This window comes from Falco peregrinus, chromosome 8, assembly GCF_023634155.1.
Source record: "Falco peregrinus isolate bFalPer1 chromosome 8, bFalPer1.pri, whole genome shotgun sequence".
Taxonomy (NCBI): Eukaryota; Metazoa; Chordata; class Aves; order Falconiformes; family Falconidae; genus Falco; species Falco peregrinus.
Window position 1 is genome coordinate 47,107,299 of NC_073728.1, and position 144,179 is coordinate 47,251,477.

Consider the following 144,179-nt stretch of genomic DNA (forward strand, 5'->3'; position numbering starts at 1 on the left):
GGGTCACATGATGCTTTTTCTTAATGCATGTGTAATCTATAATCAGATTTTATTTTTTTTTAAGACCTATTTGAGAATACTGCAGTGAGGACATTTTGCATTTGGGCAGTCAGAAGTTACTGTTTTAGAAACCTGCTGCAATGAAGATGTCAACAAAAGCTGTTGCAAAGCTGCACTTTCACTTCACAGAACTTAGCGGAGATACATTCTTGGGTCTGGTTCATGTAGGCTTATTTCTCTGACTTCCACTTCGAATTTGGGAATCAAAGGCATTTTAAAATTCTAGGTCAAACTCATTAAAAAACACAGAATCTCACCCGGTTTCAGCTCCCCAAATCATGAGAAACAGTAAATCTCCTGCTCTGGTGTTGATACACCCACCCCATGATTTATAGATTTGTATTTGAAGCTTGGCCCAGAACTTCTCTGTCCAGAGTCAGCATTGCTCCAAAAGTTCATGACTTTTTTTCTAAATAAGCTTACGGATATGTGGGGTTTCAGTGACACACGGAACATGTCAGATTTCTGAGGAGATTGTAAAGATAGCACCCAGCTTTTGGAGTTAGGATTTTCCTAGCAGAAAGCTATGTCTCTGAGACTGAGCCCACCTGCCTGATCAAAGAAAGACGCTGTTTTAGGGAAAAAAACCCAAACATCCCTTCCCTATTTCTCTGGTGTACCACGGCAGCACAGGGAGCCCTCTCCCTACTCCCCACCGCCTCCTCCCCAGAGGAATGGGGGCTTTCCCGGAATTCCCGCCTGCCTGCGGTTTCTTAACCAGTCCTGCAAAAATGTATTTTTTATTGAATGTTATTCTAACCATAAAACTTTTAAGCTGTTCAAATACTTTCCTTTGTACCATAGACATCTGAGACTATTAGACGTTAACGAGTAAATGTACTTTTTTTTCAACTGCTTCAATCTGCTAAGTAGTTTTCTTTGGACTGATCTCCCCTAGCCTTGTACCAGAGGAAACATGCCTGTGATCTGATACTGTATCTCCTCAGTATCTGTCTCCTCAGATTGTAAATGCAGGTATGTTTTACTTTGAATTTAAAAAGGGACTTTATTTCATGGCAACTCATTTACTCACTCAAGATCCAGAGATGTTTGAAGCCAAGAGGTACTTTACTGATTCTCTTTGATTCCCGTATTAAGCCTATAAATCTTGCAGGAATAGAGCATATACTTTAGCAAGACTCAACCAAAAGATTTCAGGAGATGAATGTCACCCTTTTCCATAGTTATTTTAATAACTAATATAACCTGCTCTTTGACTCCTACCACCTCATGCCTACACTTATGTCACTAGTTTAGTTTATATGCATTATTTACTTTTGCATTATTATTTGTATAATGGCCTCACCTACAACTGGCCCCCTGTTGAATTGTCCTGAACTGCAAATAGCAAGAGACTGTTCCTGCCCCAGGTGGTTTATGAGAGGCGGAAAAAGCACTGGAAGAAGCAAGCAGTGTTATTGCGGTTTGCTGTATGAGGAAGTGAGACCCAAATTTGCTTAATTTGTTCTGGGTCTCATGGAAAAGCCTTTGTCTGACCTGGTAAATTACACACCTGAATCGGTTTGGAGGCACCTAAGTAAGTGACCTGATTTTCTGGTATGTTGAACTTCTCTAAAACAGGCTCTTTGCCTGGGATTTCTGGAAAGCTATCCTTTTATGGGATTAGGATGAGATCAGTTTTCTTGACCTGCTTTCAGCCCAGGCAGCCACATGTTCCTGTGGAATTCCTTCCCTTACAGTTGCTGGAGGCTTGCTTAACATACAGTGCATTTTCAGGTTAGAGAAGAAAGGTGTGTAACACCACTTAATCTGCGCTGAGTAATTTTCAAAACTGAACAGCAAAACTAAAAATCTCAAATAATTTCTCAGAGGAGCATGAATGAACCGATGTGAGCCATTTTCTTACACGCAAGATATAAGATAAGGGATAAGAGATCGCAGACCCAACAGAACACTAGTTTTTGACCTGCAGCAAGGCAGATAAGGTAGCTCTGCTCTGTTCTACTGTACAGAATGACTAGAGGTGACACCTTGGGCCTGTGTTCATTATTGATACAGGTTTTGTGTCTCTAAACATGCAGTAATGTTTCCTTACTATCAAAGGCAGCTCATATGTAGTGTAACCCAGGGCACGTAGTGTGGATTCTTTGTGGACATGAGTTGATTTCTCTAGACTTTAATGTAGGAGGGTTCTAGTTTCCACTGTATGTAGATAACAAATTCTTTAACATCTACCCCAATAAAAATGGAATATGTGTGCATTTAGCACCTGAGAAATTGTTATGCAAATGAGATACAGTAATTGACCAAATCAAAATATGCATTTATGTTACACTGGCTGCACCAAACTTCAAAGCCAGTACTCCTTTGAAAAAAATCATAGAATCATTTAGGTGGGAAATGACCTTTAAGATCATCAAGCCCAACCATTAACCCAGGACTAACATGTCCACCACTAAACCATGTCCCTAAGCACCACATCTGTGTGTTTGTTTAAACACCTCCAGGGATGGTGATTCCACCACCACCCTGGGCAGCCTGTTCCAGGGCTTGACCACCCTTTTGGTGAAGAAATCTTTCCTAATAGCCAACCTAAACCTCCCCTGGTGCAACTTGAGGCCGTTTCCTCTTGTCCTGTCACTTGTTACCTGGAGAAGAGACCGACCCCCCTGCCTACAGCACCTGTCAGGCAGCTGTGGGGAGCGATAAGGTCCCCCCGGAGCCTTCTCCAGACTAAACCCCCCCAGTTCCCCCCCGCCGCCCCTCCCAGGACTTGTGCCCCAGCCCCTTCCCCAGCCCCATGCCCGGCCCTGGACACGCTCCAGCCCCTCCATGTCCCTCTGGCCGTGAGGGGCCCAAACCCGAAGCCAGGGTTCGAGGGGCCAGCGGGATGTGACTCCATTCCCCACCGCTCTCCGGCCCGGCCGCCCAGCCAGCTTTGACCCCAGCGCAGAGCCCCCCGGGCAGCCATGAGCAGCCGGTGGCTGCAGGAGATGCTGTGGGAGACGGTGTCAGAGGCTTCACTAAGGCCCAGGACACACCAGCCACAGCCTCTCCCTCGCCCACCAGGCCGGGCAGCTGCTCGTAGCAGGAGATCGGGGCTGTCAGGCAGGGCCTGATCCCCTGGGTGTCCTGCACGTGCCGTGTGATGGTGCTCGGGATGATCTGCTCCATCACCTTCCCGGCACCGAGGTCGGGCTGACAGGGCTCTGGTTCCCTGGATCCTCCTTCATGTTATACTAGTTTGCTGGATCCTCCAAATGTTATAAACTGTTCACACTTTCTCATCAGTGGTTTACTGTGTCATCTTCTAACTGCAATTCGCAAGTCTTTTTGACCAGAAATTAAGCTGAAGTGGGGACGGTGTTTTCTGTTCCCTGCTCAGTGTTCGAATGCACCTTTGCAGAGCAGGGGTACCGGTGACAAAGTGATGCTCATGAGGTATCTCTCCAAATCAGGCATTTCTGTAATAGCAGGAGTGAAAGCATGTGTTTTCAGAAGTGACCGTTCTGGATTACAGGTACACTGGCAGGAACTGGGGGATTTTGTCTGAATGACCTAGCTCATTTGTAGCTGTGACAGAACAGAAACCAAAAATGAAAAATAAACAAAATCGTAAGTGAAAGTTTTGGAGAAGAGTACAGTTTCTGGCTATCACAGAGCTGGCTCAAATTATTGAAATAAGAGGCCTTAAGCTGAGTATGGGAGTTTGGTTTTACCCCAGAAATCCTGGAAGACTGTGAAGGTTGAAAGAACTTTAGCAGATGCTGGATGCAGTGTTAAATGGTGGCCGTTTATTTTTTCTCAAAAATAGTACAGGTTTAAGCATGAAGACCAACCTTTTTCCAAGGGAATTGGCAGTAGAGGTCTAAAATTACACTTTAGAGGTCTTTTACAGCGTTAGGTTTTCATTCCTAACTTATTTTCAACAAAAGTTTTTAAATGTTGTGTAGGAAATCAGTACATTTCTAGCTTATCTGATTTGCATATGCAAACTCATCAATAACACCTGATGATTCACATGTGACATTTTTGCCACCTCTCCAGTGGGAAGTGTTTGAATTTTAACCATCCATATATTTACTCAACTGCTACCGTAACAGGTAGAAACAATTGCTTCCCCTTCAAACACGGGTGGTGTTGCCTAAAGAATGATTATAGCAAGATTTTTAATTTCAAGCCCAACTATTAACAGTCAATAGCCTGTTACCACATCACCCTGACGCAGATCTTGACACGTAACCCTCGCAATTATTTTTCATCCCACAAATCTTAATATTTACTAGGCAGAATCAAACTCCAAACCGCAGAGAGTAATTTGCATTGTTGGTGGTATAAATTATGCATTAGCTAAATGAAAATGTTAACCTTCCACTAATATAATTATACAAACAGAACTCACACTTGAGCACGGGTCAAATACTTCTGGTTAATGCAAAAACGTTTTCCATCCTCACAAGATCGCAGCTCGGCAGGTGCTGGGTGCGAGTGCAAACCGTGGGACCTCTCTTGCTCCGCCTCTCCCCAGCAGGGCAATTAACGCAGAAATAGGTCTCAATGAGCTGTGATTGTGTGAAGTCTCTGGGGCTGGAGAGTCACCAACAGTAATCCTCTGTGCAAAAGCTCCCCCTTATGGAAATGAAAAATACTAAACAATGCTTTTTTTCCCCCTCCTGAGTCAGACAGGACTAAGAGTTGATGAGGATGAAGTGACTTCTCGAGCCTACATAGTGTTTTGAGACTCAGTGTTTGAAATGCAGAGGATTTAAGGAATTCGCTTATGCTCCCCATGACACACGTGAATGCTGAAGGCACGTGTATGTGTTTATACTTGAAATTATTTGAGCTGCTTTCGAAGTTGGAATTTCTCGCAGCATTGTGGCAATGAGGAAGGGGAGGGAGACTCTTTGGGTAGCAAGCAGGACTAGGGTGTCACAGTAGGAGTTGTAGTTCTAGTCATGGGAGATAATTTAGTTTTGGAATAGTTTTTATACGTGTTTCTGAGGACACACTACGATGTATATTTGGAGTTGCATCCTGATGGTGTAATTTCACCCATGGCTAATAACAGTAAGAAGTTTCAAGTTGTTTGGACGAGACATGCTGCTTGTAGGCTCAAATGTTACATAGGTGCTGTTGGTCATGCGTTGTTATATGGTCACTTCTCTGCTTAACAGTTCCCGATGAAACCTGTGCGAAAGCAGTTACAGCTCTGTGCTCATCCTGTTCTTGCATTCTCCACTAGCATGTCTGAATCCCAGCCGTAGCCTGTATAGACCTTTGCACTGACTTGACGGGACAGCTCTTGTGATTTGCAGACCTTTCCTGGTGTTGAAGAGCCACAGTCTGAGCTAATGGCAATCAGTATCATCCCACCAATGTTTGCTGCTTCAGAGAGATGCCCTCATGGCAGTGTGAATTGTTCTCGTGCAGGAATCTGAACAGAAATGTTCTTGCTTTTGCAAAACTGGTTCTCAGCTGGGTTAAGCTATTTAAATGGGGTTTGTTCAAGTAATACCTGAATGATCCACTTAGCGGGACTTTCCCTGATGTTAGCGGGCCAACATCAGTGAAAATCAAATACACTCAGCAACTCACAGGATTTGACACTGGACCTAAGCATCTAGTAGGAGTGGGGAGATGGCTTGAATTAATTTGAAATATATTAAAGATATAGTATTAGTAATATCAAATAGTATTATTGGTATTAAGGATAATGAAAGGGGGAAACTACTGGAGGAGTGGACAGAAAAGTTGTTTCATCGTGGTAGCCTGGGGCAGCTGAAGGCGGACAGCCAGCAAGCACTGCAGTGGCACAAACAGTGGCACAAACTATACCCAGTCATTTTGACTGACTGGAGAGATGGACAAGTTGTTTTTGAGGGAGTATGTAAAGTGTATCAGTACAATACGAAAATCAAGAACATCGCGCTAAGCACTGCTGGCATAGGAGGAACATTGCTGAAACTGCAACATTTGAGAGCAGCAGTTAAAACTGAACTTCTCTTCAGGGTGACCTGAATATGTTCTACACTATGAAGAACAGTTAAACCTGAAAATCAGGTTAAAAGTTCATTTTTCACCTTTCCTATGTCTACAGTGGCACGTGCAGTGAAAGCAGATTTGAGCGGTTTTTGTTAAAACAATGAAAAACCCACATTGGTGCTGGCTGCGTGCATTGTGTTACAGCTTTCTCACCCATTGCCTGAGCTCTCTTTTACTTGCCAAGTATCAAAAGAGATATTAATGCCAACCATAAAATACTCACCAACATGCATGCTTGCCATTCCTTTATAGACATCGTGAGTTTGTGCATAACAAACACTAGCTCTCTGATCAGGTCTGATCCCAGTGTGGTGTCTTCCACTGCAGAGTTGTCCCTCCTGGAAAAAAGGAGTATTCCCAGTATACACATCTTCACTTTGGTAAGGAATTAACTTGTGTACACCACAGAAAATACCTTGGACGAGGGAGTGAAAATTGCATTACCAGTTACTGCTGAAGCTCAGCCTGTTGAGCAGCCACAGAAGCAAGAACTGCGCCGGGCTGTGGTGCTCACCTGCACCCACTTAAAGCTTTTTGGCTTGGACTAGGAACCATTAAAATTATGCAAGTACGCTTCTGATCACTTCAGAAATACGAAGGCCAATAGCAGGGGCTGGGCTTAGCTGCCTGGAGGTGATGCTTGGATTGGTGTACTCGGGTATTAACCTGGTTATCCGAAGGTCCAGCAAAATGCCAGCTAAGCCCTTAGTGCTGCCGTGTCTGTAGCTAAAGGTGGGAAGAGAGCTGGAAGAGGTCAAATCATTTGTATGTGACTTCTAATCTATCTGATTTTCAATTTATTTTTTTAATTAAATGGTTTTATGACACTAAAACATTTACAAACTTGCTTAAGATTTGCCAGCTGTTTTCTGTGCTGCAGAGATGGAAAAAGCTCTGACATTCTGAGCACTCTGCCTGCACAGTTTCGAAGCACAGTTTTCCCATTTTTATTTAACTTAGCTGCATTAATTGAAATACATGTATAAAATGTCTTCCAGGTTTGAGAATACTTTTGTTGTCAGTGTGATATGCTCTTTATGTTTTGTTTACTGGTATTTTAAAATAAATTGGCCCAAACTAAACAAATATAAGTAAAACTTATTTTGTAGATCTTATTCTCAGTAACACACAAAAAATCTCAGACATTTACAGTTGCGCCAGGTAATGTTTTGAGATATGGTTTATTTTGGAGGAGGGGAAGATAGCATAATACAGCTAGAGCCAAAATACATCTAATGCACATCTAGGATTCAGTTCAAGTTTTGATGGATAATTACTCTTCTCTAATCCTGCAGTAGTTTAGATGACTTTCAGTGTTACAGCGTGTGATGGAAGGAAAGACACTCCAGCATTGGTGTAATTCTTCATTTCTCCAAGCAGAGGCTGAAAAGCACGTTAATGCTGTAAATACAGCCAGGAGGTGGTTATCTGCATAAGCAGAGAGGTTATAGGTCTTGGGATTTCTGTGCCTAGGAGAGGTTTGTAGGGCAGGCCACGTGATGCTGAGGTACCCAGCCATGCCCGGTGCTCAGCTCCAACAGCATTCAAGTCAGGCTTATTACGCCTGACGTCTTCCCTCAGCACTAATCATTTTTCCATTTCAACAACGGCTGTTTACAGCAGCTGCTGCCTTATGTTTGGTTTGATCCTGGTCCAGATTTTGCAAGTGATTAAAATGCTGCTAATAAAGATATTTTAACTAGGATTTACATGTTGACTTGCCTTTTCCAGCTACAAAAGGTCTTCCCATCACTGCTTTTCCTCATCTGCCCTGGTGTGGCTGGCTGGCTTGCGATTTCAGGGGTGACCTGGTAGTCCTCCATCCCCACAAGTGGAGCTTCAGCCAGCCTTTGCTGTCCTTCCTCTGGGAGCACCAGGGAGGTGTGGGGAACGGCTGGATTTTGGAAGAAATCCCGGTGCCCTTGTATGTGCACGATAGGGAGATTATCTTACACACATTCCCTTGTATGTTCCCTTGGTTTACCACATACTCAACTGATTTCTATTGGAATATTATAATTGCATTCATATGGTCTAATAGCAATGGCAGTTACAAAAATTCCCAGATAAAGCCCATGCTGTCGCCGAGGGCTTTGATGCAGCCGGTCTCCTCAGTTACACCCAGGCACTAGAATTACAGAACAAGAAAAGTTTCCTGCCCCCTGCCCCCCCTCCCCCCTTTTTTTTTTTTCTTTAATCCTTTGGCTTAGAAACTAACAGGTTTGCAGCAGTAGTGATGGAGGTGCACGTGATTCTCGTCCTGTGCTCCCTTGCAACCCGTAAAACTGGACCACATGCTTGCAGAGCCTGGTGCACAGGGTGGAAGCGAGCCTTGGCAGAGTCTGGGTGCTGGGGTACCAGGAGTATCCCTTGCATGTGTTTGGGTGGGATCTGAAAGATGCCAAGGGCGTGTTGGCAGGAGGGAGGAGAGCAGCAGAGGGTGCTCGCACTGCACCAGCCACAGTGGCCACAAGCCTGGGGAGAGGGTGTTGTGCAGGGTGAAGGAGGAGCGGGAGCTCCTCTGCATCACACCGAGCCACCTTCCCTTTCTCACTGCTTTCAACTCAACCCCTCCCTCTGCAAATGTAAACGCTCCCTTCTGGGCTGGGGGGCAGAATAGGGTTTGACCTGGTGCCAACATGCAGCAATGGTATCGTGGGTTGGCATCTGCCATGACACTCGAGCAAACTGTCTACCTTGCAGGAGGTTGTGTGTGTAGGAGTGCGGGAAGTGCACAATGTGACTCAGGCATTTTTAATTACTGATACAGAATAAAGCAAAGCTCATGGTGGGTTTTGTTCAGCTCTTCATTCATGCTTGTAACTGCAGGGTCATTCCATTGACTTGGCTTGAATGACCCTGAATATATAGCTACTGCTATAGAAATAAGAAGTGTGCTTCTGTTTGCTAAAGGCAAGGTAAAATTAATGAAAATGTAAGGAGAGAAAATTCTTTACAAGCAAAGGCTCAAAATACTGTTTAATTAACACATTGTTGATTTAACATTTATTGAAAATTCCTGCTGACATCTGCACACTTTGACAGACAAAGCACAGGATTAAGATTTGGTTTCTGTGGCAGCTTATCTGCTCTTTTTATATCACCTCACATCTCCTTCCTCTCTTTCTTTTTGTCTGTCACACCCATTTAGATTGTAAACCCTTTAATTCTGTTCTGCATATATCTGCAGCTTGGCTTGGTGGAGACCTGACTTGAATTATGTCTTGAACTGCTTATATGGTACTAATTACATTAATAATAATTGACTTCACTGGGCTTTGGATCAACCTCTGAAGGAATACATTTGCATCTCATTACTTACCCTGATGGAGTTCTGCATGTGTTCTTTCTGCAGATGATGGGGATTCTGGTCGGGGGCTCATCCAGGGACCAGTGGAGGACCCCGTGCAGTGGCTGCGGTGGTGAGTGATGTGGTTCCAGCCTGTGGTAGAGCTGGAGCAATGAGATCCCATTTTCCAGTGGATTTGTGCCGTGATGCTGATGGATGTTGCTGTCTGGAAGGTATGCTTCCAGCTGAAGGGTTTGTGGACAGTGTGAAACTTGTGAGGGATCTGTTCACCAAGGGATCTAGGCAGGTTAAATGGGTTATTTTCCCCTTTCTCACAGTAGGGGCTCCATCCCTTAAATTCTTTGAATCACAGCTAAACATACAGACTAGCTCTAACAGATGTTTTAGGTTTGCTAGAGCAGGATTTGGTAGGCTGCTGTCAGCCTGTGTTGTTGAAGAGGTTAGCTAATCCGCATGTCTCCTCTTCTTTAAAAAACAATGACTCTGTCAATCCAGGTAAGGGATTAGTTGATTCAGTGTGTATTTTGTAGACATGGAATTGTTGGTCAGGTACTTATGCCTGCATTTGTTCTGTCTCAGTGAAATACTTTGGTCTCTGTTTCACCTTGTGTGTTGCGTGAGCCCCCTCAGTTACCAGTGGAGAAAAAAAGAGAGACTTTTATTCTTAGGGGACATAGACTCTTTGGGAATCAAGGTGCTGTAAAGTACATACACAACAGATAGTTTTGCAGTCAGTAATATCATCCATTTGTGTCAAAAAAAAGGCTGAAGGTCTTTTGTGTTTGGCTTGTAGAGTACGTACAGGCTCTGCTCTTTGATATCCACATTGGTCCAGGGGAAAAACATGCTGGAAAAGAACCTTTGATTTCAACATTATGAAGGAAAATATGTATGTCTGTAGTTCCCAGGACAGAGTGAAAGCAGGGAAGTTGGGGGATATTAGGAAAAAGAGATAAACAGATATAAGAGAAGGAAGAAAGAAATGTGAAGACAGAAATATTCAAGTATTTGCAATTTTTCTTTCCCTCAATTATACCTAGAAACTACCCCAAAATCAAAGGGATGGCCTGAGACTACATAAGAGATATTTAACCCATAGCAGAAGAGAATGATGAGTGACAGTGTTTGTGGGAAACTCCTGGGTAATGTTAAGCTGCCCAGGTATGAGTGTGAAGAACAGATATGCAGATATGTATGAAACAACAGTAAGAAACAGCCATTAGTAAGATAGAAAGTAAATGAGAGCTTAAACACACCAAATGAGACTTTTTCTTTTTTTTTTTCTCATGACTAAGAGAGAATTAGTTCCTTTTTGCATTAAATATCTGAATTTTGACAAAGTTCCATTTTTTTCATTCAAATGAGGACACAGCATCAGTTAAGGTCTATTCTGGAAACAGATCAAACCCTCTGTTAAAGGCCCTCTCCTGTCCTTTCTGGGTGCTCTCTGAAGGAATAGTTTAATCAGCGCTTCATGGACCCCGGGCAGTGGAAAATTTGTGTGCTGTGTTGCCTATTGTATGCTCAATATAATGAGATACTTAACTATATTAAACCTTTGAATGTGTTTTTAGCTATTACTAATTACAGACAGGGTAACTAAGTCTATGAAAAGTGTCCCAGCACTGGTTGTGTTGGTGTCTGGAGCCGAGACGTTAAATGCACAGATTATCCCTCTTTGGTTAGTTAAAAAACATTGCTTTATCTGGCCATCACCTCTTGTATCTTGATTTTCAAATTAGAATTATTCTAATAAAGTACACTGTGGTCCTGCCTGTTCCATATCTAACAGAAGATATATTAAATCTGTATTTCATTACCTAACAATACCTTGACCTTATCATATGACAGTTGCTCGGTAATAATGTTTTGCCCCTCTTATCTCTAGTACATTCTCCAAAGGATCTTGATGTACTTTCAAATACAGTTAATTGAATCTAGCTGCCCTTTTGTGTGCTAAAATTGTATTAACAATCTTGTTACAAACATCAAAGAGCCGTAAATTAAGTAGTGTTCGCCTAACCCAAAAATTTGTTGCAAAGAATGTTACAAAATGCAGATTTTAATATCACTGTGGCAAAATTTTCTAGCATGGTGCAGAATTCCTGCTGAAGCACAGGTAATGATGTGGATTAGCAATTTTAAAGGTGATTTAGATGGCAGCAGTGGTGACCACTGCCAGGACCAGTAAACTGTCACGTGAAAAAATCTAATACAATGGAAAATCTGTAGCAGCGCAGGTTTAGTGTGCCAAGCTTGAGGTCTTTTGATGCAGGGAATGAACTAGACTGTATTTCTTGATTACTTCTGTCTTCCAGTTTTGAGTGCTTCTTCCTCTGCCTTTTTTTTTTTTGTTTTTTTCTTCCGTGTTCATGTAGACCAAAAGTCTTGGTCAGTGGCTCTCTCTTGTGTTATGTTTCTTTAGGACTCTTGTGTTGAAACTTCTCCTGTTTGTGCTAGGTAAGGAATTTGTTTCCTTTCCCATTAAAATTTTCAGGTTTTTCAGTAAGGATATTCACTGAAATCTAAATCCTTTGAAAGTTGTTCATCAAGCAAACACTGTTCAGATGAGTTAAAATAATTCATTGGCAATTATAAGCACATGCAACATGTTTACTGATAATATTAAGCAAAAATAATGTTAACAGGCTTTTATGCTTGAAATGGTTGAAAGAGGGCAAAGTGATTTAACCTTACAGAGGTTTATGAAGGTAAAAGGTTTTATCCCTGGCCAGTTTTAGTTTCAACATTCTAGGATTTCATAGAAAAAAACCCCAAACAAACAAACAAAAAACTACCAAAACCACAAAGAAACTCACCCACCCACCCCCAGCCAGCTGTAATTAATGTACCACCTACTACCTTGGACTACTCAGAGATTGTCCTGCAATGACTTGCATGGAAAAGCCCAAATTTTCAAGTTGGTATCGTTATAAACTGGATCTTCAGCAGATTATTGCCAGTGTGGGACCTGTAACACACACTGTCTGGATCTAAATCATAGTTTGTCCACATTAATTGAGTTTCAGCTCCCAGACAGCAATGCTGGTGCTAAGCATGACAAGATGTGAAAGCCACTGACTTAATGCTACTGTATTGCCTACCGATGATGGCCCAGCACATGCAGTCCTCCTCCTGTTGTGGAATATATTTGCAGTTTGCTCCTTATCCCAAACTGCTTGTGGGCCAGGGAGATGATGGTTATACTCTGGCTCCTGCTTTGGCTGTAGTTCATGACCTCTTGTTTTCAAATTTCATAAAGTATAGCAAAGTGACAGCAAAACACAAGACGTGTATCTTGCAAGCCAATCTCCTGGTCTCTCGTTGCAAGCCTGTTTCAGCCAAGCGTGCTGCCAGTAGAGTGCCTGTAATCTATGGTGTATGTCTGGGGTTTGATGAGAAAATGTAATTCTATAGCCTCTGTGTGCTGATACGAATTCTCCTGCCTGTGTGGTATGATGTGAGACCACAGCCAATATTTTATGATGCAGTCCTCCGACAGCAAGCTAGTAAGTGAGTCATTTCCTACCGTCCTTTACAATTATACTCTGTGCATTATGGGCAACTCCTTATATATGGTCGCTAAGATATAAGGATGTAGTTCAGTAGTAAGTGCAGAAAGATTTTAATCCTCTCTCCGAGTAGATTTGGAAGGTAATATTTTGACAAGGTATTTTATCTCCCTTTTATGAATCAGGCTTTATCGCTGCATTCACCTCGTCTGTGGGCATGCCTTTGAGGCCAAATTTGTCAATTGTTTGCACTGTCCTGCTGCAGGAGTGCCCTAGAGAGCATCTCCGTAGCACTCCATCTGTTACATCCTCAGGGGGAATATGAGAGCATCCTGCCCTTAAAGTGACCTCTGGACACCTCTGCGTGTGATGTGCCAGACCTGCTCTTGGGGGCACTCCAGGCAAGGAGATGGCTACCTGGCCCAAGAGGCCAACCCGCAGCACCTGAGCCGGGGAGGGTGCCTCTGCAGCCGCACTCTCACGAAGGGGTGGCTTTTCAAACTATTCCCAGCAGATTTAGCATCTGCTGCAATATCTCTCTTGCATGCTTTTGAGAGCTGCCACAAGAGCTCTGAGGAAATTATACCTCTCTTCATCTGGAGGAGGTATGGATAGTTGTGATGAGATCATGGTGAGAAGGCAGCTGCAGAGAAGAGTGACCAGGGATAGATATGGGAATGGAAACAAAGCTGTATGGTGGGGAAGGAGGCTGAGGGGAAACATGTCTTGTTGGATAGAAACACTTCTGTGTAGCACTGACAAGGAAGCTGCACCCAGACAGCCTGTTGTAATGCGGAAGCATGTCAGTTTTTGCAGACTAGGGTTGTGCATCTCATCGTCTGGTGGAAAACACAGAGATCTTCAGCCCTGAGAGCACCCTTGGTGTCAAAGCGCACACTAGGTAGAGTGGCAGGCTGCCTAGCTGGGACCACTGCTTAGCAGCAGGACACTTCCTTTGCAGGGCCTAACACCAAGTTCTTCTGGGCCCCAGTTCACCAGCTGTCCTCTAGCTAGCTGTGGAGCTCCAGCTAGCAGGGGTGAAACTAGACATTTTTCAGGTGAGCTGGTGATCTTCTACCTGGAGCAAGCCGCTATATGACTACTTGTGTTTGCTGCTCATCTGACATAGGACCATGAGTTGTAAATGGTCCTTGATTCCTTCAATAGAGTGTCCTGCTATCACTGGCAGACTTGGGAGAGAGCACCAGTGAGTCCATTTTGGGGTTGGTGAGCTTCAGGCTCTGTGGGGGCAGGTGGGGGTCTCACATACCAGGGAGCATGGAGTGGGACAGCTGTGGGGTAGGAGCATCCCTAAGAGCATCCCGGTTCACAGGGAGCTTGGTCAGTTGTGGTGCGCTGCCGCCGTTGTTGGGTCATGCCGAAGGAGCAGATGGGGCTGCTCTGTTCGGGCTCTGTTACCACAATAGCCCTGAGCTGCAGATCGCTTCAGCAGACCCCCTAGGCAAAACACGGTTGATTATTCAGCATGATTTACCCCCACCAGCAATCTGTGTAATAGTTCATTGGTCATCATGGAAATGTGTGATTTTAAGGTACAGAACAATGCAAAATTTGTTCTTACAGTGTAAGTCGATTTCCATGTACAAAACCTTCGCTACTAGTGCGACAATATATAAGCCTGTAGCTAGTGGAAATCACATGCTGTTATGAGACTATGATAGATTTATGCCATTTGAACAATGGAAGTCTGTTGTTTCGATGATATGATATATGCTGAAAGTTTTCAGACTATATATTTAAATAGAAAATGTTTCAAAGCTCTGATATATGCAATAGAAGACTCATTATGCTGTATAGATTTGTACTCTCAATAGTCTGATATGATTGCACCTCTACATCATCTACTGCCGTCTGTCAGTGCCTGCTAGAGTGCAAGGAGCTTGTAACTAATACAGCACGTGAAGGATAACATCTAGGAGGGGAGTATGGGATTTTATGCTGATTGACTGGAATGCAGCATGAGGCTAAGTGTGCTACAGCGAGGGGACACAATTGTAAAAGGCTTTTAACTTTGCCTGTGAGTCGGGACAGATTTGTACACCCCAGCTTTCGTACATAGAAATGTTCATTCCTATTTGGGCTTGCAACATCTCAATTTTTTATTTTTTATAATTATCATACCACATCTAACCTTTTCTTTGTGTTCTACAAAATACTGCAATGGTTTACCTTAAATAACAAATTTGCTTAATGAAAAGCCTGAGCTCTTGCTTCTAAATCCCATTCAAACTGCTGTCCCACTAAGGTAGATCAGAGGTGAGGACCTTGCAAAAAAGCTGGATTTCACTTTTTAGTGTTACTGGAAAGTCAAGAAACTCAGTCCCTGCATGAATGGAGTGGGTTGTGGGTGAGCAAGCCCCAGAGCTGGAAACCAAGCAATGGAGAAGGATTTTGCATTTCTGCAATAGAAGCGGGTACCTGGCATCTGGCAGCTGATCCCACATCTTTACATCTTTACAACCTTTAGGTTTGTAAAGCAAATGCTGTTTTCTGTCACGTCCAAAATAACTGTAATGGGGTGTCTCAAAGTGCAGATTTATGCATCCTGGTGCAGATGGGAGGAGGTTGTGCATCTACCCATTGCGTGCAGGCACAACTGCCCTTGTGTGCACACACCGAACTCCTGCCTGGGGGCTGAGCAATTGCAAGGAGAAAGTGCAAAAGAGAAAGAGAGGAGAGAAAGAGAGGAGAAGCTGCATGAGAACTTGGAGGTTGTCTGTGCAGCAGGGGTGATTCTGATGTGGGCAAAAAGTTCTGCAGTTCTAGACCTCCTTTTTAATATTCTTACATATCAAAAGATTTCAAAATGTTGACAAGAGACTGTAATTTTCTAAATCACTCCCAAACACATTACAGTATTTTCTAACCCTACCCATGGTCTAAAGTGGTCTAAAATTTGCGGGTTTTAAACACTACCTTTTTTTGGTGTATTTAATTTACTTTATGGTTTACCATCTGAATTTGAAAACTTCCAAGCTGCAATGAGTGAAATGGCATTTTCTCTGTTCTGGATCTGTAGCAGAGAAGCTTTTATAATTTACTTTCTCCTATGTGTTTGCTTCCCTTAATACTTGATTATATGAGTTTATTTATCTGGTTGCTTATACTGCTTATACGTTGGATAAATGGAAAAAGAAAACCCCACCACCCAGCATATTTATTTAAAAACTATATGTATACATAAAGGCAATTGCCTAAGTTGGTAATAGTTTCAAGAGTCACACTTCAGCCATTCTGTGTCTCAGTTTGCTTACCTGTAAAAGAAGTAGAGCAGCTATTTACTATCTCAGGAACTGCTGCTGAGATTTAGCATACTGATTGATGGGCATAAAGTATTTCAGGATCCTTGGAGAAAGATCACTCTATTATTTTTTTTCAATAGAACAATTCTAGAGAGACTTGACAGTCTCCCAGAACAAGAAGAAATTCTTGGCAGATACCTTGGGAGCTTGGTGCAGAACTTGTTTCTTTTTACTGGTCAGTCTTAATGAGAGTCTAGATCAGGGCTGCAGGTTGTTCGCAGGCTGATCTATGGCCATGATGTCATGCTTCAGCTGGGACATATTTTACAGAGGATTGTACCTGTCACTTCCATCACGTTTCTAGGGTTCCTGTAATTATGCATGAGGGCAGTAATAAGCACGTTTAAGCAGCAGTGAGCTAAGCCTGGCGCATCAGGGCAGCCGTTCTCGTGTACCTGATGGCACGCAGGGCTGTAGCTGTAGTGGTGTTTGCCCAAACAGGCTGTGTCTTGCAGCTTGTCTCCTTGACTTGGGAGGTAGTGCTAGCTGAAAATCTGGCCTGTGACTCCGTTTTAGTGATGCAAACAATTTTCATATTCACAAGTGGCTAGACAGGCTCTGCCACCATAGCTACACATCTGGGCAAATGCAAGATATTGTGAGAATATGTAGATGAGAGACTGTTGAGCATTGCTTGGGCACTCTAAAAAGGAGTGTTATTAATAGGTTTCATCGGAAAGTACTCATCATGTTTTAAACATAATTTAAAAAAAACCCAAACATATTCCAGATTCAGTGTAATTTTTAATTGTATGTTTTCTCATTTCATTGGGAAAAAAACTCCAAAATCTAAAAATGACTTATTTCACTGTGAACACAACTCAAATATTTGTAGTGACAAAAATTACTGACCTGAAAGGTCCTGAACTCCAAAATGGTAAGCAAACCTCCCCAAAATTCATGTAAGAAAAAAGCTAGAAGGTAAGCTGACCAGTATGTATGTGTGTCTGTTTTGCTAGGGCAGTGGTAGGGACTAATGCCAGACCCCCACATCACAGGTGAGGAGCCATCGTACTCAGGCTTTGTTTCCTCCATTTGTTGGGGTGGTGCTCGGCCGTGCAGTAGGGGTGGCTGCAGACCAGTGAGCAAAGCCACTGCTTGTGAGGGGGAGACAGACCCAGCCCTCTGTCCAACAAGAACTGACTCAAAGCAGCTAAACTATGAGCACACAAATTGGAATTTTTTAATGTTCCTGCTCTGAGCAGGGTAGAAAAATGTCCCGAGTTTCCACATTTCATGTTGTGCATGGGCACCCTTTCACTGTCCCACAGGCAGAGGGCTGGATGGCTCCTGCACCTCTTGTGATCTTTCCCAAGGCAGTTCCCTGACACTCTTGATTTCAAGGACTGATGCTTCTTGTCCTTAAACTCAAACTAGCGAGTTTGAAACAGTCTCGGTCTTTTAGCACTGTCCTTACTTGCTCTAATGTAGGTGAGGAGGGAATCAAACCCGAAAAGAACACTTGGATTTGGGTCAGAAGTGTGGAGCTCAGGCGATGGCTCAGGTCCCTGTCTAGGTCTCGCCAAGTAAAGACAGCAGACAGGTATATATGCAATGAGTTGCATTTTCATCAGTGAAATAATATGTACGGTATCTAGTGAGCTTGGGTACAATCTGACCGGGAGAGCTGCCAGCACGGATTGCCTATTTCATTGCATGACACTGTCTAATTTCATTTTATTTATTACCCCGTGTAGCACCCATAACAACAACGTCTGGGCGATGACAGAACAATCATTCTAACAAAACACACCATACAGTTTTTATATCCTTTGAGACTTGTACTGGCAACTTTGCGAGACACAACGTTGAATGAGGGAGCCCAGTGCTCTGACCCAGTCTGGCGGTCTTGGTGATGGACAAGCTGTGTGGCTGGGGCAGGGGCTCTGCTCTGCTCACCTTCATCCCATCTGCCAGAGCATTGCTTCACGTCTGCTTGGGCACTAGGTCATCCCTCTGATGCAGAGGACCAGGACTCAAAGCAGCTCAAAGAGCTGACCAGGTTTCCCTCCTCTACAAGCGATAGCAGAATTCCCAGGGGACGCACAGGAACTGTGTGATTTCCCTGAGTGTTCACCTACAGCAAGAGTATATTACACCCTAAAAAAGTGCCAGCTGTCGCACAGACCTGCAGCCCTGGAGAAGCACCCAACCTTTGCTGCACTATTTCTTTTGAATGTTATAGCTGTGCTATTTCTTCTTTTGCTACACATCTGGTAGCTGCACCGATAGGCTTACCCTTCAGACCATTCATTTTTGTCAAAATCCACCTGCACTCCCTTCTTAATTTTGGTTTCGGTTCATTGCACATGAAAAGCTTCAAAAATAAAGGCTATAAAGTTTTTCAGAACCAAGGATATAATTCTTAGTTAATACCCATTTTCAGTACTTTTTTTTTCTTTCTCAAAAGTCTGCAGGGAACTAACAGTTTTAGGATCACACAGAGGAATTTTAGACTAGAAACATTCAGTCTGAATGCATCTGACTGTGACTGCCCATGCTATTCAAGACTGGGAATAGATCCGAGGACCTTTAGATCCCACTCTTTTTGCAATAATCGGAAACAGTTTTACCATAGAGTTGCTAAAAATGACCTCCTAGATTGCTCCTAGCCTGTCACTTGAAGGTCCATTACAGCTTTTCTCCTTCAATACTTTAAAATATTTTGAATTAAATTACTTAGTCATAAGCCAACATGTGAAAAAGATAGAAAAGACAATGCCTTAGTGAAACAAGGAGTATAAAAGGTGACTTGGGGGAATAGGATGTGTAGTGAGACTGGCTGACCTTGTTCTCATCTTTTAAGCACCATTTAAACGTCTGAGATCTTTACAATTATTGCTTTCCCAAGCCTGTGTGAATCAGCAGTGTGTTGCAACCCTTCGTTTACAGAAATGAAAGCTAGATTTTTCAAGCAGCTCGTCTTTCACTCGGGAACATGAGAAAGGGGCGAGATTCCCAAAAATGCTCGGCAGCCTTCTCAGAGCCATGTGTGACGGCGAGCCTTGGACCCATCGTACTGACTTCATGCGCATGGATCCTGCTGAAGCAGGGGAAATTTGAGCTGAGCTGTGTTGAAAATCTGTCCAACTCAAGCATTTTAAAGATATTTAGGCCTTGTTCCACTCAGTATTGTGAGACTTAAGTGAGGCGGGCTGCAGGTTTAAATTCCCTTGAAACTGGTGGCAGGGAGACATTGAGGCATGTCCTAAAATATCCCTGCTCTGCATCTTTGTTATGTATCTTTAAAATCAGACTGGAGATTATTTGCCTACAATTCCACAGACTCAAGTTAGTAGTTTTAATTGCAAGACTATTTCATTTCCCCACAGCTAGCCACAAAATAAAATAATGAGATGAAAGAAAGATTATTCTCTTTACAAATTCCTTAAAATATATGAATATGGCAATGCATTTCTGTAAGGCTGGGCTGTGACCTATTCTGCTGTGCTTCTATGAGATAAGCTGTTCTAATAACTTGTCTTAGATTTTGGTTTCTGACTGAAAGCCTAGCCTTTTTGGTTGGAAAAGATAATATCCTAAACATATGTCTGATGATTGATTCCTCTGCATGTGTGTTCAGTGTGTGCAATGCTCTCTTAAGGGAACAAACACTGCTGTGGTTGAGTCAGCAGGATGGGAACACTCATTTAATCAGTGTTTTTTAGTCAATATTTACTAGTAAGACAAAACAACTTTTTGCTCTGTGGGAAATACAACATTGTATTTTCTAATATGACAGCTTACGGAGAAAATGTTTAGTTTAACCCATTAGAGGTTCTTCTAATGCATCACTAATACAGACAAAACTTGGTTTCTTTCAATTATCATTTAAATTTGATCTACTATTAATATTTCTCTAGAATTTTTCCAGTGAATTGTGTCTAATCATCATCAGTGAGTTTTGCTTCATCTTAATGATCTGGCTGCTTCATTAACACGTGATAGTGTTTCGTTCATGTGGCCAGACAAATTCTAGTTAGAGCATGGACTGCTTGTAGAGCCGTAGGGTGTGTTTTCCAAAACATTTAATCTTGCAGAGATCATTTGAACACCTATCCTCTGTTCCTGAACGGGCAGGCAACCTCTATTGCCTTTTAGACTTATTTCTTAATTTCATCTACTGTTTTTGCAAAAAAAAAGCAATGATAGGAGAATATTCAAAATACGGTTTTTAAGCCCAAGAGCTATGCTGGTAGCTCATGGACATACACTGCCCTTGCCTGAGAATATCAGAGGCATTGGTTATCCACAACTCCCTTTTGTTTTCACAAGACTTGCAAATTTTAAGGGTCTTGGAATGTGTCAGACTGCACCGTGGTTCAGCTATAGCGTGGGGGCTGGGGAAAGGTGGAGAAAGAGTGACACAGGCCAGTTTGTGTTCAGTTCAGTCGTGTGTCTCTCCTTCGGGCATACATATGTGTGCCCTGCGCATGCTGCATCATTGTGAGGGGGATCTTTCCCCTTCCCTGGCCTTCCTTCTGATGTGAAAGCCATCCTGGTGGAGCCCTCAGGCTGTCTCTGTAGGGAAACAGAGCAGCTTAGCCCTTCTGTAGAAAAATAATAAATCTTGAAATCAAGGTTAGGCCTGGGAATTAATATTAAATGTGAAAACACACTGGGCGAGCCAACAGTTTTTTTGATTCTTCAGTCTAATCTTGGGATTTTTACAGCCGGTTACATTCTGTAAAGCATCCCCGCGATGCGTAGTGTGCAACTGCAAAGCAAGAAAAGAGGTGTTTTCAGACTAGTGGTAAGGGTACTGAAATGAACTGGGGTGCGAAAACATGAGTCCCCTGTAAGCAGTGGTGTTTGTATCTGTGAGCGTGTGTGTGTCACCCAGGGTTGCTATTGTCTTCTGGATCTGGGGAAACCTCACCCGAGTGCTGCAGAGGAGTGGGTAATTGGGCAAAACAATGGCAAGGCCACAGAAACAAGCAATTCGTGCTCTTGGGGAGCACAAGTCAAGTCATTCTTGTCATCAGACATCCCAGTCACCTGCTGGGATACCTGGGGGAAAAATTAGGGTAGCAAAACACATATTGTTTCTTTTGTTAGAAGTGCCAAGTTCGGTGGAGATGAATTGGCCATCTGTTCCACTCCCAGTGACGTTCTGGCAAGCTGTAAAGCTCATTTTTATACATTGCCACTTTCCATCAATGCTAACAAAAGTCAGAGGGAATTGTTTGGTTTTTTCCTTAGAACATTCTTTCTTTTGACAATGTGCAACCAAGAGCCTTTTCCACAAAGTTTTGTTCTCCCTCTGGCCTCTCCATGTTTGCACAAGACATTCAGGTACCTTATCTCCAAGTAAGAGAGTAATCAGACACCTATTTAAGCTTGAAACTCAAACCTCTCAATGGACTGCCCAACAAAGAGCTCTTGTCCAGGCAAACACTGTTCATCCTGGTGTCAGTTCTTTAGCTGATACAGTCCCTGGCTCTGTGCACGCTTCGTCTTGTAGGACAGTCCACATCTCTCCATTATGGTTAGGGTCACGACCTTCTCCCACTGTTTTCCTTTCATGGCACAGATGACACACTGTGGTCATTAGTTACATCCTAATTGACTGCCGTGGGCCGCAGAGGTATCCTCTAACACGCTTCTGAAGCTGCAGTCTCCCCCTGCGTCTGGATGCTCAAGCTCTTCTTGCATCTGATAAAGTGCATCTGATTCCACGTACTAATCATCGTCACCCAGGGTGGTTTTATCAATGTGGGAATGTGGAATTCAGCCGGTGTGCAGCATATCTTATATAACATTATATATCATGTGAAGATGTGTAAATCTTACGCTGCTGAGCTCGTGCTTATGGTTTTCAAGAGAGTCAGTAACACTTGGCTCTGGCACACACAACTGTCTCACTGAGGTCCCACCTTTCCACTGGCTGCTCGAGGGTAGGGTGAGGTTGTTGGGAAGACAGAGGGGAGAGAAGTGACTCTACAGTCTCTGAAAAGATGAAGCTCCCTCCTGTCTGGAGAAATGGATTTGTATATATTCAGGTTTTCCAAATTGCTGTAAATAGTTATAATAATAATTCTTTACAGTATTTTTCCTTTCCTGAATGACTGTTTCTGAACACAGGCCAGAATGAATTCTCCTGTGTTAGGTTTTCTGTACGTACGTACTTTGAAATTCCATTTTACTAAACAAAATTACACCTTTAAAAGATGTTTCTGAGCTGTGTAAACTTGTTAATGAAGTCTCACTTCATTCAGTTTGATATTCTTTTAATATTGCAGACAGAACGAAATCAAACACTGCTTTGGTTCCAAAGTGACTTCTTGCTGTTATGAAAAATACAGATAAAATTGCATTTGAATTTTCCCACCAGATAGTTTTCTTAGATATATTTAGCTATAAGGCTGTAGGAATTATCTTCTTTTCAAAAAAACCTGTAACAGTAGCAGGTTTGTGTTTTGTTGAAGTCTTTCCAGAGTTTCTATTCCAGCTCCCTTTCCTCAGCATGGCTATCCCATGTCCTGGCTGCGGTCTTCTGGTGGTACAGGTGGCAAGTGATGGGGACAGTCAGGTGAGCTCTGGGGAGCCAGCTCTGCCCTGATGGGTGCTTTGTGGAGCCTAAAGCCCCCCAAAAGCCTACCGTGCTCTGTCACGTTAACTGTGACAGCAGCAGCAGAGCCTGGTTTGCTGTCAAAAGACTGTTAAGTGTAGTAAGCAGCACCAAACAAATGTCCTGTGACAACTGTCAGGCCATTAAATTATAGAATAAATAACCCCAGCCTATTTAGATACCTAATTAGCTTCTGTATGATTACTGGAGTATGAAATAATACTTGGGTGCTGGAAAGGAGCCAGGGAATGTTTATTTACCCCTCCCACCGCTGCGTGGATTGCTGCTGGCAGGTAACTAAATCCAATAATTACTAGCAGGGGAAAAAAAAAAAAGGCATGTCTGCTGTTCTCGCTCCCAATTGATGACAATTCAACAGAAGAAGGGAGGTGAAAGAAAGACTTGGAAACCAGAAGAATTTGAAACTCTCAGCTTTAGACACAGCCCCCTTCTTCCTGCAGCATGTCTCCTGGAGAGGTGTGGGGGGGGAGGTGCTCTGCAGGAAGAAGGGGACCCTGCCACCTGCGGCACAGGGTGCAACGCAGAGGAGTGGAGCTGGGCATGCTTTGGGGTAATTTTATCTAAAGATAGCCTATCTATTTTGAAATGAGTTGCAGACTCCTGTGGCTTAGTTTTTCCCTTCACATGCCTGTGGCTCCATGGCTTTGATGCTCTTCACGATTGATACCAGTGAAAGAAATGTAATTGAGCCCCTTAAGCTTAGTTTTGTGGTCTGGTTTTGTGTGTATGTGAGAAAATAAGGAGACAACCTGTGATACTTACTTTGTGTCTATCCATTAGAAAAAAACTAGCTCTGGGACGCTTGAAACTCGCCTGGCATTAATGAACATCAAGAAGTCATGCCAGAGCATGGCTGGTAACACACCAAAAGTACCCAGGTTTGTGTTTCACCCTGTAAGTTTCCTAGAGCTGATCATGAGGAGCTGAGCCCGGCCAGCAGCTGCAGTGCAGATCTCGGAGCTGAAACCCAACACTGACAGCAAAATGAAGCCCAATGGGTGGTAGAGAAAATCACCGCAGAGGAGAAGGACTCCTCCAGAAAGCCTGCTGGTGTGTAATACGGACCTGCCTGCTTGCATTATTTACACCGGGGGCTTTGGCTGAGACTCGTGTTAAAGGCAGGACCATGCAGAGCTGCTGATGCTGCGGTCACTCCTGATCTTGGTGTGTCCTGTGGGAGGAAATGTCCTTTTCTAAGCTGCTGTGTAGCCAGGAGAGAAGCTGTGCTTGCCTCTCTTGCCCAAGGTAGGCTGGGGCGGTGTGACATGCCATGCTCCCTGCCCTGCTCCAGCTGAACGCGTAGTGCCCGAGGTGGTCCATCTTCCGGTGCTACTGCTGTGTAGTTTCAGAACCTGGTTTTGTCAAAATGATTTGTGTGACAGCACCTAAGGCTGCATAAGGAGGCTGGGGAAAGGGCTCCGGAGGGTGATACTGGGCTCAGGTCTGGTGCCATTGCTGTCTGCTAGTGGCTAAGGGCAGGAACGGCGGAGCTCAGAGCCTCCGCAGGATGGCACATCCCTTCAGGAGCTGTTGCCTCCCTGCCCCTTCCCACCTGAGCAATTAGCTGTCTCTCGAGGCTTCACCCCTTCTTATTTTTCTCACAACCGCCTGATAAGCAAATGCGGTGCTGGGAGTGACAAGGTGGAGACAGCTTTTAACTGTGGCGGGGGAAGGGAATTGAGGAGTGCAAAAAATTTACTGTCCTGTTCATCACTTTTTAGTGTGGTTACAGGCATACACACATGTCCGTATTTTGTAAGGAAACAAGCCCCACGTGTTAATTCTCTCCCCCAAATCTATGGAAGGCAAACTCCAACTGCGGTAGTAAATTACATGCAGACACATGACACAGGTATATTGTTGGGCTAGGATTTTTCCACTCTGTGCATTTAATTTGACTCAACAGTGTCGCCCCAGTTTCTGCAGATTCCACACTCTCAATCATTTCTATTACTCCCATAAGGAGAGAATTTTGCTTTATTTCTTTCTTGTGTGCTTGCACCTGCTGTGTTTTATTGTCCTCTTTAACCCTTTCACAGCACAGGTATATTCTCTCAAAGTAACATGCGGTTGATGGCTGTCTTGCTGTGCTGCGGTAGGAAAGGGCCATTTGGTGGCTTAATGGGAGGATGCAGCAGGGAGGGGAGGCTCAGGAGGAAGAAGAGGGGAGGCAGAGCAATCTGTGGTGTTGTGTACATTGGTGCCCTTCTGGTGATCCAACCCTGTGGTCTAGAAATGTGGTTTCAGCTTTTGCTTTGAAATATGTCATGAGAAGTACTGCCAATACATACCGTATTCCTCTTTTGTCAAGCACTTGAGTCATTCTCCCATAGTCTAAGAGCTGTAAGAATTACATCTTTGAACAAGGGTATTTGACAGTTAGTTTGCAAATCGGATTCATATTTCAAAAACAAGAAGGAAGTAGGCTGGGGGTTGGTCGCCACACCAGTGTTTTCATATTCTTTTAGGGTTTTTGTCTGCTTTGCCATCCAGTTGGAAAATAATTTCAATAGCCCAGGTTTGACATTATCTTTTCTAACGAACCTATAAAGTTGTGCAAACAACTTTCTGAGATTTCCTTTGGGTGCTCACTGATGGCTCCAGCAAGAAGACTTTTATGTGTCTTGACTTCTTTTTAGAAGTTTTGAGATGTGTGATCTTGGCTGGGTTTGATAGTGCTGCTCTGCTGAAAGCATCCACTCTGCATGGGCTTTGAATCCTTGTAGACCACTGACTCCAGAGGTCCTTGTTTGAAATTTAGAATTATCATATCTTGTGCATTTCCTCAGAAGACTTCAACACATTTTGCAAATTTAATTAATGCTCATCCATCTCAACATAACAAATTGAGGCATGGAAAGTTAAGCTTAGCTGCTTTTGTTCAAGATGATAGAAGCTGTAACCTAGAGCAGAGCTCAGCACTTAATATGCTAAACACATTTCTTGCATTTTACTAGCAAATCACACTTATTCCCACGTTTTATCAACATCTTTGGTTGGTCCTTCCCCTTCCGTTTACATTTCTTTTCAGTGAAATGTAAGGTTTTCCAAAAGTAAAGCAAATTCCTAAGCTTTTCAGCTCACGGTGAATGCTTAATGTTTTTGAAAACAGGAAGAAATTGTAAAATGGAAATGATTTTCAGGAATTGTCATGCACCTTCAGTCACCCTTCCCAACTTTCAGTGGGTTTTGTGTTCTCTTTAAGACTTTCTAAAAAATGGTCCACACAAGTCCAAATATACCGACATACAGCGGAGTAGTTTCAATATCTGTTGGGGGTGCGTGCCACTCTCTTCTGGTTCCCTAGGACTGACAGGCATGAGGGACGTAGGGCAACCTGCCCTGAACAAGCAGAGTTTTGTAGGCTGAAGCTCTGAGGCTTTTGTGAGATGGAATGCGTGTTCAGGAGGATGAATAAAGGCAAAGGATGGGGAATGCCCATTTCTCAGTTGTGCAGAAAGGAAGGGAATTAGTGATGAACAGAGGAAATATGTAATGGGTCAGGCTGGGGAGAAGGGGAGGTCACAGTCTAGATCCAAGATCTACAGGCAGAGCCAGCAGCACCCACGAGACACTGCTCTGGTGGTGTGGAAATTCAAAATATGGCTGTGTGTGCTCCCTGTGCTTCTGGAACATTGCTTAGATCTTCCTGAGGTCCAGAATTGAATAACCTGAGAGTTTCCATCGGCTCAGCTTCCCATATCTCTATGCCCCATTAGGACTCATGACTTGTCCCTCTTCTTGCCACCTGTTCTTGGTGGCAAGTGGTTTAATTAACACCATGAATGTCCATCTTGTTACTGTAGGTCTCCAGCCTTGGCTTATGTTGTTACGGCTGCTGCAGATCAGACAGCAGAGCTTCTGTTTTCTGTAGATCTATCATGGCATCACTTAAGTCAGTCTGTGGTTTTCTTGAAAATAACTCAGCTACTCTTGTAGCTAGAAAAAAATGAGATTGTGGAAAGACAGCATGAAAGCAGGAGCCAAACCCTGCATCAGAAGATAAAACCTGTGTGATAGTGGCTGTAGAGATGTGTAAATAGTCATCTCTTTGCAGGTACAGCTTCCCTCTGCATGGTCACAGTGATGTAAACAGAAGGAAATGCAGGTTTTCTGGGCGTGCATGTAATCTCCCACTAAATCCACCTGCTTAACTTCACAGCATCTTGCCTCCAGCTTCTCCTGGGTATATATTTTGATGAAAATCCCTCAGTCCCAGTCTCATGCAACCTTTACTGCTGCTGCTGACTTCAGTGTTGTTCCTGTAGCTCATCCCAAACCTAGTCAAATATTTCCAGAGAAGGGTTTAATTATAGAGCATTCTTCCCATGTTTTATGACATTAGCTAAGAGTGAGTTCCCATCCAAGAACTGAAGAGCCCACATTTGTTTGATTATCCACTGTAATGTTTGTTTTTCTTCCCATCAAACAGAAATGGACTTGTCACAACACATGTCACTCTAGGGGCAGGGAGGTGTGGGTGAGAGGAGCGTGTTAGCACATCACTCCTTGAATGAGTTGAAGCAGTGTTAATAAACCCATGCACAATCCTGAAGACCTTCCTGGAACCTCTGTCCAAGACCCAGTTTCCTTCTGGGTATCCAATATTCCATCAGTGGTGAAGGAAAATGATGTCTGCAGAGGTGCTAATTGCTCATGTTTATCAAAAGTCCAAGAGTCTGCAAAAAGGTGGGGGAGCATTTACAGCTAGGAAACTTCTCTTTGCCCAGCCGCTCCTGAGAACTCGGCCAAGGTGATTTATGGCCCCATTCACCACTGAATGCTTCACGCGGGGCTGGATTTTTCTTTCAAGCAGTTGAATGTTTAGTATAGAAATGATTAGAAGTGACTAGACTAGTGTATGACTCAGAGGCTGTAATAACGAACAAAACACACAAATAGCTGTTTATAAATAACAAAAGCTGCAACAAATTAATGCTCCACAGCTTGGCTCTAGAAAAGTTAGAAAGCAAAGAGCAGACCACTTAGGTAAAGGAGGTTAGCAGGGAGTGCTAATCTAGATAAGGTTTGTGTCTCGGTACTTGCAGTGTTGCAAGACGTGAGAGAAGTTTTATCCATAGTTGGGCTCTACTGAGAGAAGTCAGCGGCAGGAGGCTGATGGTTGTGACACTTCACTGTCCAAGTCTGGCATAATCAAAGTCCTCTTCCTGCCACACCACTGTTGGACTGATTCCATTTAAAGGTGATAACAGCTTTGAATTTAGTTACAAAAGGATAAGGAATACAAAAAAGTGAAATACACAAAATTTTAATCGCCAGGTTCTAAGACATTTGGCTGAAGGAACTCCTGTAGGACTAACCTCTTGGTTGAGGATACAGTCCTGGACGCAACCACTAAACTCTCCTTTGGCTACTGCTGGCTTAAAAGCGTTCCCTATGCAAATACACAGCAGGAGGAAGTCAGTGACTTCTTGCTGCAGGAAAGGTCAGGAAAACTTTCAGTTTTATGAAAATGCTTGGCCATCAAATGTTGCTGCCAAAGGCACAAAGCAGAAATACATTTGCAAGTGACTCAGACAAGAAATGTATTAATAGGTCTTTTTAATACATGGAAGTTTATTCACGTCCTATCTTATTGTCATAAAAATAACATAGCAGCTGAAATGCTGAAGGTCTTTTTGTTAGTTAGGATGTTTGGCTCCAAGGAAGGTGTTCTTGCCTGGTACTCTGGAACCAGCCTGCAGGCTGATAGACCGATGAATAGGGTGTTCAGGTTTGGGTAGTGGGGGTTCGTGTTAGAGGAGGCTGCCCCGTGCCGGACTCTCATGGTTCTGGCTTGTTCCAGCTGGCTCCGCTGGGCACAGCTGAGCCCAGCAGCAATGCTGGTGGCACCTCTGGAAAAGCATATTTAAGAAAGGGCAAAACCACCGGACGGACAGAGGAGGAGGGGAAAAGAGTGCCTATTTTAGCAGGCAGTAAATTAAATTAATTTTCCTCAAGTTGAGTTGGTCTTGCCTGTGACGGTAATTGGCTAGGGATCTCCCTGTCTTTACTTCAACCCCCAGGTCAGGTGGTGGTAGCCAGATAGCCACTGAAGGTAATGTTTGGTGTGCAGTGGTGCAAGGTCCCCTCTACTTTGTTTTCTGCATGGCCAACATGTTATAAAAAGATCAAGTGTCCAATGGGTCATTCTAGGACTTACTCTAAATATGGAAGAAAAAAGATCATCATGCTTGATTGTGGTGCTGGAGAGCACAGGCTAACTCAGAGCTTTATGGCTTTCCTGGGTATCTTGGGAAAACCACCCCTCTCATCCTGTGCCACGTAGTTCCTTGTTAGTGCTCTGGAAAATGACATTAGTAGAAGAAAGGGCCCCAAAGGATTATTCAGAAGTTTTCCAGTGTTTCCTAGTAGCCTCCAAGCAGGAATTTGCATTAGTCAGCAAATTACTGGGTTAGTTGACTTTGAATACCACAGTCGTGTTCTGGCTCTATTGCCCTCTTTCCCTCTGATGACAATAAAATTGTAACTGTGAGCTCCTTTAGTTGCAGAAGCAAGTGCAAACCTTTCCTAGTCATTGAGACGGGAGAGAAGATACTTCTTTTTGAAGAAAGATAGTTCTGAGCTGTTGGTAAACTTAGTTTTGAAGCATAAAAGACAACCCTGTTTTATGTTAATCTACAAATTGAGGCTTAAAAGATTCCACCGATCCTTTCAGAGCATAGCAGACAACAATGTCAAATACTCACTTGAGGAAAAAAAAACGTTAAAAGAGACAGCAAAAATAACACATAGTGAGAAAGGGTGGAATGGTATTTTGATTGTTCTTCTCCAAGGCTTTTTCCCCTCCAATTTAAGCCACGCAGCTGTTACAGATCTGCTAATAAGTTAGAATTAATTGACTTTATTTGATTTTATAAAATCATTTGGAATAAGAAATATATTTTAATGAAATGTGTAGTTGCACAGCAAAAGCTGCTATGAAATTCTTTGTACAGCCCTGTACCAAAGCCAGAATGGGCTAGAATCATTGTTTTAAACTTGGGTAACAAATTTGGGATTTTACAGATTTCTTTGTATTTGATTAGTCTTCTGTATATAGAAAGTGTATTGAAACGTCAGAATATAGAATTAATGGGAACTGGGGAGAGTCGACTGGAACAGCTTGTAGTTACCTGCCAAGAAACCGTGAACTTTAGTAAAAGGTAATTCTGGCAGGGGGAGATCGCGACCACCAACTCATATACCACCTACCCAAATCGTACCCCAGACCCATTTCTGGACCTTTCTAACCTTTACTGCGCAGAATCGGATATGGGAGGAGAGTATGTTAATGATTTTGGGGAAATACTATGATTATGCATGAATACTTAATGAATATGTATGAATAAGTTCTATATATGGTGTATGATTTTGAAACTTGGTGTGCGTTGATCGTGAGGAGACTCACTCATGCACCCAGCCGTCAATAAAGAAGTGTCTGCTTATCTACATCACATTGGTGTCGATTAAGTTCTTCATTCCGAGATTTCGGTGACAGTTTTTGGCGACCCAGATGGGACCTCGCTGAGGGAGACCGGAGGAGTCAGGGATCTGATCGGTTCCAGCCGGCACCGAGGATTTCTTGGGGATACCCATCGATCCCCAATCCGTAAGGCTCTTCACGATGTTCCCTGGATTTTGGTAAGACACTTATTTTTTTTGTAATTGTAGTAAGTGGGTTAGAGTCCCACTAAAGTAAGCGCACTGTAGGAAGTGGGTTAGAGTCCCACTGTATTTGTCTGCATGTCAGATGCGGCGAAAGCTGCGCAGGGCTGGACTAAAAGAATCCTAGGGGGAGTGGAAGTTTAAGCGTCTGCCCGTAAGAGATAAGCGAAAGCTATTGCGGGGTTGGACTAAAAGGATCCTTTTGGAAGTGGAAGCCTAGGCATCGGCCCACAAGACATAAGTGAAAGCTATTGCAGGGTTGGACAACAGTGGAGATAAAAGAACCTATATGCTATAGTGTTCTCTAAGGTAGCACCTTTAACAAGAAGATAGAAGTTTTCTTTGTGTGATACGGAATTGTTTACTTTGGTTGTGTATTGAGGAGAAAATTAAGAATGTATAATATGGTGTTATATACCTTTGTTTAAGGTAACAATTGTGGAAAAGTGTGAGTGTGGCTGTAAGGGTGAGACGTGCAATTGAGCACAAAAGCGAATGTGGAGTTTGGATCTGCGGATCGGAGTGACAGATTTGAGTGATTGTGTATTGTACTGTAAAGTGATTTTACCATGGCACCTAAGTTAACTCAGTTGTTTAAAAGTAAAAGTATGGGTAATCTGGCTGCAAATGACAAAATCCTGAAAAATTATCCGGGGGAGATTTACACGATGATTTGTGAAAGAGCCAGATGATTGAGTATTGTAATGATTGGTGGCCTCTGTATACATTGGATGATCAGGAAAAGTGGCCTACAAGTAGGACACTGAATTATAACACTGTTTTGCAGTTAATGCTGTACTGTAAAAGAGAAGGGAAATGGAGTGAAATGCCATATGTGGATTTGTTCTTTTACTTAAGACAAAGAAAGGATTAGCAGGATGAATGTAAGCTAACTATTAGAGATAATTTGGTAATGGCTATAATTTCTGATAACAAGAAAGTGAAAAAAAATGTTGCTCAACCTGTGAGATTGGGAAGGACTGTTTGAAGAAGAGAATTGCCTCTGAAATTGATGAAGGACCAGAATTAGATATATCCCCTTCTAGGAGAGAAAGGAATCGGGGTTGAGAATTTAGGGAACAGGAGCAGGTGGAGGAACCTGGAGATTATTGGCAAGTAGATTTTTCAGAGTTACCTAGACAAAATAGGTACCGGTACATCCTGGTGGGCATTGATACTTTTACAGGATGGCCAGAAGCCCTTCTCTGTCGCACCACACAAGCAAAAGAAGTAGTGAAGTGGTTACTACAAGAAATAATTCCAAGATTTGGGGTTCCTATTGGAATTTCTTCTGACAGAGGTCCACACTTTGTTGCAGAAGTAGTTCAAAGTATTAGCAAAGTATTGGGTATTATTTGGGATTTACATGTGTCCTGGAGGCCACAATCTAGGGAAGGTAGCAAGGATGAATCAGACTTAAAAAAGACAAATAAGTAAAATTTGTCAATAAACTAATCTAAAGTGGCCTCAGGCGCTTCCATTGACATTACTATGAATCAGGGTACAGCCAAAGAGTGGAACCTCAGTCAGTCCTTATGACACAGCCAGAAGTATTAGATCGTGTGACAGTATATGCAAGTAACGGCACAGTCAGTCAGACAAGCCTGCTTATCTTTTCTGGCATAATTATACCTGGCATCACCTTCTTGCAAGCTTCTTACTTGGATTAAATAGCAAAATCTAGGAAAGAAAAATAGTCAAGTTATATTGCAGCACAGCAGCTGGAGCTCTTATATGAGCCAAATCATGCAACTTACTGAGTGCCCCTGGCTTCTTTGGGTGGCAAGAAGATGCATAATGCTCAGAACCTTTTTACATGTCAAGAGCAGCTGACTCAGCAGAATCATGCAAGGGAGAGTTGTCTTCTCCAGCCACTGAGGCTGTTGAGTCAAGACTGGAAACTGCCTGGATGGTCTGTGGTAGCCTGTGTACAGGGTTAGCTGAGTGATGCACAGTCAGCTGGGTGGCCAGCTGGGGCTGGCTGCGCAGTGGGACTTGAGTGCCCGAGTCCAAACTCCCTGGGCAGCCCAGGTATCTGCGTCTTCTCAGCCTCTGCCCTGGGGCTGGGGCTTGCGCTGGGGCTGGGATATGCAGAGTGAGGGACTGCAGTACTGAGGTGTGGAACTCATCACTTCATCTTGCCTGAAATCCCAATGGATCCAAAACTACTTTCTGTGCAAGTGCATCCTGCCGTGTACAGTGTTCTCCCTTATACTGGGGTGGGTCTTAGACTCTGCTGGACACTGGTGGTGACTGATAACAAAGCCAAACACTTGCAGGGTGGTGTTTCCCGTTGTCCAGTGACACACTGCATTTATTATAGTCACACATAATCGTAGTGATGATGTAAGGGAGTGCAGTGCAGCACAGTCCTACCACGTGGAACATGCTGCTTGTGAGAGCTGTGGTACCCCGAGAGGCTGCATGCTCCTGCACTCTTCCAGGAAACCTGGCACAGGTGGTATTTAATGCTGAAAACCCAGTCCTGGGTTTTGTAGCTCATGTCTAAAAGGTAAAGAAGTGGGAGACGCAGCGTGGTATTAGCAACTTCTAACACAGCTCCTCTTGGATGCCTTGAGGTCATCCCTGTGGAACTACATCATGTCTGGTTCTTTCAGTCCTGGCCATGAGCTGTGCCTCACCTGTGCTTTTGCTGAGGACTGTGTGTTTTAACGCGGTCTTCATCTCTTTTGTATACAAAGCTCTAGAGAGCTCTTCCATGGATTTACTTGAGTAATTCCTCCATTTAACCATGTGCAGAATCCTTCTTATCCCCCTGATTCCCTGGCTGTAGTGTGGTTTCTATCAAGCAGTACAAGCTAACTGAACTGGGGTAGGTCAGAGCACCAGGCAGGCTTGTGAGATTTGGTGGACACCATGCAAAGGGCAAAGTGTGGTTTGTCTGAGGCCAGCTGGGGCCAGGTTTGGGTCCCTGCACCCTCCTCCTGTATGCTTTATTCCTTGTGTGCTCCCTGCAGTTGCTGTTGGGAAGAAGCTCCTCCCCCGAGGATGGGTATGTCAGTCTGGCCAAGGGAAAGCAGTGGCCATCTATTTAGAGATTTCATCAAAACCTGAGAAACATTAATATTAGTCATGCTCAGAATTGGTTTCCAAAATTCTTGCATTGAGAAAGATTTCACTGGGGGCCAGTTGTGCTAAGCATCCGTCTGACACTTCAACAGGGGGGCAAAGGGTAATGCAAAATTTTCTTTTCTTTGATGCAAAGCTGCTGTAAATGGAGAAGAGTCACAGAATTAAGAGATGGAAGGTACCTGTTAGGTCATCTTGTCCACCCCCCTGCCAGTGAAGGACTTCTGAAGTATCTTCCTAAGAATATTAATGAGTCTAGTTATAAAACAAGTCAAGTAGTAGGGCTATGCTGCTTTCCTGGGGGAGGCTATTCCCAAGTCTAATGAGTTTTGCTCTTCGGTAACTTTCCTTGTGTCATAGCTTTTTCTGTCACTTTTATTAATGAGGTTTTGCTTTAGTGCTGTGATACTTTTCTGATTTTTGCTGATTCACCGATCTGAGGGCCAGGAAGGACTACTCGGCTTGAAGCTTGACCCTTTCCTAACATTGTTGAATCAATTTCTGCACACTTAGATTTTGCATGAGAAAAAACTTTCTTTGCAGCTAAGGCAAAACATCTCTTCAATTCCCTGAATAACGATTGGGAAGAGACTTTGGCACATGACTTCAGAGCAGCTCTGACTTATCCTGGTACCCAGCTTTTAGCTCATGTGGGAACTGGCAGGTCCTGCCAGCAAGGCATTCCTGTTCAGGTGGGCATTCTGCATCACACTGCCTGGAAATCTCTCTTTCAGCCACACTTTTCTTTTTTCTCTGCCATATGAGCACAGGGCTTACATTGGTATCTGATCTCCAGCAAAACAGTCAACGCCCTCGTGCTACCTTGTGTCTGCGATGCTTGAGGAACGCAGCTTGCAGGGCATTTGGGACTTCCTCTGTTCCCACTAAAATGCCTGACTAAGCTGTGTGGAAGTAAGGTCAGGGTCAGGGTAGGTCCAGACCAATGTGCTCAAGCACCCGCTTCCCAGCCAGCCATGCATGTGAACATTAGAAATGACGTAAGGCACTGAGTGGAACCCAAATGCAGGAGTAAGGTCCAACTACAAAGTCCGAAGTGCCGTGCCAACAGACCATAGAGGCTCTGGCTGTAAGTACATATTGCTGGCAGGAGAACAGCAGTGAGAAAAACAATCCCCAAGCAGTAAATATGGGCAAAGCTCTCAACATAATGGAAAAATACAGATGCATCTGTGTTAGAGTCTAAGACCTCTCTACAAGAGTGATTTCTAACCCCCACGTTTCCTGCTAGCGTCGCTTTCCTAGAAATGGATACTGTGTCCTCTCTAAAGGACTCAACTGGGGCCTCTGGCTCTACTGCCTTCCCTCACCTGCTTGGATGCCCGCTTGTTCCTGGAACTACAGCATACGGAAAATAGCACTTTACAGAGCTCTTGCTAAATTCTGTGGTTGAAAAGGCCTGCAAAATGAGCTATGGAAGTGAGTGTACGAAGATACTGCTTTCAGTGTACATTTAATAATGGGGTCATTTGGGCTCGAGCCTTGTAGAATGATCTTCTACATGTTGTTTGTCTGCTGTCTAGCTTTTTATGTGACATGATTTCTTAGTGTAGAGCAGAGCTGGTGGCTGTACATCTAACACAGCTCTTCTGAAAAATGCTGGTCTTTAAATACTTCTAAAATTTCATTTTGGTAAATTTTCCTATTCTAGCAAATATTTGGGATTTTTTTTATTGTTAATAGGATTAAAGTACTTCAAATCTTATGAGATTTTTTTTGAACATTTTTTCTTTCTTTCAACTGGATTTTTTTGTAAATGAAAATTACAGATTTCCAAGAGCACTCTGTTTTTAGAAATTATCAATGATTTTTAAGTATCTCCAGCCATTTTGCCCTACTTTCACTAATCTTTGAACCATCTGGCTGATTCCAGCCACGCTGGAGAGAAGAGTAGAAGTCATGCAGGTAACTTTCAGGTTCATCAAAACAGGTTCCAGCTGGAGATTAGACACCGGAGAGCCTGGAAGGAGCAGAGGGAGCAAGAGAATGAGCATGGCTGTGACTGCTGCTGGTAGCCTGGCACAGTGATGGGCTTTAGAGAAAAGTGTCTTTACCTGGGTTGCATCCCTTCCCCACTGCATTTCCCTTCTTGGCTTCCTTCTCAGTGCATGTTGAAATAGAGGGCAAGTTTTTCTGGACAGAGACATCTTTTTCAGTGCACCATTACAGCACACAGTTTCACACGCTTCCAGTTTCGGATGACTACTACAATAAATAACAGTCATCAAGCCACTCACCTGATCCATTCTCCTATGGCAGGGATTTTCTTGGTTTGTCTTCTGGTTTTCTTTTTACTTCTGGTGATTCAAAAAGATGCTTCCCCAGAATTGCTGTAATCACTGAAAATGATGGATCTGTCCTTGTCAGTATTCCTTTCCCAGCTCCTTTCTGAACACTTCTCTCTGTTCTGCTGGTAACACTCATCTGTATGCAACTTTCCTTACATTTTGGCAGACATTGGGAATTTCAGCAGCAATAAATTTAGATGGATAGAATTAAGAAAGAAGACAGCTTTTTGGAACAGAAAGCAAGACTTTTTTTGGTGGGTTTTTTTTTTGTTTTGTTTTGTTTTTTCTAGATATATCATCTATGAACTGTCACCTGGGACTGCTTTTATATAGAAAAAAAATATCATGTGTCTAAATGCCTGTCAACTGCACCTGGAATTGAAAGTAGATTTCTGCTCTAGTCATACTTCTCAGTTGTCCAAAAGGAGCTCTCAAGATCAAACTTTGACTTGTCATATTTTTATTTCCCTGGGCTTTTGTTTGCAATTAACACAATATTTAGCAATTTGTTTACAGAAAACACTTGCAATATGCATGAAATAGCCGTTTCTCACTTTTGACTGACAACCAGAAAGACATTGTTTGTGGGTACCGCTAGCACAGATCCACTTTCTTGGGGTTACACTGGTTTGTGCCGGCTGAACTTGTGACCTGAGCAATCCCTCCCATGCCCCAGGCCAGGGTGTGTGCAGCACGCTGCCTTTTGTTTCCCGACCTTCCTTCAGATGATCCTTCTTAGCAGGGAAACTGTACACGTCCCTGTGCACCAGGCAAGAAAAATGCTGTGGGCAGCTTTCTAATCCCCCAGCAAAGCTGGAGACAGCACCTACTATATCAAATAGCTCCTGCTCCTGCCATGGCTCCCTCGGGCTCTGGCCTCGTCCAGTTTACAATGACGCCAACCATGGGTCGCCTCTTGCTCCCTGGGGAGCCCCTTCCCTGCTCCAGCAGATCTTACCAGTAGGAATATTTTCCAGATGTGCAGCCTGAGCTGGCCCCCACTTTGCTCCTAGCTGTCCCCAGTTGCTTTGCGTATGGTTTTTATGTAAGATTCATTTAAGCAGAAGTGTTGCAGCCTGGTAGGACCAAAAGAATACTTTCACCAGTTCTGAAAAGAATTAATAGCTGAGGGAGACACAAAACACCCAAAACCCTTGGTAGGAATTGCTGTCCGTAAGGACTTGGAAGCACTTGGAGGCTGCCTCTTCTTCCCTTATGAAAACTCCACTCACCTGGCTCCTAAATCCAACATGAAAGCAGAAACCTCCTGTCTGCGCTGCAGCAGTTCAGCGCATCTCCTGGGTTTTGTCCTGCCTTTTCATTCTGTGTACAACTGGATCTTCACAGTGTGAACCAGTATAAACACACTGTTGTCATCTGAGCTCTGCCAGTTTATACTGGGGTCCTTTCTTCTGTATGAAGAGTCTGTTAGGGGTCCTTCTCTGCGTATGCTAGTGAATGTTGCCTGGAAAGATCCAGGCAGTCTCTTGAGATAACAGATCAACTGCACTTTTGAATCTGATGTGGTGTTCCTATTTCGTGTCATGGTAGGACTGAAGTGTGGTCCCGAGGTGCAACACGATTGGTGTCATCTGTGTGTGAAGTTTTCTTGATGGCTGATTTTTCCTGGACAGTAGTATCCTACTGCCTGGTGGGTGGGGTGGGATGCTTTGGTGGTTAAGGCGATGGACTAGGCTGAGATCATAGGTCACTGCCCAAGAGCCTGTCTCTTTGTCTACTGGCTCCCTTAACAAGGAAATAAGAACATCACCCACCGCATTAGCAGGTGCGTGTCAATCTTCAGCCTGGTGGGGCTGGCTATACCTGTTCCTTTGTGTTTAAGGGTCAAATGCAAAATGTGATGATGATGTGATTTTGACTGGGAAATCTTCTGACCAGTTCACCCTTCCAGCAGAGGGCTGTAGTGTGTCAGTGGTGACACTGGAAGTCTGTGGGCAAAAGAGCTATGAGGATGAAGGTGACAACCCTATGTTGAGAACGGGATAGAAAATACAGAACCAGTTTTACGGGCTTGTCGCAGTTGCCATGAGTGCTGAAAGGGTGGGCTGAGGAGCACCTAACTTCTTGCCTCTCAAGGAAGCATTTTCCTTTGTTTGATCTTGTTTTCACCTTGAGTAATCTTTAATCACACTAGCATATTTAATTAAGCATTATCCTAAAAGTTGCATTTATCTATTTCTTCATCTGACGATATCGAATCTGTAACTTTATGAGAAGAAAATGGTTGTTTGTTTTTTGGTATTAATCCACGTAAAAATTACCCTCTGAAGAAGAGCAAAATGTGTGCTGGAATGCGAGGAAAGAGTGAGCGAGGCTGTGATGCAATACCCAGGAGCTCTGCTTTGGGTCTGCAGGCTGCATCTGCAAACAGCAGCAGCAAAAACAACAGACCAGCTCTTTTTGTGATATGTGAACTGCAATTATGAATTGAAATATGAAGCTGGTATCTTAATATCTTAACGATACTGAATTTATTTTCAAAGTTAAGCTGTACAGAATGAATCATTTATCAGTGGGCCATATGGAAAGGCACTTATCTAAACCCCCTCCTTAGTCCCAGGTGTGCTTCTCTGGCAAGAACAAATCACACACAGCATTTGGAAGAGAACTTAAATTCCAGATGCGCAATTTTAAAAGATGCATTTGCAAAAATAAAATAAGGCCAAATTCTGCAATATGTTATTTTTCTGCAGCTTCACTGAAGTTAATGAGGTTCCATGGGGGTAACTGACACAAAATACAACTCAAGGGATCCCCTCTTTTACTGTGTTACTCCAGTTTCATGCCAGCGTTGATTTCTGAGAAGCTAGTCTGTCATGGGGAAGAGAACTCAACCAAAAGTGTCTACTGTCTAAGTTCTTTCTTTATGTCCTATTTATAAACATATACCGCCAGACAGCAGTGAGAAGGAAGTGTTCATATTGATATTGTTGCAGATTGATGCAAGGGTGGAAGCAGTAGCCCACCTTTCACCTGACTTCAAGCGTGCAGCTTCTGGGCATCCCTGACATGAGAAAGATGTAGTTACTCTCAACTGGCTGTGATGCCCAGTGTGTGCAGCAAAGCAAGCCTTGCCAATGAGGATGTTAAGAGGTCAAGTCTGTCTTCAGCTCTTCATTGTCTTGTTACCCAGGAAATTAGAGATCAGAGATGATTTAAGTAAAGTCTCATAAAAAAAAATGTTGAGAATAATTTTTAAAATGCCAAATATTTTTTACAAGTAATTTCTCTCACCAGGAACTGCACAGAAACTGTCCCTGTGCACAGATCCATTGCAATACTGTCTTCCACTGAACATTTTGTTTTATAGCAACAAATTGATGTGGTTTTCTCAGGAAACCTGGGTGAAGCTGTTGAGCGTTTCCAAAGTGCAGTCTCTGAGCAGCATTTGGAAGGGCCAGAGGAGAGCTGAGAGCTGCAGGGTGGACTCCATCTGTGGGGGGAATATTTACACGCAGATGCTGAACAGAGCTCCCATGCTGACTGCACTCTGAGTGACTGCTGTCAGTCAGAGCCAAGGTTAAATCTCAGATCTTGGCAGCAGAAGGAATCCAAGGCCAGTAAACCAGTAAAGGCAGAGGGGGCAGCGGCTCTGTGTGCAGGTGATTTGGTGCAACAGAAGCACATCACTGGGTAAAAATGGTTGGTGTTCAGGCCCCTAAACCTCCACTAGATGTATTTGGCAGTTAATGTTAGGATTAGTCTGGCTTCCTGCAAGCCAAGCATGTGACTTGAAGCTGCCTGCAGGCCCAGGTGTTGGTTTGGTCTCTTACAGCCTGGAGCACGTTTGGTGCAAACCTGCATCAGGGCTTCCAGCTTTGCAGCCTGTGGAAGCCCCGTGGCAGCACTCACAACTAAGCTCACATGCCGTAAGCAGGAACGAGTGAGAGATTTTCTTCAAAGCTGGACTGTCGCTCTGAACAGAAACACTGTGGTTGCTGTCAATACAGAAGGACCAGGCCGTGTGGCCTTGTAGAGGAATTTCTAGGGTGGAAACAAGAGATGCAGGTTTTTCCTCTCATGTGGATGCTGAACTGCTGTGTGACTTCAGGGTGGTTAAAAAGCTCCAGGCCTTTTTACCTTCCCTCTCACAAAGTCTTTGCTCTCACTGTTGTGCTAGAGGAACAACGGTTACATGGAGACAGGTACAGGCTATTGAAACCCTTTTGATTTATTCAGTTCTGTTCTCAAGACCAGATAGAAAAAAACTCAATTCTTGCCCTTGTTGAATGAGTTTTGATTAAAAATAGCTGAAGCAGCACACATTAACATAGATTAAGTTCAGAAGTGGTACTGTGAGAAGGTGTCTTTTATATAGCTGTCTGATTTGCAGAGTTTTTACTGCCCTTCTTGTGATGCTGGTGACTTTGTGGAGTGGCATAAACCAAAATGAGAGAACAGCAGCGGAGGAGGGTGGCATCACTAATTGCCAGAGAGCGGCTGCTGGCTGGTGACTGCAGCTGTAAATGGGATATATTCTTTGCTTCCTGCCCTGGGGACAAACCTGCCTTGGTCACCATCAGAAACCACACACACAGCCAGGCTGTGCTTACTCTGCTGTTTGATTCATCTTCATCCCTGTGTCAGTTTAAGCACTGCTGAACAGTGCAGGTGACTGCAGTTCGAAAGGCATGAGCAATTTCCTGCAGAATGGCTGAGGGGAGTAACTTGTATCTTGAGATGCTCTGAAACATCTGCCAGTTGATTCAGATGATGGAATGATGTCCAGGAGCCAAATACTAAGCTAAGTGATTCAGAGAAGCCTGACGGGCTATGTATCCTAATAACACCAAAATATAATGGACATTGAATGTCTAACTGCCTTTAAGTCATTTGAAAACTCCAGTCTCATTATATTTATGAGACTGTCTGCACCATGCTTACAGAGGCACCAAGCAGGCTCTCCATGAGTTCTCTCCCACCCAGAGTTGTCTGGTGATACTCATACAGGATTATATGCAAAAGAGCAAGCTTTGCTGTTGGCAGAGCTTGTTAGTTTTGGCACTATGCAAAAGTAATTTTGCTTTAGACTCCAGCTGTTTTATCAGTGTGAAGATGCAGGTGGGTGTCTGGTAGCTTGGAAGGCTCTGCTGCATGCTGCAAGAGGTGGACATGGCCAACGTGCAGCAGAGGTAATGCTGTCAGGACTGACGGTGATCTCCTTCACAGCAATGAGATGATATCAGTATGAGCAAAAGTATGGCTTAAAGAGGAGAGTTAGCTGGGTTATAGTTAGATAATCTCTACCAAAGCAGTAGAAGCCGAATGGAGATCCCCCCACGTTGCCCACAAGTCAAGGGCTACTCGCTTTCATGGACATGTCTCAGTACCCGGATGGTCCTGATTGCTGTTGGTCTTTCACTTGCATTTTTAGTTTCCTTTCCTCGATTCTGAAAAAAAAATAATCTTTCCTGAGTCAGCTTACAAATCCTCCACTTTTTCTCTTTGTTTGGTTTTTTTGTTTCTTACACATAGTGTAGCCTGGAGACCGTGAGTGACTGATTCCCAAAGAAAAATATCTCTGTTGCCCAGGCCCATAATTTATAGAATGGCTTTTCTGACCAGTTGTGTTTTCCATTTAATATATTTTCTGTTTTTCAAATCTCCCCCTTCAAAGCGGAAATGCAGCGTTCCTCAGAGCTGTGATGGGGGGACACTGCTGAGAGCTCAATTTAAAGGTCAGGGGCCTGGGGGACGGGGCGTTCCTTTGCTTTCTGCTCTGAAATAGGCTGAAGACAAAGATGAGGAAAGAAAAGAGAGGTAAATGCCCTAAGATCATAAACAGCACTGCGCATGCAATCACAGGTCTGCATCTCACACTGTACATCACCACGGTGGGCTCATTAATGTTTGCTCAAAACGTTTGCAAACCGCCATTTCCAAAAAATCATCTGTTCTCGTGTATAAAAACAAATGAAGTCAGCCTTGCCATTTCCCTGCAGTGCTTTCCCCTGGAAGAAGCCAGCAGTGGGGCAGGTGGCCAGCTGACATCCCATGGCAAGGGTTCTTCGGGTACACTCAGCCATATATTATATGAATCATGCAGGGCTGTGAATCGGGTGCTGTGCTGTGTCGCGCCGCTCAATGCCAGCCAGGGCTGATGTGGAAGGGACAGTGGTAGGAGGGTTGTGAAGCCGTGTGTGACAGCCTGTAACCTGTGCTCCCGCTCACGTCTCCTCTCCATGCCCAAGGCATGGTGCAGACAGCTGAAAAGCAAAATAAAACTGTTGCTCTTCTAAAACTTGCCATCTTGGGTGTCATTAATGCCCAAGTCAAGGTACTGGATATTTGATTTTCTAATAAATTGAGACTGACCTAAGAAACAAGGCAAAACTCAGGGAATTCTCTTTGTTTTGATGGCCTGTGTTTTATTTATACCCCTTTTGCGTGTATTTCTGTAACAAGGCATTGCATGACTTTATGCTAATTAAAACTAAGGCCATCTGGCCCTGTTAGGATGTCCACATAGTCTTTGATCCATGTCGCAGGAGAGGCCACTTACCGCTAGACTTGACTTGTGCTCTGGGGCAATGTATGTTCCCCCTTGGAGAGCTTTATGTGTGCACGGAAACGCAAGAGTCACTGAGCCTGAAGGACAGCAGCTACTGGCGACCCAACTGCTGGACAAGGTGGGTGTTGAGATGAGGTTCTCCACGTTCTGGCTTTTGCTTCTGAGGCAGTTCCTGCTTCTTTATCTGGTGGTGGTGTAACAGCCAAGCCATCACTGCTTTTAGGAGATATAGCTAGGACTCCGCTTCATTTTAGCCTTCCCTAAAAGCCTAAGCAAGGCTCAGGTCTGAGAATGAGACATACGGGTTGGCTGGGAGATGGGAAGTTTTGCTGGGAAACCATCTTTCCAGTAAAGGCAGGGAGGTTTCCTGAAGCACCCCACCACTCTGCCAGAGTTCCTCGTTAATACAGGGGCTGTTAATCGGGGTCTGCACTGAATGCTTACAATTAATAAACCTCATACATAGTTGGTACATAGAACTGATAAGGATCTCCCCCTCCCCCTTGTATGAAAAATGTAGAAGAAAGATTTTTTTCAGTCATTAAGATTATGTTTTTTTATAAAGGAAAATGTTTCATTGGAATTCAATTAACATTTTCAGAAAAAAAAATTACATTTGAATATTTAAGATAGAGTTGTATGTGCCACCTGCAAGGTATTCTTCAATATGATGCTGTTTTTCTGTTAAAAGCAACTGCTGACTCTTGAATAGCCTAGCTAATGGCCTATTGCACTAGAACATGGTTTTCTATTTTCTTTATAAAAAGTTTGTTTATAGATAAATAGTCTGCCCTGCTGAATTTCAATTGTGACCCAATTCGGTCCCACTGTATTCAGTTGCAACTGCAGATGTTCTGTTCTTATTTGTGACACCAGAAAGCAAAAATGTGTTATCACACAGCAATGCAGGCAAGTCTGGGGCATGAGCCCTAAACTAGATGTTTGAAGATGCAAGCTGTATTCATACAATTGTTTTACACAAAATATGCAGGCTGCATACTACAGAACTTATTTTCCTGTAATTACATACACATGAATTTATATTGTTGAAAAAAAACCAAACCCAAGCCAGAAGGGAAAAAAAATCCCAACAAAGGTTAATAGACAAATATGCCTGTAGTAGCAAATCGAATAATTCTGCTGCTTCAAATATTCTTACCAAAGTGCTCTCAGACTGGAAGAGTTTATTCATATTATTTAATCCTTTATCAGTAGAAAAATGTCAAAAAGTAGTGGCTACAGATAGTCACAGAGGCTTTTCCCAACTTCAGAAATTTTTTAGATCATGTCACAGAATTAGAGACTGGTCAGAGTTGGAAGAGACCTCTGGAGATCGCCCAGTCCAGCCCCCTGTGAAGCAGGTTCTTCTTGAGCAGGTTGCACAGAGCCATGTCCAGGCAGCTTTGAATGGCTCCAGAGGAGGCTGCACACCCGCTTTGGGCAGCTTTGCCACCCTGAAGGTGACATGCTTCTTCCTCATATTCAGTTGGAACTTCTCGTGTGGCAGTTTGTGCCCATTGCTCCTTGTCCTGTCATTGGGCACCACTGAAAAGAGTCTCCTCCTTGCCAATTGCCCTGAAGGTATTTGTAGGTGCTGATAAGATCCCCTCTCGGTCTTCTCCAGGCTGAAAGGCCCAGCTCTCTCAGCCTTTCCCCACAAGGGAGATGCTCCACTCCCCTCATCATCTTCGTAGCCTCTGCTGGACCCTCTCCAGCATCTCCCTGTGTCTCTTGAACAGGGGAGCCCAGAACTGGACACAGCACTGCAGATGTGGCCTCACCAGGGCAGAGCAGGGGGGAGGATCACCTTCCTCTACCTCCTGGCCACATTCTTCCTCATGCCCCTCAGGGTGCCACTGGCCTTCTTGGCCACCAGGGCACACTGCTGGCCCATGGCAACTTGCTGCCCACCAGCACTCCCAGGTCCTTCTCCGCAGAGCTGCCCACCAGCAGGTCAGCCCCAGCCCGTACTGGTGCATGGGGTTGGTCCTCCCCAGGGGTAGGACCCTGCACTTGCCCTTACTGAACATTTTTAGGTTCCTCTCTGCCCAACTCCCCAGCCTGCCCAGGTCTCACTGAACGGCAGCACAACCTCTGGGGTATCACCCACTCCTCCCAGTTTGTATCATCGGCAAACTCGCTGAGGGTATGCTCAGTCCTTTCATCCAGGTCACTGATGAATAAATTGGACAGGACTGGACCCAGTACTGACCCCTGGGGCCTCCAGCTACAGTCATTGACAACTCTCTGAGCTCTGCCATTGAGCCACTTTCTCAATCCACCTCACTGTCCACCCATCTAGTCCACACTTCCTGAGATTATGTATGAGGATGTTGTGGGAGACAGTGTCAAAAGCCTTGCTGAGGTCAAGGTAGACAACATCCACCATTTTTCTGTCATCTACCCAGCCAGTCATTCCATCATAGAAGGCTATCAGCTTAGTCAGTCATGATTTCCCCTTAGTGAATCCATGCTGACTGTTCCTGATGACCTTCTTTTCCTCGACATGCTTTGAGGTGACCTCCAGGATGAGCTGTTCCCTCACCTTTCCAGGGATGGAGGTGAGCTTGACTGGCCTGTAGTTTCCTGGATCCTCCTTCTTGCCCTTTTTGAAGACTGGAGTGATATTGGCTTTCCTCCAGTTCTCAGGCACCTATCCTGTTCTTCATGACCTTTCAAAGATGATGGAGAGTGACCTAGCAGTGAGATCTGCCAGCTCCCTCAGCACTTCAGGGTGCATCCCATTGGCCTCCATGGATTTGTGGGTGTCTATAGATTTAAGTTTGTTTAAGTGTTCTTTAACAAGATATTCCTTGAACAAAGGAAAAGCTTCCTTTCTTCAGACTTCTTCTCTTTCCCCCAGGGTCTGGGAAGCTGGGGGGTTGGTGGTGGCAGTGAAGACTGAAGCAAAGAAAGTATTCAGTAACTCCGCCTTCTCAGTGTCCTTTGTCACAGGGCACCCACCTCAGTCAGCAGCAGGCCCACGTTTTCCCTAGTCATCCTTTTCCTGCTGATGTACTTGAAGCAGCCCAGATGTCCATAGTATAGGAACAAATATAAAGATGAAAAAGTGCGTGTGTGGGGAAGGCTTTTTTGCAGAATATAAACTGGAGAGTTTGAGCTAAGTCTCTAAGGAATGAGGCATTCAGTTACCTCGAAGGTGGAACAGTTACACATTTGTAGTAATTTTACAGCAACACAATGTTTAAATGAGTCCTCCCAATGAACAATGGTATTTTGTTCTCATTGAAGCCTTGCACTGCATGTCTCCTATTACAGTGGAATGAGGAACAAGTCTTCTGGTTAGACTCCAGTGTCCTAATGAGTCTTCAGTTCCGACTCAGCCTTGCTGGTCCCAACTGTAGGCTGCTGGCAGCCACGCTACTGCTTGCTAACCTCTGTAAGGTCACCGTGGTGGAAATCACATGGGCTTGATATAAAACACAGACCCCAGGTCATGAAGCTGTAAGAAAACTGCTGTTAGCAATGTTAGGACCAAGTATCATTATGGTATGTCTCTGAATCGAGTAGATGATGCATACATCATGCTGTCTACTGATGGTCAGGGTCACCTTTCTCGGCTGAAAGAGAAAAAATGGCTTTGGTGAAGAGTAAGAAACTGTTATCTGCCTAGTCCTGTGAGCTACCTATTTTTCCAAAGTATTTGTGTGATGAGGATTTCCTCCAGCACCTTGAGCCTCTTGACTGGCACTTGTTATCTCTTTCACAACAAGCATGGTTATCTTCTAGTCCCTCAAGTTAGTTCATGGCAGGAAGAGATCCTTACAAGCAAGCGGCACACATCAAATCATCAACTGGAAGACACTTTCTGCATGATGATGGAGAAGTTACTTATTTTTCTGTAGTACTTCTATTTTATTTGTTTGAAACATAATTTTATCTTGACAAATACCATCTTTTCCTTTTCTTTGCCTGATTTATGCTGCAGTTCCTTTCCCTGTGTCCTGCAGGAGCATCACCACGTTCTGGCTTGCCCTCCCTAAAGTTACCTCTGGAAAGGCGCTTATACCCTGTTAATGTGCTCTCAGTATCCATCTATTCTTCACAATATTTCGGAAGCTGAATGGAATGTATGAGAGGGGGGTGTCCTACCCCCTCTTCCAGTTTTCTCTGTCTCCTTTCAATTTTTCTTAAAGAGAGGAAAAATAATTCTGGCATTGACTTAATTGAAAAAGGAAACTGAAGCCTATTTATTTAGTAGGAGTCAGGAGCCCAGATGAGACTAACTCCCTGCCCCTTCTTTTCTGCTGTGAAGTTGTCACTAATACTGGGCTATATTCTTTTAAATTTAATTTATGAAATACCATTGAAATTTGGAAGGGCTTGCAGTGACTGGAACTCAGCAAGAAGTAGAAGTTTATGGCCCCTAACGAGAACAAACAGAACCAGAAAATCCTTCATGTTCTCCCAGCTAACCATAGAAACAGCCATTTTTTTTCTTTTAAATAATCTCAAGGAAAAGTTAGTGAAACATAAATTAGAACGACTGCTGTTGATTTATTTTTCTGAATAAAAAGGACATTCAGTAGCAGGTCATTTGTTTTTGTTTTCTTTCAGAGAGTAAATGGAAACATATTCTTACCTCACTTTTCTCACAAGTACAGTAGATTTCCTAAGCTTGTGTCAAGGTTTTATTGCCAGGAAAAAGTGGTTGAATATTCAGCATTTGTAATGAGGGCATCATCAGACATGGAATACAGCTGTCAAGGCTGGTACATTCATTTTCTAGGCGTGGGGCTGATTTGGTTAATGATCATTGAGTGTCACTTTGCTGCACCATTAATTATGAACCATTTTGCACCTATAACCTTCCTTTGCAGGTGATTTTTGGAGAAGGTGTATTTCTGAATAAGAAAGCACCAAGACTTGATGAACACGCTAAGAAACCATGTCAGTTTTGGAAAGAATAGGGAGTTTTATTTGAAGACGAGCACTGAATGAGATCCACTGTACCAGATGGGACCATGGGTCTGCTGAGCTTGCTTTCTGGTCTGTAGTAGTATCAGCTTTTTCAAAGGAAATGTGTGTCAGAAGGTTTTTCTGAGGACTAACAGAGGCACTGAGCAGTCATCCCTCTGACAAATTACAAAGTCGGTATGATCAAGTGGATTACAAATAGGACTGGAAACTCCTGAGTTCTCGTTCTGGCTCTGTCCTTGAATTTCTTCTGTGACCTTAAGCAAATCATTTGAACTTCTCCGAGACAGATTCATTGCTCCTGTAATTCCATTTGATATAGTAAATGAGGAAGTGTATGGTCCTATATATCTTAATTTTCCTATCTGTAAACATGGGTGAATGCTTTTGGTATGTAATTATTACCCACGGGTTCTGAGATGTTTCAAATCTTTAGAGTGCTTTGATGTTAGTAAGCCTTTTTGTTGATACATGGAGTATATATGCAGTAAGAAGTCTTAGAAAAGTTTCTAAGCTTTCATCCAAGAGTGGGTGGAAAAATACTGTATGTATATTATATATGTTTAATCTTGTTTTCAGCTTCTTTTAAGTGTAAGAATTTGCCTGTCATTTTTTGTCCAACACTTACCTGTGTTAGGCTGAAAGACCTAACAACTTCTAAAACTTTGTCTGCCTTGTTAAAAAAAAAACCAAAAGGCTGGCTTCGATATTGAAAAACCCTTAAGAAAGTCAGCCGGAGGGCAATACCCTGCTTATCTACACAGGTTGATTGACGGGTGGTGACAGTGACAAGGGTAATGTCCATGATGCACTCTGGATGCGCTGAGTGATTCATAGGCGTATTGCAAGCTCGTTATAATTATTCTCAGCTGTCTTTTCCAGTGAGGAGGTAGTTGGCATTGATTGGTAGCTAGAAACATCTTGTCATCATCTGCATGCTGTATTGGAAGCACATGTTTACTGGGCATACCTGTACCAGTAGGTTACCTCTGTGTGACGGTTGGGTGGTGGGCGCTGTTGATGGTCCCATGGTGTTGGGAAACTGAAACTAGGGGTTGTCAAGAGTATGTGTTGACAGTTGTGCTGGTACCTGGAACCTGTCTTGTTGGGACTATGTATATCCTATGCAGTCCTTATGGGAGCATAAAACACACTGTTGAGTTATCATGACTTACATTCCTGTAGGTGGAAGAAAGAGCCATTGGAAAGCTGTTCAGAAATGTCCTGAAGCCCACCGTTCAGAAAAACACTTCGGAAAAGATGTTACTAAAAAAAGGACAGTATTTACAGTGCATGTACTTGGTGGCTCAGTGTAGATGTGACTACTTCAAGCTTGTGGCATCAAAACTTGTTTCTAGGGGTCTGGAGAGCGTGGCCTGGATGCTGTTCTGGTGGTAATGGCTGGTGCAGTGAGATGTGGCTTGGTGGGGTGATAAGGAGGTAGACATGGTCTCACGAGGCATTGGCTCTCTCTCAGGTTTCTCAAGTAATACGCTGCATGACAAGTCATTTTTTCTTTCTTTTATCTCCACCATTTCCCTGGGGCGGGAAGTAGCTCAGTATGCAGTTGCGTGGTGCTTACTACAATGAGGCTTTGATCTCAATGGAACACTCTAGACAAAGAAATAATAATAACCCACAATTATGCAGTTGGCTGTAGTACTGTGGCAGTAATGGAGACCTGATTGTAAAACAGGCTACAGGGGTCTTTTTTCAGTCTTGGAGCACATGGTCACATTGCTGTGGGCTGCAGAAACCGTGGTACTGCATTTAATGCACTGAAAATCAGAAGTGGAAAAGAGACCTATTAGGTCATTCATTTTGTTGGCTCTTGACAGAATTATTTCTGGTGCCATGCTCTCACCAGAGCCTGGTCCTGTCTAGTTTTGAATAATTCAAGCCCTGGTGCTTCAGCTACCTTTTACTTGGAAAAACCATTTCAGTGTCTAATAGACCTCCTGGGTAGGAAACTCAGACTCAGTAACTGCTGTATATAATTTCTTGAACCATCTGAAACAGTTCCACCTCTATCTTGGGTGGCTGTGCAACTGAAATCACTCAAGCTTGCTAAAGCAAGCTCTTCAGTCACTGTTTTGGCCCAGCTCTTTTGTTGTTTAATCTTTTCTTGTGACTCTGCTCCTCTAGACCCAGAGATTCCCCCATAGCTGTCAGGAGTGATCAGTCAAAAACTACACAGGCAGACTGGTCTTCATTTATGCTAAGCCCTTTTTTATACTTGAATGACTGCGTAAAGGGTCCTTAAAAGTGAGTGTATTGTGCAGTTTCTCTAGTATAAATTTATAAAAGGAGTATTTTCACAAAGTACAGTACCATTTCAGTAAAATTACAGCTTAAATCCCCACTTCCTGGATTCCTGTGTTTATCAACAAATATCTCTTTCTTTTTTACCCTAACACGCATATTCCCATTCTTCATTGCTCTAAAGGAAAGTTTAAGAGAGAAGAAAAATAATAAATACTAGGTCTTGAAAACTCAGAGACTATTAGAAGAAACCATAACAAAAATGTTGGGTTTTCCTGCTTTTCCTTTCCTGTGTTTCATCAGTCACAAGCTCTTTGCAGTCTGGCTCACAAGGTCTTGAAGCTGGCGGCAGTTACTGGTTTGCTGTGATGGGGCATCACCCCAATGCGCATGTGGTGCTGCAGCTCCGTCCTCTCTAGCTGATGCCACTGTGGGAGCTTCCTGTGGTCATCTGGAGATGAGACACAGCCAAGACATTTCTCAGATAGTCCTGTGATGTGTAGGGGACTACACGATGAAAATGTCGTGGAAGTCAAGGTATAACCCAAAGAATGAATAAGGAGCAAGTTACTGGTACATGGAGGATAATAAAACACGTGTACTTGTCTCTGGTCAAAAGTTCATCTCTGTGTAGGGCCTTGGGAAGAGCGTGAAACTCCCATCAAGGCATTTTAATCTAGGGATCTCCTGCTCCCATTCCTGCTTGATGTGTTCCTGTGTAGTTACCTCCGGACTTTGCATATGGAGCCATGGCACAGAAGACCCTTCAGAAGTTCTGCTGTGGAGCCATGAGGGGCTGGACCTTGGCCTGCCCATGTGCGGTTTTTTTTCTCCCTGGTAAAGCCATATACACACTGAAGGGGATGCACGCACTGCAGGAAAATCTTCCCAGCTGCTCGTTCAGGACAGGGACTAAGTGCCTATTGGCAGTGCATCTTCCACAGAAGGGAGAGAAAAATGGTACCTGGTATTTCCTAAGTAATGTGAGAGTGTCCTAATAAGGGGCAGGTCTTTATAAAGCTTTTACAATACCATTTGTGATTTTAGGTATAATACTGCGAGGTGTAATTAGGCAGAAAGCAGGACATGGTTTTGAAATGCTGTGCTCGACCCGAGGTTGCAGAGGTTCAGTCCTTTGCCTTTCCACGGGCTGTCTGGCAACACTTGAACATGATTTTTCTTTCTCAGCCTGGATTTGTAGTGGATCTTTTGACTGATGTTCCAGTGTAGTGAAATTCTCACTGTATGTTTCCTGTGCTGGTCCAGCACACCACCTGCTAGGGGCTCGAGGCATCCCTGTGACATTTGGTTAATGCTGTACAAAGTGTTTCCCCAGAACCACCACAAAATTTTGTGAAGAGCAATACTGTCTGCAAAAAATGTTGACTTTTAGGATGGCCACTTATAGCTAAATTGTGTGAGAGTCCCCCATCCCATCAGAGCCCCAAAGCAAAGCAGCAAGGCCTGTGCAAACAACTAAGTCCACCAGGGTCGCGTTATATTTCTGTCTTGAATATTTTGAATCACTTTCTCATGAATAATATCTGCAGTGAGCCTTAAAAGTATTCAATAAAGTGTTTCTGCTATCAAATATTTTTAAAGTGTAGCCTAATCGTAGATTGCCCAGTAGAATCTGAAGAAACCACCTCTGTGCAAAAGGGCTTTACAAAGACCTTTGCAGCAATTAATCCCCAATTAAAGTTTCTAGAGCCAAGTTCTGATTTCCAACAAGGGAAGGAAATCTGTGGCTGCGATCTCAGCAGGATGTGGATGTTGCCTGCACCAGGTCTCAAGTCAGCACTTTGCCTTCTGACCCGTAAAGAAAAAGTCACCTGCTAGTCTGCAGGAGTTAAAACCCAGGCGGGATGTGCAGGCTGGTGAGGACACTAAAACCTCAGTGCCCACAGGGCTCGTGGGAGCAAAGGGGAAGGCTCACCAGGGTGTGCTTTGAGAGTGCTGGTGGAGGTAGGCAGGCAGATCGCTGGACCCTGCACCCTAACATGCACATGAACACGTGGAAAATGACGACTTGGTGATTTTAGTTCAAAACTATGTGGACTTGGAAGCAATGTGATTTTCTTTCATGCATCTTTTATCTGAGAGTTGGCACGTTGTGCTGTGCATAGAAATTAAGAAGATGACTTGGGGCTCTCTTCTGTCGTCACTTACATGGTGTGTAACTCAATATTTTGTTTATTTATGGGAAAATGCTGTTCTGCAGCTCCACAAAGATGTGCGAGAGTAAAGGAAGCATGAGGAAGGAGAGGGCCAGCCCTCTCCACCCCAAAGTGAGAGCACTGAAAAAATAAAACCTGGCACCTAGGCTGCGGCTGACTGAAAGCATCTTTCATTTGTGCATTAAAGCCAACGAATCCCTGGCCTCATCTCTCCCAGCCTACCCTCAGCATCAGCCAGCTCGCCAGAAAAGTAAGGGCCATAGGAAAATAAACTATGTGTGTATGAATGACTCTGATCTATCAGAAGCCAATAGCAATTAAAATGTCTCACCCGTATCTGATGATTGCAACACGTCTCTCCTCTGTCCTCTGTTGGCTTTAAGCAGTCCCTTGTAAAAACAAGAGAAGTCTATGTGTTTGAGTGGGTACAGGAGATAAACCCCATCATTTTTGCACTCCATTTGTACACTGAAGTGCAGCTGAGAATAGTCCCGAGCCCTGTGACTGCAATATTTTAGTGATGTTTGGATTATCTTGCTCTAACGTGTCCTTTCCTTTCTGCAGCTGAGGGCGTCTCTCTCTAAGGTACATTCCTTTCAAGAGGATGAGTTCTGCACTGAATATTTTAGGGCAGAAAAGTGTAGTTGAGGATGCCAAATTATTCCAGGTGGTTAGATTATATTTCTAGGCACAAGGCTGGGCTGGTTAATGGTCTTTGAATGTCACTTTGCCAGACTAGTAATGACAGAGGCACTCTGCAATTCCTGCCTTCTTTCTGTCAATGCTTAGAATGTTTGAGGATTCGGATATAACCTTAGGGGGATAAAATGCTTTGGCTTGGTTAAAAAGGCTAAAATGGACAAGTCAAAAACTCTCAGGCTGAGAAAGGAGCATTGAGTCAACAAAGAAAGAAAAATATTTATTTAAGAAAGACGCTGCCTAGAATTTTCTTGTCTGAAAGAAGCTTAGGGAATTTGATGTGAGGGGCTCAAAACCATCAAAAAAAATCAGGACATGGCCAGAACAAGGACAAAGGAGTCCCTAACGTCAGTCCCAGTCTACCTGCCCATGCTGCTGCCTTCACTCATAGAGGACTATGGCAAGTCATCAGACATCAGCAAAACGTCATCAGACCCATTTCAATGTTTTATGAGAAACAAGTTTTCATTTCTGACTAGCCCAATCCTATAAACCTTGAGGGGAGAGGTTCTTTTTTTTAATAAAATAACTAGATTAACCAGCTGACAGAAGTCCCCTGACAGCCTGAGTGTAAACATCAGCCGACGCTAATTGCAGGACACCTGAAACTACCAAATTACTGATACATTTACCCATAACTGTGTGTTGCTGGCTGTTCCCAGTGCAGTGGCCGTGTCTCCATTAGAACAGTACTTGGATCATCTCATGTGTTCAGATCATGAGTATGTGTTACTTCAGTGCTGGCAGTGTGTTAGTCATGAATAGGTACCAAAGTATCTAATTCCTTGAAAATATTTGGCTTTTATTCTGTTTACCAGTTATTTGTCCTGATGAGTCCTAATACTAGGTAGGCTCAAAACCCCTAAAAGACAAATCCTTCCGAATACTTTTGTGCCATCTCTAGTCTAAACAAAGTTCAGCCATTGTTTTCTTGAGTATATCCCCATCACCACCTCCAATTCAGGGATCAGCAACAAAAATCAAATGCAGCTATTAGCAGGACAGTACTGTGACAAAATAAATGAAGATAGATGACACCAGCCTGTATTTCCTTGGTTTCTTGCCCTAAGAGTCACCCACCCTCCTTATTGTTCTCATTATTCCTCCCCATATTTGACAGAGAAGAGTCAAACTCTGCAGGATGTTTGAAGAGTCAGTAGCATATCTGAAAGGACATTGAGGTCATGTCTGCTCATCAATGTCTGTGTTTTTCTTGATATTTAGTACATTAACATTCTGACTGACGTTTCCAGCAGCGAAGACAGAATGGCAAGTCCTGGATGTTGAGTTTATCCTTTTGGGGAAGCAGAAACTCTCAATACCCTCTCTCTGGATGAGCAGTGGAAACAATATTGATATTGGCTGAAGTGGACACAATGTTTTAATTAAAGAAAAAAATTCAACTTTATTACAATAAAGGATGCCTGATTTAGGGGGTTCTTACTCAACATCAAGCCAGGGATTCATGGTGCTGACTCTATGTCTCTTCAATTGCCACTGAGACACAGGAAACATTCACAGTGCTATTGCCTGACTTTTTCCACCTGTGCATTGAGATTACTGCTGCTTATCAAGCCCCCAATAACTATGAACCATCAATAAAAAACTTTGAACATGTAAGAAAAAGATAGAGGGAATCTAGGCAAGAATCTTAAGAAAAAAATTATTACCAAGCACAGGGCAAAAAAAAAAAAAAAGGATTTCCAAGTTGTGATTTAAAAATCTAAAATATTTTTATACAATTTTATTGTAGTATTTCTGCTGAATGTACCTAGTTTAAAATGTTGCATGGGGTGCTCATCAGTGTAGCTGCTTGAAAGGATGGAGTGACTGTGGGGCAGCTGTTCATTGACTTGGAACATCCTGAAGCCCTCTTGTTTTATTTTCTATTTCTTCAACATTCTTGAAATATGAAAATATTTTTTTTAAATTGCAGTTGAAATGTAAACCTCTTTCTTCTTTCTTTTAAGCTTTAAAACTGTAAATCTTAGAAACTAGAATATTGGTTTCTGTGTACCCTCTTCAGGAAATGATGCAGGATACAGTGATACCACATGGGTACCTGGCTGAAGCACGGTGGTCCTTCAGGACACCACGCTGGTGTCCCCAGGCTGGCCTTGCTGTGTGCAAATGCTGTGAAAAGGCACAAGGTTTACAAGGAACTGAAAGTGCATCATCAGAGGCTCTGGCTGCATTGGTACTGAATGTGACACCTGAACTGAAGTTATAATCCTTGTTTACGACCAGGAGCAATGTCGGGAGAACAGATCTGTTGTGTGCTTCATCCAGGTTGACGCAAAGCATAGGTAAATGAGGGAAAAGATACTGTGGGATGGTCTGTGGACCATAGCATCCCTGTGCTGGTGCCAGCCAGGATCAGCACCCCTGTGGAGCAGCGCACTGTGCGGATGCAGTGGCTCAAATGTACAAATAGCCGCAGTAAAGTGCGAGTAAGCGCGAGTAGTTTTGGAGCAGGTTTTCTCTCTGTGGGCCATACTGTTGGCTCGCAACATCATGGAAGCTTCCAACTTTCATATCCCTATGACCCGTCTCTCATTGAGGCAAATGACAAAACCAGATTCTTGGTTTTACTGGGAGGTTATTTTGAGTTATTGCTGCACGGAGGTAGGGGAAGTGGTAATAATTTACATGATACAGATATCTCTATATTTCTTCACTACCATTCAAAGCATGAAAGGATTTATAAGGAAGATGTGCCATTTGTCAAAGGTGTTTTTAAAATACAGTTGATCTAAGCATGCAGATAGCTCCGACTGTGTGGTGTTGTCAGGGACTAAACACTAACCTATGGCCTATGTCATCTGCTAACTTATAAATAAGGTGCTTACATCTCTATGTTTCCAGTCTCGTTCTTCACTGTCTTCACTTGGGGTCTGTTTTATCCAGGCAGATAGTGCCTGGCTTGAACACAGGAACCCTCTTGAAGGGCTTGAACAAATGCCCCCTGCCAGAAAGTGTAAGCATATTATTTCTGAATCAGTATCTACATTGTCTATAGTCTTTACTCCACTTGTTGCAGAAATCCATCTAGAAATTGTGTTTCTCTCCATCTGTTTTGTTTTCCCACAGGTACAGCTTGTGCAGGGGAGGCAGAACAGCCCCTCTTCTCAGAGCCTTCATTCTCTTTTGATCCTGCAGCCCTTGGGTGCCTGATGGAGAGGTTGGACACTTGGGCATGGGGAGAAGTCCACTCAACAGCAGAAGCATTTCTGTCTCTAAGAGTGGAAGTAATTTTGCATTTTTATTTTTGCAAATTTATTTCCCTAAGGAAATAACTCAGCAGAAAATATGCTCCTCTGAGCCCCTGGGAAGCCTTGGTGCCAGGGCTGTAAAGCTCACAGCCCTGTTTCTTTAGAGAGTGTCTTCTTGGGACACTGTCCCAACAGCTGCCTGGTTTCTGGTACAGAAGGTGACATCCTGGCAGAACTGATGGCCATGGCAAAACACTGGTCTATCAGCTGGTATGTACACACAGGCAGGCATAGCGGGGAGGATGGGGCTCTATCCATGTCAGCCCCATTCCCGTTTGTGCTGTCTCATTTAATCTGGGCTGTTCAGGATTACGTGGGAGCTGGACTTAAGGCCGTGAGAGAGAAGAAAGCTTTGGCGTCCTGATTTGTAGAGCAGGCTTGAATGGGACATCAGATGGGAGAGTCTGGGAAACCTCTCTATACCCAGAGGGGTAGTGTCTTCTGAAGTTATTTCTGAGTGGTTACTGTAACCTGATTTGCATACAGGGGAAATAATGGTCATTACTTTTCGGGGCCAATATTTGTCAGTATTTTTAGATATGTTCACTGGGTTAGGGATTATCAGTCCTGGAATATCAGCAGAGCTATTTCATCCTGGTTATTGGATGCACAGCAGTGAATAAATTTGCAGTTTGGTCTCCTGTCTCTCAGGTGACAACTGCGACCACTGAGCAGCTGGTTATTCCAGAAATTGTCTTTATTTTCTCAATAATGAGAAATCTCACAGTGAATCTTAAAAAAACCCAAACATTAAAAGTTACATTAAAACTGGTGATCATATGATTTTGTTTCAATTAACCCATCTTTTCCAGTGAAAATGATTTAATGAAAACTGATCACAGCATCACTTTCACTAGCACAACAATACAAGTAAAATAGCCCTATAGGTTTCATTTACTTCAGTTTATGGCAGGTATTTTAAAAGCCCAGTCTTGCCCTTCACAGGGAAATAAAAATGAAGAGTTGTGATTTCCAAAGTTAATGATGCACCAGCCTGGTGTGTCAGGGCTTAACCATGTAAGCCCTGTAGGGCTGGAGCAGGGAGCTAACTGCCTGACTGCTCTGAGGAGGTAACTTTGCTTCCTGGAATGGTTTTATTTCACATGAATTCAAACGATAAGCAGTCCGTTGAGGAAGCTGTTGGGCCAAACTCTGCAAAACGTGCTTGTGCAATTAATTCTGCTGTCTCCAAATGATCGGGGAGCAGAGCCATACGCAGCAATCCTTTCTGTTGAAGTAGCATCTGCACATGTACACAGAGCCGTCATGTGCTGGGCAGGCAGCCAGCGTGTCCTGCCGGTGCTGAGGCTGTATGCCTGATGGCGTCAGGACTTGGATCTAGATTCGTATAATTATGGCTCACCAAAGGGCAGTGCCTTCTTGAATAATAATGAAATTAAGCACAGGGTTAAAGCTAGAAGCATGCACCAGCACTTCCCTGCTTCATAAATAAAATCTACTGAATGAGATGTTAAAAGGTTTTCTTAATAAGGATGAGATGTTAACTCCCACAAGGAACAAGAAAAATATGGGAAAAAAACAAAACGAAAAAAAACCCCACCCCAAAACCACTCAAAAACTCAGGATAGATTCCATCATTTGAACCATGTGTTGAAACAGTTCCCCAGAGCACCGGATGAAATAATACCCGTCAGACCTGGTACCTGGGGAGGCAGTGATGCACACTACAAGGTGTCAGAGTGTCGGGGGCTGTATGTACAGTGCCCCGTGTAAGTCACTCTTATGTGTGCCCCACGGGAATATGTGTTGGGTGTGCTGGTTTGCCTGGCTTCACTTTACAGCTCTTATCACAGAGATTAGCTCCTGAGCTTAAACAGTGGGCTTTGCAGCCCTAGCAAAAGCTTCGGGAGAAGCAGCAGCTCCCAGGTAGACCTTGATTCATAAACAGATTTAATAATATGGAATAGCATGGAGAATGTTTCATTTAGCATGCCTGCCTTCTACAGTTTCCTTTTTTCCTACACAAACCCCTGGAAACCTAAATTTCTCACATTTTTTTTTCAAGTGCAAACTAGAATATTTAAGTGCAAACCCCAAATGCTTTTATCTGGAAGTGCCGCTAATATGTTAGCTCTGGATGAGCTGCCTCATGCGTGCTTTTATTTCTTTACAGACAGGACTTGTGAGTGCAAGTTGCTTGTCCCACGAAGCACCCATAGCCAAGACAGGGCAAGGGGTTGCACCATGGGAGGTGGAGCTATCTGAACCCCAAAAGGATGTGGATGCTCAAGACTTGGAGGCAATGGGCTGGCACACCTCCAGGTGCCCAGGCTCTCTCTCTTGGCAGCCCTGGGGATAAACAAAAAGCAGCTGAGATCCCTCCCTTAGTCTGCATTCCTTGTCTTATCCCTAGTCCTGGCTTGTTCACGCTACTGAACCTGCATGGGGCAAGACCACGCAGGATAAGCATCCTAATTACAGCAGAGAGAAAGTTCTTCAAACAAAGTGAATTACAGTAACGAGACCATTTCTCTTTCTGGAAGCGCTCCTTTGCAGAGAGCCAGGTGGGGAGCCTCGGTGGTATGGACACAAGGGCTTCTTTGGGGGGCAAAGCTAGTGAGACCTCTTGGGGCTTTGCATAAGCTCCTCCAGTGCCAAAGGACATTTTTATACAAGCTGACAGTTGTGTTTCTCTCCTTTCCCCTCACTCTCCAGTTTTCACAGGGGAAAAAATAATATCCGTATTTATTTATTTGGGGGTTTCTGCAGCTGTGAACATATTGAGAATAGTTGCAAAAATATCCTCTCCAGGATCTGCACATGCAAAGCAGTGTGCACCAGAGGGAAGCAGGGGGCTTGTCTATTATTAATCGTAATACCCATCAAAACTTGTGCGATAAGGAGCATTGCTTGGGTTTTTCAACTAATTTGTCTGCTGTTCACTGTTTACTCAGGAATCTGGTTTAAAACCCTATGCGGTAATATAATTGACTGAAGAACCATAATGTAACCAGAAAATGAATCAGAAGGAATTATTTTACAAACCCACCACTTAACTGCAAGTCAGTGGCAACCCGCAGTGGCCCTTCTCATCTGCTTATCTTCATTATGGCATTAGAGATACTGTCTGCTCTGCCAGGCTTTTCCTAACCCCACATTCACGAACATCCTCTTTCTTTTTTTTCCTTTTTCCTTGAGATAAATGTAGCATTCTGCTAATATCTGAACCTTTTATTAGAGAAAGGGAATAATAAATTGATGCCAGTGAATAAATAGAAGTTTTGATAATCCTTGTGCTGTTCACCTGTTGAAATGGACGTCAGGAGAACAAGGGGCATAGCAGGAGAAGGTTGCAATTTTAGTTGATCTGAGGGTCAGCTTAACACAGCATCACTTGTACAAATGAAATTGTGCTGATCTCTTCTATCTGAAAATCTTTCTCTTGGCTCCGCTGTCCCAAGACACTAAGAACCTTCTCTGCAGTGAAAACTGCTGGGAGCTGCCCATGCCGGCCAGTCTTATAATTCTCAAGTACTGAGGCATCACTGGTAACAGACTGTGTTTGGGAAATTTGGACTCTATTGAAAAAGAACAGAATGTTCATGTTTCAGAAATATTTTTTCCAACTCTTGACATTATTTGTGGTAGCCGGAAGAATATGAAAATACTGGGAAAGGATCTTTAGTACAGGCAAAGGTATTCAATGTAGATGCTATTTTTTTCTCTTCAACGGAAAATGTGTGCAGATTGTACATTTTAAATCACAGATTACTGTGAAAATGGATATGTTGACTTAATTTAATTTAAGACAGGCAGGTTCAACTTAACTCTGTACCTAAGTTGAGAGAGTTTTGAATTAACTTCACATGCTGCCTATCACTGGTGGTGTCTTGGGTATGTTATTCTGGGTGACTCACCAACACCACGGACAGTGTTAAAGCCAAATATACTTTCTTTTTAAATCGCTAATCCATTTTCTTTACCATTAATTGCCACAGTGTTTTAATATGTGTTGTTCTTCTGGCCTGCTCCCCGAGCGTTTCAGGGGCCAGCTGCATGTGTGTCGATTACCAGCTATCTTCTCTCCTCTGCAGCCATCCTGACAAGAAACCACATCTGAATTTGTTCCCTTTTCACACCACCACTTGAATTCTGCTGTGACTCCATTCCAGTTACAGCTAAATCCGTGCAAGAATTGTGAAAAATTCAGATTTTTTGAATCCAGAATTAATGCTAAATGTCCAACTCCACTGTTGATGTCAGATTCAGAACAACGGTAAATACATTGTGAAACAAGTAATTTTTCAAGGCTCAATTAGTGTGATTCATCAGTTTCTGTAGGCTTAGGGTCTGACTGAGTTTTTAACCATAGTTCAGAGTAAGTGTTGCACTATGAATGTGTCCCCTCCCCTGACAGTACAATATTCTTGTCAGCAAAGGGAATGAGAGAAAGAAAATGATGCAAAACTGAAAAAACGTTGGGTTTTCTTGAGCTGGTCAGAGAAGTACCATTTGCTAAGTAGTAAAGACCGTTTGCTAATCCGTTGCCATCTGCCTTTATTACTTCAGCCCACTCAGCCAGGCACTGCAACAGCCACTTTATTGCATGTATTATACCAACTTTAAATCCTGCACTGAAAAATTGTGTGTTTTATTTAATCTTTATTTTTAATAGAGACTGAGGACATGCAGCTTTGCTGTACTGGAAAGGCTATGGGTCCTGTGGATTTAGCATTTTTCTGCAAATTTTGCTCTATTTTCCAGATTTATAACTTTTTTTTTTTAGGTTCCATAGCTCATTTGGTTGCCAGCATTACTGGAAGCTTCTTGATGTAAATCAACCCCATTGCTGTCTCCCTGAGTCTGGAGACCAACTAAAACAATAGCACCAAGAGGTGTGAATTTCCCCCCTTCATCTTAATAGACTGTTAACTTCAAAGTCTACTTGTGACCACTTAAAGGCTTAGTGTTAACCTCTCCTGCTACAGGATGTCCAACAAATGCACTTGTTGTCCAGCCCCATATGGACATACCAGATGTTCCTTCCACTACAGTGGACATTCCAGAGGAAATTGCTGCTGGCGGTGTGGTCCAGCAGCAGGACAGGGGTAAGAGGCTGGGCCAGTCCAGCCGAGGCCAGTAGTGGTATTCTTTTTGAACTGCAGATGCTGGCTTTATAAGCTGTCTCCAGCAATTCCTCTTGTGAACTACCACTTCTAACCATTTTTCCAGATTCCATAGGGTTGTTGCTGAAATTGCTGAGCAATTTTTGTTCATCTGCATCCAATATTGAGAACTTTTAACAAGTCGTGGAATATTTTTTTTTCCCCCTGGGCAGAGAAAGGGGACGATTTTCAGACATATTTTCCTCTCTTTTTCTGTAGAAATAAAGACAGGCATTGACTTATGTTTGTGCAAGGCCATCTATTTAAAACAGATCCAAAAGGACTTTGACATATGTAGGTAAGAACAAACTTTTCTAAACGATAGCAAAAGTACAAATCACATGCTCTTCTTTCTGTTACACTCCCATTTGGCCCTGTCTTGCTATATAAAGCACGCTTGTTTTGCTTCCTCCTGAGGTGCCAAAAGAGAAAGTTACTTTATCCACCTACATATGCCTTAGAACTACTTTTTATTTATCAAGAATAATTCTAATTATCATACTGAAAATCACTGTAGATTTTCCCCCAAAGCATGTCTTTCCACAGCTTCCATCTGCATAATTTCAGGCACTTCTTAGGTATTTCCGACTTGCTCCTTTTGCTCTCCCCTTCTCAAAACCAGAGAATCACAGAATCATGTAGGTTGGAAAAGACCTTTAAGATCATCAGGTCCAACCATCACCCCAGCTCTGCCAAGCCCACCACTAAACCATGTCCCTAAGTGCCACATCTACATGTCTTATGCATGATCTTACTGATAAAGTCAAAGACTGAAAACTTACAGTATGATCTCTCCTTCTCTTTGGGGTATCTGTCTTTCTCCTACTTTGAGTCTCTTCTGCTTCTTTCCTGTCTCAGAAATAGCAGCTGCATTTTGTCGCCCTCTTCTAAGCCTTCCTTTCAGCTCCATGATACAGTTTTATTCCTCACTGTCCTGTGGGTAAAGGGATTACTGTGTCCCATGCTTTTTTTCCTCAAGTTCTCAGTTTTTCTCTGGATATTTACGTTCAAGGCTCCTTATATATTTTGTGTCCCTTTTCATCCTGGGTACTGTCTAGTCAGTTCCAGCTTCTTGCTGTACAGTCTCATATCCTTAAAAGTCACTTTCTAGCTGAAACTCAGAATCAGAGATTCATCATCACCCTTCATGACCTACCATTGGATTTGGTCCTTGATCTCTCACTATTCTCACTCTAGTTCTCCATTCTTACATTTGTCAAAAAGTAATGCAGTTTCTCTCTGCAGAACATCTCCATGGTAGAAATACTGCCTGGCATCTACTCAACTGAGCTTTGATCCATCCAGAGGGTGATTGCTGTACAGATCTTCCCCGCTTGGCTCTCGAGGACACTGTGGCCTCTCACACCTACTCTGACTGCAGAAAGTAGCTTTTCTTTGGTGCTTACAAAAATCCTAAAAACGTTTATCAATGCACTGTGCAACAGCTTGCAGCAGTGAGTAGTATTACTCATGTTGTTCCCTTTTTGTCTGTGCTCACTTTTTGCCGGTGGTCTTACATGTAGTCCTTCGTAAAATAAGTCAAACCAAGACTTGGAAGCCCTTCTTTCATTTAGTGTTGGCAAAGTACAGTGTAGCTGTTGCCCATGATGAGGACAGCCCTGGGATAGAGGACTGCAGATGGTATGGTGGACTCTGCGTTGTTCCCTCAGACATGTTTGTACTCAGTGCTTCACGTGGCCCCACACGCGTGGAGGGAAAGGAGGTGATCTTGCAGGAGAGGGTTGTGATGGGGGCAGCCGTGGTGGCCATGCTCCTGCTTCTGGCTGCCCAGAGCTCCCTCTTGCAGCGGTGTCATCAGGGAGGGGAGGTAGGAGAGCACACCAGCATCAGGAATGTGTGGGTTTAGCCTCTGTAAATTTTTGGGGAGCTCACTGGAGTCCTGAACTGAAATCCCATTCTGCAGGAAGCATCAGACTCTCTCACATGCTTGGATAACGAAGAGGTTCTGGTCCCCTGTGTGGATGGATCCCACAGAAGCACTGTCTTATTGTAATTCTCTTAACACATCTTGTTATTATTTGTGATAGTTAAAAGGCAGAAAGATCATAGCCTGATTCTCGTAAACCTGATTGTATCTGTCAGTCTGGCAGTTAAGAAATTGTCTCTTGATCTGGAGTCATTCTCAGAGAATACAGAAACCCACCAGGTCCTTTTCACAGCTTCTTTTCCGGCTTCACACATAGTGTCAGAGCTCAGAGAGGGGTGGCAGAAAGCATCAGGTGCAGGGTACCACAGTGACATTTCCAGCTAGAACTGCCTCATATTCCTGAAATTGTTTTCTTAGGAGTCAGTTGGTTGTGTAATTTCTTCCTTCTTTTTTCTTGATGGTTATGATGATCTCTGTTCTGTGTTTATAATAACGTGTGTTTACTAATAGTGTGGTGGCATGCCACTGCCAAGCTTCTTCTGCTAACAATAAAAAAAGGGAAAATTGATATTTATGGAGACTTGGGGGCTGGCCGGGCTGTAGCTCTTGATTTTTATTGTAGCTGACTGCAAACTTCTCAGACGCAAGAATCTGTATCTCATTGTGGAGAGCTGGTTTCCATTTCAATCTGGGTCCCATTATTAGGGTTTGGTTTACATTCTGTAAGGTTAGCCATGTGCGGATTCACACAAACAAATATGTAATTTATGTCTGTAGCTTTCACTTGTGGTATTTAAACCTCCACCTATTTGAAATGTCTCTGGAAGGGGATAAGAGAAACTACAATGTTCCTCATTCTAATGGATGGATATGTTGTATAGCAACAAGCAGTCTAATAAAAATAGTTTGAATTAATTTCCACCCTCTACTGAGCCACCAGGGCAAGAGTGAGTCGTGTTAGGGAAGAGCTTTACAGAAGATGTGAATCGCCGCTGCTCGTGCTGCATATCTCTTGTGGCTACACACAGGACCCTGTCTCCAAGATTGTCACCCCCCAGCGTGCTTCCCCAACATCAGCTACTGCTTGGGGATATCTTCATGCCATCCAGTGAGGTTTTCAGGTTCAGGGTTTTTCATATTTGGACAGCCTTTGCAGTGGTTCCTGGTCAATGTAAGAGAAAACATTAATTCACAGAAAAGCTCTTGGTCTCTGGGAGCAAGCCAGTTCCATTTAAGCCAAGATTTCACCCTCGATGATCAAATCCACATTGGTAGAGGTGGGATACTGGACTCCTAACCATGCACAGTTATCAGGTGTTGGGATGGGGCTTCTTTTAAAAAGTACCTCTAAGCAGAGCTACATGTCTGTGGACAATTGACTTCCTTTGGAGGAATGCCTTATGCCAAGGAGGTGACTTGGCAAGAGATTTAAGCATTTCTAGGCGAGATGCCTGGAGGAAGGCAGTTGGCACTGTCTGCCCTGGAGCTAGGGCTTTCCTTGACGCTGCAGACAAGGACAAGGGGAGTTGTGCTAAAGCAAAAGACATCCTTCTGTTTTTCCCTTGTACGAGTAGGGTCTGCTTGTCCTCAGGAGACTCCGGGTCTGTTTCTTCAGCTCCAATGGAGAACTTGGTTCACTGCCAAGCTGAATCCTACAGCTTCCGTTCACCTCTTAGGTATTGCTAATGATGTCTCCTTCCTTTGTTGTTGTTTGTTGTTTGTTTGTTGTTTTTTTTTTTAATTCCATGCAAGCAGGAGTTGTATAACTCCCATCTTTAGGTTTTTGGTTTCCCCTGTGACTGCTAACCCAAAATACTCAGAGAAGAAATGGTGACTTGACCTTTATACTGAGCACTCAGGGTTGTGACAATGTCTGAGTAAAGGGGACTAGTTAGAAAAGGACTTTTTTCTCTGAAGTAAAACTATTTCCTTGAACTTTGTGGTAATAGGGTATTTGATTGTCCTCCCCTGAGTCTCACACCAGTACCAGCCCAGCATTACTGCCAGTCATGCTGCCAACAAAGAAACAGGCTGGTGAGAGCAGACGCTTTCTGTGCAAACTCTCCTGCTTCAATGTATATTGTGCCGTGTCAGACACAAGATACATTTATATCTTCTCCTACCAGTTAGTCTGCATAATTCAAGTGATAGAAACCGATTCTTTTAATGCTAAAAGTTATGCCAGTTACATATTATTTGATTATGAGTTTGAGTCTCTCACCATTAGGGGGAAAAGGAGAACAGTATTTTAGAAGCAGTGGGTTGCCCTGCAATACAGCTGTGTTATTGTGCATCTTACACACATGAAAGTTTTAACAAGCTTAATGAATTTAAGCTGACTTCTTGAGAACTTAACTGTGCAACTCTATAGTCTCTAGACAAAGTTGTATTACAAGAACATGTAAACATCATATGTCTGATTTGTCCTTTTCCAGTCCTACGTTTTCTCAATTACACGGGTGCAGAATATGCACTCCACTTTCAGTTCCCATACAGTTTCCATTGAATCCCACTTCATAACCACATTGAATAAATGAAATATAAAGTATGTCTGTGTTTGGAAAGTATGCTGGTTTTCTTACCTGGATTCATAGTTTATATACACATATGATACTAACCATATTAAAGTAATAAAAAATGAATATGAAAACCTTTTTTACTTAGGGAAGAAAATCATGACTCAGCTACAGAACAAATGAAACTTACATTTTACAAAAGCCTGGAAAATGAGCTTCAAAACAAGTTCAGAGGTGGCAGTAGCCTTGAATTTTGAACATTGTGTGGTGAAGCGTTCTTCCTGTGGGCATGCTGAACCAAACAATATTAGCTTTTGCTGTCATCTTGGGCTAAGACTTCAGTGAGAACTTTGCTTGAGAAGTGCGGCTGCTTTTGCAGTGTTAAATGCATTACTGTTTATGGCTCTGAAATTTGTTTTGCTTCTCAAACAAAAGCTTCATATTTGCATTGTTTTTAATAATAACATGGGGTTTGAAATGCTATCCAGACCCTCAGTGAACATGAGCTGGCATAACTACTTCAGTGACAGTGGAGAGAAGCGTTAGCACATATGGATCCTGGCACTTGGCTTGTTCCTATTGTATAAACTGATGACAGTATGAGCTGCTTTTAAGGAACTCAACTTTTTCAGCAGCTAGACTCGCCATGCCCACCAAAATCTGTTCCATAGATGTGTTTGTTACCTCTGGATTTTGCCTACATGTCAGATTCAGAGAGGTAGTGAGCCATCATATGAGAAAATTTTTCCAGGTGGGGATAGTATCTCCCCTCCTTCCTATTGCCTGCTCCCTTGCTGCTTTGTGACCCCTCTTGCTATGAAGCCAATTTCATAATATCCTTACAAGAGGTGCTCCCCTGAGACTGTGACTCATCTCTTCACAGCTGTTGGCATCTTCTGCTGGCAGCCAGGGCAGGCTGAGGGAGGGAGATGCTCCCAGAGACAGCCTCTCCGACAAAGCTGTAGAGAAGAGAGAGTTAATAGAAGGGAGTGGATTCTGTGTTTGGAAAAAAATTTAAAACATTAGGTTGCTGCTAGTAATTTATTACACCCGGACTGTGTTCTTACTGCAGAACCTCATAAATAATATTTCATGTAAGATTTCCAAGGATGAAGTGGGGAATTTTAAGGACCAGACTGAAGGAAGCATATTTGTATCATCACCGTCTTTAATTCACTGCTTTTTGTAAACTAGTAGAAGATTGTGGGTTCAGGGACTACTAATAAATCCATATTCTAATACCTTGGGACGCTCTGAGGGTTCACTTTTCAGTAACATAAGTAACACTTATGCATGAGAGTTGTAAATTAAAGGCAAACCAATTTTTGCTGATAGAAATTCTTGTAGTGGAAGAGTGAATTACATCAGCTAACTGTCTGGTTTTTGGAGAGTAAGTGACACCAGCTTGGACCCCTGTGCTTTCCTAAAGTGACAGGGTGAATCTTCAGCTGGAAGAGGGGATGCAATTCAGGTGGAGTCAGGAGAGCCATGGGCACTGGCACGAGCTGAGGATTTGTCTCAAGCTCATCTTCCGTGTTCAACGTAAACTACACTGCGCAGCATCTTTTAACTTCAGGGACTGTTAGTATTCCAGCTCCAGCTGGTGGGATATACAAGTTATATCAGCCACCCCATAAAAAACAAACTCCATGTTGTGGTAGGGAGCTGTCCCGTTGAAACCCAAAGGGATGCTCCAGTGCAGAACTGTGAATGGTTAGGACTGAGGTACTGTAGTGGGTTTGCGTGGCAATTTTTTTGTAGTGGGGGGTGGGGGTATGGGGGTGGCTTCTGTAAGAAGCTGCTAGAGGCTTCCCCTACATCTGATGGAGCCAATGCCACCAGTTCCAAGATGGACCCACTGCTGGCCAAGGCCAATAGCGACAGTGGTGTAGTGCCTTTGGGATAACATATTTAAGAAGGGGGAAACCCCCAAACCTGTGTAACACCAGCAGCAGTCAGAAGAGAGGAGTGAGAATATGTGATAGCAACCATTCTGCAGACACCCAGGTCAGTAAAGGAGGGGGAAGGGGAGGGGGAGGCTGCACTCCAGGCACCATGAAAGGGACCCCCGGTGGAGCAGTTCATGGAGGACTGTCTCCTGGGGGAAGGACCCCACACTGGAGCAGGGGCAGAGGGTGAGAACCCTCCCCTGAGGGGGAAGGAGCAGCAGAGACAGTGTGTGAGGGACTGACCCCAGCCCCGTTCCCTGTCCCCCTGTGCTGCTGGCAGTGGGGGAAGAAGAGAAAATAAGGAGTGAAGTTGAGCCTGGGAAGAACAGAGGGGTGAGGGGAAGGTGTTTTATGGATTTGGGTTTATTTCTCATTACCCTACTCTGATTGTGGCTGGTAATAAATTAAATTGACTTTCCCTAGCAGAGTCTGTTTTGCCTGTGACGGTACTTGTTCAGTGGTCTCCCTGTCCTTACCCCAACCCACAAGCCTTTCGCTATACAGGCCCATAGGATATGAGGGAGTTGACACTATCCTCCTTTATGGGATTTTGGTTCTCTTTCTAGAGAGAGCACAGCCATGAACTCACTCAATGTACCTCCAAAGGAGGGCTTTTTTGTCTCACTATTTTTCTTAAACCTTTTACAAGTATCCTCGTCTCAGTGTGAGTTTTCAATGGGTATTTATACATAGCAGTCGACAGCAGTGTCAAACTACATTATGCTTTTAAACACAGTTCCCACAATAGGGTAATGTTGTCTTGGTTTAAAAATAGGACAATTAATTGCTAAGGTGATCAGATTTCTAAAGGATTGTTGTGGCTGAACTTTGGAGTGTTGAGCACATCGCAGGGTGTGCTGTTGGACCCAGGCTGTGTTCTGTGAAGCACTGGATATGCTGAGTCACCAAAAGCATATGGAGAATATATTTTGAGTGTCTCAATCTCCTAGCAGCAATGGTCAAGAAGTTACTGAAGTTAAAGAAATGAGATGGGGGCAAATGGAAGCAGAAGAGGAGGAAGGGAGTATTTTCTGTTTCCCTTTATTGTTAAGCAGGAATGGCATTGGCAAGCATGACTTTTACTAATGCAAATCCTTTCAGCCTAAAGTAAATCCAAGCACTTTGCAAACTACAGTCTGTCTCAAGATTACTCTTCAGTGGAGGACACTGCCATGCAAAAGTGTAGGTGCAGTGTTATGGGAACTGTCTGTACTAAAATTATTTTGCATATCTCTGGAATCACATCTACAACACAGACTGAGGCACTGGGTCCTACCTGGTGATTGTGTATCTTGCACCGAAGCCTGTGTTGTGTTTGCTGCACTGCAGTTGCTCTCTAGCCAGCTGGAGAAGAAATGGTCTTCTCCATTCTCTTTCTTGAAAAAATATGTGTCTACCTGAACAGCAGGTCATGTTAGATTGTAAAAAAATAAAAGCAGGAATGCCACCTTTTAGCTTGACACAGAAGTGGTTCCCAGCAGCTTGGGATGGGAAGGATTACATCTGGAAGGGGACCTGCCGTGAGGATACAGCTGAACGTTGCACAGTTGCCCAAGGTACTGAAGGCAAAACTTCAGCCAAGATACTCAGTAAAACTCTTTGGGTTTTGTTGTCACAGATGTTCTTTGTTACCACAACTGATCAGGTGCTGACTTTTTTCCCCAAACCATCATCAGGATCATGGGCTCCCCTTGCCAGACTGGGAAGAATTGCTCGGTCCCTCTTCAGGAGGGCAGGGTCATCTATAGAGTCTATACTGGCTCTGTTGGCCTCACTGGCAAACCCTGGTGCAAAGACTGCCCCAGTATTTGACTGATCAGATCCCTTTTATAACCCAGTGGAGCCTGTTCTGCTAATGCCATACAAGCATGTGGTGAATAAAAGCACGTTTTATATGTCTCATTGGGAAATATTTTTTGGAGAGGATAGCTGCCTGGATTCATACTGCATTTGAAACTTCACATATGTTGGGTTAGTTGTCATTAATGCAAATGAGAGGTCATTGCTCCCAGGCTGGATAAAACATAATCGTTAAACCAAGAGAACTGAAAGAAGTAGGCTGTCTTCCCCAGAGGGATCCAGGAAGATTAGGTTAATAACATAAGGTGTGTTGGCTGGAGCAAAGCTTAAAATAAATTTTGTGGGTTTTGCTTTCACACAATGTAATTGCATGCATGTACACGGTTCTTGTTGGGAGAACTCTGGATAAATCCCTGTCTGGATTGTTTGTCTCTGTGTCAGAGTCTGGCAGTAGGTTTTATGAAATCTGGTGTTGCATCTCATGCGCCGTTCTTCATATGGATATTAGTGCATGAAACTAAAATACACTTTTAATGAGCATTTGAGTGAATATAAAAGTAAACCCAATAGACGCATAAGCACAATTAAAATGAATTTGTAAATTGGGGAAAAGGAGGGGGAAGGGGGGAATAACTAATATTTGCAGTTCTTGCCATGATTGTCAGATGTTCATTTTGATGACATATGTGAAATGTAGTGGCAACCTGCATCTAAATGCATCAAAATTAGTTGGAGAGACATGGCTAAATGCCATGCACTGCTCGATTGCAAAAACACCAATCTGCACATCTGCCTTGCAGCGTGCCGTGAGGGGGAGTGGAGGGAGGCTGCCAGCACTGCAGATGAGTAGCTGGCTTTCCTTTCCCATGTTGTGACATACCTGGGGCATGGTCACTGGAGCACTACATTTTTTTCTTCTAATGATATGCCTGCTTACATGGTGCTTCAGCATGTGTCAGCACGTATGATGGTTTGCTTGACTCTGTGCAAGCTGGCATTTTTAAGAGTATCATCTATTCTCAGCAGTTTTTAAAATATCTTTTCACTCTGTTATATGCATGTCATTACCAAGAAGCTAACTGAATCCCCTGGGCAGAGCATCCCTGCAATTGCTGGGACCTGATATTATTCTGTAGTGTAGTCTTAGTGCGGTTCCACAGAGTTTGTCCTAATAGATAGGATAAATGTTTGGCAGCACCATCTGGAACTTTCTGGAGGCAGGTCACACTGGCTTTGCAGACAGTCCACAGTGCAGATAGTTACCACCTAGCGTCTCCTCTGCCAAACTCCCATGTCCCTCTTGTGTTGTTCCTCTCCATCACTATTACCCTGAGAACAGTAACAAAAATAGCATTTGTTTTTATAGCAGAGCCTCCCACCCAAACCAAAATGAGGATTCCCTTCTGCAAGTCCTGTAGCCTAGGGACACTTCTCAGATGGGCTGTGTTGTGCTGGGACAGAGTTCCCACACCCACCACTGACCCTTCAAGAAGTTGCAGGTGTAAAGAGTCCCCGAGTTACCTCCAAAACACATTGAAACTTCTGTAATTCTGCCCTGGATGAGGTCATTCTTGTTTATGGATTTCTCTTAAATTAAATTTCCATTGCCATTTTCACAGGTACATGTTACCATGATAGGCACAAACATGCAAAAAGATGGCATGCTCTTGTCTTCAAAGATTCTGGTGTGTGTGTTCATGGAAAGAGGTCAGGTCATCCTAGAAGCATGCTTCCTATTTGCCTACATCAAAAATATTCCTGGATGAGAGAGTCATCACTGCTTCACAGAGACCTTGTGTCTAAAGAGATGGCATTCCTCGTGGCTGTGAAATGTCCTTTCAGGACACGGATGACTTCCACAGAAACCTGGTGAGGAAGAGCCTATAGATAGTGGGCAAAAGACTCCTGGGATAATGGAAAAGAGCTCTGTCACTTTGCAGGCTTACCAGAACCAAAAGAGTTCCTTGGGATATTGCATCTTTTAGCGTAGGTGAGTGCCTTCCTCTTCCACCCAGTAACAGGACTGTAGGTGATGTGTTGTCACAATGTTGTAGACCAGGTAAGTCAGGCCTTTTTTTTGTTTGGTTTGGTTTTTTGGAGAGCAAGGGAGGAACTGGAAGGAGCAAGGATGAAGGAGATGGGAAATCATTTTGCCTTTCTCGTAGCATTGGCTAGGAACAGGTAATGTGCCTCAGGGCTGGAGATGTAAATTCTTAGTACTTTCCTGAAAGTTTGTGACATCCCGCAACTATGGCAGGTAAAGCCCAGCAGCACAAGTTAAAAGAATCAAGAAGAAATTGACTTCACAAGATGTACTATCACCTGTGGCCAAAGGAAAACCAAAGCTTTCAACAAATATTTGTTTGCTATTTTCTGTCTTCTTCAATAGGAAACAAGCAGAACCTTTAAAAGCAAGCTGAATCCTGTGGTAATTGAAATGAGACCTAATCCATGCCTTGTGTCCTTGACAGGAGCATTATAACCCTTCCAAATGATCTGCTATTAAATGCAAAAGAAATGTGGACCCTGTTGCTTTGTACCCACCCTTTATCTGTCTTTAGTCATCTGTGTCTACATCAGTGCCAAAAGGCAATAGCATGAAAACAGAACTATGCTTTTCTTAATGCAAGTGCTCCCTGAAACTCATGGAAGAGACACATTGATGTATAGAAAACTTAGGAACCCAAGAGCATGAAAATCCCATCCTGGATCAGTCCACGGGTCTACCTAGTCCCCACTCTAACAGAGGGGGAGTCTGATGAGGAAGAACATTTGAAGCTTCATTTATTTTCACAAATAGGACATTCAGCCAATTTTTTATTTATTTATTTATTTATTTTAGTTCTTGAAGGATAACTTCTAAACTATTGTCCAGTGCCAAAGAAAGCAGAGCAGTGTTTTCCATCAATCTGCAAGAGGTCTGATTGAATTCAGTAGTACTATCTAACTGTCCAAATGAACAGGCATAACAGTTTCCAGTATTGGAGCCTCCAGAAAAGTTCATGCTCCACAACTATGGAGATAATATGATGGCTGGAAGGGAATTTTGACTTCTTTAATGTTACTATTTTAGAAGCACCTTGGAGAATAGATTTAATAAATGTGAAATGGCCCAAAACTTGCCTCTTCCCCCAGACAAAGGGAACTTTTTTCTGCAGTGAGGTGAAGTTATTGCTAACAGGAATATATCCTCTTCTAGACATGCGTCTCCACAAGGCAGTGATGGACACATTTGAATAATTTATTTGTAAGAGATTGTCTTCTGCTGCCAGATTCTTAACCCTCAGGCATATAATTATACTTCCCTAATTAGCACAGAGGGTGGGGGGAGTTGATTTTGCATGTGCTTGGAAACATAGGGGCACCAGATGATGAAAATCCAAGTAACTCATTGAGGGCTCCAAGTTAGGCGGTGAAGGAACCTGGCTTAGAGTAGTGCTTGCTGCTTCTGCTGGTTCTCTAGAGTATGTACTTAATAACTTCATGGGCTCACTCGAGGCTGACACTCATGGGACCAAGAACCAAACTGCTTTCTAGGTCAGCTTCGCTGGTCCCTCATCTCCTGCAAGCTATCTTTAAATCATGCAGCTTCGGGCATCCTGAAATAACATTAGACATATCCAAGGAGCCTTCAGGCCTCCTAGACGTCTCAGTGAGCGACAGCAGAGGTTATACTTTTTGGAGGGATGACTCACATGCTTGCCATGGGCAGAGAACCAACTATTCCATGGACTAAGATCCCCTGCAAGCTTGCCAAGCAGAAAAATTGGCTTTAACTATAAAGGTAGCTGGTAGCCTGCCCTTCAGTTGGAGGTAAGAGGAGTTGGAGAGCTGCCACTGTAGGAGCATACTTCAGAAATAGGGACAGAAATGAGGAAAATGTTATAATGGAGAGAAAATGCCAGTTAAGGAGCCTGTTATAAACACCTCAGAAGGCTCAGCAATGTAAGGCTCAAGCACTAATAGCGAGCAGCAGATCTCATGGCTAGCTAACAAAAGGAGGGAGGCTTGGCAGCAGGTTCTGGATAAAAGTTTATTAAGAAACATACTTTTTAACATCCAATTACATCATGTTATTTCCAAAACATAGAAATCTATCTCTGGGTTTAACGAGCAATTTAGTAGCATGGATGTATCTGCAGTTTTGCTTCTGAGGGAATTGGGAATTGCTTCCTCGGTCTAATCCCAGGGATTGCTTCTTTTCATGCAGCTTCCTGGAACACTGTGAGGCTCCAGTCGCTGCGTCATTAGATCTGCTTCTTACAGAACACTTTAATCAGTAGATCCCACAGCATCAGCGTGTGGTCAGTGTCTTCTGCTGAGTTTCACAAGTGGAAGAACTGAGGCACACAGTAGGAGGGTAGAAGAACAGGTGAAATGCTCTTCAGTACCAGCTCCTTAGAAATTGGGGGGTTGTCAGCTCCCTAGCAAAGCTTTGTAATTTTCGTTTCTGAGGTTGCATTTATTCTGCCAGCTTACACTACCACACAGATCCACAGAAAGTCAAATACTTCGATCCTTTGCATTACCTACATGTTGATTCTCCCTTGGCTTCCCCACGTGCCATGCCATGGCCAGTACCCGGGGACAAGGAGCGTGCCAGAAAGCCCAAGTGCTGCATGGTTTGGACGTGGCTACTGCCACTGTGGCCAGGACTGGCTCATGAGGCAGGAAAACTTGGATACGTGGAGTCTGGTCTTCCTCTGACACTACAGGCAGCATGGGCACAGATAGCTTCAGCCATCTGCTTCCAGCATCTTCAGCTTGACACTGTTGAGGTGAAGTTTGGTGTAGGCTGGACAGCACAAGATTTCGGCACTGATTTAGTAGAAAACACGTTACCAGTGGGATTCCCCTGGGCTGTGTTTTTATGACATGGGACTTGGTGGGACCAGATATGCTGCCATTTGCTGCGGGCAGGGTCCTTGCTGGCACCAGACATGCATGAACTTGGTTCATTCCTTCAAACAATGCCTTTTTCAAAAGCACATGACCTGTCCTTTTGCATAATAAATACCATTTGGGAGTTGTTTCCATCGTGATTGGCTTCTAGAACCAATTATCTTACAAATCCTTTTTTTAAAGGTCATCGTAACTTTTCTGCCTTTTCTTTATATATAGTTGTGTGTGAGCCTTGGGTTTTTCTCAGCTTTTAGTCATTTTTGTAACTTTAACCTTCCACCTGCCTATTTTACTTCAAGACATGCTTCAGATGTCCCAGACATAATGACTTTAACAGTATGTCCTTCCTGTAAGTAGCAGTTCGCAACGGTAAGACACCCAGAGACCAGGTTTTAATCAGCCTTGACTGAAGTCTAAAAATGATTCACTCCTGTCAGCGCTGGGCAACACAACAAACAGCTCTCCAGCAAATCACTTAAGCAGAAATATGTTGGCATGTTTCTATAGCAACTAAGGAAAAATATTTCACACAAAAGTCCATCTGCTGCAACATAGAGGGAGATCTGGCCAAGGATCCCGTTATAAATTAATCTTAATTTGCAAATTTTATTTTTGCAAACCTCATGCAGCTACTTGCACAAAAAGGCAGAACGTTAAGTGAAAGACAATTGATTTTTAGATAGAGGCTGTCAATTAATCAACAAACTCGTCATTATTTTGGGAAGCAGCAATTGTCTGAGGATGAAAAATCACAGTGCATTTCAGAGGTATTCATCTTCACTGCTGTTTACCAATCAGGCTGCATCACACCATCTTGTACGCAGTGTATTTGGAAACACACTTTATTTTTTCAAAGGAGGCTAGTAGCAAGCATCCAATTTTTTTTTTTAAAAAAACCATTTCGGTTTGATTTACTTGTAAAGAGTTACTCAAATTTATTCAACCATATAAAATGCTTTGTAGAAGCCATCAAAGTGAGGAGAGGGGGAAAAACCAATGTGATAATTTGGACTGCGATGCATTTTATTTTATGTGATGTCAACACTTCAAAGCCTATTGGAGCTGTGCTCGGGAGATCTGAAACATTTTACGGGGTGCTTGGTGTCTGTGCTACAAACCATCTCCAACTATAGATTCTCTTGCACAACATTTGCATGCTGCTGCCAGTGTTTCTTTCTTCCTCACTAGCTGCTTTCTATGTCTCCGCTGGCAGTTTTACATAGTCCCCAAAAATAAATCTAAAAAAATAAAGAAACAAGAACTTTCGTCCAGTTAGGGAGCGTGTAGACCAGTGTCCCAGAAGGTGTGCCAGGTCTTCAGGGGCTGTCTCCAGGGGAAGGGAGTTCCAGCTGGAGCAGGCTTTCTCACCTGGAGCTTTTTATGAAAGGCTAAACCTTAAGATACTTCAGGAAAAGGTGAGATTCTTGTGTCTTATGTCATACGTCGTTACTAACATGCAATGGTATATAAACATAGATTGATAGAGCTGGTAAGCACTGTGATGGTAGAAACATAGAGTTTCCAGCACCATAGTCGTAATCACTTGCTTTGTTACCACCATTTTCCCAGGCTGCTAGCATCCTTGATGAGGAGGAAACACAGCCCGTTTCTTTTCAAGTGAATAAAGGCACTATCTGAGTGGTGGCACGTTAAGTAAACAAGTGAACATGGGAGTAGAGCTGCATATGAAGAGGAGAGGGAACATGAGAGAATGAAATGTGAGAATTGGAGGACTTCAGATGTCTTGGAAAGATTTCTTTTCTCTGTTTTATTTCTTCTATGCCTTTACCCCCTCTCTCCCTTATCACTGTTCTTACTAAGTGCCATCTTCTGCACAGGGTGGGATTGGAGGGGGAAAAAACTTCTCCAAATAAGTTCAGAATACATTTGTATTTTAAGCAGCAAACAAACACTTATTTCTAAATGAAAATTACAACATTTTTCGGGGGGGTCCTTAATAGACAGAAAAAAAATGTTCCATCTCATCCTCAATGTGTTTTGAGATACCTTGCACTGATCAGTTGGAAAACAAGAAAAAAACTTCCTTAGCAGCAAGAAATGTCCGACCAAAAAAATGAAAAGCAACCAAATTACTAACATTTTTCATAATCTATTTAAACAAATTATTTTATCTGAGATTTTTGTGTTGCATAGTGGTTACTACTACTGTTTATTAAGTTGTTGGAAAAGAAGAAAATTGGGCCCTTTTGCCATGAAAATTACACCTGTCTCCCCCCCCCCCATCCCCCCCCTCGGTTTCTGTCTCCTGTTTTGCTCTCAGATGCTGGTAGAATATCTGAGCTCTACCTGATACACTGACTTGATCTGGAATTCTGATCCACAAATGTTGGACCTGTTGAGCTTCAACACTGAAGTAAAAAAGATTTGCAGCTTTAGAGTACAAAGTATGAAAGAGTCTGCTCAGCACATTTGCTTATGAAAATGCTACGGTCTACTTTACTATGGAGCCATCAGAATAATTAGGGGTGAGTGGGTCAGGAAATTTGAACTGGGCCCAGGTCTGGCCAGGTTTGAACTCTAGAAGAAGGAAAATGTCTTTCAAAAGCAAACACATTACAGCATTTTGTATGGATGAAGTTCCAGAGTTCCAGGTATTATTTAAGAGTCTTTGTACATTGGTCTGTGGACAGTGAATCAAAGTATTTCAATTTGGTTTGACACTGTAATAGCTTGCATGAAGCTCAGCTATATCCATAGCTACACCCATAGCAATGTCCATGTCCATCCACATACAGTTATTTAAATGCCGTGAACCTCTTGCTGCATTCCCAAGTGATGAACCATTTTGCAAAATTCATACTGGGAAGGAATTGAGGAAACTGGTTTAAGTTTAAAATAGTCTTCCATCTTCCTTAATTCTTTTTAATTCAGTTTAAGCCTAGAAAATATGACTGGACTGACCTTACAGTCAGGTTTGGAAAAGTTTTATTACATTCTTTCATCCTAAAAGTTGTTTTAGCCAAGCTTTATTCAATAAATACTATGATGGTCTGATTCTAAATACTTTCTACAAAATGTTTATTATCATTGTTCTATAGTATTATCAGTAGTGGTATTCTATTGTTTAAATATATTGGGGTTTATTATCACTGAGTAATTTTTGCCAGACACAGTGAGCCTTAAACACAGTTCCCCTTGGCTGAAAAGTGTTGAACCAGGGCTCACAGGGTGAGCTCCTCAGTGTATTTTCGTGTCTCTCTGCTGGGACCTCTATGCCATGCTAAGCTCAAATGAGAAAGTGCAGCTGAGCGGGAGCAGTACTGATGTGTAGAACTTCTTGTTTTATTCCTGTGCCCATACTAATTTGTGCTGTAGCAAGTCCATGATGTATCAGCAATGATCGAAGATTTACTGTTCAAGTAATGGTTAGAATTTGCAGTTTGATACTAAGGCTTAGGTTGTTGTTGGAAATACTAAGATCACTTTCTTTTGTTTTTGCATCCTATATATTTTGTCAGAGCTCTCTGAATTGTTTAAAGTATTCTGTAGGTGATTTTCCTTGCACTGCTCTTGTGGGTTGCAAGGGGGGTTGACCAAATCATCTGTCCAAGCTTTTGGTGTCGGTTGGCAAGGTACCATGGTATAAACCTGCATCTGAGATCCATCTTTTGGCATCATTCACAAAACTGAGACTAGAGGTCCCAAGAAGGGCTGTACCCCCACAGAAGCAGGAAGTGCCAGAAATCTCATTAATCTGACAGCCCCATGGTTTTAGCCTTATTTCTGGAGTAAAAAGCATCAGATAAGCTTCAGTCTTCTGCAGCTCACCCATCACTAGCTCAAGTATCCAGCGTACAATGTATTGTAATGACATGTGTCAAGTTTTCCAGAGGTTTAAAGTTTAAAGCAGATTTTCTTCCAGCGTAAAATAATATTACAAGACTTTTTTAGGTGAATAGGACATTTTACAGCATGATGTTATGTAAGCTTAGTCAACTTTTAAAAACTCTTTTCTGAAAACCAGCAGTTTTAAAAAGAAAATCGGAGTCCTGGAGTAGAGGCAATATAATCTGACACGCTTTATTGCAGCAGCTGCTTGCTTTGTGGATAGCTGTATTTGACAGGTTTTTTTCTATTTTCCTTTGCCATTCTATTTTTACATCATTACCACTTTGCTTCAGTTGGATGGATCTGTCAGCTCAAGCTGTGCAGATAGCCTGGCCACAGCCCAGCGCCCAGCTGTGGGCAAGGTGGGCTCCAGCACCAGCACTGTCTGCTGACCATCGCTGGTTGGCACCTAGGGGCTGGTGTAGCTCCATGCTCTCCTGCCCTGTATCTCTCAACAACTCCCCGTACTCTCTTCTGGAAGCCTCTTGGTAGCATTTATTGATGGCTTGATGGCTGCTGTACCTCATCCATCAAACCACACGGCTGGCAGGTTGACGACAGCTGCCTGTGCATAGCCAAGCGATCTTCAGCAGCACAGGAAGAAGCCTTGCTACTTAAGAACATATTCTTTCTGCCCATTTTACATCAGACCAAAGGTCCCTTCTCCAAAGCTGGCTGTTAGAAAGGCCTGAAGAGGAGTGTCAAGACAGGGTGAGTGTACACATGGCTGCTTCTTCCAGCCTCCAGCTGCACTCTCTTCCTGGACTGCACGTGGTTTCTGCGTATGCACTGGCCCTCCGTGGGTTTCTCTTCTGTAAAGATGTCCAGAGTCTTCTTGAAAAGCAAACTGTTAGCACCCTTCTTTTCTGAAGGGCTCTGAGAGAGAAGGGAAGTGCTCAGCTAACCACAAATTCCTGTTGTCTCACAGGAGACACACTCAGATCTGGGAAAGTGAGGACACTGACGTTGAAGGACATGCTGTAGAGATATCAAGACTGATGAATAAGTAATGAGCATGAAGCAGTCGGTGTGAAAAGAGGCTTAATAAAATTTTTGTTGTGGGATCTGGCTAGGAAGTAGCAAAACTTTCAAAGAAAATAGAAAGTTTTATAAATAAAATGAGGCTTGGGTAGGGTCAGGTAGGGGAACCAGGGTCGGCGAGGTTCAGTAACTCCTGCCATGAGCCTGGTGCATTTACCTACAGAGCAGGAGAGAAGGTTGTGCTAATCCAACTAATCCAGAGTTGGCATCACCAGCATGGCAAAATATCTGCTTTGATGCCTGCCTGCCTCGCTGACCTCTTGAGATACTGTTCTGGTCTTGCATGACTGCTGTCTGATTGGAGTTCTGATCCCTTTGCCTTACTGTTGGCTAATGTATTTTTGCTATTCACAGCTTTTCTTCCCTCACAGAGATTTTCAAACCAGTGGGTTGCAGTTGTTATACCTCTCATTTCCCATTACTGCTTTCCCCACCCATGGTCATACATCACCTTTGCAGTGGTTGACGTGCTGGGTGGAAATCCTGAGGGGGCAACTGCTCAAAAGCCTTCCTGCCCCAGGGGGCTTGGTCAAAACACGTCTTAATTTGGAAGATGACTTGCGCCATGGGTTTAATATTTGTACATACGACATGTTTGTGAATTTAGTCTCTTGTTAGTCATGATTTTGGCTTCTAGAATATAATTTTTATTGGCTGGATACCAGAGCCGCTGTTGAAGGACATTTCTGGTTCTTTAACTATTGGGAGCAGCCATAGAATTTCTTTATTATAACTATAGGTTTCTCAAAATATTTCAGGACTAACATTTTCCATGTTCAGTCTAAGATAAATTCAACATCAAAACAAAAAGCCAAACAATCTGGCTTATCTGTCATTTTGGAGATGTCTGGGCTAAATCCTCCTTTAGTAAAAATGGACATTGTTCCTTTCGGGTGACAAACCAGCCGGAGTGGAGTTACTTAAGACACCGAAAGCTCCAGTTACCTGTTTGCTGGGCTCCCAGTGGAAAGGCAGTATTTGTCTGGCTTGGGAGTTACACAGTCAACTTTGTTCAAATCTGTTGGGTGTTGTACCTCTCGGTGGAAATTAGAAAACAAGGATGAAAAGGAATTTTTTCACTAGATCTGAGTTACAAACCCTCAAAAATTTTTCTGGCACGTTTATCAGTTTATTTCCCTTTAGTTTCTCTGCTTCATCAGCGTCTAAGAATGCTGGAGATGGAGAGAGAGTGGATTTGGTAGCTGGTTTATCACATCCTTGTAAATTGGCTTTGAGTGCTGTGAGACACTTGCATATAATCCTAACACAGAGGATTGGACTTGAAAGACTGGAAAAATTTCCAGATATTTTTGTACATCTAACACATCTTTGCCAATCTCTGTACCCCGAGTGTGTCATGGCATGGAAGCACTCCAGCTATTTCTGTCTGCCCTTAATATTTTGTGCTTCATGAACCCTTATTAATTAGGATATTAATTTCCATATGTAGTTTTGGAACAATGCCATGCTGTGAAGGAGCTTTTTCTCACATGCCATTATTCTGTGGCTTTATTCGTGTTCACTTAACCCACACTCTGATGCTGTTTATTACAGTACATGTCAGGTAGGGCTTGGGAAATTCAAGTTTTGGCAAAGAGAACAGGGTCTTTGTGAGGTTTTGGATAGCACCAGGTTATTTCTTAAAATGCTACAGATGCAAAATTAGCAATTTTGGTTTCTGTGTAGAGAGTAATTTATGAACAGATTTTCATTTTTACTGCTGTGGTGACATTTATCAAGAGAGTGTATGCAAATGCACTCTGTGCTAGCAGTTGTTCATCAAGGGTGCACTCTGGCATTTGTTATTTGTTATCTAGTGCATGTGACCGATTTCTTAAACAATACTGGATTTGTTTCTTCTACCTGACTAGAGAAATGAGCTACTTCAGTACTAGAGTAACAAAAGGGAATCAAAATATAACCACCTATTTTATGCAGAGACAATAACCAAATTCATAAAGAAATGTCCCTAGATGGCTGCACTCATTGGTATCGGCAACCTTTCCTCAAAAATGTCCGTGAACAATAACACATTTTTCTGCAGGGCACGGATTATGATGTGAAAATCACTGCTTTTGTCTGTCTCACTGCTGGCTGCTGATTAAAGGCACCAATTAAAAGCAAAACTCTGTTCTTTATGTCAGGATTACATTCAGAAGTAAATTACCATCTGAAGACCAGGGGTGCTGTAGGGTAGGCTGCTCAGTTTTGGGATCTAAAGTTGTCACATGTTTGTTACTTTGATATAAAGACCACTTTGACTCTGGGGCAAACAAGGGTGACATCCTCTGCAGTCACTGGAGTCTCAGCTCATGTACGTCATGATGGAGCTCGGTCATTGCTGAGCAGCTACAACCAGAACTTCTGGAGAACATAAAATTTGTTAAATTTTAATCTCAGTTTGGCATGTTGGAGGGGGAATTAGGTGCCTCTTTGACTTTTAAATGATCTGAAGAGGAACGTAGTTGGTACAGGTGGTAAGAATTATTCTTGGAGTCCTCAGATATTCCAGGCACACATCTATTTTTATTCCTTACAAACATATCCCTGGTGAGAGGGATGGGGACATCAATTAACAGGAAAGCCATTTTCCACAGTAGTGAAGGATCTGAAATGAGCCTTCTGCAGATTAAGCAGAACAATCTCCAGAGGTTTTGCCAAACAAATTTTTCAGATTTCTTCAGGATTCTAGTCATGGCCTGCGATCTGAAACATTTGCCAAGAATTCAGCAGAAAGAGAAAAAATACCCCAACTCTAAAGTTTTGAACAGGGAGGTGGTTTGTGGGTTTCATGGGATTGCATCAGAAGTCTGATCTTCCCGGCAAAAGATATTCTCTTTGCAAACAATGAATCCCCTAAAACCACAAATGCCATGAAGTCAAGCAGCATGTGGTTTGGATATGAGCAGGCCAATTTGTCAACTCTCTTTCATTCAAAGAGAAGGAAATAATGAGTGGAAAAACATTGAGATAAAAAAGAAAAACCTCAGGATATTTGCTCCAGATTGATCCTCCCAAAGTAGAACATAACCTTGTTTTTACTCAATGGAACTCCCCTGTATTTGTACTTTAAACGGTACTGCTAGGTGATCTGAATAATACATATTTATAATGTATGGTTATTTTTGACTGGCACAAGGAGTGTTATTCTAGGTAATACAGTATTTTGTGGGAATTTCAATTTTGTTTTAGAATCCAGTCTAAATATTGTGATGAATTTCTAGCAGATAGCCTCAATAGACACATACTGTCTACGAGGTGAAACTGCCGTTGTGCAGCCAGGAGTGACGGCACTCGGCTGCTGCCGTTTAGATCCCGTAGCCGGGACCCAGGACTTTGAAGCATCTGTCCCAATATTACTGTGTCATTCTAATTGGTCACAGTATATAAAATTATTCTTTGAGGCAAAGATTTGTTTTTTTCTTACTATTGCTAAACATGCCCGACACCCTCCCTTTCTCAACAGAAGTTTTAAAAGGATTTACAAAAGTATTTAACAGTTTTATATACTTAATTTTTGGCTTCTTTGTTCTTCAGAAGATAAAAGATGGGACTTCTAAAATATTTCAGTCTATGGAAAAGAGCATTGCCCCACCTAGACAGTACTTTCTGAAGAGCTGATGGGTAAAATCTTGGCTTAATGAAGTTATGGCAATAACAATAATATTTAGGTATATGATAAGGATTTCATGAAAGGTGCACTCCACAGGAAAAAGCAGAATTTCTTAGTGGTTTTGCTAAGATGGAGCCAGGAAAGCAGCTTTTCATTCTAAAAATAAACTGAGTAATGCAAGTCACGTTATTCTCTGTGTGCAACAGTGGTGATTTCAGTCTGAAAGGTCTTTTTGCTGTCTCTGAAACCGAAATCTTCAAAGTCCTTCTTGCTGAAAGTCAAACTTTTCATAAATAAGCAAAGCCATTGCAAAGGTGAGCATCACACTGCAGTTTATGCTCACAGTTGCTTTAACTCAGGGAATTCCTCATCTTGTTGTTATGGGTTTGCTTACACTGACTCTCTTCTTGGTACACCAGGGGTACTTTGGGGTCCCAGCAAACATCTCAACAGCACGGGCTCTGTCCTAGCACTGCCAGTTCACCAGTAGAAACGTCACCTTTGAAAGACATAACCTGTGTTAAAGACATTGGGTTTAGCTCCAGGTTTGTTAAAGATAAATCGAAACAGAAACTCCATCTCTAACAAGCCAATATTTCAAAGATATCAGGTATACGGTTCCTGGATTTAATTTTCCCTGGAAAGAAGCAAACTAAGATGTCAGCTTATGAGTGAAGGTAGACCTACAAACCATTCTTCTTCACTGTTTCAAAATTGCAACAGCCTGGAAAAAGGGATCGGAGACAAGAGAATAGTAAGTATCACTGACTAACACAAAATCACACCCGAAATGTTTTTCCTCTCGAATAAAATAACTACAGAAAACAAATATGTAATCCATCAAGTAACAGGCTAGCTGGCGACTTTTGTGCCAGCACTGGCTTGTTCCCACTGGGTTACTCCAAGCATCTGAGGCCCCCACATTTTGAATCCAGTGCAAACTCCCACGCAGGTTGGCTTTTTGACTGGTTTACTGAAGAGCAGACCTGGGAAGTTAAGAGCTAGAAGGTTAGGTTCTCCAACAATGGGCTGTAATGAATCTTTGTGCTCTATGTATTGGACATGGAGAGAGAACATGTAACCATCAGTCCTGGGTCTTGGAAACCAAGGACAGAATTCATGCTAGCTATAACAATTAACTGTTGAACTCCTGTGAAAATCCAGTAAAGAGGCAGAAATGGATGTAGCCCAATTTCTCTATACATAATGTTTGTGTTATTTAGTTCCAACCTAAACAATATCCCACCCAGTTTCTGAGCAGCCCAGAGAACATGGTGATGACTCAGTGGAGGGTAACAAGAGGTCATCAGACATTGATTCAGTAGCAATGTGGGGATGAAGACGAGTAAAATACGGGAAGTACAGTGGTTTATACATGAATATGGGTGTAGCAAAGGTACAGTAGAAAAGTGGAAAGTTGCATTATCTTTGGGTTGCCCCCCTAAAAGTTTGTGTGTAGTTGCGATCAACAAAACAACAATGGAGAACAGGAGGTTCCTCAGCGTGCATCGTGGTTCTGTGCCATGCTTTTCCTGTCAGTGAGGCTGTTGACAGAAGTGGGCATTTGGTGGTTTTCCTTTTATCCCTTCAGATGCAATAAAATTCCAAAATCAAAATCCTGCTCCCATCTGTGCAGTACCAGAATCCCTAGCTGAAGGTATGAGTAGGGGGTCACGTGGCAATAGAGGAGAATAACAAACAAACAAACAGACAGCCTGGCCTTGAGATCCCAGGCCGTGTTGGGAACACAAGTAGTTAGCAAAACTGCGTACATCATTATCAACTGGACAATTTGGTCTGCAGCAGTTGAGACAATAACAGATAGAAAGCTTTTGGTGCTGCTGGTTGTCTCTGAGAGGAGTCGCACCGCAGTCACCACCACCCATTTGACTGGTGTTGAAAAAAGGCCTGTGTTTTCTGAATGTGGAAAATCTGTTTGGGAAACACTGATCCCAAGAAAATGGCCAAATATGACTATGTTACTGAAGTCTGAGGTTACCTACCACATCAGGTTTCTTTTCAGGGAATGTGTGTGTCCTCCCTTTCTCCATTCCATGATTCATGGAGGCTGAACTTCTGCCTTGAATCCTCCTCTCTCTCCATATTTCCAGTCCCCTTTTTTACTCATACTCCTTCCATTCCACACCTGTTTCCAGAACCAGGCTCTAACCCAGCAGGGCCGGAGGCGTCCGGTTGACTAAAATTCAGGTTATGAGCAAGCTCCAGTGGAACAGACAGGATCTGTCCTTTTTTCCACAGGGTGTAAGTCATGTCTAGTAAGGAATGAAACTCCAAGCTAGAGTGTGTTCAGGAGATAAAAGGGATGGGCCCAGCCCAGCAAAACTTGAGATGGCTCAAGAAGTGTCTGAGCCACATCCCTGTAATTCATGCGGTATGATAAGTCAGCACAGTACATAATATCCTTCACTCAGGCACCTGCAAGTGCTTTGTTTTGAGTCCAGTAATCCCAAATGCTGCTCTCAGATAGCTGGGTTTCATCCCTTTCCTTTTTCTCAAAGAGAAATTTGGATTGGCTCGCTCTTTAATTTAAACCATTTGCCCGTTACGACTGCTTTTACAGGCACAAGTCTCTGGTTTCACAAGACTTTTTAAATCACAGATACCTGGTGGAAGTACATGTGCCGCAGACATATGGTCCTTTGCTCTGTGTAGCACATCTATTGGTCAGCTGGTTGTCCCAGTTCTTCCAGTGTCAGGTGTCTTATTCATACTCCTCTCACACTTACTGTCCTGACTTAGTTTTCGCTCATAATTTCTTACCCGAAACTGAGAAGCCCAAGACAACCAAGATCTTAATGAAAACCAAATTATTAGCTACAAATGAAATTGTGGACTTGAAAGAACTGGGTGCGGGTTACCCTGCAGGTAGCAAATGTTGAGCTGCGTACAGAGCCTACATGGGTGAACAGTGGGACGGTGACAGGCTGCGTTTCTTTTCCTTTTGCCAGCTGTTCGTGAACTGCTGGTTTAGGACAAGGCGTAGCCATTTTTCATTAAGCGCCTTTTGTTCCTTATCTGTTCTATCCTTCTGATTCCCACAGTCATGAGATTGTTTTCTTAAGTGTGTTTGTCTTAAAGTAAGACTCAGGACGTGCAAGGTGGTGTGCATACCCTTAGCAGTGAAGACCTTATAATCCAAACAGACAGGACAATTCTCTTTACTCCATTTACATAATGTTTAGGCACCATGAGAGTGCAGCTTGTTGAAAGGAGGCTGTGGCAGAGCCAGAAACAAAACCCAGGTGGTGTGCCGTCCCAGCCAGCTCTTCACTCACACGCCTCCCTCCCAGAGCATGTTTTGTTTGTATCCCTTTCCAGTTTTCAGTGCAGAAAGATAAAAAGGGTGGGATTCACCTCCCCTCACTTTAGAAATCTGAAAGTTAGGAACTAGTCTGAACTAGTTGTTTGGTTTCCCTCCAGAGCTGGCACCTCCAGGAGGTAATTCAGCCTGTCTTGGAGCATGTGGGTTAAATCACCTTCTGCAGGGCATTTGATGTCTGTGACTGCTGGCAGAACTGAAGAGACTAGGTACAGCCACACGTCTGACTCCTGGGTCGTGAGGCTGGCGATGTAACCGCCACAGAGAAAACAGGCAAGTGGGAATGGTCCCTCTGTTCCCATAGGAGCTGCTGGGCTGTGGCTGTCTGGTAGATGCTATGCAGAGGGATGCCTTCTGCCAGCTGAGCTGGTGAGCTCTCATCAACACCCCAGGACCACCCCAGGCTTTGCAGTGATTGTCAGTTCATCAGAAGTAATGTTTCACCTAGTAGTTTTCTCTCACTTGTTTTCCGAGTGAAGGGAGTTTTAAGTGAAACCAGATATGTATGCTTTATCTGCATAGCCAAAGCTCCATAATTTATAGCCCAGCACCTTTCATGTACTTTAACATTTGGGTGGGTGGGTTTGTGGTGTGTGAGAAGAGAGCAAAAATAAACATAAAAACTTTCCTACATCCATAGCTATTTTATAGTGAAGTGGTGGTTGCCACTAGATTTAGTTGGGGTTTTTTTGTTGATTGTTTTTTTTTTTTTAATTGTGGAACCAGGGAGTGTGTTTAGCATGAAACAGGGAGAAGGCAGACATTTTTCAACAGTCTCAGAATGCAGCCAGGAAAGCTCTAACACAAACCAGAAAAAGTAAAAACTTCCCCAAACTGGGTACATTGTAAGATGCCATCTGATTGCACGGCTGGCACATCAGCAGCAAATCATCCCATTTTCACTGACTTTGGAACCAACTTGGGGCAATTTGTGTGAAAGGATAAGAGGTTGTTGAACAGTTTCTTAAATTATCAAATGTCTTATATATATTTTGTTTCGGTATCAGGCATTGATACAGGGTTGTACACTAGGAAAATCTCATTCTACATGCCCCCCCTTTTTTATACTTTCCTATCTGTACCTGCTGTTGGCTGGGCTGCCTCCCAGACTTGAACCAGGATGGCTCTTCTTATTGTCTACAGTTTTTTTCTTCCAGTCTCTTTTTTTTTTTTTTTGTGACAGCTAATAATAGAAAAAACAAAACCCCAACACTTCCTATTTCAACCCTTGACAACCGTTCAAGGAGTCTCTTATTTTAAACTCTGAGTGTAATGTTTGTAATGCAGCTTCACCAGTGCAGTGTCATGGGTGGATGACACTATTTACAGTTTATTTCCTTTACCAGTATTTCAGGGCAGTTTCTCAATGATCTACTTTGAAAGAACAAGACTCCTTAGGAACATAACATTTGAGAGTTTGTAGGTGTCAGTAAGTGTCTTTCTGTTGATTTAGCTCAGGTTTGGTGAAAACCCAAGGTTTGAAATTTTGGGTGGCAATTGGGACTAAGAAGACTGAGACAGTGAAAGCTGTAAAAGTACAGAAAGGTGGCGGTCAGCCTAACCCCATACTCTGTCTTACAAGAGTGCTAAATGTGCTAATTGTTGAAGGATGTGTTTTCCAACATACAAATTTTCTGTAATTTGCTGTGGGGTTGGGGGGGGGGGGATGACGATGACAGTAGGTATTTTAGCTTTTTAGTACAGTTAGAATGCAAATATTTCTGAATACCTACTGCTATGCAATTACTGTCACCAAAACCTGGTACTCGAGCAAACCAGAAGAATTTAATGTGGAGAAAAAAAGCTCATTGTAATTAATCATTCCATAAAACATGTTAAAATATCGTTCTTATTTTTTATTGACAAGAACAGGAATACTGAGATACATTTATTTTATGATGCAAGACTGATATGGATGTTGTTTTGTCTGCAATGTCAGTTTTGAGTAATTCATCCTATTTCATCTGATGCGTTATCTGTATAGAAGGTAGGAGGATGGGACACACAAGCTCCAAATTACACATAGAGTTGTAATGCTTCTGCTACAGCTTCCAGTGCTTTTACAAGGAGGCACATGCTAGGTCTTCGATTGATTTCACTTAATCAGTTCTACATGAGTTCAAGTGACTGATTGCAGCAATTAGAAGCAGACCAGCTCTGGCAATCCCACCTGAACAACCTCATGGTGAAGGTCAATCTTGCCATCTTCTCATTTACATAATTAGTTGCTTTGGCACAGTGTTCGCTGGAAGGATGCTGCATGAGTTCTTTGGACAGAAGCTCTAACATCCAGTGGGCAGCACATGCTGGTAGGAAGAGGGTTCCCTTTAGCAGTGGAGTCATGCCACGTGTCCGAGAGGAGAGCGCAGTGATGGCCACTTGATGGAGTCATACCAGAGAAGAGAGAATGGATTTACGCATAGAAAAGTTGCTGAAGATGTGAGTGGGTGACAGAAACAGTAAGGAAAGGAGCTAAAGGCAGTGGAGAAACCAGCTTGTGTTATGAGGGAAGGTAACAATTTACAGCCATTGGGTAAGTTACTGAAAGGAGAGAAGAGTGGTTGAAAAAGATGCAGTGAGCTTGTGGTGTTGGCAAATACCCAGCAAAATACACGGCAGGGTGGAGGAGAGAGATAGATGTAGAAATATGAGATTGGACAGGTGATGCAAGTCCACCGAAGAAGAGGAAGATGGGAAATCAGCAACACCAAAGTAATAGCTGAATCTCCAAGATTTATCAATGATAAGCACCTGATTTGCAAATTGCATCCATTTAGTTGCTTGCACATTATTAATCCCATGAAGCATAAGGTCAAGTAGCTCCCCTATAAATTGTTGCCTGTTTTCTGGGTATCATGTTTTTCTACTGTACTTCCTTGCTAGGTAGTATACCTTTGAAATCAGCCATACAATTCAAATTACAAGTGCTCTGAAAGAACTAAGAGACGATTTGTGGAAGTTGCAAGAAAGGGTTCGAGCATTTTAAATCCTGACTTTTCTGTGATTAATCTCTGACTTAAGTGCATAAATTTGCTCTAGTTTCTGGCATTGAAATATCAGAAGAAAAAGTACCTGGAAATACTACCAAGAGAGTAAAAACTCCTCATGCAAATTATTTATATACATACAGGAGACTGCTATCAAGCAGTGAATGCATTCTTATGTGAAAAGCTTTTTCTTGTGTCTTCACATCTTAGTTGGGAATAAACTAACTCAGAGGGCAACAAAAATTGTTGAACAAAACTAGCAAGTAAATTATGTACATTTGAACAATTCTTCACAAACAGACAGTCAGATCTTCTCTGTTCTTAAGCTTATGCACACTGTGAAGGGAGATTATAAAGACTAAGGAAAAAAACCAACTGATCTGATCACATTCAAAGGCATAATTCCCCTGAAGCCAGGATTTTACCCTTTGTTTATTGACTGGAAGATTATTTAATGCTAAGTTTCTAATAAAAATGATCCATCTTCTTTTTTTCCACTCTCAAAAATAAACTAGAAAAGCAACAGAAAAGGAAGACACGTTTTGGGCATTCTTTTTATGGAATTCTGCTAGGCAGCTGTATGAAGGTTGGGTTTATCAAAGTCCCATAGTCAGATGAAGACTTAGGGGAAAGGTAAAGACCAAGGATTTGAAAATGGATTCGCTGACATTCATGATCATCTGTTGGATGGTGAAGTTTGTGTCATGAGTACTTTTGAACACAGTCTGGATGCAGTTAAATTTTTGGTCACAGGAGGAAGAAAATGTACGCCAGCAAAAATTACTTAGTGTTGTTTTCAACTGGTTGATTCGATGAGTAAACAAAAAAGTGAATCTAGTGCTGGATAAGCAGTCAGGATCTTGAATACGATCTAAATATCTATGAAAATATTCTAGAGGTGCTTCTGTTACCTCCTAAAGAGATTCAGCTCACAGTGAGCAATAGTGCTTTTATTTCATAACAATATATCTGTATCTCCTCTCAGTTCACAATTTCAGTCCATCAGTTAACAGTTGCAATAAGGTAGTCAGTTGACAATTGCTAAATATTTTCTGTCTCATCTTCCCCCAGAACATCCTGCTTTACTTTCATGTCCAAACCTACTGAGATACTTTGCCAACTCTGAGCTCAGTAGTAAAATAAAAAAAAAAGATATTTGATGCACTTGACATTCACCAGTGACTTGTTTTTTTCCCTTCATTATTTTCCCATTAGAATACGAAGAGATAATTGGTTTTATATTTGTATATTTGAGAATACGGCTGGTGCTGCCTTGTCTTAAGTATTCCTCCCAGGAGCACAGAAGACAACAGTCGTCTGCACGAGCTGTGGAGAGTGAGCTACAAACGGAAAATGAAATAAACTATTTTGTCCAACTACAAGTGCCAGCTGATATGGATAAAACCAAGAAAGACCACACACACACACAGAGTTGGGGCTTAGTCTTGCAATCAATAGAAGCTGCACATGCTGCACATCTTTTGAATTGTTGCCTGTAGATGGGACAAGGGAGATTTTTTTTGAGAGTGCCTAACATTTTGGATCGTAAGCTGAGCTGATGTTTGGCACTTGCAGCCTTCCCTGCTCATAGCTGTATGGATCATTAATCAGAAGTTGAAATGTTTGCTGCCAATTTTCAGCCTACAAAAGGATGTTAAAAAGGTTGAATTGCAGTGGTCCTTGGAAAAATCTTTGCTCATCCTTGTGATTTTGTTTTATTGACATTTCTGTGATTTTTGTCAGAAGGAAGGTATGAGGAATGTACAGCCCATGTCCATGAGCATCCTTACCTTTCTCTAAATAAAAGCTGAAAGATGTTTCAAGCTAGAGATGCTGTTAGGCACTCTTAAGTATGATTTTCTTTTACTTTTGGTTGAAGCTCTGATTATTTCCTTTTCCCAAGCATAAGGTCAAAGTAAAGCAGGCAGACATTCATATTAATACATTAATACAGCTATAGTATTTCATTGTTGCCATGGTTTTGTGTGTGTAAATGATGATAAAGCAACCACTTACATTGAAAAAAAGCAGTTAATCACTAGGCAGGAGGCAGGCACCACTAAAGAAGTTTCCCTAGTGTAGGTAGTATTTCTTACTTAAAAGCAAGTTTTATTTGGCTTGTGTGCAGAGCTCTGTCTTTATAAACTTTTAATCTCAGAGCTGTCAAACCTTCTTTCACCTGGAGTTTTACAGTAAATGGAGAGGGAAAAAAAAAAAAAAAAAAAAAAGAGAAAGATGCTTCTTTGTAGAAAAGCAAGCTTAGGGGACATGGGACATAGTTCAAGGTGAAAATCTAGCAGTGTTGTTTTAGTAACATTGACAGAAACTGATTAACGTGAACTTTTCTGGGATGGTCCTGAACAGCTGCAGCCAAAGACTTGAGAAGATAACTAGTATAAATCCAGGATCTTCTAGGAAACTCCTAAGGTGGCCTCTGTAGCGCAGAGAGAAAGGACAAGACAAGCAAAGCGAAGTTGTGTGGAGACACAGCACTGCCTCATTGCACTGGTGAGCAATTTATGTCACGTTCTGCACAGAACAGTTCTTTAAGTAAACCAGTTCATTGCAACATTTTTTTCTTAACCTCTTCACATACTTTGCACATGATTGTAATGTAAGGGGGTGGTGAAACAGTTCTGGCTTGGTATTCCTATCTTGTCCTGCAATTGTATTTCCCAGACCATGCCTCTGTTTACGCAGACTTGCTGTGATCCCAGGCTCACTTCTGGATCTCAAGCACCTTGAGTTTCCATCCACCACCTTAGTGCTCATTAGTGTACATTACAAATGAAGTGATTTTTCTAGCACTAACAGCAACTTTGCATGTGTTCAACATGTACATAGCCTCATTAAGCTCTGCTAACCACTGTCATCATCTCTGCTAAGAAGCAAGAGAAAGCTCACTGGTAATTTTGCTCCTGTCTGTGACCCTGCTCAATCATTTAGCTCTAAACTTCTGTGTAAATGTACACAAATGCAACTCTATGATGCATATGTGAATCATTTCCTATACTGTACCTTTGAAGTGGTTGAAGGAGTGCAGATGTCAGGTACCCAGCAGAGGCATTAGCAGATATTATGAGGCTTTGAGGGCACTTTGTGTTTCCTTCTGAGAATGAAAAGCAACTTACTGATAGTCCTTATAGGTCTCTGAGCCTGTCTCTGGTTCGGGTGATGACTAGCCTTTGCATTTTAAAGGTTTATTTTGCATGAGTGGATGAGGGGGAGAATAATTGTCAGTGGACGTTAAGCAGCCATAGGCGGAAATAATCAATGGCATGATATGTATGCCAGGACTCCAGGCTTGACCATTCTCCCAGTGTTACAGAGGTTGAGATCCAAGGTTTAAGGAATGGGAAATCTTTTATGTGACCATGCAAGGCGCTTAAGGCATTTCTTTTAATTCAAGAGGTTGACTTAGAAGCGTTAGCCATACTCTATATGTCTAGTAGTGCCCAAAGCCTTAATCCTTAGGAACTATGTTACTATGTCCTTTCTGAATCTGTTTATAATTTTTGGCCTCCATACAACTCTCTGGAAGGTCCAAAGTTTAATTACATTTGCAGACAAACAGTCGAATATACCTTCCTTTTGTTTCTTTTAAATATGGCAGCTTATGCAGTCTCACCTTACAGAGAAAATAATCTCACATGGATCCTCACTTCACACAAGAAGCTAAAATCCCTGGAGACAGCAGAGGCTGGTCGCTGGTGAGACCCATTAGCAGAAGCCATTTTTAAAAAAAGAAAATAACAAACAAAAAAACCCCCTCATTTGCTTATTTTCATTTCTAAGACACAGAGTTTAGATTTTTGCTCAGGAAAGCATTCAGTGATTCTGCTCTTGCTGTGTCTTCCACTTTTGCTGACTGTCACAGAGTAGATGGTAAAAAATGTTACCATAAGTGTTCCTGAAAGTTCCTGAAACAGGGACCAGTCCTTGAACTTCTCTGAATGGTGATTAGGGAACTTCTGACATGTGTAACACAGGGGGATGCCACCAAATCACAGAAGAGAGGGAATAACGTGCAGCAGTAGTCTATTTAGAGAAGGTGGTCGCTTTTTTGCATTCATGAAATGTTTGCAGGTACCTTTTGATTTCCATAAGCTATTTAGCAGATACATTCCTGAATCAATCCAGGTGGATTATTCATGAGTGTCTTTGCTATGTTGTTTTGCGGTGATTGACCAAATTACTCACAAGATGTCCTTTCTTTGGCTTGGTTAGAGGAGTGTACTACTTATAAGATGAATCTGGTGTACACAACTTAAAATTCATTTTCCATGAATACTCCTGTGTATGATTTTGAAATAAGATTTTTATATGCATTTTTGCCAGTAAAACTCACTCGCTTGAATGTTAACTGAAAACAAATGCAGAAAGGTTTAAACAACTTCATTTGCCATGTAAAATCACTATTTGTGGATATGTACTTCAGCGTTATTAGCCCAACTTTACTTCATCCTTACTTCATTCTGAACAACAAACAGAGTTCATACACGTAGCTATGATCAGGTTTTTCAGTATTTTTTTCTATTATGGACAAAACATGGAAAAGATCTGGACTGTTTTTGAGACACCCTACTACTGCTGTTCCCCTTGTAGAGAAGATGCCAACACAGTGTCAATAGCAGCATGGGCAGCCTGACGGACAGAGACATGGACAGACTGATAACGAGCTCCTGATTGTCTGGCAAGCAGCCAGGAAGGAATCATTTCTCAGCAGATGCTCCAGGGAAGGTCAGGAAGGCAGGGAGGGTTTTACTTTATGACTCAGCACCACTTAGATGTTACTGAAAACACACTCTGCCACTTCTTACTTGGAACATCAGATTTCACAGCTGCAGTATTTCCCAGGTTCAATTTAGTCATTTTAGATAAGCGGTTAAGATGCAGAAAACATATCTGTGAAAAGAAGCAAATGCAGAAAGTGATAATGCTACAGCTGTTCTTTCTAGGTAGGAACATACTCATCATCCCATGTTTTTGTGTAACAGCTGATGTGCCTAATCTGCTTCTGGATTTATAATCAATAATTGAAAGCCAGAATATGTTTTATTTTTTCCTTTTGGGTGCCTGTGAAAAATGTACTCATACTTACCAGCTCAGCCCGGTCCCAAGACTGTAAAATATTCAGATAGAGGTAAATTTACTAATTTTATTTTTATGCATATATTTAATTTCAACCTTGAGGAAGTGAGTACATCTGGTAGCTAGAAAAGAGGTATGAAGGGTGGTAAGGAGAAGAGTAGCTTAGGTTGTGGGAAACACAGGGTCACTACACAACATTTTTGGAGCAGGCAGGAACACAGATAACCAGCATTTGAACAATTTTGAAAACCAATTCCAGCATATTTCAGGGCTTCAGAGCTAGGTAATGGACAAAGACCATAAAGCTAATAAAAGGTGGTAAGGAGGGACAAAGAGCAAGAGATTTAGGTAAAGCACTCCTGGGTATCAGATCTCTTGTCTAGATGAATAATGCATTCTGTGTGGTCTCTGGGATGGGCTAAAGGCAAATTAGAGATTGTGGGTTAGATAAGACATATATAGAAGGATTGTTTGTTAGGACATATGATTTTTAAAGTCTTGAAAATGCTGTATTGAAAAAGATGGTTTAGGCTAGAAAGGATGTGCTAAGAAATGAAAATTCATGGTGACCCCCAGAGAAGAGGAAAGAGGAAGCCCATGCATGGCAGCATGAGTTAAATGAATGTGAAAAGAGGAAAGGGAAGGGGAACAGTGTTGAACAAAACATGCAAGAAGGAGCTCAAAAATGCTCTGTACTGGGGGTGTGAGGGTCAACAAGGGGAGAAGTTGAGCAGGGAAACATGTCTGAAGAGTAAGTCTTGAGGTACAAGCTGAACGGCCACGTTCAGGATGTCAGGAGCTGAGCCTACCCTTGGCTGCTGTCACTGAGTGATGTCTAAAAGATCCCAAGCGATAGTGAGAAAAGAGTTCAGTGCAGCCATTGAGGCAGCGTTATTTAGTTAATCTCTGCTTTTGCAGAGGTATTTTCAAGTTTTTGACCAAGAATGCAATCTTTGCTCTTGCAAGGATAAACTCCTTGTTTTTCACCCTAAACTAGTTTAATATTTGAAATGATACTTGGTTGAAGTTACCTAAGTAATACTAAAACTGCCATGCTAGTGTTTCCCTAAAAGCACAGGACAAGGCAATGCAGATCCCAGGCAGGAGCTGTGCTGGGTTTCCTGCAAAGCTGCTTGTTTGAGGCGTGATATCCCACAGGATCCTTTGGTCAAGGACCGAGTGTCATAGAGGCCACATTTTCACATATCTCAAATTGTTTAAGGATAGAGCTTGAGTGGCTGGCAACTTTTGGAAATTTAGTTGCAAGCGGCTTTTTGGGAAAGCTGCTGATTGTTTCCTATATATGAAACCATAGACACCTCCACTCCGTCCTGCTGGAACCTGTCTGGATATTGGGGTGTTTCACAGAACCGCAAAACTAGGAGAGCAGTGGTCCTTGTTGCTGCTGGAGAAATCTCCTTAGCATGAAGTATGAGACCACAGATCTTGCGCTGCAATGTAGACCAAGGTCCTTTGCGTCTTCCTGTTTCCTTGATCCCACTTTGTATCACTTTCTTGCAAAAAGTAAACTACTACCGTGTGTTCATCCACTTCACACAGGGGTGCTACTAAATATGCCATCCTTTCTGCAGTCTAGATGAGGCAGTAAGAGGTACCATCCTTCCCAGTTGCCTCTCCACAAACAGACCTGAGCAGACAAATTTAAAAAGAGAAGAAAGTGGAGTGGCTCAGATGGGACACCTGCCTGCCACGGTTGGTGCTGGAGCAGAAGAGTTGGGGAGGTGTGAGAGAGGGCAAAGCTTCCCAGGGGAGCGCCATCCATGCCTAATTTAGTAATAATGAAATAGATGATTCCTAGGGAGATCAAACTTACTTGGAATGCCTGGAAAGGACCCCACTATGCATTTAACATGGGAGGACTAGAACCTCAGTTGAATTCTCTCTTTTTCTGAAAAAAAAAAAAGAAGAAGAAAAAAAAAAAAAGATTTTGACAGACCAGTGGCAGATTTCAAGTTTCCTGCTCAGGAATGAACTGAGGCAACTGTTTCTTAGCATACCGTATTTTCAGTTATTAAAATGTATATGGTCTGTACCAGTCCCAAAGATTCATCACCACTGCAGAGCCTCTGATTTCAGTTTTCAGTGTTGGGCTGGGGGCACCCACAGTGCATGCCGCTCGCCTGGGAGATGCTGGAGGCCAGGGGAAGCCTTTGATAGGGCTGGGGGGGACCCTCACAGGCTCCGTGAGCTCCGTCCTCTGGGTCGGTTCACAGGCATGAGGGATGGGCTGGGTTTGCTTGGAAGTTCAAGCTCAATGAACTGAGACCTTGGAGAACAATTCCTCTGGCTGCCACCACCGTCCTGGGAAGCCCACTAAAGCCCTCCTTCCTAAGAAACCCCCCACCCTCTCCCCTGCCTCCTTCCCTTAATACGTTCACAAGTTTTGCTGACAAAAGAGCAATTACAACCTGACAGAGACAACTCACAAAGAGAGTGGGGATGACCCCTAGGAGAGGTTTATACGACTCAACACATGGCCAGTCACCAACAAAGCCAGCCCCGCTCACATTTGATCACAGAAGAGCCTCCCAGGCTGGCATGCTTGACCAAAAACTGGCTGGGTGACTCATTCGTCTGGCGGCTCTGTGATTCATGAGCCTCCAGGAGGAAGGGAGGAGGGAGGTGAATGCTTTTCAGATCTGAAGTTAAATGGGAGAGAAACACATTCCCCCAAAAGCAGACACTTGACTGTGTCCAATTGGTGCCTGAATACCCACACAAAGCCAGGGCAGGAGTCCTGGTGTGACGCACGGCAAGGCTCCTGAGGCCAGCCACACCGCAGGCTGCACCTTTCCCAAGTCTGTGGTTTGGAAGATCCCAAGTGTATGAGCAGGAATAATGCCTTATGTCTTATCCTTGTGTGCTCTGTCCGGTCTGGCTTTGGGATTTCCCCAGGAACATCCCATTCCGGTGTGCTTTGGAGCTGATATTGAGGGCTTTGACCTAAGATTCAAGTCAAAAACCTCAAATGACTTTTGATCAGCTAAACTTTTAAGCTTCTGATCTGCACTAATAATTTTGGCTCCCTCTCTTATCTGTTAAGGGAGCGGATCCACAGACAAGTCTCCCATCCTCAGAGGTGTGCACAGCAGGTAGCATGAACCCTCCACTGGAAGCACCTCTGTCTCCACATCCTCTGGACAAGCCTCACCAGCTGGCTTGACTACTTGCCTCACTTTTAGGTGACAGGGGTCAGGTGAGGGGAATCCAGCCCTGGGTGCCCAGGGGGACCTTTCCCTCTGTGCGGTCTCCACCCTGCAGGGAGCTCGGGGAGGCTGTGGCGTACTCGCTGAAAAGCTTGTGCTTCCCACCACCATACCTCTCGGAGTCAGCCATTGCAAGGGATTATGTTACTTATTGCTTCAGACATATGGGTCAAAATGCTAAATTATTCAGCAGCTGTTGCCAGATGGATTTTAAAACAATTAACAAGTGCTAAAAATAGGCAGCTTGCTCGCTTTCTTGGATTTTGCCAAAAAACATCTATTTGCTGTTCTCTTGCCAGCAGTTTGTGCCTTGTGCTCCTGGCGGCCGTCAGGGTCTTTAGCGGTGTCTGGACCTTGGAGTGTGTTTCTCCCTCAGTGAGCTTTGGCTGCGTGTGTCAGGGCACAGCTCTCCTGGGCAGGGGACTGAAACACCTTGGTGTTATCTTTTTGCATTACTGGTGATGTTACTGAGATTCTGAGCGATAGGCATTCTGTATCACCTGCCTTCGGTGGCTGGGTTTCACTGACCCACGTTCACGCTAGGGTGATAACAGCAGGAGCCTTTAAAGCCCCAGCATTAAAGGGGCTTGGGGGCTTAGCTCTCTGGAGGCACCAACATAGCTTTGAAGGACCCAGGTTTTAGCTCTTCCTTTCCGTGGTGTGGCAGGCAGGAAGACACTGCCTGGGATGAGGAAATCCACATCCAGAACTGCACTGAGCTCTCCAGTTCACACGAGGCCACCCACAGCTACTGGGCTTACCCATACCAGCCTGCCTTACTGCGGGAAGAGGAACATGTCCAGAGGACGTTGCCACTCACACCCATGTGATAGACTCTGAAAGAAAAATCACCTGCAAGCTTGAAGGCCGTGAATTAAGTTAATGAGCTGGGATCAAAATAAAAACAAGCTGCTGTGCAGTTCGTTGGTGACGCCCTTCCCTCTAAGGGATTTTGCTGTTTGCTTCAACTGGCAAACCAGATAATCCACAGCAAGACGTTTGGGGACATGTAAATTCAGTGCTTCCTGAAGCTCACAGCTCCATGTTGTGAAGGCAAGAGCATCCTCTGGCCATGTTTCAGCGTGCCACTGTCAGAGCCTGGCGCCCAGGCAAGACTTTGGCCACTAAACATTTGTTTGTCTCTGTGGCACAGGATGTGCTTTGTCCAGAGGCAAAGGAAGTGTTTGTTTCTTTTCGGAGTTTGCAATCATCCATAAAAACAGGTACTTTGCATTTAGCCACAGGTTTACGAGCCTCTGCTGCCAGCCTAGCCCTCGTGCTTCGCTTGGTGGGACTTGCAGCCCTCAGCCAGCTCATGGGAATAGTGCAGATGATAGAGCAGATTTAACTGAGTTTCAGTTTCTAAAAAATGTTACGCTAGGCAAACGCTTTGGACCTGAATGAAAGTGGTGGATCTAATTTTAGACGGTACCTATGAACGAAACTTGAAACGATCTGTTCAGGAAATACCTTCCTCTGCACCAGTGCCAGGGGAGAGTATGTGATTTAATGCTAAATTAGCCAGTGCCTATGAACAGGTTACCGCGAGAATATTTTTTCCCTACTTTCAACTAAACTATTTTTTAAAAAAGAAGTCTTAATTTCTACACATATGCCCATGTTCTTCTGCAGATCTTTCATCTCCAGGGAGTGAGAGACTTCTCTGCTTCAGTGCCATATGTTAACTTGTGATGCATGTTTGTCACTGTGGCTCCACACTGCAGAGCTGTTTCCTTCGATCTGGTGGCCAAAAGTGAAGGGCACGTAGGCGAGGATTTTGTGCAAACTAAAAGTCTGTCCCAGGGCTCTTGCCCAGATAAGCAGCCACGGTGGCTTTCAAGAGGCCGGATCTTTTTCAGTTATGCTTTATTATATATTGTCCAAACATTCCTCTTTTCATAACAAAGACAGAAGAGAAAATTGCCCCTCCAGATATCAAGCAAGCATCCTGTCCCTGTCTCTCAAGCCTTTTTCACACAGCTTTTCATGTCCATAATATGAGACCCTGGACACCTAAGGGTTCAGCTGAGAGAGAAATCAGCAAAACAGCTCTGTACCTTCCTGCACAGTCTTTCCAGACAAGCACCGAGTGATAGGTGCCTTTCTGAATAAATGGACTATGCATAGTAATAGGTGGAGTAAAAATGGGAAAAAATAATTGCTAACAAGGGGGCATCAGAAGGTCTAAACCATACTGCTTTATCAAAGAATAATTTGCAGGTATTGTAAGCCAACTGCTCCCTATCTAAGCCTTAATGAGATTCTCAGCCATCAGCAATGGAAGCTTTAGTTAGCAAAACACAGAAACATTTTGTAATGCATTTTTGTCCTTTATCTGAATAATCTTCTTGCTGTTCTGGTTGTGGGGCTGTTGGTCTCTGTGTTCAATGGTGTGAACTTTGGTTGGCTGATGGTTCACACCAGATAAACTTTGTTTACAAAAGGTTAGATTAATACTTAAAGAAATCTCAGCTGAGATGTTCATAGCCTATAATATAGCAGGTAAAGGACACTTTAGTGAAAAGATAACAGGTTGCCTCCTAATTTCCTCATTACCTTCTGTGGAAACTACTTGAGTAATCTATTTGAACTAGTTTTGGTAGGATCTCCTGATTTCCAAGGGCTCCAGGACAGGCAGCCCAGACTGGGGAGGGAAAGTAGCGTGAGGTGAGTGGGAATGTAGTTCTGGGTTGGCCTTCAAGAAGTATCTTTTGCTTCATGTCTCATGATAGCATGGGTTGCAGGCAGGACACATCAAAATTCTTGTTAATTAGCTGCTATACAATCACAATCTCTCCCAGTGACCAGAGAATTTAATTTAGGCTCTCCATTTTCATGCTGTCTGTCTGAGGCAAGCTCGCAGCGCTGTGCAGGGAGCTCACTGTTTTCTGGAAAACTCCGGGGATGATACTCTCAGCTCATCATGGGCTGGATGCACACCCCAACGTGTGGGACAGGTACTAAGTACCTTCACACCTTGCCTCCTGGGAAGCGCTGGCCTGGGCTTTGTTGCCTGAAAGTATTCCTGCTAACCAGGGGTAGCCTGGGGATGTTTGTGAATACCTAAAAAGCACTTGTCCCTGCCTGCTTTTGCTCTTTCGGAGCTGTAGCTGCAGTCACTGTGCAGGGCAGGGCAGGGCTGGCTGTCACGGGCACGTGCTCGGGGCTGCTGGTGGGGGCTGACACTGCATCTGGGACAGTCTCCAGGGGGGAGCCACAGCCACCCCCTGCTCTGCCCTGTTGATGGACATGGCCATGCCAGGGCTTTGGGCAGATGTTCAGCTAGAGAAATGTTTTCAGCTGTGGTGACAGTCTTGGATACTTCTGTTTCTGGAGGTAGGACAGAGCCAAAACTGGGGACTGGTAGAGCAGAGGAAAATGACATGGGTCAGGTCTCTGAGCTGAGTCGGTGTGAATTCCATGAAGCTGTGTTGATTTGTACCACGAGGGGATCTAATGCCCTCAGGGATCATCACATGAAAAGCACGATATAAAAAATGTGTGTGATAATAGTGATTACATTTCCAAAGGGGTCTGTTTGTCTGCTTGTGCCTTTTTGGTTTCCAGCATCCTTTTGTCCTTGTGTTCCATCCCTCAGTCATGACCTATTTTATATCTCGGTAAAACTTCACAGTAAAGCTATAATACCAGCTGATTACAGTACAGATAGGAAAGAGAGAGATCAGATACATTGTTTGTATTTATGGGTAATAACTGCCTGCCTGTCCTATATTTGTGTTTCATTTATTGCTCTGAGCCATTTCTGAACATACATACGGAAAGCTGCATTGCCAGAATAATTCAGTCTTGCTTAAAAAGATGCTAGGATTCTTAGAAGTATCCAGAAAGACTTTTCCCTCAATTTGCCAGGAATATATGGTGACCCAAAGAACTGACTGAGGGGGAAGGAGTGAACCCACCCGGCTAAGTAAGAAAACTTCAACCTTGAATCTGTGTCAACTGCATGAAAGGAGCTCAGGCAGTTTCTGAGGTTATGAAATATGTAGATATTTGCACAAAACCTTGGTCCTGTTGAAGGCACAGGAGGTTACTGATTAATGTCAATGGAGTGAAGATTTCACCTAGGTTCTTTCCCCTTCTCCTCTCCAGGCGAGACCTGAATTGCAAAGCCATTTCTTGTCCAAACACGTAATCCTGCCAGTGGTTAAGCAGCAATTGGGAAGGGTTGACCTTGCTTCGCTCCCAAATGAAAAAAGGCAGTTGAAAGCATTCAGTCCTTTATAGCTCTTCGCAACTTTATCAGACTAGACCCAGTTGCTTCATGGAAGGCATTTTGAATACTGAGTTTTAAACTGGAATTTTCAAAAGACATTTGGAGAGGCCTGTGTCAGTAATGTCCAGGCTCAATGGGAATCCCTCGAGTTCCTTTTAGAACCTTATCTCTGCACTTTTCTGTTGTTAAGTAAAAACAAACTGTATGTCTTGGGATTTGCTTATAACTCTGGCTATCTATAAAATCCACAACTGCCATGAGCCGTTACTTTTCCATCCCTTCCATAATAAAATTCCGGGAAGTAACACCTTTTACCAACAAGCAAACCTGCCTTAATAAGACAAAAGTCTAATGCTAGAAGTCCAACTTTCCACTGGCAGCACTTCTGGTTAATACTGGAAATTCTAAATATCTGATTAAACATTTCTGGAATTTCTGGGAATACGTTGAGATGTTGCATGGGCTAGTTCTTCATAAAGTTTTCAACAAAATAGCTTGTGTTGGGGCTTAAAGGAACCCTTCCAAATAATCCATCTCCCTAATTTCTTAAAGTGGTTCCTTACATTTCCTAAGCTGACTCCTTAAATGACTTATATTCTCCTTTGCAAAATGCATAGACACAAATAAACCGCATATATGAGGAAGGAATGTTCCGCCGTCCCACAAAACAAATTAAATACATTGATCCAAAATCACCCCTGGGGTAACTCCTGTGAATTCAGACGAAACGCTTGAATTGAGTTTATTAAAGCAGCATTTCTGATACGTATTGGAAATAGCAGTCAAATGAAGTTTTGCAATAGTAAAATGATTGTTTATTAGTGATGAGTGAATCACAAAACGTCTGGCATGTATGCCGATCTTAGAAAAAGAACTGGAAAAGTTTGAAACCTGATCAGGTCTCTGAATCCGTATGTCAGCAAAACTGCCTGGAAGTAAGTGTGAGTCAGGGTTCTCTTTCAGACATATTTCTGAAATGTCCAGATTTATAATTTTGGATATAGTCATATCTCAGCAAGTGCTAAAAAATTAGGGATGGTGAATTGAACTGGTAAATAAACAAGAACAAACTTGTTCCTAAATTTTATGTGATTCTGATCTTTTGGAGATAGTCACACAAATCCCTTAACCACGCCAAAGCTGCAGAATGGAATATAAAAGCAGGGGAAACAAAATTAGTTCCCAATTCAGACTTAATAAATAAACAATGCAAGTCCTTTCCAAACTCTTGTTTTGTTTTCTTCTTAAACACTCTGTCAAACCTCAAGTAGCTTTTCAAATGTCTCTGTATAGAAATCAGTTTTGGGCTTGGAGTAGCATGAGTTTTGTAGGGAATTTTGGAGACAGATACGCTCACCACGTGCTGGGCCACAGTATTTCTCCTGAGGAGCATCAAGGCAGAGATCCCCCTGATACGATCCTTGACCAGACAGTGCTTTCACACCCCTGACCTCTTAATTTCAGCTTCTCAGTTGACCGTTAACATCAAAGGGCTTGCAGACACATCTTAGAGAGGAGATGACTACACATGGCCCTCCCCTGTCAGGCCCAGGTTGGCCAGGGAGGTGCAGGCAGGAGAGGCAGCCCAGGCAAGGACATGTAACTGCATGGTTGGATCCTGGGCAGAGAGGGCTGGTTACTCAGAGGCTGTTACATCATGCCAACAGGGACTTGCGGGAAGAGTCCCTTTCCCTTCAAGCATCCAAGAGACTGCTCTTTGCTAATACCATTGAATCCATCAGGTCTGTTGCTGGAACAGCAAACAGCTCACGGGTCCTCACCTGCCCACTTCACACAGGGACTGGGGGTGGTTCGAGCCTCTGACTTGCAGTGCTGCCCCCTCACCACCACCCCGGTGGCAGCAGGTTTGTAGGGTGGCTTACACATGTAACCAAAACAAAATTATTGCACAATCTGGCAAGTCGTTGGTTCCAGCAACCGAGAGCTATGTCCAGTGTAGTTAAACCCCATTACAAAAATAAATCTTTGGGATACCCCACCATGACCTGCAGTAATAATCCTCTGTACAGCTAGGTCTCAGCTTAATTCCTGTAGGGATCATTTTATAGCAGTGTAGGAGAACAGACTGCTTGATTTGCTGAAGCTGACTTTCATCTCTGTGATCCTGTGGTTCCAGAGCGGCTGTGGCTCAGCGTCCCCAGGTACAGCAGGATCTGTCTTTGTGCTGCTTTCAGCAAGTGTCTGAAAGGATTTTTATTTCAAATTATTTGAGGCTATGAAACCTTGAAGTGCTAACTCATCTTTATTCAGTAATTTCTCCAGCAGACGTCCATGTGGTCACTATGGTACTTGCAGAAGTGTTGTAATGGGAGCAGGAAGAAGGGAGAAGCCCTCAATAGATGAGTGCTGTGTGTGCTGCAGCGGTACAGGAGGGATGGCTCAGTGGTGAAGGCCCTCACTGAAGCATCAGGGGACCTGTCGTGTGTCTTTTTGCTGCCACAGATACCCTGTGAATCCTAAGTCAAGTGTGCTGCCATTTTACATGTCTCCTGATTGTACCTCCCAAGGATGCTGTGAGATCCTTGGAAATACAGGGAAGAGGGGTTTGGATATGCTTGGATGTTTGGTGATTCTGGCCCTTACTCCTGCAGACAGCTGTAGGAGAAGCTGTGAGTCTGCTAGGTGTAACTGAAGACTGCAGTGGCTGCTCTAACACATTCCATTAAGGGGAGAATCTTCAGGGGACACCCAGCTCTCAGAAAAGCTACTTTCAACTTAAGACCAAATTTCTCTTAGATCAATGAAAGAGTACTTTTCTAAAGATTTCAGGTACTTAATTAGAGATCTTGGATAAATAATAACATTAAGGGAAAATGTCTAAATTACAATTTCCAGTTGCATGTCAACTGCATGTCCTATCCTAACATCCTACAGTGGGGGTCATGGAGTGTTGTTACTCCTTAGAGCTGAAGCCTCAGGTCATCAAGCCAGACACACTAGGTCCTCTGAGATCAGGATTCACCAGATCCTTCTATAGTCTTCTCCAAGACCTGGCATAATGAATGACCCAGATTATTATTATTATTTTCATATGTTTGGGTAAAACAGAGCCCCACCTTTCTGATTTGGAGTGGCCTTCTCCATGCTGGGAAGGTGTTAGCAGGTTCTATTTGTGCTCTGGCCATGCAGAGAGACATCTGGGTTCCTAGAGCTAAGCAAGGATGGCTAGTAATCTTTTGGAATAAATGTTAAAATGTATTACCTCAACAAAATACTGATCTTTTGAATCAAAGCAATTTTGAGCCTCAGGGACATTTTGAGCCTCAGGAAGAGAAGTGCATATCTAAAGAAAAATGTCTCCTAAAACAGTGATTTCCAGCAATGGGAATGGGAGGGCAAAGTCTTGCACTGAATCACAGCCCAGAGAGCTGTATGAGCACCCTGGTGGGTTTTCCAGTAGATGAAATCAAGAAAGAAATTCAAGTTTAACAAGGGAATATACAGCTAAGCAGAGTTTTCTTTTTTTCATATGCAACTTTCCCCAGAGCCAGGAATTATGTTTAAGTATTTGCATTGTAGGAAATAAATCCATTCCTTACTGCTATCTTCATTTAGCCTGAAAGGAAGTCAAGTTCAAAGTTATTCCACTGCCAGTCTGTAAAGCAGAAGTGGCAGATCCCTCCTGGTGTGCCTTCACCAGAATACAGAATTTAAGGTACTCAGGAGGCAAAAGGGGGCTCCTCTAATGAGCTCTGTGAGTCAGTTTGCAAGCTGGAGACTTGGTCTTCCCGTGACAAGCATTAGTCAGAGTGTTCCTGGCATGTGGCAGGACAGTGGAGAGAGCGCCTGGACCTCGAGGGTCTCCTGCGAGTTCAGTGGCTCCCGTGATCCCTTCTAGAGGTGGCTGCAGTTCAGCGGTGTGCAAAATGATCCCTCTGCAGAGGTCACGGAGTAGTTTTTGTCTGCTGAGCAGGAGCTGGGGTCTGGTGGGCTGAAAAGCGCTCCACAAACATCCGTTATTATTCTTGATTAGAGAAACTATATATAGATCCTTTCGGGATCGACAGAGCTTCGTTACCAGGCGGACAACAGAAAGTACAAATTTATCAAAATTAAATGGAAGTCAAGAGAACATACTGTCTAAGGCAACAAGGCGGTTCAGACAGCTCTGCAGCAGCCTAAACACATGACAGACTCAAGCAGCTCCCACTGCTGCCAACACAACTGCTCGCGGGGTCTGCCAAGAAGCCAGATGCTGCTGCTGGAAAAAATATCTTCCAGAATTTGGCATCAAGATCCTGTGATTACCATCCAAATGGGAGGAGATGGAGTGGTAGAATGTGAGTTTAGTATTTAGCACCCCAGAACTGTGCAGCAGCCTTTGAAGGCAGAGGAAAAAAGTTCAAGCAAAATATTTTTGCTAAAAATATGTTCAGAGAAATGAACTTTTTTTTTAAATAGCAGAAACCCAAACTATTATTAAAACAACGCAAAATATTTTATGTCCGTATCAATTAAATGAGTAAAACCAAAGAGGATTGTGGATTCTTTACTTGAGCAAATTTTGTTAAGGAATAGTTTTATAAAGGTCAGAACATGAGCTCTTTGTCTCTCATGTTGTTGCTAATGGAAAGTTCCACTGCAGATAGCATCAGAGTGACTCCCCTACCCAAGACAAATAGAGATGGGTCGAAGCATTCCCTGGTAAGTTTGGAAAGGGTTGAATTTAGATCCAAGGTCTGCAGCTAGCCCTTCTTGCATTGACAAACAGAGGCCAAATCCCTAAATACAAACTGACCCAGGGTTTGGGGGAAGGTTGAACCCCAAACCATCTGAGCCTGGTTCCAAATCTTGCAGCTTAAACCCATGTTTGAAGGCAAAGCAATAGAGAGATAGGCTGTTTCTTAAAGAGATTTAAGGCTGCTCCTGAGCCTCCTCCCCCTCCTCCTTTCTAACAACTGTGGCTGATAGTTTCATAATCTGTGACTATAAAAGGATTTGGAGTCCCTTCTGTTAGGTGAGGTCTCTCGCCAACTTGCCTGTCTTGCTGGGCTCCCCCGTGGACATGGTGGTTACAAGTGCTCAGCACACTGAAAAAAGCAGTCGAGACAACATCTGCTCCCCTGGCTGGCTGCACACACCTCTTGTCTCCAGTCTTAACATTTCTATACGTGTGCTGGTTCTGCTCCATGACTGGGAATCCTATTATTATAGTAATAGTAGTAATAATAATAATAACAACCCAAGTGGGAACTCAGAAACGTACATCTGGAAAGTTAAGACGTGAAGACTGTTTTGTTTTACTTGCATTTTTTTTTGCTTATTTTTATGACAGATCTGTATTTCAACAACGTTATCTCCTTGCCTGTTATAACATCTCACAAAAGAGTAAACAAAGCCATTAATCATAATCTCCCATATTCCACTTTCTGGGCATGTCAGATTATTTTGGAGGGGAGGTGGGCAGAGAAGCAGAGAGCGTCTGTTCCCTCACTCAGGAACTCCCCCAGGGATACTGCCTATCAGTGCCTTTTCCTTCAGGGAGGTTTGTAAAAGGGAGGAGGACCCCATGGCAAACCTCTGTGTGTCCTGGAGGGCTCAGACTGCGTCATTCCTGGCCAGTGCCATGCCTCTTCTTGGCACAGCCTGAGTCCCAGCTGGCCTGGCTGGTGGCGGTTGTCTCCTTGAAAGCCACAAAGATTCCCAGTAACTGCTTACCTAGTATGATTTTCCAGTAGCTTTTGACACAGCTGACCACGTGAGCTCATAATATCAGCTGTTAATTCTACAGCAACTGCATGAGATAGTCCAAAAATGCCCCACTTATCCTTTAAGGTCACTAATTACTCATGGAAATGTGGTGGGATGACTCGCACAAGTGGAGGGCTGCAATGGATGGCTACAAACTCTTTGGAAGGGATAGACAAGGAAGGAGAGGCGGTGGGTAGCCCTGTATCTTAGAGAGCCTTTTGATTGCCTAGAGCTTAATGATGGTGACTACAGGGTTGAGTGATTATGGGTAAGAATTGGTGGGAAGGCAAACAAGGCGGATAGCGTGGTGGGAGTCTGTTGTAGACCACCCAACGAGGATGAAGAGGCAGATGAAACACTCCATAAGCAGCCGGGAGAAGACTCACAGTTGCTAGCCCTTGTTCTCGGGGGGCACCCAACTTACCAGATGTCTGCTGGAAATACAGCACAGCAGAGAGGGGACAGTCTGGGAGGTTCCTGCAGTGTGTGGAAGAGAACTGCCCAACACGGCTGGTGAATGAGCTGGCTGGGGAAGACGCCCACTGGACCCCTTGTTTGTGAACAGAGAAGGACTTGGGGGTGATGTGAAGGCTGGAGGCCAGGATCACAAAACAGTAAAAGTTTTTGCTTCTTGGAGAAGGAGGGGGGTCAGTAGAACTTCTGCCTTGGCCTCCCTGAGGGCAGACTTTGGCCTGTTTAGGTGCCTGGTGGACAGAGTCCCTTGGGAGACATTCCTGAGGGGCCAAGGTGTTCAGGAAGGCTGGACATTCTTCAAGAAGGGAAACTTCAAGGCTCAGGAGCGGGCTGTGCCCATGAGCTGAAAGCCCAGCAGCGGGGCAGACGGCCTGGATGAACAGAGAGCTTTGGCTGGAACTGGGGGACAAAAGGAGAGTTCATGATCTTTGGAAGAAGGGGCAGGCAGCTCGGGAGGGCTGCAAGGGTGTCACGAGGGTCTGCAGGGAGAAAATTAGAAGGGCCAAAGCCCAGCTAGAGCTTAACCTGGCTACTGCTGTAAAAGACATTAAAAATTTTTTTCTAAATACATTAGAAACAAAAGGAGGGCTAAGGAGAATCTCCATCCTTTATTGGATGTGGAGGGAAACATAGGCATAAAGGATGAGGAAAAGGCTGAGGTGCTTAATGACTTATTTGCCTCAGCCTTTGACAGCCTAAGACCAGTTGTTCTCAAGGTCTCAGCCCCCTGAGCTGGGTGACAGGGATGGGGAGTGGAACGAAGCCCCCATAATCCAAGGAGAAATGGTCAGCGACCTGCTACGCCACTTAGACACACAGCAGTCTCTGGGGATGGCTGGGATCCACACGTCTGGCTGGGCGGCCGGGCCGGAGAGCGGTGGGGAATGGAGTCACATCCCGCTGGCGCCGGGCACTCGGGGGGTTCCCAGGGCTCAGGGCCGGGCCCGTCCCTTTAACATCTTTACCGAGGGGCTGGGCGAGGGGACGGGGCGCACCCCCAGGCGGGTTGCAGGGACACCAGGCTGGGGGACAGCTGATGTGCCGGGGGCAGCAGGCTCTACAGAGGGACCTGGGCAGGCCGGGCCGAGGGGCCCAGCCCAGCTGGAGGAGGTTCAACAAGGCCGAGTGCCGGGTCCTGCCCCGGGGGCACGACAGCCCCCCCGCGCTGCGGGCTGGGGCAGGGGGCTGGGAGCTGCCCGGCGGGGAAGGGGCTGGGGGGGCTGGTGGCCAGCTGGGCAGGAGCCAGCAGCGTGCCCGGGTGGCCAAGGAGGCCAGCAGCACCCTGGCTCGTAGCTGGGGCAGCGTGGCCAGCAGGGCCAGGGCAGTGCCCGTCCCCCTGTGCTCGGCACTGGTGAGGCCGCCCCTCGAACCCTGGGTTCGGGTTTGGGCCCCTCACGGCCAGAGGGACATGGAGGGGCTGGAGCGTGTCCAGAGCCGGGCACGGGGCTGGGGAAGGGGCTGGGGCACAAGTGCTGGGAGGGGCGGTGGGGGGAACTGGGGGGGTTTAGTCTGGAGAAGGCTCCGGGGGGACCTTATCGCTCCCCACAGCTGCCTGACAGGGGCTGTAGGCAGGGGGGTCGGTCTCTGCACCCAGGTAACAAGTGACAGGACAAGAGGAAACGGCCTCAAGTTGCACCAGGGGAGGTTTAGGTTGGAGATTAGGAAAAATTTCTTCACCAAAAGGGTGGTCAAGCCCTGGAACAGGCTGCCCAGGGTGGTGGTGGAATCACCATCCCTGGAGGTGTTTAAACAAACACACAGATGTGGTGCTTAGGGACATGGTTTAGTGGTGGACTTGACTGTGCTGGGTTAATGGATTGGACTCTGTGATCTTAAAGGGCTTTTCCCACCTAAATGATTCTACTCACCCACGTGGCTGATGTATCAGTCCTCACCAGATTCTGTTTGGACATTGCTGTTCCATAAGGCTGTTTGACTTGAGAAGGGGGGATGTGGGGGTGTTTTCAGGTGAAATGTCAGCAGGATGCTGACATACAGCTCTAGCTTCCCATAGTCCATCCTGGAGACCAGGACAGATCTGCTTCCCCAGCCCTCGGCCAGGCCAGGAGCTTTGATGAGAATGAGCTCTGAGAGTTTGAGCAATCTAAAATCATGGAGGTCTCTAGTTTTTTTTAAAGAAGTGAATGTGGATGGCACCTTATCTGACAGAGTCCCCTGCACTTGCTCGCACGTGCTCTAGGTCAGGTATGGTGTTGGCCCTGGCATATATATTTATATATATAAAGCGCCTATCACCATATTAATAAACATTCTTTGGAACCATTCTTGATGGCAGAGGTCCCAGGTGAACGGGGTATCTGCATGTGCCTTCTTACTTCACACAAGAAAGAAATTTTATCTGCTCCAATTAAGAGATAGGAATCTTCCCTGCCACACAGCATTGCAAACTATAATTTATTATCTGTTTCTGCATTAGCACTTGTGTAGATTTCCCCTGTCATTCGACTGTGTGTGTTCAGAGGCACATGTGCCCTCCCAAGCTCAGGCTCAGGTTTCTGGCTTTAACTCCTGCCTTCCATAAATGTTATTTCTGTATCATCAGTAGTACCTCTGTTTCTGCTATTCCAGAATCCATAATGAATTAAAATAATTTGTTCTTCAGATCATCTTTTAAGTCCTTGATGGTGATGTTATTCAATTGATCAGCTTAAGTAAGGCTCCTGGAGCTCCCTATGTTATGAAGCCTGTCCTCAATCGCTAATTTTGATCTGGGCTTCAGGTAGAATGCTATATAATGGTATTTTGGCTTGGCATCCAATTTGTATACCAGCCACTGGAAATGTAATTTGCATGTATTTCACAAGGAAGGCTTAAACTGTTAGAATACTTTAAAGAAACGGCCAGGTTTTCTAATGCTTTGAATAGGTTTTCAGTTGGACTTTGGGAAAGAAAAGATGGGGGACTGAGCCTTTGCAATGATTAACTGGCCACCTGCCTCTCTAAGGAGCACCCTCCATGGTGACTTCTGGAGGATGCTGTGTGCTCTGTGCCTTTTCCAGCCGTGCAGGACATCTGGATACCGTATGTGAGACTTGCTCTTGGTGCCTGCAGGTGCTGAAGAATCTTAGCTGTAAATGTACTTGTCTGCAGCCTCTTGCATTAAGAGGCAAGTTGTCACTTGAAATAATTCCTGAAATTATGATGCTGTAAGATTTTAATAGTTTAAGTGTTAGCATTTCTGGCCACTTTGAAGAGGTCCCATAGACAAACTCTTTCCTGGTCAGTGTTTTAACATCAGTCCGTAGATGTTGAGTGTCCTAGAGACCTAGGTTTTGGGCTGTCTTTGCACACTCACATGTGTCACCTTCTAAGAGACACTATGAATCTGTGGATATGGTTGAGCTACTGTGTGATTAGCTTTAGGTGTTAACCATCAGCATCTCATCTACTCCTCAGTGTTTGTCCATGCTTGCTTTTCCCCTGGAGTAAAAGTACATCGACTTTTCTTCTTAGGGCAACAGACAGCTATGAAGTGCTGCTGTAAATTGAATTTACACAATGGTGTAAATTGTGTTTATCTCTCTATAACTTCTCTGTGTACCCACACCCCTTGAAAGATTTCATACCGAGATGGATCCACCAGACTATACAGGGGACTTGAAGGGGAAAGCTATGTATGATTCATGATACAGGACTTTTATCCTCAGAGTTGGATGATTTTACCTCTTCCCATCAGTTTACATGGAGCAGCTAGCCTATTGCACAATAAGCCAAGCCAGCACTAGTTTCAAAACACGTGAGATCTAGCATACCTTGAATCAGGAACCACAGGTTTAAATCTTGTATCTCAATTTCAGACAACATGCAGCAAGTCAAAGTTTGTCCTTCTGAACAGAAAGGTAATACAACACGTATCTGAAAAAATGTGCAAAAACCAAACCAAGCAACAGTTATAGCTAAACTGAGATATTCTCTTTGCCAGCTGAGAGAAATGCCTTTTCAAGGGGGCAGTGCTAAGATGTTGGGTGGCTGTCTGCCTCATCTGCTGGGGGATGGAAGGGACATTTGTTGAGGAGTTGGCCAGTTCCCTCGGGAGTCTAACTGCATGCAACTTTATGTCTCTCCTCCAAGGATGGCTCAGGAATGATGCCCTCCCTAAGTCTGTGCCAGCCTTTGAAAACTTACGTGGCTTCACGTCTAACTCAAGTAGTTTAATTCATAGTAAAATAACCCATTTTCACTCATTGCAACCATGTTTTATTATCTACTGTGTTACAGAAAAGACTGATTTCAGGAACTGTTGGTTACCTCGTGTTAATGTGTTGACATTTGCTTGTCTAAAGAAATACCTGAAGCTCCCCTTCCCAGCACGACCCATTAATCATATTTCTATCTGAAGAAAATACCTTTATTTTATCTGTATATGGAACTTAGTTTGGTTTCTGAATGTCATACAGAGACATAATTTGCTTGGACTGCAAAACGTAAGCCTTTAAAGTACACATACCGAGTACTTAAGGCAGTTATAGTGTCCTCGTTTCCTGGGAAGCACGACTCTACTCATTAGGTGCAAGTCACCTAGACTGAAAAGCCACTGGTCATTCCCTCAGGTCATCAGCTTCACTCCGGCAGCTCCAATTACCTTAGCAGAATAGTATCACCCATAACAACCTAAGTAAATCAGGAAGTCACCGAACAAGGGAAGTAATTACAGCTTCTTTCAGTACTGAGAAAGCAACCTGTTCTTTTACGATCCATCAAAACCATGTGTTTGCCTTTAGTGGTTAAAATAAAGGGTGTGCAATTTGGGAATAATCCAGCTATGAAGTTTCCCTAGTAATTGGCAAGTCCTGAAAGTTATTCACTTTTGCAATTTAAAGGTGGTGAGCACGAGATTAATTTAATTTTCTTTTAGATTAGTCTTTAAGGGACACTACAAAACCAAAGAATGACATTTTCAAATGGTGAACCCACATTTCACCCATTTAACATCAAGATTTATTTTGTTAACTACCTTTAAATTTTATTTATGATGTGATTTACTCATGCTGTAAACCAGAATGTCAGTCACTGTAGCTGTATCAAATATTCAGAATTCGAAAAATATTTACAACTTTCAGAAAAAGGTCTAGCATGTTACTCAACCCTAATAGTAGTATTATCAGTTTACGCAACTCACTCTTGTTTTTCAGTCTTCATTTCAACACACCCATTTGATTCAGATTCAACTGATTCTAGGCGAAAAAGTATTTGTTTGTAATAAGTCTACATGCAATTTTATAAAACACTTTTCAAATGGTCAGGGCACAGGCATATGTCATTGGTTTAATGGGGGGAGCTTCTATAAACCTCAGCATGAACCATCTATTCTTTGAAATAAAAAGTCTGATCACACATTGTACTTAGCGCTGTGCTTAGACTGAGCATATGACTAATCTGGCTGAAATCAGCGGGATGACTCAAAATGTTTAAAATTATGTGCATCCCTGCCCCAGGGCCAAGACACAGGACTTAATGCTTGGGGGGAATTTTTTTCACCTAAATTACAGTTCATTCACTCTTTTCTCTAGAAGACACTTTAAACAGAAGAATAACAAATAGAATATTGCTCTTGACCTTTAGTAAGGAGAGTATCTAAAGGTTACAACTCAATGTTAATTTGAAAATCCAATTAGATCATGATGTTACATTGTTCTGCATTTATTCAATATTTGTGTGACAAATTTTCAATGTCCTTTATATCATATAATTTACTTGACAGAAGTGGCCTCTTTTTTTCTGTTAAGGAACTATCTACAGATCTCTGCCTCTTTCTCAGGTGTGTTTGTTGCTGTTGAAGCAAATGGCCGTATCTCCAGTAGGCTGTGACCAAGCACTGAACCGTGGAGACACAACCCTGAGATGAGGCAGTTGCTGTTCCTGAGAATGAATTAAAACCTAAGTAAGCGCTTTCATGCTCAGACCTCTGTGAGGGTAGGTCTGCACCTTCCCAACAAATCATCCTTCAGTTTCCAATATGCCAAGATCTTCCTACTGCTGGAAAATTTGTGCTATGTTATGTATTTTTCAGTTGTCGGTAAAATGTTTTGAGTTTTTTGCTCTAAACCAGGCACAAAGGTCTTACTGAACTAAGAGCAAGGGCAGTATCTGCTTGGGGCAGCACTACTGGCTGCTAATAAAATTTTAGAGAGAAAAGGAAAATGATAGCATCCTTTGTTGCTGAGCTGTTTCCAAAGGCTCTGCAATCCTCTCTGCTCCCCACACGCTCCTCTGTGCCGGGGTTTTCCCAGACCCGCTGTATGTTCACTGATTCATCCTCTCCATTGCCGAGACACCTAAACATTTCCAAAGGAAGGCAAAAAACCAGGTCAGCAGAGTGGAAGTAACCAAGGAAAAAAACACATACGCTTGTATTGGGAGAAAAGTCAGAAGAAAAAAAAATACAGTAAAGTGGGATTTAAAAAAAAAAAAAGAAAAAGAAAAAAGAAAACATCCCCAGAGTGGATTTGAAAACCAATGTCTGACAGCTATAGTATATTCGGTGTCTAACATCCCAGTGGCTCAATGAGAAAAGCAAAGCTAATGGTACAGAATCTGAAAATCCCATGTCTGAGCTATTTTGGGTTTACTCAACAGACCTACTAAAATATAGCTGCACTCTAATTATGTTTGTCCCTTAAACCATTGGGGAGCAGTCTAACTTGAGACACAAGCTAAGGTGTCACGGAAAAGATGTCAAAATACTCTCTGGTAGAAAGCAAGGGCTCCCTGTTGTGTGCTTGTCCCTCTACAGCCTGAACAAAGGCCACCACTCCAGCCGTGCATCCCTAGGCAGGTCTGCAGGACTTCCAAGGGAATATCTGGAGTTCTGCATAGACCAGCCTGACTAGCAGAAACCTACTGAACTGATGAGGGAGAATATCCTTTTTGTTGCCTCCTATTAGCTCATACCTTTGACCCTTTCCCTGTTCTTTTCCAGATTTTGTTTTTCAAACTAGCTGCCCATACAGCTGGTGGTATGTGGCTCACATGCTCACAGCGGTGGGTTCCTGATATCAAAATGTGGACATTCCAGGCCAAAAACATTTCAGACCTAACTCCACAAGCATTTATTGGCTCCTTCAGGACCGTGTTACAGCCTGCACCAAGTACCCATGAACACACAGCTAGCTGATCCTGCCACCAGCATCCCATCGAACTGGAGTGATCACAGCCATGGCAAACAATCTGCATGCAGATTGATTTCACTCTCATTTTTGCAGCTCAAGCCAACTGGGAATGTAAACCGCACTGACCAAGGAAAGTTGGGGAAATTGCCAGTGAATGCAGAAAAAAGAAAAGGAAGGAAGATGTGGAAAGCAGGAGGTAAGAAAATGAAAGCTGTTTATTTAATACTCAACATGCTGATTTGGGTCAGGCCTTGCAAAGCAAGGCTACATGAATGTCTACAGAAGTGACATTCCCTTTAGTAGAGGATAAGACCTCAGATCAGTCTTTCAGTCTCTGGGTGGGGATTAGCTGAATTAATCGTTTGGCAGAGACACCAGGTGGGTACAGAAGTTAAAACTCACCTATCGGTGCCATTTTGGGGGGTTGGTTCAACCCACTGTACAGTATGGTGCCGGCAAGGAAATCACAACTCACATCTAGATTCAGATGGGAAGGAAAATACAAACCTCCAGAACACCTTTCCCCCACATTTTCCGTGTTCAGACCAAAGGGCTGGTTTTGACTCTATGAAGGTAAACTTAGTCCTCTAGAGGGCATGGTTACACTGATTATATATTTAATAATTAACTAGTACTACCTTGGCTATCTGTTCACTTTTCCTGGTGTAAATCAGGAGTCAATGAACTGACACAGGTAGAGTTTCATTGTCTTTAAACCTTGTTGTAAGGTTTTCCATATAATCTGTCTTCTTGAGGGGGCTGATCCTTGTATGGGCCAGAAGGTTTGGGTTTGATCGTTGGGGAAACTTTCCAAAAGGTAGCTGTAATTCTTTCCTTGCTACCAAACTCCAGTGTGAAAATCAGTGAATCTATTCTTCACATGTGTTTTTGCTCCTGCTTTGGTTAATCCCAGCATCCCTCGGTAGTAGCCTCGTCTGAGTCATCTGATTAGTAGCACAGTATGGGTTTACTGTCCATCTTCTCAGAAAGCATGGCAGCTCCAGACACTAGATGGCAATTATTTGTGTTTGGGCAATCTGCTGGTTGATCTTATTCAGCCAAATTTCAGAGTTAACAAAATCGTGCAGATGTAAATATGGCCACCATCTGTCTTACTGCGTGTGTTTCCCTGGTGTGTGAACAGAGCAGAGGTTTGAATCGGGGGCCTCATAATGCAAAGGAAGATGCTACACTAGCTGATCCAAAACCCACCTCCTCCACTGAGGCAGCACAAACTGTGCAAAGCCCTTTTAATCTGGAAGTCACATCTTTGTAGAGTTTACACTAGGTTCACTTGTCTGTATTGCAAACACCTGCATTTTATTCAGTTTTACAATATTTAAATCCCCTTATAAAATAAACGGCTACTTGCTGGAACGTTATCCATGCTGTATGTCCAAGATCTGATGAATTTAAAAGCTATTTTCTAAGATGCATTGGAGAAAGAGAAGGACTGGAAATAGCCATCAGCTAGTGTTACAGATAGAGAAGTATGTCTATTTTTTGTGGCTTCCTTCAGATTCTGAGTACATTCCACACGCATAACATGTTAAGATTTCTTTCTTGGGTCATTCATAGTGCCAAACCAACACCTAGGAGCTCAGAAGCACGTTAATCTGTGCTAATCTGTTATCATCACTGAGCTGTGCCACACAGTATCCCTTTACTTCTTTAGTTACACTTGGAAGTCATCCTCAGCCATCACATCCTCCTTGTACTGGACCATGATGATTATGGTCTTACACTTTCTCAATTTGCTCATGAGAAAAAAATCCATGTTGCTTTTTTTTAGATTTCTTTCTCACGGCTGAGGAAATTATGTTCTTAGCTGGTTTAAAAGATATCTGCTGGCCTGTGGATGAACCAGATTCCTTGGGTTGAATCTACACTTCCCATTTTAACATGAAGCTTACAAGGGCTGGGCTGCCCTTCACTTGGGCTGACCCTGCTCACAAACATTGGCCAGTGCCAATACGCTTTTTTTGCCTCCCACAGCTTTGTTGTTAGCAGGTTTGTAGGAAGAATATGGTCTAGAAGAGAGTCTAGTCCCAGAAATTTTACGCTAACCTGATGATTGACCTTTCTCTGAAAATGGATTAAGGTGTTCTGAGTGGTATTGTAGATCTCTCTTTTACTGCCAGAAGCTATACACTGTAGGTCAGGTTTGTGAAACAGCTAAAATAGCATTGCTCCTGGAAAATTCAGGCTGGATTTTTACGCACAAGAAAACACCTCTTCATAGCTTAGTTTTTAATACAGATTAGAATTTACTGGATGCAACCAGTGAAACTTTCATTCTCTGTTTTAGGATGGCAGCCAGGCAAAACTCTCCTTCAATATAGAAAAAATGATGTAATTTTCTTTTCTCCCTTTTGTCTTCATTTTCAGCTAATATTTGGGTTTAACGGCAGCAAGGATTTCCTGTGAGAACTAAGCTAGTGCAGATCTTCAGCTGATTTCTTTGTGCTCAGCCTGCTCACCTCTCCATATCCACTTGCTGTGTCTGATCTTACTTCAGAAGTTTTGGGGGTGGATGTGATCTGTGTTTAGATCGGTAGGTCCCTGGCCTTAGACACTTAGACACTCTGTTACAGTGCTAATGCTATTATGAGCGTTAAAAATAACAATAGAAACTAGTTATGCAAAGCACATTCTGAAGCTGCAGTTACATGGCCAGAGGTACTCCGATTAGCTCATTTACAGCTGATCCAGATACCTCGGCATTATGCTGTAGTCTGCGGTGTAGACATCCCTTGACACTGCTGTGGGCTGGATGTACTTACATAATTTTTTGCAGCATACATGAAAATGCAGCATGAAGGCCATTAAAGAGGAAGGAGGGGGTTGGAACAGGGCAGTGTTGGCTTCAATGCTGGACATGCCGTCTCAGATCATTGTTACTGCAGCCATTTTACTCTAATTCATCCATATCAACCAGTTTTAGGTCTTTTTAGCATTTCACTCTTGCCATCACGCTGAAGAAGGCTTTGGCCACGCTTCATTATGCTTGGCTGGTGTCAGCGAAGGAGTGAGTGACACTGTTATCCAAGTCTATCTCTCTACCACAACGCAGACAGCCAAGTGCTGTTGGCCCCAATGGATATTGCTCAGCAGATCTTTGTCAGGCTTGTTCAAACAAGATACGTTACCACTGACCTACCAGCTAAAAGTTCATGCCTCTGACTCCAGGATACTTCTTGTCTTGGTGTCATTTGTTCATTGAAATAATTAGTTATTGTACGATTATCACATTAAGAGGGATTTTTGTTTTGTTTTTTTTACGAAGAATGGCATTCTTCTTGCTATCAGATGCTGGGTAGGTAGTTTATTCTTTTGCTTTCTATTCCAGTGTGGGTTTGGGTTCATGAAAATGAGAGAATCTAAGCCTTGAATAGAGCCAGCTGCTTACAAACCTCCCCAAGCCTTTGCCAATTTAATTCATTGCTGGCTAATGCAGCTCAGGATTCTTTTAAGTGAAAGGTGCCAATCACGCAGAATTACACAGTGGTTTTAAACAAAGCCAACTCACCTGTTTGCTGGAGTCTTGAATCAGACCACCAAATGCATTTTCACTTATGCCTAGAAATGAGCCAAACCCACAGAGTCCAGATCCAAATCTGGCTTCAGGCTCTCACGGTTGGATTCTGATGGACTCTACAGCTTCTTTACTTAGATCTCCATGAGGACACCAAAGAGTAACTTCAGATTAGATCTCTGAGGCATGACAGAACATCCAGTCCTGGTTCAGAACCACCACAGAGCATGGCCTAACCCACTTTTCACTCTCTAGAAAAAAGAGTTTACAGATTTCGTTCTGATCTACTTTTGACGACTTTGGGGCTTTTACTTTTCATGTCCTTAGTTCCCAGATCTATACAGGATCCTAGATCAATTCAAGCATTTCACATCAAAACTGATGGTGGTCCATCTAATTTTCACAATTCTTTCTTTACACATAGAACAGCATGCATTTTGGATCTGACATCTGAAATAGCTCATTTTCTTCATATTTCTTGACTGAATTCAGGGGAGCTGGCTGTGCTGGGACTGCAAGGAGGAAGGTTAAATTTCATCAAGCCTTTTTTCAAAGAAAATTTAAGAACTAGCATTTGCTAGTGCATGTCATTTGCATCTGTTGGATCTCAGATTCAAATCTGACAGGATGAACAAAACTCTTCATCTTTCCAAGACAAAGGCACTACCTACTGTCCAGTCCACTGCACTGAATTATTTCATGGGACATCTTCAAAGTCCAAGTCTTGTCATCTTTGTAGAAACACCGTAAGAGAACATAAAACTTTTCACAAGGGTGTTTGTCCTAAAATCTGCATTCTAAACATTTCAGTGATCCATCAGAAAGTATTGGCAAGCAGACACCTAGCATAGTGTTGAGGGGTGGTAGCTATCCTGTAAAAAAATTAGAAGTGGAGTGTGACTTCTTCAAGCCCAGCAGCTCTGCAGAGGGGTGCGTGTGGAGGTTCCCTGGGAACAGAGGTCAGGCATGTGGCTATAGGTCTGTGGAACTCTAGCATTTCCGAGTCGAAATTGTTATTACTATGTTTTTAAATTTCCTTTCAAGTTCCTAATTACCAACAGCCAAACCAAACTAGCTTGAAGCCCTAAGTCTCTCTGTCCATCTGCAGCCTAACAGCATTGCCAAGTAATACTCTGTTACACTACTTAGTACAAATTATTTTCTATCCCTTCAATGTATTTCTAGTCTGAAATAATACTTTTGATTCTGTTTTTGCTTCTTTCTCCTTCAGTGACTTTGCCTCTGTGGAGGATGTCCTTTGACATCACAGATCAAGGACTAATTTTTTCAGGTCAGTTTGTGGGAATTTAGGTAAATAAGTGGGTATTCCCATAAATCATGTATTTTCAGAGGTCAGTGAAAGTGCATATATTTCCATTGCCTCTGGAGAGATTTTTAGCCTTAGCTTCTTGATAAATCAATTAAATTTCCTTTTGCTGACAAAGGTGAGAATAGCACTGTTTGCCAAATCATTGCATGCACATTTTGTGTGGGACTTTGAGAATGTGGCTGCCTTAATTGCATTCCCCAAAGAGGCCATCCTGAATGCCTTGCCTGGACCAAATTCCCACTGATTTCAGCAGCAGCTTGAGGTGTGGAAGGTAAGCACCAGCATGAGGGAAGTTAGCAGGCATGGAGTGCGCTCAGGGCAGCAGCAGGAGGATAGATGCTTCCCAGGACAGATGCTTCTCTGCTGCTCCAGTTCCCCGGTGCTTACCCAGACAGATGTGTCCCCAAGTCTCCTTGTCATGGTTTAACCCCAGCCAGCAACCCAGCACCATGCAGCCGCTCGCTCACTCCCCCCTCACCCGGAGGGATGGGGAGGAGAATTGGAAAGGAATGTAAAACTCAAGGGTTGAGATAAGAACAATTTAATAGGTAAAGCGAAAGCCACGCACGCAAGCAAAGCAAAGCAAGGAATTCATTCATTGCTTCCCATGGGCAGGCAGGTGTTCAGCCACCTCCATGAAAGCAGGGCTCCATCACGTGTAACGGTTGCTTGGGAAGACAAACACCATAATGCTGGATGTCCCCACTCTCCTCCTTCTTCCCCCAGTTTATATACTCAGCATGATGTCATATGGCATGGAATACCTCTGGCTAGTTTGGGTCACCTGTCCCGGCTGTGTCCCCTCCCAATTTCCCATGACCCCCAGCCCTCTGGCTGGCAGGGCCCAAGGAACTGAAAAGTCCTTGATTTACTATAAACATCACCCAGCAACAAGTAAAGCCATCAGCATGTTATCGGCATTGTTCTCACACCAAACCCAAACCACAGCACTGCACCAGCTGCTAAGAAGAAAATTAACTCTACCCCAGCTGAAGCCAGGACAGTCCTTCAGCCCTAATGCGTGCATGTGGGCACCACTCCCCTCGCAGCCTTCCCCCGGCTGGAAACACAACTGACTTTCATAAGAGAAGAAATTATTTCTGCATGAAATGGAAAGGACCTGAGTGCAGAATAAGGATAGTGAAGTAAGGCATGCTGTCTCCAAAACGAGTTAAAAAAATACAGATGTAGAAACAGGTGTTCAGGATATGTCTTTCCCACCTTACATCCTTGTCCAAGCTAATCCACATTTGAGGACACAAAATAGTGTAAGCATTCCTCCTTCTCCCAATACAACTGCATTCATTCTTCCATCCCACAGCTTTCAGCACCAGGCATATTCCATCCACACAGAGCATAGCTTGCATACCTCCTCAACCACAAACACACATCCTACTCATAGTCTTCCATGTTTGCAAGTGCAGAGCGAGTAGAGGATATTATACTTCATTTAGATATTGACTGTTGCTCCAAGGTATGCGTATTAAGCAGAAGAACCTCTTCATCTTGCATGTTCTTCTCGGTCACAGAAGTCCAGACTGTACTGAATTGCTTCCTCTTCTTTAAAAATAATCTGTGAAATCAAGGGAGAAACTGGGATTAGACACTTGTTTCAGTTGCATAAAAATGAGTGTTACCTTCAGGTGGAAAAGACGTGTCTGATCGTATGTAGATCTAGCCCACAAGTGCTGTACTCACCAAATTAAAAGTTCTTCTGAGACAAAAGACAAGTCACAGTGTTTTCTGTAGCCCATCTGATATGCTTGGGCTCCTAATCCTGATCAGAGTGTTTTGAATGAAAATGATGAACAATTCAAACTAGTAATAGTAAGGCATAACTATACTTTGGTTTCTTGCTTGGTTCCTGGGAGACAGACACTCAGGTGTGTATTGCAGCATAAATATGTATGGTTTATTCTTTGTGGTTTCAAGATATTGCAAAGGAGTCATCAAAAGGATGACATGTCAGGTAAGGAACTGTAGTCTTCACAGTGTTGACAGAGGCAGAAGGTTCACTAGAGCCCTAGGAATATCCCTTTCTCGTCATGGTATCATTAGTATCTATACTAAAGCCTCCAGGGTGAGGTTTATGAGATGGCTAATGCCTCTTCTAATACTGTACCTCTGCACTGCAGCAGCAGTATTGCCTCTGACCTTCAAAATGGCCAAGGCTCTTCTTGTTTACTTGCTCCTGGCTGCAGCACTAGTAGGATTTTCTTGTGTTTATGGCTATAGTGTATCCCAGAAAAGCCATTTGGGTGCCCAGGTCCCATGGGAATGCTGTCTGCCAGTTAGGTTGGGACTTTTTGCTTGTTTATGGGATGCAGCATTTGCTGTCAGCCTCTTTCAGTTCCTAGTTAATCAAGCAAATGAGGAGGAGAGCCAACATTTTGCCTGTTGCCTCAGGCCTTTTTACCTCTCTCTGCCCACCAAGGTAGCTTTTCTTTAGCTCACACTTGAGGATCCGTATAACTGTCAGATTATTTCAAGTAATGTTGCTGATGTAATGATGAGATAAACAATAAATTCATGAAACGTAAATTTAAAGGTTACAAACTAATGGAAAGCCAGGAAATCAGAAAATTGCACTGATGGTACAAAGCCTTCAATGCCTGCAAGTCTGGAACTACCTTGCTGGATGGCACAGTGAAGAGAATGATAACAGAAGCCCCTTGGCACAGGGATGGGAGAGTTCTGTTGCAATCCCACACCTCCATCATCCTCTTCAAGAGGCGCATCTGAAGCTCTCACTTCAGTCTGCACCAGGTATGAGAGGGTAGAAAGGAAAAAGGTGGAAAAAGAATTAACTTGGTGTCTGTGGAAATACTACTCGTGAGTTTGACCCAGCTGCCAGGCATGGAAGTGGCTGACGGTGGCAGAAGGGCTGCAAGTTTTGTGCTTCAGCAGATTTTTAATTCTCATCGACTGATATTTTGCAGGAAGCTCTGAAGCGGTTCACAAGTCATCCAAACCTCCTTGCCCGTTCTCTTGGCATCCAGCACAGCTGCTGAGGGGTCTAAAGCTGGGCTGGAAATGTGCAGCCAGGGAGTCTCACCATTAATTCTACCATTTCACCCTCCAGATCTGACCTCTTTAAGCGTGATTTGATGTTTCTTTAAGCAACACCCCGTCTCTATGAAGAAATGCCAACAGAGGAGAAGTTTCAAGCTTGCTATTTTTATTTAAGCTGTTGGAACAGTATGGACATAATGTAAGTAACTGGACCAGCCAACGGGGTGTCTGTCAGTCAGTGACTCAGTCTTCAGATCAGACAGATGCAAGCCCATATAAACAGGTTCAGCCCAAAAGTCATGATAATAAATAATTTATTTTCATACATTTCAAAACACCAGATACAGTAAAGTGAGTGTTTTCTTTGGAAGCAGGCATTACTGGTCGGCTGTATTTGCTTCCCGCACCAGCAATAACATGTTCTGAATGAGTGGAGGAAGACTCCGACCACCGTTCTGCCAGAGCGTACTTGGTTCTTGGTTGAAGGCTGCTGAGTCTTATGAAATCACTCCGAAATAAATTAATGCACTGTTTTGAGGTGCATGGCATCGTCAGGTTTGCACTCTATCACTCAGAGCACTGGAGAAATGGAGTCAGCCAGGTGGGCATCTGGGGAAAGCTAACTTTTAAGGTGTTTTTTTTCTCATTATTGTGGGATTGCTGAGTCACTAAATGGAAAATGTCCCGGAACATTTAAAGATGATTTTAGGTCATGTGAACTGCCACATAAAACTGGGAAAAGGAATGTGGCCAGACACTCAGGTGAGGTGCAGAAACATGGAAGCTTGACAGGGAGTACTCTTATGGACACTGTCCTTCATCCAGACTCCTGTGCTGGACGCAGGTGCCATTCTTCTTGCAAAGCAGATCAGGGAGACTAACCAGGGGTCACCCTATAATACAGTCCCCTGCAGTTTGGAAGCATGATGCTTTGAGATCTTTTATGTCCTATCAGAGGATACTTAGAGGGACCTAAATAGATCACATGGTGATATTAAAGATGACCTCTTAACGCAGGGCTGCTTTGGGCAGACCTGTGGTGCAAGCCCTCTGTTCCCTGGGACCCTGCTCCCTAAGCCAGAATGGAAGGTGCAAGCTGCAGAATTCAGGGCTTGGGACTGCCTTGAGGAACATGCCAGAAGGAAACTCCTTGAGCAAAGATGAGACTGTTGCCCCCAGTCATCTTGTGAATCAGGGCTGAGCAGGATGGGAATACCGAAATACTCAAGATGAGGAGGACAGCAGCTTGCTCCAAGGAGCCCACTGGGGCTCCAAGAGCAGTCAGTTACTGCAAGGCCAAACAGGCTGAGAAGAGCCTGACCGAATCTGCAGACACAGGAGTTTCATGTGAATGGAGCAGACTGATCTGCAATGTTTTAGGGTTCATATCAGGTGGTCATGGAGTGTTTGAGAACCCCAGTGGTCTGACTCAAAACATTTTATTATCTCACTTGTTCACAGTGTTGCTGCCTACGGACTAGGTAAAATCCAGTATAGGAGCAAAAATATATGCGCAAAAATGTAGATAAGATTTCCAAATATTTCAAATGCTCTGTGTAGAACAGAATGCATCAGTGAGCTGGATATGATCTTGCTAGAAGAAAGGAAGAATAAAGGATGCAGTATCATAAGCAGCATATTCCAACATAAGTGGTCTCTCAGTCTTCTTACCCATGCACCTAACTTGGAGGACAAAATCTTTAGCAAATCTTTAGCCAAGATCTCTGTTTAATGTGGTCATTTGGGAAGACTTACAAATATATATTTATTTTTAATATCCTCTAGCTGTGCATGTGTTGTATTTGCCTGATCAAGGAGAAAATACAAACTGCTTTTCTCATGCAACTCCTGGGGTGACTTGGCAGATGTCTGCTGCACCTTTGGATGTAAACCTGGGGTGATGCATACCCTCATTTGCAGCAGCCCCATTCACATATTTGCATTTATAAATTGAGACATTGATCTGTCTCCATTTACAGATCAAATGCTCTAAGTTTACTAGTAAGAAGTGAAAAGCTTTTTGTAGCTGCTAACTCTGCAAACTCAGAGTGGGCTCTGCAAGTCAAAGCTGCTCATGTGTTTATTAGTAGTAGCAATGAAGGTCCATCGGGTTGATAAGCATAGAGATGACTTGTTTTCCCTGTATAGCCTACAATTACTTGTGAAAGTAGCCTTACAGAGCTGATGGGTAAGAAGGAGCGCTTTTTAATAGTCATCGCTCCCTCGGGTACAACCACACTTCCAACACCTGCAATGGCCAGTGAGCACCTCTGCCAACTAAAACACCTCTCTTCAGAAGAATAACTAATACGTTAGAATAACTATTAGAATAACTAATGCTTTTTTGAGAAGCAGAGGATTAGTTTCATGTATCCTAGAATAAAGCACCCAAAACGGTTTTGTTTGAGGCTTTTGGAAGAGGTGGAAGGAAGAGAGTTTGGAGCAGATTGCTTTCGCTTAAGGTCCTTCATCGATGGGACAGGAGGGCACTTGCAGGATGGGGCACTGAAAAATAAATAGCAAAGCAGGTACAATCACTGACAAATACTCTTACAAGCCAGGCTGTCAGGCAGGAGGCTCCAAGCTATCAAATACTTTGTTAGTCTCAGCAAGTTGGTAAATAAAGAAAAGGTTCTTCCACATAAATCTTGGGAGCTGATCCTCACAAAGAGTGCTTTCAGCCTGAGCTCCGACTTCAATACTCTACGGCTGGGGGAGAGCACAGTGAGTCTTATTTACGCGTCCAGCAGCAGTTTATGACAGGCACCATCTCATCTCAAGGGTCTGACATATACATGCATCGTTGTCCAATTCGCAAATTCTTGCATCTAAAAGTTTAATAAGCTCTTCATTTGATTTCTTAATGTTTTTCAGAGAAAGTGAACGTTTTTCCTGGCAGAGCAGGGACTGTGAGCTCTTTTATCTGCACCCCATAAAGGGCTGGGATGTCTCTTTGAGCTTGGCCAATAATTTGAAAGTAATCCAGATTTTGTTTTTCCTGCAGGTTTAAATGAAAAGTGAATGTTTTAAGTATAGGAGTAAGAGTTTCATTGAATTTGGGAATACAACCCCAGCAGCAGCAGAGCTGTGGAAAAATTCAAGAAGTTATTAAAATGTTTAAAACTCGATTGTTTAGAAATTAGGCGCATAGCTTAAAAATTATGTTTTAGCAAAACCGGGTGAGTTACCTTTCCCATCATATATTACATTAAACGTCTGCCATATGTCCAGTCTTAGCTGGCCAGGAGCATTGCCAGGAGTATCCCCTGGTTGCCTCAAAACCCAGTAAATGACCACAGCACAACATTTCTAGCCACTGCTCATCAGCAGTTGAAGAAGACTTTATGCTTGATTCTGAATTACTGGAGGCAAAGATGAATTTCTGCCATTTACATTGTTTGGGAGTGGGTCTGAGTCCTTGAAAAGGGAGGCCACTGGAGGAGATGATCTTTCTCTCCCATGATACTGAAAGTATCCTAAGCTAAGGAGCTTTATGTTTCATAAGGCTGAGCTGCTTCTCTCACGCTGGAGGAACAGAAGAACATCTGGTCTTAGCTACTGTTTTTCAACTGGATCATCTTGTGCCTCACTAAAATGAATGAGAAACACATGCAAGCTATATTTTCAAAAAGTTGTATTTCATTGATGCAACTAAAGTAGTGATTTTCACATGCAATTAGATACACAGATGTAGACAAGCAACAATTTACACACACACTACATTTCCAACGAGGCCCTACATACATTCCCATATGCTTTACACATGCGAAATATGCACATGGTGAGGAGGCATGGGAAAGTATTTACATGTGCAATTGTATCTTCCCACAGCAATGCCTGGGAATTAGAAAGGACTAACTTAGACGGTATTTTGGATGTAAAATCTGATGACACTTTCAATTCTCTTCTGCGGGCCCCACTATAAATAATGCTAATTATTAATTATGATCTGCCTACAACAGCACTTCCCTAGGCACTTTGCAGATAGACCAGAGACTAGGAGCTCAAATCACTCTCATGTTACTCTGTTCTTGAGAAGTCTTTTGGAATAGACAGACATCAGTGTCCAAAGCCCTTTAGAAACAGGCTGTACGCAGATGTCTCTGAGACACTGATGAAGAGTGAAAAATTGAAGAGGAACATCGTACAACAAAACCAAAACGTTCAGGAGATACAGGTCAAGATCACCAAAAATATAAGATTCTTCTTTAATTTTCTTTTTTGATAATATCACATCTTGAGTCCTTTTTGAAAAACTATGGGAATGTTTTATTTACTAAAAAGGTAAAAACCAAGGTACTGTTTTCCAAAAAGCTCTGCTTCCTAGGAAGCAGAGTGAGACTTCAGGAGAAGGTGAGTGGCTGGGGACTTGGCTTGGCCCTTAGCAGCACATGCATCCTGCAAGGCCCCTTGTGGCCTGTGTGTAGGCTCCCTGAGCCTTAGGTCTCCAGGTGACAGGGTGGGAATATTAGCCTTTTCTTCCTTCAACATGTGTGAAGATAAAGGCAGGGTGTGGCGGGGTGAAGATCCTGTAGTGGATGATAATGTGATAATACGAGCCATTGATGGGAAAATGCGCTCCCAAGAAATGGCTTTTTGTCTTTTACTCTTCAAGGCAAATAATTTGTTCAAAAACAAATTGGTCTGTGATCTGATCTAAGACAGATCTGTAAGACCCACCAAAAAAACCCCAAACCTTAATGACATTAAAATATTTGTGTTTTTTTCTTTCCAAAGAGTACAGCGTATGCTATGTGATATTGAACGTCTAGCTACCATGGAGCCAGCACAGCGAACTTGCTCATTCTACTGTAAGTCTCCAGTTTTGAGTGTGATGGGTTCTGGCTCACCATGATGATAACTGTGCAGTGTCTTGATCTCTGTAGGGGTCTACAGCAGCTGTGACTCTCTGATGCTTGTTAAAATGTGCTGTTAGGATGTAAAATATGCACGGTATCGGCCATGCAGGGAGATAGCAGTGAGGACCTTGGAGGTTAAGCCTGTGGACAGCAATAAGAGCTATTGGTCATAGAATCATAGGATGGAGTGTTTGGGTTGGAAGGGACTTTGAAGACCATCTGGTTCCAATCCCCCTTCCCCGGGCGGGGACACCTTCCACCAGCCCAGGCTGCTCCCAGCCCCGTCCAGCCTGGCCTTGAGCATCCCAGGGATGGGGCATCCACAGCTGCTCTGGGCAGCCTGGGCCAGTGCCTCACCACCCTCACAGTAAAGAATTTCTTCCTAGTATCTAATCTAAACCTACCCTCTTTCAGTTTAAAACTATGACACCTTGTCCTATCACTACAGGCCCTACTAAATCTTCCCAAAGCCGGTGGAAGGAAGTCACATGAGATGGCTTAGAGAGAGTTCTTGGACAAGAGCCAGCAAAAAGCAGTAGGAAAAGTCAGGGATGGCTGAGGGCAGGCTTCTGGGGAAGCGGGATGGGCAGGCAGGGGCTGGGAGACAAGCAGGGTGTGAAGGCAGTGGCAGCTAGGCTGGAGGATGGAGGGTCATGAGTTGTAGCCACGTGGGTTTCCAACAGCTGAATGCTTAGGTGAAAGTCTTTACACTCGAAATTACCTGTCTGAGAGCTTGCAACAGATTTCTGCTCATTTTTCAAAACAGATCATTTATGTGACCCTTTCAGTCCTTGTTTCTATTAACAGGCCAAACAAGTTCTAAGTGCCAACATATTGAAGAAGTGGAAAAGTTAGTTTATAGAAGGGAAAAAAGGGGAAGGAAAAGAAAAACAAAACCCAAGTTATTTCCACAATGTTTGCATTCCCATGTCTTAACCACAGTATTCCCAGCACGCAGATTTTTATGGTGCATCTGAAAATCAACCACAATGCAAAAGAAACTTCAGAGTTTTTAAGGAAGGCAAAGCTGAGAATGAGACATGGGGAGGGAAATTGGACAGCGAGGAGCAGAGTATGGGAGCAGTGCCAGGCTTTGCTGCCTGCCTTGCACCCCGTGCTCCCGCAGTCCCAGCCAGGACCTTACTCTACAGGTGACCCAGGAAGGCGGCACATGTTAAGGATGGGGGGATCTGTAAAACTCGTTTATTTAAATGTTTTTAGTTCTCTTTTAGCAGGTTGAAATAGCAGGGCATGATCAAAATATGTGTAAGTGCAGCTCCTTTGTCCCTCTAGTTAAACCAGAGTGGGTCCTGGTGCTGTGGGTGGTACACAGTTGGGGACAGGGGGAGGTCAAGGACGGGAAGGTGTCTTGTGCTGTACCTGGTGGTGGGCTGTAGCTGAGGAGAGGTGAACAGAGGCACCTGTGGTATTACGTAGGATGTGCAAGTGTGGAACACCAATGGTGCATTTTACTGGACTATGTATGTTTAAGAGGCTGAAGGGATTAGTGTATTTAGTTGCCATAAACCTGTAATAGTGCAAACCACAAAGGTTGCAACAGCACCTGAGTACTCATCCCACACACAGAATTCTTCATTATTAATAGCATATATCCACTGCACAGCTTGGTTTATCTGCAATAAATAAATTGCATTGTGGCATTACGGCTTGGTCATAATCCACTGTGTATCCAGTGACACTAGAGACTGGATTTAAACATTACCTCCGCTGCTAGATTATAATCTGATCTATTACACTGCAAGGCCTGAAGTCACATTTCTACTAGTGAGAAGATCACTACTGCCCTTGCCAGGTGGACTGCCCTGGGATTGCAGTGTGTAGCAGCACATGCAAGCATCAGTCTGCTTAGGTGAAAGCAGCAAATCATCAGAGTTGTCTCTGCAGCAATTCCTTCCTTGTTTAATACTGATGCTGTTGGTAAATACCTGATATCCCACTTTCAGAGTCTGATGCTGAGAAAATGGATTTGGACTAGGAAGCGTAATACTAATTAGCAGATACTTGCAAAAGACCTCTAGCCCGTTTGGCTCCTCACAGGCTGAACTCCTGGCTGGCTGTGGGTAAATACAGAAAGGTGTCCACAGCAGCAGTGAACCAGGCTGGTCTGCCCAGGAGCTACTTGTCTAACTCAGTGTTGTGCCGAAAGGTAGCCAAGTGCAATGAAGTATTTTCTAAGCAGTGCTTATTTGTATTCATGAGTCGAGACTTTCTGGGAACATTTCCCAAATTAAATGGAAAACTAATTCCTTTAAGCCACTTAAGCATGACTGACATGACAAATGGTGAGGTGGCTACCTGGAGCCATCACTGCCTGTCCTCTGCTCAGTGTGCTCAGCTCAGCAGCTCTTCTTTGTAAAATGACTGGGGTTATTGTGTGCCTCTAAAACCTCTGCCTGAGCCACGGACCAGAGAGACTCTCAGCTGGCTGGAAACAGCATAATTTTATCAAAACCAGTCCAGAGGTAGCAGGGTGCATCAGCTTTAATTCTGGGCCACTGTCTTCTATTTTGTTTTTCTGTGGCTTTTTTTATTGCATTACACAGATTTTCACTTTGGGACCCCAATGCCTCTCCCTCGTGGTTTTGGATCTAACAGCGTGCACTGCTACAGAGAGCAGAGTATCAATTTGAGCACTCTGCACCAAAGTTTAACACAGAATCAATGATTTCTGTTACATTACTGACAACTTGACTTCTGTAAAGACCTGCTGGCTGAGACATTGTACGTCTCCAGTATAGGAGACAGTCATAGAAAAGGCAGTCAGAACTATTCTCTCAATTTAAGGAGAGAGAACAGAGCCCTAGATATAACAGATTTTCAGGAAAGCATAGCTCCTACAATTGGGGCTAGCTCAGGTGTTCCCTGGGCATCGAATTAACTTAACCAGGCTTTCAGAAGAGCCTCCCAAATGTGAATTTTTCCAGTGTAACCAGAGGAATTTCACAGGTCCATCCTTTCCACCAGTGGCGCTATGTCCCTATTAGCACTGATGCTGCATTACATCTGTAGGACATCTGGAAGACAGTTGGCTGCTGAAAGCCAGAGGGGGACTTTGAGTGTATTTTGGGATATGTGGTGTGACCAAGAGCCTGGTTTATACATTTCCAGGGTAAGCAGTCACTGCATCCATGCACTGAACAATACAGTGCATGCACCACAAGGCTACTGCATCTCGCATATTACAGACTCGAAGTCTAGGTGCTAGACAGCAGATTTACAGTTTGCACTCACGTTTCCATCCCAGGCACGTGTGGCTAACTGCACACATGCTTTAGGAACATGCATCCCAATTCCCTCTGGGATTCCCTCTTAAGAAACACAGCAGCTCTGACCTCCCATTTCACATCTCATGAAGCTGCGAAGCGCCACAGCTCTGCAGCTTCCCGTTTGGGTGAGGGTGGTCCTGCCTTTTCCATTGCTCCTGCTGGGGGAGCACCATTTGAGGATAGTCGGTGTGATAGCCAGTATCCGCCTATTTATCCCTGCAGCCTGTTTTCCACCACATCATCGTGTCCAGACACATGATGATAGCAGGAGTCACTGAGCTAACAAAACACTGGCCCCAACAATGCCCCATGCAGATGCCAGGAGCCACTTCTCAGGCAGTGAGTCCATCCCATGTGATGGAGCTCCTTTGCTCTCTGAGGGTTTTGTCAACACCTCAGTATTATTAAAATGTTGTTTTTAAAGTCAATTTCCTTTTCTTTTCTTTGTAGTTTATAGAGTGTTGCTGAAGACCTTTTGCCAGGCTAAAATGAGGATCAGTTCCAGGTTTGCAGTCATATCAACAGTAGGTTCGTGATTTATTTCTAAGGTGCCTGTGTAATTACCTATACCCCACACACACCTCCCATTCACACTGAGTTTCCCTGTAGCTAATGAGTCTTCTCAGAGAGGCGGAGGAGGAGGACTGATTGGTTTACTAAACTCCCGTACAAATGAATGAGCCTCTAAAATGAATCCAGCCTCTGTAAAGACAATGTGTCCCAAAAGCTGTCAGGCCTTATTGTAAATGTAAATGACTCAGCTTTCTTAAACTGAACATTTCTGCCAAGTTTTGCCAACAGCATTGTGTTGATGTTCTTTTTTTTTCAACTATTTCTGTTTTGGTCAAAGTGTTGATGGATTTGTTTTGCCATTATAGCTTCTGTCATCTACACCAGCATGTTGCCTGCAGAAGGCAGGGTTTGGCCAGTGGTGCAGAGCTTACAGCCTCAAAAGATACTCTTAAATATTTGGATATCTGAAGCCAACATGTGCTGATACTGGGAAATGTTTGGAGCAGTAGTTATGTTTTGAAATTATGAAATGCTGCCTTTGTTACCAAGTTTAAGCTAATTATCTTTGCTACACAATGATGGGATGAGCTTTGTTAACCTAAAACCAGCTTTGGCTACCTTTGTGGGATTCTGTTTTTGTACCAGCTGTGTGAATCTGGGCATATCTGTGTGTTAGAGAGAGGTGATGCAAAGTAGTGCTTGTCAGTGTACCTGGAGGAGGTGTGAGGGACCATTTGGTAGCCCATTAGAGCAGCCAGCTGGTCGCCAGCCCCATTTGTACAAGATAGCCCAGCATGGGGCTGGAAGCCGAATCTGGCAAGTGGATGGTGCCAGCTGCTGACCTGGGTGCTGGCCGGTGGCCAGCCTGCATGCAGAGCAGCTCGGGGCAGCCTTTGAACTCTGTCTGAAGCGAGCTGTACATTGGCCCCCAACGTAAATGAGAGCAGCCTGGAGACTGTTATAAATTACAAGCCTGCTCTAGCCCCAGAGGCAGGCACACATCTGGCCGGGCTCTCATCAGGGGAGCGGTGCTGGAGGTATTACTTTGGCTCTGTCTCACAGTCGGACTTCCCTTTACTGGGGTGATCTTCTCATAGCTTCTTATACCCGTGTTGGGCTATCAAAGCTGGGAAGACATTTCCATTGCTTTTCTGGAAATATTAATCCTGATGTGAAGTGTTGTCAGTCTCTGTGCTTGACCTCTTTCCTGTGATCAGCCCAGTGACCAACCTGCCCTAGGCAGGACCACCCTTCTGTCCCCATCACCAGCATCTCTCTTCGGGATTCCTTGAGAAGAACCTGCCCCAACACTGGGGTTTTTCTGCCCAGATGTGACCAAAACCAGCAAGAATGCATTCAGCTGAGCTCCAGGTGCAATCTGAGTTCAGACATGCTCTGCTGATGTCCAATCTTTGTGCTGGATCGCTGGGCTGATCTTAGAAGAAGAGTCAAAGTGGGTGGAGGTCACCCAGACTAACATCCCCTTGCAACCTTGTGCCCTCCGTGCATGGCTGTGAGGAAGGATCAGGGCCCTTTATGCTTAAACTATATAGATGTGAGATACTGTTCCACATTATTCAAGGCCAGGTTGGACAGGGTTGGACTGGTCTAGTGGGAGGTGTTCCTGCCCACGGCAGTGGGGTTGGAACTAGATGATCTTTAAGGTCCCTTCCAACCCAAACTCTTTTATGATTCTATGATGTGCTACTGTCTTTTCAGTTTAAAAGATTTTAAGCTTTTACCTTTTTCTCTAATCACTTGGAAAGGAGTTTTTGAAAAGGCAACCAGGAAAAAAAAAAAACACCACCAGTGCAAAGTAGTCACAAGCCCTAATAAAGTCACATTTTCCTGAAATGGGGCATAAACAAAGTGGATGGCAGCTCTGAAATGTAATGAATTCTCATGTTGATACACACCACTTAATTAATTTATCTGCAGGTAATGTAGCGACTCCTGAGGATGAAAACCCTTTCAAGTGTACTTTTCCTTACACAATTTAGGTGGAGAAGGTAGTGTGTGGGCTGCCTGACTGGCAAAGGGGAGGTTCAGTGCTCACCATCATGGGTAAGCCATGAAGCCCTTGGCCAGAGCACTGGGGGTCCACAGCATTATTTTTCCCTATGAATTAAGCATTAATCAGACTTGATGTTGGCTTTCTGCTCAGGATGAAAGTTCATCTTCTCATTTCAGTGCCCCCAAGTATCCTGAAACTCATCACCTGTGAGAAAAACTACATGGGGAAAAAATGAACAGATCAGTTTTGCTGTATATGCAGATAAATTAGTATGATTTCAGATATATAAGCTATTGTTTATTCTTTTATAAGCATAAATCTTAACATCAGATATGAGTTTTGGAGAGGTAAATGTTTGGGGTCTGGAAAAAAATGCCCCTACGGATGGAGTCCTGTCAATCTGACAGCCAGACTCATCTCCCATACCAGTCCTTCATCCCAGATGCGCCAGAGATGCTGCTCTAAAAGCCTCCTGTCCCAAAAAGTCAGAGCATTTCCAAGAAAAGGGAGAGTGTTCTGTTTCTTCCTTCTTTATCTCATCAAGTGGGAAATACTATTGTTCACACAAAGGCTGAGCCACTGCCCGCTGGGCTCCACTCTCTGCGGTGGATTTTGGGAGACAGGACACCGATTATAGCAACACAACTTTTACAGACATGCTGAAGATCACTTTAAAAATATTATACAAAGGACGTATTTTCAGAGGCAACACATACTAAATGGACAATAATAATGATGAAGTAATAGCACTGACAGAATATACTGAAAATTTCAGAGTTTTGAGGAGAATTTCTAAAAAATCAGGTTTTCCTGAGCAAAGCTTGCTTTGATTCTGCCACTGTGCTGGGTGCCTGGTAGGAGCTGGAAGCTGGAAACTGGAAACTAGGTGCTCCCATTCCTCTCCAAAACACTACCTGTTTTGATAGTAAAACATCATCTCCCAGTTCTCCTCACCATCTCAGAGTTCATTTCCCCTGCCCCCCAGAATTAAGGCTTTTAGATGAAAAAGGAACATTTTGAGGAATTCAGACAGTTACCACAAAAGACTGAAAAATCTCTTACAGAATATCTCCATAAGGATTGTTGCAATGTCTGTGTGAGGTACATATCAGCTGTGCATTGCACCTGTGCTGCACGTGGGACCAGTAAAGCACATGCCCCGTCGGGTACCCTCGGTGGCAGAGGGCTGTGTGAGGAGCTGCCTGGCCATGCATGTGTTGTACTGACCACCTTCCTTATGTGACCTTAACAATCTCTTCCACTTATTTGATTGCATGTTCAGGGCTGAGCGTAGCTCCCAGAAAATCTTGTACAGTTCAGCTGACCTCAGCAGACCTGCCCAGGAGAGCAAAATTCAGCTGTATCTGCTGTGTGATGTTCTGGAGTCACCCGGATGGAAGGTGCTATGGAGGTATGGAAACATTTGATTTCTTTTTAAGCGCTGGGGGTGCACGAGAGGGGGAGGAGGTCTGTGCATGGCTATGTCAGCCTGGGGAGTACAAAGTGGGTTCCCATATGGTCAGTTTTTAGGATTTCTCCTGTTTCAAATCTGCATAAATGGCCCACTCAAGGAGGCCCAAGTATTAAAAACAGCTGACAACGAAAAAGGGGGAGGTGAACGCCAAGCAAGCAGCAAGTAAACTATGTAACTGAGCTGACAGATGGCAAATTAATGTTGTCAAATAGAAAGAAGTACATAAAGCTAAGGAGCACTATGACCAGATTGCTTTCTTGCACATGAAGTCTTTAATCATATGGATATCCTTGCTATTTTTACTCTAATGAGATTGGGAAAGAAAAATAAGACTGAGGCATCAAATTAAAGATGAATTTGCTTTGAATCCACAAGAAATTGAAGCCCTTACAGAAACAAGGAGAATTATTTGCCAGGCAAAATTAGTGTCACAGATGAACTTGTTTGTGCTTCTGAATTTTGACATGTTTATTTTATCGGTAATATTGCTGTAGCGAAAGAGCATAATAGCCAGTGTAGATAAGCAGTCAAAGGAAGTCGAGTGAAAACTGATGTTCATGGAGCTTTTTGCCCTTAGGCAAAGGCAAAAAATCCCAACCCACGAAAACCCTTCCGTCTACTCATTGGTAAAAAGAAAAAAAAAAAAGAAAAAAGCATTGCTGTTGTCAGATACAACTTGATGAAATGCCAGTAGGCCAAGTACACGAACATAAAATAACCATTTGCCCATCGTGAGTTTTATACTGGAATATGAATTTGCTTTGGTCCCTGTATTTCTTTAATGGTAAGTGTGAGGATGTCTTTTAATCAAGAGGTTAATGTGGGCTCTGACAACTATTAAGGTATTCACACCTCTGATTAAAGGGAGAATCGGCCTGTATCTGAGCAAGGAGCTCGGTAAACAAATACATCAATCATGGGAAAATATCCCCTAGTATGTGTGTGGTCAGAGAAAGCCAGCCAAGGCAGTTAAAAGGAAGCAATTTTCCACAGTGCTTGGAGGTAGGTAATATAAAATAATCCATAATTAAGTTTAATCGTGGCTTATCAGACCTTTCTAGGACTGTGAGCATTGTGGTTAATGTTTAACATATTACGTTTGCTATAAGCTTTCTCTGATGCCATTTCATTGATACTATGAGCCCATTTTATTTGGAAGTGGCAGATGTGACAACTGTGTCTGGAGGCCAGATTTGTATCTGATACAACTCAAGATAGCTACAGCAAGCTCTCATATCATGTGGAATAGATCCTCTGCTAATAAAAAAAAAGGATTTGCTCGATGGTGCCAATGGAGCAATCCAATTTACACCCAAGAGCCTGGCCCGGCTATTGTGCTGTTGCTGTATAATGGCCAGATCCAAGTCCCTATGGCTTTCTATTGACTTCAGGTAGAAGCTGCTTCGAGCCCTTTGTAAGGACAGTAGTTCTTTTACTAGAAGTGGGAAGTAGTACCTGCTCCTTGTAAAGAAGCACGCACCCTTCTCTGCTTGCCTGCTTCAAGCATGGAACAGCCTCTTAGGGTTGGACCTGAATGAGAGATGGGCTTTTCAGCTCAAGGGTACAGAAGGTGAAACAATCAGTGGTGGCCAAAGCTGAAGAAGTCTGCTGTCCCCCAACCCATGCAGCCTATGGTTTCACAAAATGGATTTATGTTAGCGGGGTATAAAGACATCTCATTGTTGTAAGTGGCCTTCTCACCCACTATATTTTTTCTATGTCTTATGGGAAGTGGGCAGTGTGTTATTTCAGGCTGTCCTGCAGTAGGCAAGCTGTCCTTTCATGAAACCAATGCCAGCTAATTACAGAAGCACGAGAGGAAAATGGTTTTCAACCTCTATAGTTTCAAACGGCAAGTGATCACCAGCTAAACCAGGGGACAGCACTTAGAGACAGTGGGTGACTCCAGGAGCAGGGCTTCAGCTCTTGGTGTGAGGCACCATGAATGAGATACCTGGCAAGAGGAGGAGACAACAGTGATGATGAGAAGAGAAGCTTGTTGCTGAGCACCAGCACCAGCGTTAGCAGCTTTGCACACTTCATTAAGTACACTGTCAACGATTATTTTTTTTCTAAAGGGAACAATTTACCCAACTTTCAAATACTAACCCAACTTTCAAATACTAACGGATATTTTTTGCAGCACATAGCCAGCAGCAGCAGCAAGTCACAAAGATAATTAACCTATTCATCACTTTGAACAGTATATTTTAGCAGAAAAATTAAGAAATTGGGTGCTGATCTGGGAGGATCTGGTAAACTATCCTAACCTGATCACTACAATCAGTACTAATGCTAGGAGAAAGCTGAGTTGCTTCACTTTTGTGCCAGTAATGTGTAACATCTCATCCAATAACACTGGGATCTCAAAGTTCCTTCAGGAATGATATATTAAAAAGACGCTGTTCGGGATTATCAGATCTATATACAGTCAAGTTAGCCATGCTAATGGGATAAATGCTAAAATCTCAATCTGACCCTAACAGAGGTCATCTTAGTGGTCTGTGACCACTGGGTCTTCTTAGAAATGTAGCTTCATTTCCCCCAAAATGTCAAACTTCTTGTGTACCTCTTAAAGAGAATATTTTGAGTAATCCCAGGGCTGGGAGAACTTTTCAGAACTGCTGCTATATATTACAAGTATATAGTGTTCACTTCCATGTAATATTGCAGATCTTTTTTCTTAGTGTCTCAGCATTTAACTAAAGCTGAGCAAAGTTTTACAGGCAGAGATTTTTGTTTTGCATTTCAGAAAGAAATCCAGTTTGGAGCTAAGTGGGAACTCTTCATTAATCAAAACATGCCATTTTAATACTGTCAAAATAAATGCTCTTATGTACCAAGATGACATTTACATAATTTAATTTATAATCTTTAAAATCAAAAAACACCATCCTGAAAAAAAAGTAAAGTTCACTGAAATACAAAATATCTGATCTTAATTTTGATGAGAAAGTTGGAGAAAATGTTCTGGGGAGTAGACACAGTTTGAAACATTGTGTCTGCTTTGGCAGTTCTTCGGTGGACTGAAAAATGGGTTGTTCACAGAGCTCCCCTTTTTAACTAGCTGAGAGAGTATCTGTTGACTGTTTTTCAAACCTACCCTCGTGGCTTTAAGTTTAAATGCTGTTTCCCAGTTTTTCATCCAGGCCATCATATTTTCCAGGTCCCTTTGAATTCAGACACATCTGGACTTAAGCAAGCCTCCCTCATTTATTTTTGCTCTGGACTTGCTGAGCCATGCCAGGGTTTTTGTGAGCATGTGCGTGATTTGCAGGCTCCGAGTCTGTGAGTGCCAAGAGTCCTCAGCATCCCCCCAAGGCTTGTGACTCCCCACAGCACTTGGGGATCGACTCCTGATCCTGTATCACTGGGTTTCCACAAAAACATCCTACCCTCAGCCTGCAAGCAGAGGCAAGCTTGCTGGGAGAGGGGAAGGCAGGACCAAGAGCCAGACCCCCAGGTCAGGCAAACTTGTTTGTTAGGTGCAGAGTTAATGCAAGCACTTTGTTTTAAGCATGTCCTAGTGCAGCAGTTTCATGTTAGGCATGTGCTTAACTAGTTTTGTGAATCAAGGCTTTAGACTTCTCGGGACAGGACTTCTTTCCCTGCAGTGCTGGGGCTAGCACAGTGGGACATTGGTTTGGGCTTCAAAGGTTGATCATGTTCCAAGTACCAATAAGCAATTCACAAGCAGCAGAAAAATCAGTGTAGTCCATCAACTGTCCCTGAGATGCATTGGTTTGTAAGTACGAAGGGCTGCAGGTTATTCTGTTTATCGCAAATGATGAGGCCTGAAGAAAGGTTCAGAGGGAAGTGACAGCCGTCCTCGCTTGCACTTGACCCTGGCACGGGATGGACCTGTGCCCACCTGGCAGAGTGGCTCATGCCTCTCTACTAGCCCATGGCTTTGGGCTCAGCTCTTCCAGAGCTGTACATATAAAACCAACTGCTAATAAATAAAGTGTTTGCTGTTTCTTGGGCAAAAGGAAGAAAAGCTACAAAGAAACCACCTACAATACTTTTTTTTTTTTTTTTTTTTAACATGGTTGGATGGGAGCTGAAGGTCTATCTCAAAGATGCTTCTTTGGCTTTGGCTTGACACTAGATTTCAGTTGGTCCAATGGAATTTTAATGCTATGGCCAAATATAACATCAAATAATGAAAAACTTCAATGGTAAACATTAACACAAACAGGCATCAAGTATATTAAACATCTTTTAGAATGCAACAGGCCAAATCTGCAAATTGGGAACAGGTCCCTGAGCTGGCACACTATAAAAGCAGGCTTCAGTTTGCCATCTCCAGGACCTGTCGATGGAATACAGTGTATATCTGAGTTAGACTCCATTACGTGTTTAGATTAAACTCTGTGTAGCATTGATTCAGCTATTTGGTTTGGCTACAAGGAGACGGTGTTCAAACATGGGTGCCTAAATGGGATGTCCATAGCCCAAATCTGCACTAAGGAGACTAAGTGCTTGTTTTGTAAGTCTGGCTACTTGAGGCCAGCAGCTGAGCCCAAGCCTTGCAAAGCCAATGCTGAAAACGGAGCCACATTTTTCAAAACTCGGGGCCTGCAGCGCGTACTTGGGTATTTTCAAAAGTGCAGAATCGCCTGCAGCTCCTGCAGGATGCAGGTGTCAGGGCTGACAGCTGGACCATGAGCGGCGAGTCCCCTCTGGGCTCACAGTACGTTTGCTGCCCCTGCAGGGATCCTGCCTGCTCGGGCTGCACTTACCTGATGTGGTCACCCTCGATGTATAGACTAGACACTGGCCAGATCACCAACTTGTTTAAAATTTGCCACACCAAAATAAGTTCAAAAATTGCCATATCTCAAGTTCTGCCCAGCTGAAATGGATGATTTTTTTTCTCTTTGACTGCCTAGATTTTAAGTGATTGCTGCCACACGTCAAGGTTGTAGTGATTGATGGCCAAAAAGCATCAGATGGTGGTTTGGCTGTCCTGTTTTGGGGGACACTGCATTGTTTTTGGTGACCAGGAGCCCAATGTTGGAGAAATGCACTGGATTAAGGGGTGGTGCTTCTGCTTTTCCCAGTAAATAAATAATGTAATAAGTATGCCCAGTGAATAAGTCTCTGCCATTAAAATAATTCCTTAGCTATAGAACCGGTTCGTGCAGGAACCCCCCCTAGCATGCAAAGGCACATACGTGTCGCCTGAGCATTATATCCTTGTGTAGGCAACTATGCTATATCCCAAATGCCAGCTTCCAGCAGGGTTGTTTTCCCCACTTTGATTTATAATTACTGATCACATGGGAGGATGGAGAGGAAAGGCCTGAGTTGTTTGGGGTTTTTTTGTTGTTCCTCGTTTAATAATTTAATTTGTATTCTGATCTTCAAATCCCAATAGCATCATGTGAAGTAGAGAAACTCGGCAGGGGAGGGGGAGGAGGGATAGAGGAGGGAGCCAGGGCTTTCTATTTCCATATGGTGAGCCTCTCCTCCTCGCGATCACAGCTTGTCATCTGTCTTCTTTTAAACTTCAGATCCCCTGTAAAAATCTTCCCAGCAAAGAATGGGCCGTAAATGTGACATAAAGACATCGTGAAGCATGATTTCATTAGAGGATTTCTTTACATGCAGGCAAGGACACAAGAATAACCCAAGCCACGGGAACTGTGTATTTCTGAAGCGGGGCACAGTGGCACAGTGTTATTAGTATTCTGGGGAGATATGCCTGTATGTTCCCTTTTCATTTACTTGGCAGAAAAAATGATACGTGCCTTTCTCGCAGTCTGAATTGTGGTCAGATCAAATGGTCAGATTAAAGTACCACCTTGTTTTACCTGGCTTTAAAATGGGTAATCATCATGGCACAGCAGAGCTGCTGTCCCTGCTGCATCACCCTGTCAGGGACCGCTCGGTGTTGATACCCCACCAGCACAGGGAGGGAAATTGTTCTAGTTTAGACACTTTCTGTAAAGTAACAATATTGTCATCTGATGTACAACCATGAGAAAACAGTATAACATCTTGCACCTGTTTTTTCTGTGACCCAAATGCTGCTCACATGCAATGCTTCTGAGCATCTTTCTTTATCGAGTTACTTCATTCAAACTGTACTTAAAAAAAAAACAAGTTAATAGCCTATAATCTAATTCAGTGTAATGCAAGCATCTCTGCAGTTGATTTTCATGCACACGACCCACTGTTTGCTGCAGGTGTGTGGGGGACAGCATTTGCTCCACCTCGTTTGTCATGAAAATTCTGGACATTGTCAAAACAGAACGATTTCTGCAGAAAGGCCTCATTTTCCTCCTACGGCTAAGAAGGGTCTGCTCTTGCAGAAATGGTTTGCTTTGATGGTAGGGCAACTCCTGGAGCTGGCTTCTCCAAAGACACAGCAGTGACCCCGTACCCCAGGAAAAGGGACTAATGCCCCCATCAAGACCTAAGACACAGCACCATGGACCAGATCTAGTAGCAGGAGGGGAGACGGGGAGCAGCAAGGGAGGGAATGGCCAGAGACTATCCTGGGGGGTGAGCAAGGCTACCAGAGACAGCAGCTGTGCCACAGGCACTGCCTGGGCACCTCCCTCCTGGGGATGGACTGCCTGCCCCATTTGTTTCTGCAAGGAGATAGGCAGGTTAGTTGAAAGGTACATGGGAACTCCTGGGTTGGGTCAAGGCGTATTTCTGATTTTAGCTATGTGGTTGACTTCTGGAGGTCCCCATGTACTGACAGAGCCAAAACATGACTTTGTGCCCCACAGAAGACTCCAGACCAAAGCCATCACTTCTTTCTCTCCTTGTCCCTTAGATATGTTGCAGAGAAGACCCAGAAGACAGAAGCAAAAGGTGCAGCAGAGCACTGCTGTGGTGCAGGCATGGCACCTGGCTCACAGCTTGACAAGGACTCAGCTGAAGATGGCTCAGTTCATCCAGGTAAGGTGTTGTGGATACAAGCTCTTGCTGGGAGCCACAGCCATGCAGCCCTCTGCCTACCACTGCTTCTGCCCCCCCAGCCCACCCCGGGACCCCACAGCCCCTTGTGTTTAGCAGGTGCCTCTTTTTCCTTCCCTTCCCATCTGAGCAGGCTCAGATGAAGATGTCAGGTCACCCCTCTGCAGTAGCTGTTGCAGGCAAACCCAGGTCTTCACCGTCTTAGAAACGATGCTGGACCTATAGAAACTGTTGCAGGAAGCAGAGTGACCAGCTGGACCAGCCCCGACGGACTGCCACAGCTCGGTCTGTGCCAGGGTTTCCCGATGTTACTGCTCTGTTCCGATGAAACATTATACAGAAAGATATAGGCAAAGCATTATGCTCACAGCCTTTGCCAACAAGTTATGTTTTAATGTAATTTAACTGTAATCTCAGAGTGTTTTTGTTAGCTATAATTAGTAAAATATGTCTGTTTTCTGTGTTCCTTGAAGACGTCTGAACTCCTGCCAGTTCCCTATAGTTTTCTTGACATGCAGTGTAACAAGCAGACCACCAAAATGTATTTACCAATAACTGTTTATTTACATTCCATGAAATCTAATAACATTTGCTGCCTTCATTCGGGATAAATGCTGGCCAAAGTGTAAAGCATAAAAAAATAAACACTGCCTTAATTTCTAACCCAGTCCACAGAATATTTTATTTTTGCTCAATTTGCCCTGCCTGTTAGCATTTTGGCGTTGTGCTGCTTGGAAGTTGAAAAAAAAAAAGTTCAAAAAGTTCTGTAATGTATCTTCCTGTTCAGTCCAAACCTTGCAGGGATTTCCTGGACATTTTATTTTTCATTTCTAAAGTCTGCACGAGGCTGATATTTCATTTCTTTGTTTTCAGCTCTCGCAAGCGTTTGAAACCATATTGTAGAGAAAATGTCCAGGGCACTAAGCAGCAACGGTGGTTGGTGTTGCACTAGTGCCAGCGTAAAGCACTTCTCATTCTCCCAGAGTCATTGGCTTTGCTGGTGTAAAAATAATCAGAATTAGGTATCTTGTTACTAACCAAATCTGCTCTTGTTCAAGAAAGTGTAACTGAGGGCAGAATTGTCATCTCAGATCTTAAACAGGTTCCTCTCCTCCTGTATCTGGTTTTGTTTATATGAGTACATGCCTTTTCAAAGCCCAGAAAATTCAGATGGTGTAGGGAGGAGAGGCCAATACAACAGCTGTGGGCAGTATCCACAGCTGGCAAAATCTGATGCAACCCTGCTAAAGCCAGCGACGCGTGGTCCTAGCCCAGCGAGGAGGTGGGCTAGTGTTTCTGCCTGGTTCTGTAAAGCCAATGGGCTCACCCAGGAAAGTGCTAGCAAGCTCTTGTCTCTGAGAGCGCTACAGGAGCCAGACACATGCAGAGTAGCTGGACAGACTGTGGCGGGCTGTGTATGCATAGTGGGTGCCAGACTTTCATGGTGTCACTGGTATGTTGTGCTAAAATCCAAGCAGAGCTGGGCAGAGCAATATGCTTGCTGAATTGAGCAGTGAGATGGGTTTTAGAAGGAACCAGAGTTCACAAGTCGCCCGCTCTGATCTGAGCAACGCACAGCAAGTGGAGAAGTGAATGCCACCACATCCCCTCCCAGGACAAGGACAGCCAGCAGAGCCCGGGCGGCTGCAGCTGCAGGGTGCTTGAAGACCTCGTGCATTTGGCTGCTGTTGCTGCTCCTCAGCTGCTGTGCCAGCGCCCAGTGCCCGCTGTTGCTGAGCTTCAAGCTGTGCCTGCTGTATGGAGCATGAAACCAACACAGTGCTGCCCCACCGCTCTGCAGTCAGCACTGGGCTTTGCTTCTGCCCAAAGGACCCTTCTTTGTAAATTTACCCTGCTCAGTCATCTCTCCCTGGCATGGGATCTGGAGTGCCTATCACACCATCTAAAGAACCTCTGTTCACTAGGTCTGAGGTCTGAGAAATCTCGGTTGTGATTTGGAGAGGCAGCGCTGTGCCTTAGTCTTGACGGGGGCAATAGTCCCTTTTCCTGGGGTACAGGGTCACTGCTGTGTCTTTGGAGGAACCAGCTCCTAGAGGAGCCCCAAACCACAGGTGAGACCATGGTTCTGCTGCAGCTTTAGAGGCCTCATTTTTAAAGCTCTTCCCTGGAAAGCAATCTCCACCTTTCTTTACTTCTAATGTAACTGGTGTTTTGTTAAGGGAGAGGCCATTTTCACTTTTCTAGATGCTTCCAGTTAAGGAGCTCCATACACTGAACGTTAACAAATTAAGCCTCAGATTAACAGACTTGTCCGGGAAATGCTGAGCAGCCCTGCTCTGTGACAGAGATCATAGGAGACTTTCTCAGCTACGTTTCCAAACTGCCTTGGGCTCTCTTGTCTCTGTACTCACTTAAATTGAGGGAAAAACTTTTCCTGCGTTCAAATGAGAGCAAAATTTCAAAGATTTTGGAGGGCTTCCTTGAAAAATTTTAGGCTCAAAGGTAATAAAAGTGAAATTCAAAATCCAGTCCAAGCAAAACCAGACGCTGGTGCGGGATGAGGAGCCTGCCCTGTTTAGCATCTCCCTCTGAACGCAGCAGTGGTGGCATGGTGCTTTTTTTCCCTGACAAATTG

At 43.5% G+C, this 144,179-nt stretch overlaps 1 long non-coding RNA gene across 1 annotated transcript; it reads left to right on the plus strand.

Annotated features, from left to right (window-relative positions):
• The first annotated feature begins 9,425 nt into the window (after positions 1 to 9,425).
• Positions 9,426 to 114,820, plus strand: LOC114010761 (uncharacterized). Its single transcript, XR_003552399.2, has 3 exons — positions 9,426 to 9,488; positions 113,276 to 113,398; positions 114,720 to 114,820. It is a non-coding gene; the product is annotated as an uncharacterized LOC114010761 (long non-coding RNA).
• The last annotated feature ends 29,359 nt before the right edge of the window (positions 114,821 to 144,179 follow it).